The sequence below is a fragment of the Hibiscus syriacus genome, unplaced genomic scaffold (genome assembly GCF_006381635.1).
Source record: "Hibiscus syriacus cultivar Baekdansim isolate YM2019G1 unplaced genomic scaffold, ASM638163v2 tig00110483_pilon, whole genome shotgun sequence".
Taxonomy (NCBI): domain Eukaryota; kingdom Viridiplantae; phylum Streptophyta; class Magnoliopsida; order Malvales; family Malvaceae; genus Hibiscus; species Hibiscus syriacus.
In genome coordinates, this window is record NW_024062759.1 from 1429431 (window position 1) to 1573609 (window position 144179).

At 35.2% G+C, this 144179-nt stretch overlaps 1 protein-coding gene, 1 long non-coding RNA gene and 6 pseudogenes across 3 annotated transcripts; 5 read left to right on the forward strand and 3 right to left on the reverse strand.

Moving 5' to 3' along the window:
* Positions 1-6689: 6689 nt before the first annotated feature.
* On the forward strand, positions 6690-7177 carry LOC120129198. The gene is made up of 2 exons (XR_005516719.1): positions 6690-6767; positions 6900-7177. It is a non-coding gene; the product is annotated as an uncharacterized LOC120129198 (long non-coding RNA).
* Positions 7178-29096: 21919 nt separating this feature from the next.
* On the forward strand, positions 29097-29650 carry LOC120129146 (DNA polymerase delta subunit 4-like). 2 transcript variants are annotated; one of them, XM_039146727.1, is made up of 2 exons: positions 29097-29285; positions 29362-29650. In XM_039146727.1, the coding sequence occupies exons 1-2, from the start codon at positions 29129-29131 to the stop codon at positions 29556-29558; spliced, it is 354 nt and encodes a 117-aa protein (XP_039002658.1). In that variant the 5' UTR covers positions 29097-29128; the 3' UTR covers positions 29559-29650. The 2 variants fall into 2 exon arrangements, with proteins under 2 accessions (XP_039002658.1, XP_039002659.1); XM_039146728.1 differs by having other exon boundaries at positions 29365-29650.
* A 98-nt stretch (positions 29651-29748) lies between these two features.
* On the reverse strand, positions 29749-37274 carry LOC120129124 (annotated as a pseudogene).
* A 2428-nt stretch (positions 37275-39702) lies between these two features.
* LOC120129235 lies at positions 39703-54216 on the reverse strand (annotated as a pseudogene).
* A 13581-nt stretch (positions 54217-67797) lies between these two features.
* LOC120129147 lies at positions 67798-78663 on the forward strand (annotated as a pseudogene).
* Positions 78664-79443: 780 nt separating this feature from the next.
* LOC120129236 lies at positions 79444-83250 on the forward strand (annotated as a pseudogene).
* A 3039-nt stretch (positions 83251-86289) lies between these two features.
* On the forward strand, positions 86290-87724 carry LOC120129237 (annotated as a pseudogene).
* A 14569-nt stretch (positions 87725-102293) lies between these two features.
* LOC120129238 lies at positions 102294-116177 on the reverse strand (annotated as a pseudogene).
* Positions 116178-144179: the final 28002 nt, after the last annotated feature.

The following is a 144179-nucleotide window of genomic DNA, read 5'->3' on the forward strand; positions in this document are numbered from 1 at the left end:
AGGTCGTAGGACAAGACGTGGCCGTGGTTGAGGGCGAGTCGCTCGACCTTCTGTTACGATAGACGATCTGATGTCACCACGTGATCCTCCTGTTCCGCAAGTAGATCCGACCCTTTCTCATGATGATCAGTTTACTCCTGTGAGAGATCCTCCCGTCACTGGAGATGAGGATACTGACATGAACGAAGATGCCATTAATAGAGCTATATTCCGCATGTTTCAGAGAGTTGCCAGAGCCCCTAGTAATATGACTGCGGTTGAGATTTCAAATTCTCTGGTTGCTGCTGGTGTAGTTCCATTCGAGGGTATTACTGGTGGACCTCCGACAGACGCTGAGTATTGGCTGGAGGACATAGAGAGGATTATGGATGAGATAGACCTCAGACCTGAACAGAAGTTTAAGGGGGGCCCTAACTATGTTGAAGAAAGAGAGCTTCAGATGGTGGCAATCAATTTCTGGTAGTATTCTGAGAAACTAGTTAACATGGGATCTTTTCAAGACGCGCTTCCGGAGTCGCTACATTGGAGAGAGATACCTGCAGGAGCGACGTTAAGAGTTTCAGAATCTGGAGCAGGGTAGCATGTCTGTTATGGATTACGAGGTTGAGTTTATCCGATTGAGCCGCTATGCTCATGGACTTGTGGACACTGAGACAGATCGATGCTTGAGGTTCGAGAATGGACTCAGGTATGAGATCAAGAGTCGAGTCGCTACCCACCGAGAGAGGAATTTTGATGCATTGGTTGAGATAGCCAAGACTGCTGAGGAAATAGAGCGTTTGGGTATAGAGCACAAGAGAGATAGGGATCGAACTCAAACCCGATTCATGAGGCCTTCTGGTTCTGTAGATTCTTTTACACACCCCAACAAGAGAGGTAGGGGTGAATCCTTTCAGAGAGGTGGTGCGAGTGTCAGGCATGTGGCATCCAGTTCTTCAGCTGTGCATTCTTCTAGACATGGGGGATCTTCTGGGTTGCAAACTTTGAAGACATGTGATTACTATGGAAAACATCATCTTGGAGAATGCAGGATGAAATTGGGCATATGTTATATATATGGTTATGGTGACCATTTTTTGAAGGACTGTCCAGAGCGAGATCGATCATTTCAGACACCAGCTCGTACTCCCGCCAGTTCTCATAATTAGGCTCCAGCACGGGGTCATACACAGGAGATAGCACCTGGATCGGCTAGCAGAGGCCGAGCATCTCAGAGTAGGGGTCCAGTCAGATATGAGGCCAGACATCCTGCATTGGTTTACACTGCCAGACTTCTACAGGATCGCGATGGGCCTAATGTGACTGCAGGTACTGTTACTATTCATTTAGTTCCCTACTTTGCATTGTTTGATAGTGGTTCTACCAATTACTATGTATCATATTCCGTTTAATAGGGTCTAAATATTCTTGTGGATTATACTGAGCATTCGGTGATAGTTCAAAGTCCCTTAGGCAAGTCTATAGTGTTGGATCGTATTTTTAGAGAGTGTCTTATAGAGATCAATGGGGAGATTTTTCTGGCCGACCTGATGGAGTTACCTTTAGAAGAGTTTGATTTGATTCTCGGCGTAGATTGGTTGGACAAACATCGAGTAAATATTGATTTTGAGACCAAGAGAGCTGTTATGAAGACCCCAGATAATCGAAAGATTGTAATGATCGGGGAACGCCGTAGATTTCTGACGAATGTTGTGTCTACTTTGGTAGCTGAGAAGATGATTAGGAAAGGTTCCGATGCGTTTCTTGCTTATATATTGGATACTAGGAGTTCTCAATCTGATATTGAAGGCATCCAGATTGTCAAGGAATTTTCTGATATTTTTCCTGAGGAGTTGCCTGGATTACCGCCGGATAGAGAGGTTGAGTTTGAGATTGAAGTTTATTCTGGTTCCACTCCCGTTTAAATGGCTCCTTATCGTATGGCCCCAAAGGAGCTTAAGGAACTGAAAGTTCAACTCCAGGAGTTATTGGACAGGGGATTTATCCGACCTAGTGTATCACCGTGGGGAGCCCCAGTTCTCTTTGTTAAGAAGAAAGATGGGACATTGAGACTCTGTATTGATTATAGGAAACTGAACAAGCTCACGGTTAAAAACAAATATCCTCTGCCTAAGATCGATGATCTATTTGACCAATTTCGTGGGGCTTTTATCTTTTCAAAAATAGACTTGAGGTCTGGTTATTATCAACTCAAAGTGAAATACTTGGATATTCCGAAGACTACTTTCCGTGCTCGGTCTGGGCATTATGAGTTTTTAGTGATGTCATTCGGGTTAACAAATGCCCCTGCTGCTTTTATGGATCTGATGCATAGGGTGTTTTGACCTTATTTGGACCAGTTTGTAGTTGTGTTCATTGATGACATACTGGTGTATTCTAGAAGTGAAGAATAAAATGAAGAGCATCCAAGGATTGTTCTACAGACTCTAAGGGAGAATAAGCTATACGCTAAGTTGAGCAAGTGTGAATTCTGGCTCAACGAAGTGACTTTTCCTGGACATATCGTTTCTGCTGATGGTATTCGGGTGGATCCAAGCAAAATGGAGGTTATTTTGAACTGGAAGCAACCCAGGAACATTTTTGAGATCCGTAGTTTCTTGGGCTTACCGTCATTTTGTAGAGGGGTTCTCCCTTATTGCAGCTCATATGACGAAACTATTGAGGAAAAATATTCTATTTGTTTGGTCTGAGAACCAACAAGCTAGCTTTGAGAAATTGAAGATTGTTCTAACTCAAGCCCCGGTGCTGATTTAGCCTGAATCTGGGAAAGATTTTTTGTCTACTGTGATGCTTCTCACTTTGGATTAGGATGTGTTTTGATGCAAGATGGGAAGGTTGTCGCTTATGCGTCGCGTCAGTTAAAGTCGCATGAGCGTAACTATCCTATCATGATTTGGAGCTAGCTGCATGGTTTTTTGCTTTAAAGATCTAGAGACAACGCCTTGAGCCGTAAGACGATATCAGATCTCAGAGCATTATTCACCAACTTGAGTTTATTTGATGATAATAGTCTGTTAGCAGAGTTACAGGTTAAACCTACTTTGGCCGAGGAGATTAAGACCAAACAACTTCTGGATAGCTCATTGCTTCCCATTATTGAACAAGTTAAGCAAGGATTGAGTTCAGAGTATACTGTGGATCATGATGGTATTTTGTGTTTTCACGGTCATTACTGCATTCCTAAAGATGATGAGTTGAGACGGGTTATTCTTTTTGTTGGACATAAAACCTCATTTTTCCTGAAACTTTCCATTTCTGGAAACCAACAATTTCTCTTGCTCTCTCATTCCCTTCTTGGCAAGTTTTAGCAAAGAAACTTTAACCATCGATTCGTTGCCGACCACTACTCCATTTTTGACACCTCTCACACCAATGAAATCCTTGCATCGTCCTGAGTCCAACAGTGATTGTCTTGTTGTTTGAGTCGTCGGCGTGTGGAGGGGTGACACAAAACAAGTTTCTGGCGAAGCATAAACGGGATATTCGCCCCTGTGCTTGGGGCTTGTCCACAGCCTGGTGGACCGTCTAGAAGCGAGTTGGCCCAACCCGTACACTCAACCATAAACTGACCTTACCAGTAACCATATTTGACCCGACCTGTACACCCGTCTAGCCCAAACCCAATCGAACCGGCCCAACCATACCGGTCTATTTCTAAACCGATCCAACCCGAACCAAACTGAATCAAGTTGAGTTAAGTCAAGCCGAGCTGTGTCGTGTCGCATTGTGTCGAGCTGTTGACCACCTCCATTGACCATTGACTGTTAATCGACGCTGACTTTGACTATTGACCGACATTGATTTTTTTCAAAAACCTATCACTTGATTTTTTACAACGTCCTAAGTCCGATTTTACAGTTCGTTTTGCCAAATTATGACCCAAAAGTCATGAAGCGAGCCCATTAATTTGAAAATGCTTAGTATTTTTAGCATTTCTACACTTTTATTCAAGATTTGATTATGTAATTAATCTTAGGCTATATTTTTATGAAGGTACACGAGATACCCCTGACCGAGGGCCATCTAGGTCTGACACTACCCGCCCTACAAATCCGTTCGATTTGAGTTCTTCGAGAGCTAATCGTAGGTTTATGTGAATTATTCAATTAAAGTTTATTACTTATTTTATAAGTATTTTGATTTCAATTATTTTGATTCTTATGATCTAGCACTGTCGCTGACCGCGATAGACAAACCTGAGAGTATGTGATCGTCCCAGACTACTCAGATCGATTCAAATGTGTTCCTATTGGTGTTATAATATTGTTTTGACTATATGTCTAAACTGTTTAAAAATTTTGATTTTATATTCCGACTGCATGATATATGAATTACCGAATGCTTCTAGCATGATCTTTGATTATTGTATTTTTGTATTTGATTATATAATGACATTTTAATATTTAAATTACTATTCTTACTCAAATACATGCACTTTACTATCATTGGGGTATGATTGGAGGAAGTAGTATCTCAGGCTTAGCCTATGACTTGTAAGACCTTTTGTAGACTCCTCTTTCTTTCTGCACAGGGTAAGTCCTTACCGCAGGCCCTATACTATCAGTATAAGGTCCTTACCGGGTGTACTGTGGGTATAGGGTCCTTACCGGTGTAGGGTCCTTATGGGTCCTACACATTCTGGTGTTTGGATGTGGGTAGTGTTCTTGTTTTCAAAACCTATTTTGTGCCAAACTTTTATCGAAGTATTTTATCTGTATGCTTTTTAACATTGTAAGGAGCACATTGGGCTTTAGTTCATTCTTTATTTTTAATCTTTCATAATTACTCGACAGTAGGCTACTAGAATTGGCATCAAGAAGATCGACTATTCTTCGTTTTGTATCTATATATTTATACTCACCTCGTCTGTTATATTTTGGGTGTGTGTGTTAGTACTGCCATATATGTATTACCAGTATTTTGTATCTTGGTGGCGTTATTATTGTAAATTTACCAATGGATTCTTATGATGGTTTTTTTAGTATTTTACCATTACATGGTCATTTTTTACTGAAATGGATTTGTTTTACATTTAAATGAAAAGAACTTCTGAATGCGGCATGCGATCTTCTAGATTAATTAGTAACTCCTGGGCCGGGTCTAGGGGGTTACATTTGGTGATATCAGAGTTTTCGGTTTTAAACACTCGAATTGTGGATGAGTCCTAATACTGTATTTTCAAAGATTTTATGATATTTCAAATATCCTGTCACCTTATTTACAGAGTTTTGAATAAATACAAGATTTCTTATTTATTACTCTTTTCATACGAATAATGTTTTATATCCTAATGGATAAAGTACGTAAATGATACCTTAATTATAAGGTGTTGTTTTGTTGAGTCACTCGACTATTGAAATTTATAACATGGTTACATGATTATTCATATGTTCCAAACTTGTCCTTTTTATTAAAAAAACAATTGTCATTTCAATTAGATTTTAACCAGTTGACTAGGATATGATAAAAGTTGATCATAGAACCGTTTGAGTGGTATAGTCGTTTGAGATTATGTGATCAAATTTTATTACATTCAGTCAGCAGGTTAACATCTAGCTTAGACAATCATCAATTTTTTAACGAAAAATGACGAGTTTGAAATATCTGAATAATCCAGTGACCATTTTGTAACTCTAATAGTTAAAGGACTCAACAAAACATAGCCTTGTATTCCGATGACTATTTTATAACTTTTAATAGTCGAGAGACTCAACAAATCAACACTTTATAGTTGGGGAACTATTTACGTACTTTATTCTATTTTTTTTATTTATGTACAAATGAGATAGTGGTTTGTATCTACTATTTAATATATTGTTCAAATATTTTTTACTAAGTAAGATTATCACATTACAAGATAAATATAAGGACCTGAATTCATACAAAGTATAATATAAGTGTTTTTAATCACTCAATAAATCAATGGATCTTAATATATTATTAAAATATTAAATGTTAGAATTATATTTATATGATAAAAGATATTGGATATAAACGTGTAAAATTATATGTAATTTTTTATATAAATATATAATATAACATGTGAATTTAGATTACATAATTTATACATGACATTCGTTTTCTACATATCACCAATACAATTGTGACCTGAAAAACTTAAAAATTGTTAGAAACATCAATTTTGTGACATATAAAATTATGGTCGCAACACATGTGTACACCGAACAGTCTGAACTTACATGTGATAATTAAAATAAAAATAATAAATATGAGAAAATATAAAATCAATTTTGTGACATATAAAGTCGATGATATCAATTTAATTTGTATTAATTAAAAATAAATTTAATTATTTTTATAAAATATAAAATCATCAAAGAACGTTACGTGGTAAAAATTGAAATAAATAAAATGAGATTCTAGAATACAAATTTAGTAGTGCGAGAAGGGGAATAGATATACTATAAGAAAGAAATTTGACCCTACATGACATTATATTATTTACTTTTAAATAATTTTTAAATATATGGGAATATGATTTAGATACGCCAATTATTTGATTTTATGGCAATAATAACTTTTGAAATATATGGTAATATGATTTAAATACATTATTTCTTACCAATTAATATTATATTCAACAATTCTTACCAAATCAATAAACGATAAAGACATCTTCCCCTATAATTTAAGATAATTACATCTTCTTTATTTCATACCAAAAAAGAGGGAAAAAGAGGAGAAAGCCATGAAGAAATTCCAAATCTCTGCTGTCCTTTTCGTGGCCATTCTTCTTTTCGTTGGGGGTAAAAATCCATTATTATTTATGTTTTCTCATTCATTTTTAGTTACCTTATCCAAATAATTATTGTTTTTTAAATAATATATTAGGTCAAACATTATTTAACCTTGTATTATACGTGGGGGGGGGGGAACAGGGAAAGAAGTGGTAGCAGCAAGAGATATTGTACCCGGTTGCGTTGCAATAATAAAGATGCCACCGTCAGATTGTGGGAAAGTTTGCAAGACCTTGTGTAAGCAACAACATGGACCTAAAGCTATAGGAGCTTGTATACCAGGTTGCTTTTGCGCTTTCCCTTGTCCTCCTCCCCCCTCTTAGGAAAAACATTCCATTCGGCGTACTACATCTATTTAATTACTCCAAATCCAGTTGAATAAAATTCACATCAGATGAATAATATTTAATATTCTATTTTCTTTTGAATTTCTTGTTTATCTCATTGATGAGGTAGTGATTTCTATTTATTATTCTATTTTCTTTTAATTTTCTCAGAATTAGATGTGATGTTTCCTTGACTGATCAAGATGTCGCTTATTTACTATTTTGTCGATCTGCCTTACTTTTGACCCTTATATTAGATTTGGATATGAGATTTACGTTCAAAGATAGTTTTCTCGCAATACTCAACTCTGATTTACGAATGTCGATGGTCTTTCAATAGTTTGATCTCATGTTGTGATTAGTTTATCGATGTAATTAGATATATTCACATTTATATTTTGTTCGAGTCTTTTGGATATATTTTTAACGTTTTTCTCATATGATCGTTGTATGATCTTAAGTGATTAGTTTTTTGTGTCAATGGATATAGAAAATGTCATAATTATGTGTTTAGTTTGCTCTTAGACTGTAAACATTCATTGTAATTTTATATTTTTTTTTGTAAAATAAAACTATTCGCTTCTATTTTTATAAAAATATAATATACCAACTAATTACTGGTAAATTATGTATTTGTCATTTACCTTTGTCTTTGTTTTTGTTTGGATCACCTAGATTTAAAAATTTTCTATTTTTTTTATACAATTTCTAAATTTCATTCATTTGTGTCACCACCCAATAATTAAGTGTATTTGTCTATGTTTCTATTTGGTGTCATCTAACTTATAGTCTTTTGAAACAAATCTAATTTTATGTTAATTTAATAAATAAATAAACAGAGAGAGAAATATATTATCAAAATGATTATGGGGTTTGAATCCATACAAGGTGGAAAACACTATCATCTTTAGTCACTCACTAACAATGGATCTTTTTATGTTACTTTTATTTTATTTTTGTTAAAGTTGACCCCACAAAAAATAAATTATTTGTTTTCTGGGCAACAATAATTTTTAAATATATGTGGTAATATGATTTAGATTAGGGATGACAATGGATCAAGTTAGGGTCGGGTTTTTGGCCAATACGAATCCGACCCGATTCAAAAAAATTTATATCCTCCGTCTTATTCGACCTGAAAAATATATATTTCCATTCAATTCAGACCCGACTCAATTTTTTAGAGTGTAAATTCGATCCGACCCAAGTTGACCTGGTATAAAATAAGGATTTAATGTACATAATTATATTTTTAAGTAAATTACATTATTATCCTCGGATCGGATCAAAGTTTTTTCATCCTCTACCGAACCCGACCCAAGTCCACCCGGTATAAAATAAGGATTTAATGAAAATAATTATAAAATTTTAAAGGAAATTACATTATTATCTTTGAGTCGGGCCGGGTCAGGTCAGAGATTTTTCATCCTCCACCTAACCCGACCTCACTCCTCAAAAAATTCAATCCGACTCGACTTGAAACTGATTCTTTTCTAAATATGATCCTATCAGATTGGGTCGGATCAGAACCTGTCGAATTTGGGTTAAATTGACATCATAATTTAGATATATGATCTCTTTTCAATTATTTGCTTTCATGGAAGATAATAAATTTTGAAATATATGGTAATATGGTCTAAATACATGAATTTTTTTACCAATTAATATTATATACAAAAATTCTTGCAAAATTTAAAATAAAGGATAAAGACATCTTGCACTATAAATTTAGAAGAATGGCATCCTTTTTTTTCATAAAGTAAATTAAAATAAAGGAAGAAAAGGATTAAAAAAAGAACTGAAACCCATGAAGATTTTCAAGTGTGTAATGTTCTTTTCATGGCCATTCTTCTTTTCCTTGCGGGTAAAAATCTATTATTATTTTTTATTTTCTCATTATTTTTAATTTGCATGTATTGTAATTCGCATGCTTTGAACGTTAAAATAAGACAGGAAATAAATCAAGTGTGCTAGGTTTTGAGTGAAGTTTTGGGTGAGCTCTATTCCTTACAGCATCACAGTTTGATTCTAAAAGAGGTATCCGAGTTCTCATTGCCGGTGCCCCTTGGGCTTGCTAGACCTTCAGTCCTAAGCCCATCACAGGCTCTTGTGGATCGAGTTAAACTCGAGAGGATACATTCCCTTATATCCGTACGGAGAATAAATTCATACGAAAACATAGGGTATATGAATCCCGAAGGTTACTTGCTATGCCTATACAGCGAATAATTCTCACGAAGGCGTCACTTTCGTCCCACTTAAAAAAATGGTTTGGAGCTCAGGAATAGAGCCTGAGATGAATGATTTTAAGAAAAGCTAAAATCATTAGAAAACCGTTAGTCAAACTATTTATTTAAAAAATAATAATCAAAGGTAAATAACAAAGATCAAAAAGATAAATTTTAATCCAAACTTATACTTTCGCTTAGGAAGACAACCATGAATCGTTTTTTGCATGACTCTCTTATCCGTCCTCAGCGGAGTCGGCAAGTTGTCGCAACCGTCCTTCGGGTGGATCCAGAATCTGGTTTCGATTAATTTTATGTGATGGAGACGCCACCGATCATTTTAATTTGATTGATCGGATACCATAACTTACTGTTCTCTGATCTACAACTTACCAGAAATTTGTCGGATTCACGAGTCGATTACAGTCAGGGAAGGATTAGCACCCCTGTATTGCCCTTTCGGTACCACTGATTTCTCGATTGTCTTAATTGCAAAAATTAAAAGTTAAATTAAAATTTAGAAGTTTGATCTGAATTACTTAACTTTGACCAATTTAGAATAGCCTAAAAAATGTGAAATTGATGTTAAACAATAAATAAATACAAAATACAAAAATGTATTAAAACAAATATTAAGATGATTAAATTGAAAAGAATTAAAAAATTAGGGTCAAATTGATGCTAAATGAAAGATGCAAGGAAAATAAAAAGGTTAGGGGGCCAATTTGCAAAATGTAAGAATATAAATAGGGATTAAATTGAATTAATTTCAAAATTCAAAGGCAAAATTACAACAGGTGACCAAAATGAATTACGCATCAAAACTTTAGGGACTACAGAAATAATTTAAGAATTTACTAATTGTACTTCAGTCCTATAAATAACCCAAAAATACAAAATTCATTCATTTCAACTATTTCTCAAAAATCAACTCCCCATTTCTCTCTAGCTCTATCCCAACTCTCTCTCAACCTACCAAAACCCGACAACACCCTGCCGCTCGATTGTCGAAAAACCTAAACTACCCTGAACTACTCATCTCAGCACCGTGAGCCAAAACCGAGGCCCAATTATCCCAAAAAATTCCCCACCGATGTAGATCTAAACTCGAAGTTTCGGGTTTACCTATTCGGCTGGCTTTTTCCTTTCCCGACGAGGCTTCCACGCGTTCCCGACGACCTTCGATGAAACAAAGCTTTAATTTTTGATTTTTGATTTTGATTTCGAACGTTTTTATTTTTTACTTTGGCTTGGGTTTTCGTATATTTGTTGTATATTTGTTGAGTTAATCGATCGATGGAATCGGCCAAGAGAGGGGTGAATTGGCAATTAAAAATTTGGTGGAAGCTTTTGCAGAAAATTGAAAGTAATTGCACATCGATTTAAGTGGTTCGACTTTATCAACCAAAGTCTACGTCCACTACCTTAGTTATCCACACTAAGGATTTTCCAACAAATTCACTAATTTGTTCTTTCTTTTGAGGCCAAAGAGATAACCTTACAACTCCCTCAAGAATATACCCCAATTCTTGAGACACTCATTTCTTAAAGAGAAGATTACAAATTTTCAAACTTACAAGAAAACCTCACAAGGCAAATATGTTTGCACAATTCTAGAACAAAGAAAGAACACTCAATAATGAATATAATGAGCACAATAAGTGTTCTTCAAAGCAAAATGAATATTGAATGAAAAATAGGTTTGAAGTGCTCAAACTTGAGGTTTGATGCTTTCTCTTTGATTCTCTCTTGATTCTAGTTGCTTGTTGTTTCTTATTGTTGATCAATGGCTTCTAAGCTTGTTTAAATACACATTGAATCACTTCTGAACGTTGTGGATGATTAGTGGAGTCAATAGAGCCGTTTAAGTGTGAAAATAATTAATTAAAACAGTTGGGAGCGTCAGTGCATCGATGCATACCCATGGTGCATCGGTGCATCAATGTAAAATTCAAATATTTGACCGTTGGACCCTTAGTGCATCTGTGCACTAAGAGTGCATCGATGCATCAAGTGCATTCGATGTTTCAAAATAACCAGAGTGCATCGATGCATGGCTGGTGCATCGATGCATCAAATGCATTCGATGTTTTCATAAAATCCTCAGTGCATCGGTGCATGGTAAGTGCATCGATACATGAAATGCATTCGATGTTCAATTTAATTCATGATGCATCGATTCATGGTACATCGATGCATGGATTGGTTCATTGGTGCATCACTCTGAAAAATTGATTTTAGGCTTGATTTTGGTTCAAATACTTTGTGAAAATTGTTTCAAAAATATATTAAGTATAAAACACAATTTTACACATTTAGTAAGGTTTGAAATTGATCTTAAAATACTTGGAGTAATAATTTGATATTCGATTAATTGAATCGAATATACTAGAAAATCTTTTGTAAAATCTTAAAATTCATTTAAACTAATTTGTTATATCGAAACACAAAAATGTTTTCAACAATCTCCCCCTTTTTAATATAACAAAACATTTGTGTTATTTTAATATTTTCTAAAATTTGAAAAAACATTTTGAAAATTACTCCCCCTTACTATAACACTTCTCCCTTAAACATAACACATTTCTCCCTCTTTTTGTTAAATCAAAAGACTTAAAATCGATTTATACAAGGTTTTGAAAAACATAGCCAATTGATATATATATATATATATATATATATATATATATTATATATATATATATATATATATATATATATATATAATATATAGCTTAAGCTGCTAAGATCACAATCAAAAGAGAGATTAGCCATTAGTTTCATAATCAATATTCATAATAAAATGTGAAATAGTAAATTGGTCATATTTCAACTAAAAGATAAATGATGCATATATTGAAACAAGCCAAAATATATATATGAAATAAAAGTTCAAATATCCATCAAACAGTCATCCAACAATCAAAGAAAGACAATTCAAAATATTTTAACAATTTAAATTCAAGTTCAACCCAAAAACAATCAAAGCAAGTTAAGTCTATTCATCCATTGAAGGATCGGGAGGAGGAGGAGGGTAACGAGCTCTCATCTCAGTGAGAGTGCATCCAAACGATCATTCATATCTTGTTGTCGAGCTCCCAAGGTAGAGAGCTAGGACTCAATGAATGTGAAGCGCGAATCTATGGACGCATACCATAAATCAAATGTCTCCAAAAACGAACGAAAATATGGAGACATTTGATATTCTTGTGGAGTTGGTTCCGGTGCAGGCTCATCATCAGGTACGTGATCATCGATGTCTTGCATAATTTGATGAAATTCAGGATCATCGTCAGAAGCCGGAGCCGAGGAGGAGGAGGAACACGAGAGGAGCTAGGAGCAGCTCGTGAGGAACTAGCTCCCAGAGTTTGCTTTCCGGGTCTAAAAACCCATTGACCGGTTACCTCGTCTTGTTTCCAATCTGCTTTCTTCAAGGATGTGAGATTGATTTGATTTTGGAGTGGGATAGGATTGTCGAGAGAGACTTCTAGACCAGTTTGATAAAGAGGTTACTAAGAAGACATCCATAAATCAATGTTTCAACATATTTTGAAGGAACAATGTTTATGATGTCCACTAGTTGACTGAATATAATGTGGGGCAGATTTATTTTGATTTTATTTTTAATACAATACATCCACCATAAATCCCTAGCACGAAGTGTGGAGTACCTACCTCCGGATGGTCTAAACCACCAAGAGATCATCAAATGGAGAAACGATTGTGATGAGATCGTAGAGTACTAACACTTGAGTTTGAAACATAGGGATATTCCACATTTTCACTCTCATTATATACACCACTATCATCTAACCCAAATCGGAAAGCTATAGTCTTGGGGTCAATATTAATATATTGGCCTAAAAGATAGGATCTAATGGCTATAGTTCTACATTGAGTTTCATTTTGAATACACATCGCATTGGAATAGAAATGCGGACCAATTGTTGATAGACGATAGTTTAAGCTGAAACAATTTATCAAACTTCCAAGCTTTAAGAATCGGAAGGTATTCGAAGTCAATGTCAACCATGGCTTGAAGCGAAGGAATACGCTCTTCACGAATTCTATAAGTTTGGAAAGAATTTCTGTACCTAGAGTACAATTCGTCTCTACGACGCTCAGGCATGTTAAAACAAGATCCTAATAGAGATGAAGGTGGAGGAGGAACGAGATTAGGAGGTTGGTTTAAACGAGAATGACTTGATGAAGTTCTAGGGCATTTAGGGTTTGACATGATTAAAGGAAATCAGAATAAGGAATATCACCTGCAATTTGAAACACATGTATGCACAATCAATCCCAAAACTCAAATGAGTCCTCAATAATTCAAGGTTCTCTAAACCATATCCTAATGGGCATGTTTTGAAAACTATTTAAAAATAATATTTGATAATCATAATATAGTTTTCATGAAAACAAAACAATTAAATCAAAAATATTACTAATTTTCGAAATCATATATATATTTTTTTAAATTTCGAAATTCAAGGAAAAACTTGAAAATTGTTTGTTTTTTGACGAAATTGGTAGTAAATCTAGTTTAGAACCAACAAACAATCAATGCCTGATATAATGTTCATCCTAAAACTAATCAAAACTAGTTCTAAAATCAAAAAATCAATAAAATAGAGGTTTTTGAAATATTACCTTGAAAATTCGGATTGAGAGGGATGAGGAGTTGTTTTACACGATTTAATGATATAAACAGGTTTTAAAGATGAAAACACGAAGAAACCGATGATTTTCCAATGATTTTGAGCAAGAGGAGGATTTAGAGTGATAGAGGGATGAACGGTGGGAGAGTTTTAGTTTTAGGGTTTGAGAAATAAAGAAAATGAGGCATTTTAACCCAAAACCCGACGGACGCATCGATGCATGACCCTGTGCGTCGATGCATATTCAAGGCGTGCATCGGAACATCAACATGATGAATCGATGCACATTCAAAGGGATACATCGATGCACTATTAATTGTATCGATGCATGAAGCACAGAAATGTTAAAAATCTGTTTTAAACACTTAAAATGTTAAATTAATTAGCTCTAGTGGTATTGGCAACTCATATATTGAAAATTAATCATGTTTAATCAATCAAATCAATCTTTAAACAATTAATTTTCACCAAATAACATAAACCCCCCCTAACTAATAGCAAAGAATGCAATCAAAAATTACCATTATAAGCATTTTTCATCATTCATTTTTTTTAAATGCTAAAAAAAATTTAAACACTAAGTGAAGATAGGTCAGTTAAACCTAATTCTCTCCTAAGTGTCCAAAATCTTTCCTTATCTAAGGGTTTTGTAAAAAATATATGCTAATTGGTGCAAAGTATCAACAAATTCTAGAACTACATATTCTTTAGCGACATGGTCTCTAATGAAGTGATGTCTTATTTCAATGTGCTTAGTTCTAGAGTGTTGGATGGGATTTTTAGTGAGACAAATAGCACTAGTATTGTCACACTTGATAGGAATAATACCTACTTCAATTCCATAATCAAAAAGTTATTGTTTCATCCATAAAACTTGTGCACAACAACTACCGGCTGAAATGTATTCCGCTTCAGTGGTAGATAATGCAACACAATTTTGTTTCTTTGAAAACCAAGAAATCAACATATTTCCAAGGAAATGGCAAGTACTGGAGATGCTTTTCCTATCTAATTTGCATCCTCCATAATCCGCATCAGAAAAGGCATGCAAGCTAAAACTAGAGTCTCTATGATACCAAAGTCCTAAACTAGGAGTGTCCTTAAGGTATCTAAAGATTCTCTTAACAGCTAGTAAATGTGATTCCTTAGGGCATGATTGAATCTAGGACATAGGCAAACACTAAACATAATGTCCGTTCTACTTGCAGTTAGATAAAGTAAAGATTCAATCATTGACCTATATAATTTAACATCTACACATTTACCTCCTTCATCTAAGTCAAGCTTTGTTGAAGAGCTCATTGGAGTGTCATGAGGCTTGCCATTTTCCAGTCCAAACTTCTTGAGCATATATTTGATGTACTTAGCTTGATTGATGAAGATGCCATCTTTTCTTTGCTTGATTTGGAGTCCCAAGAAAATGAGAGCTCCCCCATCATGCTCATTTCGAATTCGCTTTGCATTAGCTTAGAAAATTATTGGAAAAGAACATCATTAGTAGAACCAAATATTATATCATCAACATAAATTTGAACTACTAATAAATCTTTACCTTTATGCTTTAAAAACAATGTAGTGTCAACCTTCCCTTTTGAAAAACCTTTTCAATTAAAAATTTGACAATCTTTCATACCAAGCTCTAGGAGCTTGTTTTAAACCATAAAGTGCTTTTGTCAATTTAAGAACATGATTCGGAAATTCTGAATCTTCAAAACCTGGAGGTTGTTCCACATACACTTCTTCTTTTATAAAACCATTTAAAAATGCACTTTTAACATCCATTTGATATAATTTAAATTCATGAAAACATGCAAATGCTAATAACATTCTAATTGCTTCCATCCTAGCTACGGGAGCGTATGTTTCATCATAGTCTATGCCCTCTTCTTGAGTATACCCTTGAGCAACAAGTCTAGCCTTGTTTCTCACTATATTACCACAATCATCAAGCTTATTCCTAAATACCCATCTAGTACCTACAGTAGATTTATTACTAGGCCTTTCAACTAATGTCCATACTTTACTTCTCTCAAATTGATTTAACTCTTCTTGCATAGCCATAATCCAATGTTCATCATTTAATGTTTTTTTAATATTCTTAGGCTCTATGCATGAAATAAATGCAACATAATTACAAATATTTCTAAGAGAAGATCGAGTTGTTACCCCTTTGGATGGATCACCTATAATCTCACTATCCTTGACATAGTTGTACTCTCTTGGATAAGATACCTCCCTTTCTTCAATGGTTGGATTCTCAAGAGGATCATGAGTTTCCTCATCTTTCGTTTCTTCCTTTGATGATGATTCTCCAACGTCATGTCTAAATTCATTTGTATTTATAATACCTATATCATCATTAACACAAGAATCCTTCCTCGGAATGAGATTATCATTGAAAACATGTATAGACTCTTCTACAACTAAAGTTCTTTTATTAAATACTCGATAACCTTTAGAATTTAAGGAATAACCCAGAAAAATTCCTTCATCACTTTTAGCATCAAATTTGTCAAGGTTTTCTTTACCGTTGTTTAAAACAAAATATTTACATCCAAAAGGATGAAAATAGCTAATGTTAGGCTTTTTTTTTAAAAAAAAATCATATGGAGTTTTCTTTAAAATTGGCCTAATCATTACTCGATTTACAACATAACAAGCGGTATTTGTGGCTTCCGCCCAAAAATATTTTGGCAAATTATTTTCACAAAGCATAGTTTTAGCCATTTCTTCTAAAGTTTGATTTTTCCTCTCAACAACTCCATTTTGTTGAGGGGTTCTAGGTGCTGAAAAATTATGGATAATACCATTAGAATTACAAAACTCATTGAATCCAAGATTTTCAAATTTAGTTCCATGATCACTTCTAACACTAGTGATAGAGTAACCTTTTTCGTTTTGGATTACTTTTGAAAATGTGATGAAATTTTCTATTGCTTTATCTTTAGTATTTAAGAATAGAATCCAAGTATATCTAGAATAATCATCTACCAAGACAAATGCATATTGTTTTCCACCCAAGCTAGTAGTCCTAGTTGGCCCAAAAAGATCTATATGGATCAATTGTAATACTCTACTAGTTGATACGTCATTAATAGATTTAAAAGAAGTTTTCTTTTGTTTTCCTTTAGCACAAGCATTACAGATTTCATCATTATCAAATTTAAGCTTAGGCAACCCTCTTACTAAGTCTCCTTGAATTAGCCGTTGTAAAGCACTCATACTAGCATGTCCTAGTCTCTTATGCCATAACCAACTATCATGCTCATCCTTAGCAACTAGGCATAAATTAGTCATTTCTATAGAGTCTAAATGCACCATGTATATGTTTCCTATTCTATGACCAACAAGCATAATCCTATTAGATGCAATATCAATGACTTTACAACCATTAGTTTCAAATATAACATTGAATTCCTTATCACATAATTTACTAATACTTAAGAGATTATACTTTAATCCATTCACATATAACACATTTTTAATTTGTATGGAAGAGGCATTACCTATAGTACCAATACCTTCAATGTGACATTTTGAATTATCACCAAAAGTCAATTCTCCTTTATTTTTGGCGTTAAGCTCTATGAACCGGCTTTTGTCTCCGGTCATGTGTCTCGAGCATACACTATCAAGGTACCATGAATTTGGATTTGTTTCTCGTGCCTTGTAGCAATGCTCCTTTTCCTACAAACATAGATTAATTTCTAATTTTTGGTACCCAAATTCTTTTGGGTCCATATTCATTAGTTTCTAAAATCCTTGTCCCCTTTGGTATCCATTTATTAATGACATTCTTATTTTTAGTAGTAATGGATTCTTTAGGAACTCATATACTCCTAACAATTTTACTATTCAAGGTTCGTTGAGGACTTCTATGATTGTAGCTTCTAAAACTTTTCTAAACAAAGTTGGATTTTGAATTCTCACTTTTTTCAAAACTTTTTGTTCCAACCTTATTAAAAGAAGTTTTAAGATCATCAATCTTCTTTTGATGATCATCATGAACTTTTGAAAGTAAGTTATGCAAATCAGTATTTTTCTTTTCAAAATTATTAATTTTGATTTGCAATTCTTTGATCTTACTTTCAAGCTCATTGTTGGTCTTGGATATAAGACTATTTCGTTTCTCAATTTTGAAATATCATTTTTGTATTTGAAAATAGAGTCTTATAATCCGAAGTCAACCCATTATAATCCTCTAATAACTCATCATAAGATAATTCATCCATATCGAATGAGTTAGAGGTTACCTTAGAATCTTCCCCGATAGCCATCAAGCACAAGTTTGCAACTTCTTGTTCCTCTTCATCGGAACCTTCTTCATCGCTCCATGTAGCTACATGAGCCTTGCGCTTCTTTATGGATTGACCCTTTTTCTTCAATTGTGGGCAATCATATTTGACATGCCCAGGCTTTTGCATTCATAGCAAATGATCGGGTCTTTCTCATTCGATTCAGTTTGAAGCATTCATGACGTTTGAATTTTCTTTCTCAGTTGGGCATCATCAATTTTCTGAATCGTTTGGCAAATAATGCCATTTCCTTGTCATCATCATCGTCATTTGAATCACTCACATCTTTTATGGATTTGAGAGCAACTCCAATGTTTTTCTTATTTTCCTTCTCCTTTGGTGTCTCGTCAATCTTATCGAGGTCCACTTTATTTTCAAGCATCATTTCATGAGTGAGAAGGGAACCGATTAGTTCTTCAAGAGTTAAAGACGTTAGGTCCTTAGACTCGATGATTGCTGTCTTCTTTGATTGCCATGATTTTAGAAGGGAGTAGACTAACTTCCTTACAAGCTTTTCATTTGAAATGATCTCTCCAAATGATTAAGACCATTGACAATCGTTGAAAATCTATTCGTCATAGCTTTGATATCCTCATTTGGTTTCATCCTGAAATTTTCATAGCTATGCGTTAGAATACTAATTTTAGATTTCTTTACCTATCGGTACCTTCGTGAGTGACTTGAAGTTTGTCCCATATTTCTTTGGCGGTTGTACAAGATGAAACTATTCCGTATTCATCTGGTCCAAGAGCACAAATATGATATGGATAACTTTGGAGTTTAGCTGGAACATTATTGTCTCTACTTTACTCCATAATCTTGGATGAGTGAGAGGCTTGATGTATCCTTCTTCTACGACATTCCATGCTCTCATGTCACTAGCTTGAATGAAGTACATCATCATATTTTTCCAATAGGCATAGTTAGCCCCATTGAAGAAAAGAGGCTTGTTGACGGGCATTGAATCGAGACCGGAGTCGAAGTTTGAATCGGAGGCCATTGATGACTTGATAATCGATGTAACTCTTCCTGAATCGACTCAAGAGGTGATTAAACCTTCAAATGAGTGAGGCTATGATACCAATTGTTGAGTTAATCGATCAATGGAATCGGCCAAGAGGGAGTGAATTGGCAATTAAAAATTTGGTGGAAGCTTTTGTAGAAAATTGAAAGTAATTGCACAACGATTTAAAGTGGTTCGACTTTATCAACCAAAGTCTACGTCCACTACCTTAGCTATCTACACTAAGGATTTTCCAACAAATTCACTAATTTGTTCTTTCTTTTGAGGCCAAAGAGATAACCTTACAACTCCCTCAAGAATATACCCCAATTCTTGAGAACACTCTTTTCTCAAAGAGAAGATTACAAATTTGCAAACTTACAAGAAAAACCTCACAAGGAAAATATGTTTGCACAATTCTAGAACAAAGAAAGAACACTCAATAATGAATATAATTGAGCACAATAAGTGTTCTTGAAAGCAAAATGAATATTGAATGAAAAATAGGCTTGAAGTGCTCAAACTTGAGGTTTGATGCTTTCTCTTTGATTCTCTCTTGATTCTAGTTGCTTGTTGTTTCTTATTGTTGATCAATGGCTTCTAAGCTTGTTTAAATACACCTTGAATCACTTCTGAACGTTGGGGATGATTAGTGGAGTCAATAGAGTCGTTTAAGTGTGAAAACAATTAATTAAAACAATTGGGAGCGTTAGTGCATCGATGCATACCCATGGTGCATCAGTGTAAAATTCAAATATTTTGACCATTGGACCCTTAGTGCATCGGTGCACTAAGAGTGCATCGATGCATCAAGTGCATTCGATGTTTCAAAATAGCCAGAGTGCATCGATGCATGGTTGGTGCATCGATACATCAAATGCATTCGATGTTTTCATAAAATCCTCAATGCATGGTAAGTGCATCGATGCATGAAATGCATTTGATGTTCAATTTAATTCATGGTGCATCGATGCATGGATTGGTGCATCACTCTGAAAAATTGATTTTAGGCTTGATTTTGCTTTAAAATACTTTGTGAAAATTGTTTCAAAATATATTAAGTATAAAACACAATTTTACACATTTAGTAAGGTTTGAAATTGATCTTAAAAGACTTGGAGTAATAATTTGATATTCGATTAATTGAATCGAATATACTTAGAAATCTTTTGTAAATCTTAAGATTCATTTAAACTAATTGTTATATCGAAACACAAAAATGTTTTCAACAATATTGCTTTTGTTTCTTCAGTGCCCTTCCTTAGCATCATCAGAGGCCTTTTATAGCCTTCGAAAAGAGAAAAATTCCCTAGAATCGGGTTGTTAAAATCCTGATCTGATTGGGATTCACTTGCATGTTCGGTTGTGGCTGATTCTCTCGTAATGTTGTTGCTGAAAAATAGGGGATATTTTCCCCTTCGATTTGCTCCGCATTTTGCTTTAATTTGCTCTCCGATTTTACTGTTTGGTTTCGATTTGACGCCGGCACGTGGCTCTCACGCGCCATTTGATGTCTCCATTGTGGCACTCTTGCTAAGTACAAAACCTTAATCTCTGCTGGGTCAGACAGACAGACTTAGGCCTTACTGGGCTCCCACCGGGCTTGTTTACTGGGTTAGACTTGCTTCTCGTTTGAGTTTCACTCTGGACCCGATTTGGACTTGACTAGACCCGAATTTGGACCTAAAAAATAATATAAATTAATATATAAGAATATAATATATGATATAATAATACTATAATATAATAATAATAAATACATATACTATAATATATAATATATAATATAATACTATAATATATATATATATAATATATATATATTATATTATATACTATATAAATACTATATAATATGCAATATAAATAATATAAATATTATATAATATATACTATATAATATAACATAATATATAATACTATATACTATATAACTATTATAATATATTTTATATAATATACCATGCTATATAATATATAGTATATAAAATAATATAATATATATATATAATATAGTATATATATAAAAAGAAATCCGGACGAAAATAGGTGTCTACAAGGGTGTTTAGAGGTTTGGAATCCATAACGCTTCTTGTTGTGTGATGATGTGTTCTTTCCTTTGCAATGCTTAAAATTGTTTGGGATGGAAAAGTTAAGGTAGCTCTTTCTTGATTCTGGTTCACTTCTGCATGAAGGTTGGACATGAAATTCTTGTTGGCATTATTCCAATAAAGCACTGTTAAATGGTTGCTGAAATTTCTTGATTAGAGGTTGGCCTTGACAAATTACACTAACTTTAGAAAGGTTGCAAATATCTTAATCGACATGCTTATACATGGAATTGCCTGGCCCGTATATTTGGTGATCCTCTGGCCAGATTGATTCCTGTTGTAAGAAGTTATTCTTTCTGGTTGTTGGGGACTTGATATATTTAATGTTCGTCCCTTTACTTATTTCCTGTAGTATACAATTATGACACATTTAGAGAAAAAGGCTACATATCGGCCTTTAGGGAATAGTCGAAAGTTGATCCAATCATATTCCTCCATCCAAATGTAATCTCAATTAGGGTTAGGGGCCTCCTTCAATGTAGATTCAAGGATGGCTCAGCTACAGGTTAGCATTTCTAGTTAAATATATTGGGATGAGAGGAAGTGCTAAAAAGCATGCTTGCTTCAGATTCAAATGAGGCTGGTTTATTGTGATATGTGTTTCCAGAAAGTAATTATTCAACTTTGTGAGTTACCAATATGGTTTCTTGTGCTATATGTTCTGCATCTATTGCATTTTAGAAATGCCTGCCATTGGATAATTGTTTCTTTGAGGATACCTTTGTATATGAATGCAAATTTTTATCTGTTGCCAAGCTAGCACCACTGCTACTTACTCGTTCAATGTCTAAACACTCCTGTTGGAATGAATGGATTTTCATACAAAAGAAGAAAGCTTAATACATACCAGTTGAATGCAAGATTAGCGAAGCTTGTTCGTATATGAAAAGTACAGAAAAAGGTTTGTTGAACCCTTTTTCCATTGACCCTTTTATGAAACGAAATGTTATGCTTACTTTGGCTGCAGCGTGGCGACCTGGTCAGATGCATTTGCCACGGGGTTTAGTTCTTCAGTATCTGCCTGATGGGATTCAACTGGTTTCAAGTTGTTATGACAACTCTACAAAATCATGAATTGAGGAGCTTTATGGATCCAAGATATGAGGTATGCTTAAGACATCAAGAAGTTATACAGTAGAATTCAAGATAGTATTCTACACGTTGGGGTCAATCTAACGATTTTAGTCAGTTTTAGTCCATAAAGAGGCTGATGCTAGATACCTCAAAACGCTCAAAATATTCCATTTAATGGTCATTGGATTTTATTGCCGTCAGAGTAATATATGTAGAATTTACCATGTGGTGACAAAAGTCGATAGTTTTGCTTCCTCGGGTGGATTTTCATCGTGCAAATGAAATAGATAATATTATGACTGGACAAAGGGATGTATGTATTATTTTATAACAAATCATTTTCGATGTAAATTATGTTGGGCTCAAACGTAAGACATATCTGATTTTTTGGAGGCCATACTCATTTCAGCATACTATTGTCACGCCCTTGGAACTTAAACACCTCGAACATGCGGCCTTAGTCGCCTTCTTTGTGATTGCGGCTAAGTCAGCCTGAAACAACCCAAGCAAAGATGCTTAGATTTCCCAACGGAAGCAAAAACAAGAGAACTTAGCACAATAAGCAAGACAAGAGAACTTTGAGAGAATGTTCTGTGATTTCTCAAAAATAAAGAAGTGAGTACAAATGAGGAGGAGAGACATCTATTTATAGTGGAAGCTCTCCTCAATGAACGGCTAAGATCTAAGTACATCGACTGCCTAGATTGAATACAATCTTCTAAATCTCACAAATCAAGGGATTGTGATTACAAAATCTCTCTTAACTAATGAAACTCTATCAAGCTAGCTATATGTTGCCTTAGATAAAAGATTACAAAGTTTATGGAAAGAATCAAGAGGATTTTGCATTAAACCAAGGATTCTTCTACCATAAACGTGCGAGGCTCTTCATCTCCATGGAATGGGCCAGTCTTTTATGGGTCCAGGAAGGTCCAAAACGCCACATAGGTGCTCTTGGTCTATTGTTCGTGTGCTAACCTTCGTTGTGGGCTCGCGGTCCGTGACACCCTCCCCCACTGGTTCCGGTGACGCCCTCGTCACTCGTCTGGCATGAAACTGGTCTATCATGGTCTTGAATTGCCAAAGTCCTTCGGCATGCTCCCAACTCCCTTCGCACTCGGGTTGTCCCTTCCACATAACAAAATACTCATGCCTCGGGCGGTGTCCTGGTCGTCGAATAACTCTCTCCGCCTGTATGTCTTGGATCTCCTTGTCATAGGAGACCGCTACTCCGACTGGCGCTCGGTGTGATTTGTCGCGATCCGGATCCTCTGCATCCTGATGGTACGACTTGAGTAGACTAACATGGATCACGGGATATGTTCGGATGGTTGAAGGCAACTCCAACTTGTAGGCCATGGTGACTACCCGCTTCACTACTCAGAACGGACCCTCGTACCTTCGCACAAGCCCCTTGTGCACATCCGCATGGCGCAAAAATTGGCTAATTTCGCAAGGACAAGATCACCAACATCAAAGTTCACGTCCCTACGCTTTCGGTCAGCCCACTTCTTGGTTCGCTTCCCCGCCTTTTGGAAACAAGCTCGAGCTAAGTCGTGTTGCTCATGCCACTCCTTGGCAACACTGTGTGCTGATGGATTTGGCCCCTCATACTTGGTCACAACCGTGTTGGGTGTCAACGGTTGCTGCCCGGTTACGATCTCGAACAGACTTTGGTTTGTCACCTCGCTCCGTTGCAAGTTGTAGGAAAATTGGGCCACATCCAACAACTTCGGCCAGTCTCGTTGGTTGGCACTCACATAGTGCCTCAGATAAATTTCCAACAAAGCATTCACTCGCTCGGTTTGCCCATCGGTTTATGGATGAACTGTGGTGGAAAAGTTCAAGGTTGATCCCATCAGCTTGAACAACTCCGTCTAGAACCTTCCTGTGAATCGCGTGTCCCGGTCACTAATGATGGTTTTCGGCATCCCCCAAAACTTCACCACGTGCTTGAGGAACAGTCGAGCCACCTCCACAGCTGGACACATCTCGGACGTTGGAATGAACGTTGCATACTTCGAAAACCTGTCAACCACATCCATTATACTTGAAAGTCCATCAGTCTTGGGCAAACCAATGATAAAATACATGGAAATACTCTCCCATGGGCGCTCAGGAATGGGCAAAGGTTGTAGCAGTCCCACCGGTTTCTTTGCCTCGATTTTGTCTTGTTGGCACACAAGACAAGTCTTCACATATGCATGCACATCTTCAGCCACGTGTGGCCAATAGTACTGTTCCGACAGTAGTGCCAAAGTTCGATAAACTCCTGGATGTCCCGCCCACTTGGAATCATGGCATTCCTTTATGAGCTCCTTGCGCAGTTTACCATATCGAGGTACAAAGAGACGATGTCCTCGATAATAGAGTAACTCCCCCTCGAGCCAAAACTCCCTGGTTCGCCCCTCTTTAGCTCCATCAATGATTCTCTCGGCCACAGGGTCATGGGGAAAACCTTCTTTGATCCTCTCGAGCAAAGTACCCTCCACAGTCTCGACGGCATACCTCTGGTTTAAGCCATCTGCAACACAGTTCACCTTCCCTGACTTGTACTCCATGGAAAAATCGAACTCAGTAAGAAACTCTTGCCAATGAGCCTGTTTGGGAGAAAGCTTATTTTGGGTGAGAAAATAACTATTTACAACGTTGTCGGTAAATACCACAAAACTAAAACCAAGCAAATAGTACCTCCAAGTGCGCAAGCAGTGCACCACTACAGTCATCTCCTTCTCATGAACCGAGTACCTCCTCTTGGTCTCATTGAGCTTCCGGCTCTCATATCTAACCAGATGTCCCTCTTGCATAAGGACTCCGCCAATGGCAACATCAGATGCATCGGTGAAAACAACAAAAGGCTTGGTGTAATCTGGCAACACTAACACGGGTTCACTCATCATGGCTTCCTTGATCTTTTCAAAAGCCTCCTGGCACTCCGTGCTCCACTCCCACACCTTGCCCTTCTTGAGCAACTCGGTCAAAGGTGTGATAATTTTGGAATAGCTTTTAGTAGTTGGCTAGTCCCAAGAATGCTCTCAACTCGGTCGCCTTGGTGGGTGGCTTCCACTCATCAATCGCCCGAATCTTGTCCTTATCCATCTGGATCTTGCCTCCTCCAACAACATGGCCTAGTAACATCACATCTTTCTGCGCAAACGAGCACTTTTTCTCCTTTACAAAGAGCTCGTTCTCCCGTAAGACTTGGAACACTCTTCTCAAGTGCTCAACGTGATCCTCCAATGTCTTACTATACACCACAATGTCATCAAGGTAAACTATAACGAAACGATCAAGAAAGGGTTGTAGTACCTTGTTCATCAATGTGCAGAAGATAGTGGGGGCATTCGTGAGGCCAAAGGGCATCACAAGGAACTCATACAAACCGTAACTCGCCACACAAATAGTCTTCAGTTCATCACATTCGGCTATCATGATTTGGTAGTATCCAGACCGTAAATCTAACTTGGTGAACCATATTGCACCACCAAGTTGATCGAACAAGCCGGCAATCAACGGGATCGGGTACTTGTTCTTCACAATGAGCTTGTTCAAAGCTCGATAGTCGATGCACATTCGGAGGGAGCCATCATACTTCTTCTGGAATAGCATCGGTGCACCAAAGGGTGCCTTTAATGGTCGGATATACCCCACATCTAGGAGCTCTTTCAACTGTCTACGAAACTCCTCTAACTCTGGTGGGGCCATACAATATAGTGCCCTTGCGGGTGGCTCCGTATTCGGCACGAGCTCGATCTTGTGGTCCACTTCTCTCTTCGGTGGCAAACACTTCGGTAACTTAGTTGGCATCACATCCCTAAATTCTGCCAATACTTATCCCACTTCAGTCGAGACTTCCTCGGTCATTGTGGGCTCAACTCCCACCAATGAAGCCATAAAGGTGGGTTCCTCCATGCGCACCCCTTTTGCGAACTAGATCGCGGACAACATCTTGGCATCTACTCTAGATTCTTGATTCACGGGGACAATGTATTGGTGCTTCGGATCATAAATTACTAGGCAATCGGCAAATGGTAAGGGGAACACATTAATCCGATCAAGGAAACTAATCCTAATAACAAAGTCGAAATCATCGAGTGGGATTACCTTTATGGACTCTTTCCCGGTCCATCCTCCAATGCTGAGCTTGATTCCTTTTGCTTCCCCAACAATCGGAACCCCCTTGGTGTTGACGGTTTTAATGAATCCACTTGTCTTCTCCATACAAAGATCAAGTTTCTTGGCAGCTTATTCAGACAAGAATAATTCTGAGGCACCTATGTCCACTAGTGCACTCATCTTTTGGCCCACCACGGTGATGTCTACGTACATCAGTCCCTTCTTCTTGCGACCCTTCTTGATCTCCATGGAACTAATGATGGAACCAAGCTTCAAGGTCTCATTTTCTTCCCCATCAGTCTCCTTGATGGAGGAAACTTTCACGTTAAGAAGGATAATCTCTCTTCATGTGATTTCCTCCATAAGAGAAACACGTCAATTCACCATTCTTCTCCCAAGGATTGGACATCCTTTTGGGTCGATCATTCTACTTCCCATTAGCCCCTACTGGCTTGTTAGAACCTCCTTTGGCCTTCTCTCCCCCACCATTACCTTTGGGTTTTGGTTTTGGTTTGAGAGAGTCGGTCTTCTTCACTTCAAATGGGGCAATGGCCTCGGCTTCATACAATACCTTGGAGAGATTCCTCACTCCCCTCCTCTGGAGCTCCAAGTTGGCCCAACGTTGTTGTCCATCTATGAATACAAATAACCTTTCTGACTCGCCCAAGTCGGGAATTTGCATCTTTATCTGAGTGAAGTTGTTGACATACTCCAAGATTGTACGATCATGCTTCAACTACTTCAGTTTTGCTCGAGCCTCGAGCATAGAATTCTTTGGGTAGAAATGCTCTTTGAGTTCACCCACGAACTCCTCCCATGTCCCGACTAGAACTTCCTTCTCGGAACACCTACGTCGCCACCATAACATAGCAACATCAGTAAGATAATTTGAAACAACATTTACCTTGGTGGTATCATCCCCGATACCCATACCTCGAAAGAATTGTTCCATGCCCCAGATGAAATTCTCCACATCTTGGGCAGTTTGACTCCCCTTGAACTTCTTCGACTTAGGGACATCGATCTTGGGTACTTGGTGCTTGTGCCTCCCCAGTCACCCCATTCAACACCGCAGCCTTGTAGACGAGCAACTCACTCTTGAACTCCTTCACCTCCCGCATCATTTCGGCCCTCATGGCCAAGAACATGCTCTCGAGGCCTCGGGTACGGTCATCCACCTTATCTGCCATATCGTTGATGAGTGCTTGAGTTTCTTGACGAAGTACATCCTCCACATACTCCAGATTCTCCAAGCGAGATTCAATCGAGACTTGAGTCTCCTGGAATTCATTATATCGATCTTCCAACCTTCCAACCCTTTACTCAAATGATGCCACGACATCCTTTGAGCTTCCACGCTTCTTTGCTACAACAGCATGAGTCTCCATCACTTCGTTGGCTACTGGGACCTCGTTATGGTTTTGTTGTGCCATATCTCATAAAACTAGCTCTAATACCACTTGTCACGCCCTTGGAACTTAAACACCTCGAACGTGCGGCCTTAGTCGCCTTCTTTGTGATTGCGGCTAAGTCAGCCTGAAACAACCTAAGCAAATATACTTAGATTTCCCAACGGAAACAAAAACAAGAGAACTTAACACAATAAGCAAGACAAGAGAACTTTGAGAGAATGTTCTATGATTTTTCAAAAATGAAAAAGTGAGTAGTACAAATAAGGAGTAGAGGCCTCTATTTATAGTGGAAGCTCTCCTCAATGAACGGCTAAGATCTAAGTACATCGACAGCCTAGATTGAATACAATCTTCTAAATCCCACAAATCAAGGGATTGTGATTACAAAATCTCTCTTAACTAAGGAAACTCTATCAAGCTAGCTATATGTTGCCTTAGATAAAAGATTACAAAGTTTATGGAAAGAATCAAGAGGATTTTGCATTAAACCTAGGATTCTCCTACCATAAACGTGCGAGGCTCTTCATCTCCATGGAATGGGCCAGTCTTCATGGGTCCAAGAAGGTCCAAAATGCCACATAGGTGCTCTTGGTCTATTGTTCGTGTGCTAACCTTCGTTGTGGACTCGCGGTCCGTGACACTATGCACTTTATGAATTCTTAAGAAATGAAAAAGAAAAACCACCCATCACTGTTCACATTCATCATAAATGGAACACATTGTTAAAACCACTAGTTGCAGGCTTTACCATACCTTCCTCATTTCTCAGATTCAGTTTTAAAGATATATTATTACTTATCTGAACATAAAATACATTTTTCTCAAACACAAAGGAAAATCAAATACAATTTTTTTTAGCAAAATTGAATTATAGTTACATATGTGAGTTATACCAATGTTCTACACTTGTTTTTAAATTAAAATAATATAGGTTCAATTTACTGATTTTAAAATTAAATTAAATAATTTTCAATAAATTATTCGATTAAAATAAATTTATGTAGGCTTAATAGAAAATAAAATGAATTTGCCCATTTTTTCCGGTTTGAGTTGGCCTGTTGTGCCGTGCTGACTTGCATATATAAATTCCAAAACCAACAAATAATACTGAAAAAGGAAGTCTTGAATTTCAAGGGAAGCATCTAGAATGGCGACACCAGCGAAGAACATCGAGGGTTTCTACAAGCAAAAGAAGAGCAACACTTCCAAATCAAAATCAACCAAACATGCCGCCGCTACTTCCGGTTCCAATATCGTCCAACCGCCGGCCCTCGTTTCCCACGGCGGTTCTTTCGATCTCAAAGGTCACTCTCCTTTTCCTTTCGCCACCTTAGAAATGGGTATTCATTTATAAAACTGAAACTTTTTTTTTGTTAAAAGCAGATGATTTTGACGAGGAGGAGCAAGTGTTGAGGCTATTTGATATGAACATGGCGTTCGGACCATGCATTGCGATACCCAGGCTTGACCGCTGGGAAAGAGCTCAAAGATTGGGTCTCAACCCTCCTAAGGAGATCGAAAGCATTCTCAAACGTGGTAAAGTGAACCCACAATCTTTATTTGATGGTCGCATTTAGTGGGTATTTTATTACGTTCAGATGATGAAACCATTGTACATATTCTGGATTTTCTCGTTGAAAGTTATCATGAAACTGTTAGGATTTGCTGCTTTGAAATGCGCACATTACAACTCTCTAAACTCATTAGTTTCCTTCCAAAAAAAACATAGGGAAAGTAATTAGACACAAAATCAGAGCCCCATATTATTTGACACAAAAGATCTGGAATTCAGTGACTAAACCAATCACATGACAAAGCATCAATCAATGACAAAATTTAAGCTCAAAAGTGTTGTAAATTGAGAAGCAAAAAAAAAACACAAGGTGATATGATGCTATGGTCACTGCAGCAAGTGTTTCTCAACAACTGCTCTCCCAAACTTCTGCATGTCTTTTGGTGTTTCGACCTACAATCATGCCATTTATTATGCTATTCAGGCTGCCTAAAAGCAACTTGCTTTAAAACCCTATTCCAATTATATGGGTGACCTAGTTACTTACTGCATTGAGGGCTTTAAAAACAGCCTTGACGGTGTTGTGAGGATTCCTTAAGCCAATAACCTGAGATGATAGTTCAGATCAGCGTAAAAAAAGTTGGATTCTAAAAACCATTGTAAGGAATCTTCAAATGCATGAAAAATCCAATATACGCTCAAAGTCCGAGTACATGAAAAAACCTTTGATTTGATATTATTAAAGCCAGCTAAAAGCAATATGTTTTCAACGGTTCTTCCAGCTCTCATACACGATACAGTTTGTGCGGGCCAGAGATAGACCTACCAAAGCATAAATAGTGAGTGAATGCTGAGAAACTCGAGCATCAACAAACGTGAACAATTAACTCAACAGGAAAAACCAAGATAGAATTAAAATGGTTAACAAAATGAGAGTTATGCGCACCTTAGTCTTCTTATATGATGCTTGAATTGCATGGGCTATAGTGTGCTCCTCGTGTCATTCAATATAGTGAAGATTCTGAAAGCATTTCTCATGTGCCTGTTGTAGGTTACATGAGTCGGTACATGTCAAGTAAATTCATCGAGCTAGATACATTAATAAATGATTAGGTGATATTCAAGAACATGTTCATTGTAGACAACATCGATGATATTACACACCTTCCAAATTAAATTGATTTCAGTACTACATCCCAGAAATCATGGCATCATGGTAACAAAGTAACCATATAAAAACCAATCATAACTAAAGCTTAAACTTATTACGATTACCAGGACGTAAAACATGTCTGTCTGAATAGACCAGATTTACCAGTCAAGTAATAGAAAATAAAGAATCGATTCTCCTACTGATTATATGGTGCAGAATAAAAGTAACAGTATAAATAAAAGCAGTGGAAAGTTACCCTTTGGACTGCAATAGGGACTGCGTCAGCTTTGGCTTTTGCATATCCAACAACACCATGATAGTTTCCACACACCATCAAAACGGTGTACTTGACCACTTGCCCTCCCTGAACAATATCAACTTCAAATGAGTTGCATAGAAATCAATCTTACAACAAAACTCAATCAAATTGCATTATATTACCTTTGTTACTTTACAAGTTCAATTTATATCTATCAACCTCAAATCAAAATCCTGTCGTCATTCAATAAAAACAGAGTTAGTTACATGCAACATGAAACTGCTTGAAAAACACAATGTTGATACTTCAAATGAAAACAATGCAAATAATTATCATCAGATGATTCATACTGGCTAATGATGGCTAAGGTCGAGCAGAAATCAATATACAGAACTGTAAATAGCTCGCTAACAATCCTTACAAAGTTGAATTGATACAAAACAAACTAAAATAATTTGTACTTCTGCCAGAACCCAAAAAAGTTTATTTTGCCAATCCGAATAAAAGAAAACTATATTTCTACAAGTGAGGGCAAGATAATCTGCCCGTGCAAAGCATGAATATAAATAAAGAAATATTTAAGAAAATGTAAGAATAATATTAGCTTAGGTTCTGATAATTCTTCGCCGATGCTGTCTCATCTACAATTTGCGGATGATTTGATTATTTTTTGTAAAGCTTCAAAGGGTCAATTGGCAAATCTGAAGAGGGTTTTGGTTGTTTTTGCTGGGCTGCAGCTGAATTTGATAAAGAGCAGAATTTTTGGTATCAATTTACAAGACAACATTGTTGGGGAATGGGCAGATTCTATTGGTTGTTTAAGAGACTCCTTTCCGATAGACTACTCGGGGTTACCATTGGGTGCTAAGAGGAATTCAATTCAACTTTGGGATCCGATTGTAAATAAGTTTTACCAGAAATTAACAGGCTGGAAAATGTCTTCTTTATCAATAGCAGGAAGGACAGTCTTGATTAATTCAGTCTTGAATGCTTTGCCTAATTACTATATGTCACTTTTTAAAATGCCAGTGGTTGTGAGGAAGAAACTGGAATCTATTTTGGCCAACTTCTTGTGCGGTTCTTCGGCTGAGAAGAAAGGCTTCATTGGTTAATTGGAATACAGTCTGTAAAAAAGAGTTGGGGGGATTGGGAATTTCGGATCTAAAATTACGGAATAGAGCTTTATTGGGCAAGTGGGTTTGGAAGTTTGTTACAGAGAAGGACTCTTGGTGGAAGACATTGATTTGTTCTAAGTACAATGTGGGTTCGAGCTCTATTGTGGTAGATGATAATTTGCCCTCTAATGTGTCTTGGATTTGGAAAGGTGTTTTAAATAACTATTGGTCTAACGACTCATTTGGATTATGCTTTCGAAATAATCTCGTGCTTCAGGTGGGAAAAGGAGAATCTATCAGATTTTGGCTTGATTCTTGGATTTTTAATGTTTCCTTGAAGACTTTGTTTCCTAGGCTCTTTGCTCTGTCTGTTAATAAGGAAGGTGTTGTGGCTGATTTTGGGTGTTTGTCGAATGGGGAGTGGGTGTGGGATTTACAACTTAGGAGGAATTTAATGGATAGTGAGTTTGAGCATTGGATGGAACTGATGGTGTTGCTGGATAATTTTCGCCCGCTGTTGAAGGGTGGAGACCGTGTTGTGTGGAAAGGTAGTGGGGATGGTGAGTTCTCGGTTAATTCTTGCTCAAGATTATTTTCAAGTTTAGCAGAATCTGACAATTCTTGGTTGGAGATTGTGTGGAAGGGCTTAGTCCCACCAAAGGTAGAGATTTTCCTGTGGCAAGTTATTCATTAGAAGATGGCTGTCAAAACTGTTTTATTGAGAAGAGGGGTTAAAGATATCGAAAACCTTTGTGTGTTATGTGGAGAGGAACCAGAATCTGTCAGTCACTTATTCTTTTCCTGTGTCCAGGTTTGGCAAATTTGGATAAAATTACTCCGTTTGTGGAAAGTTATTTCAGTCTTTCCTAATAATCCGAAAGGCTTCTTGCTTTCATGGTTGCATCTTAGACCCTACTCGGATATTTGGAGATTTATTCCAGGAGCAGTTTTGTGGTCTGTTTGGCTGTGCCGGAATCAGATTGTTTTTGAGAATGGCAAGATGGACAAAGATAATTTGTTCTTTTTGGTGAGGTATAGGGTGGCATCATGGTTTTTAGCAAAAAATAAGGATTTGTCTATTCATTTGGACAGCCTTGTGGGAGATCTTACTTTGGCGGATAAGCATAAATCCCCCTCTAATTTTCGACTGTCAAGATTAAAATGGTGCCCTCCTCCTTCCGGGTACTTTAAGATGAATGTTGATGGGGCAGTCAATTTTGACTGGAAAAGGAGTGGTATTGGTGGAGTTCTTAAAGATGCTGGTAATAACAAGCTGGTTTCATTCTCTACAGCTTTAGGACCTTGTTCTCCTAATTTAAATACGATGAATAGGGCTTTATTGGAAAAGTGGGCTTGGAGGTTTGCTATGGAGAGGAAGGCAGTTTGGAGGGAAATGATTTGCACTAAATACAAATTGGATTCTTCATTGATGCAGCTTGATAGTAAGGTTTCTCCTAAATCTTCTTGGATATGGAGATCTTTGGTGAATAATCATTTTAAAGCTGATTCGATGGGCTGTAGTATCAGAAGCAATTATAGCTACAAAATTGGCAATGGGAGGAATATTCGGTTTTGGCAAGACAATTGGGCATTGGATCATCCTTTGAGGGTCATGTTCCCTAGACTATTCTCTATTGCAGTGAACAAAACCGGAAGATTATTTCAGTTTGGGGATTACAGTTCTGGGGGCTGGTTTTGGAACGTCCAGTTGAGAAGGGAGTTGAATGACTGGGAATTTGAACAATGGTTAAACTTGATGGCTGTTATTTCAGAATTTTCTGTTTCTACTGATGCGGTTGATGGACTGTTGTGGAAGGGGAATGGAGAAGGGGTTTTCAATGTTAATCATGTGCCAATCTATATTATTCGGGTATTTCTGATTTGGAGGAAGCTAATTTTTGGAAATCTATTGTTTGGAGGGGCATGCTGCCTCCAAGAGTGGAGACTTTTCTTTGGCAAGTTATCTTAAAGAAGCTGGCAGTGAAGACAGCTCTGGTTAAGAGAGGTGTTCAGGCATAAATGATTCTATGTGTCCTTTTTGTAATCTAGAAGAAGAGTCTTCATCTCATCTATTTTTTTCATGTTCGGTTGTTTGGCCAATATGGACTAAATTCATGGGTTATTGGAATTTTCAGTCTGTTTTTCATGAAGATGCAAAAAAATTCCTAGTAGCATGGACTAACCTAAAGACCAACTCTCTGATGTGGTCATTTATCCCTGGAGTGGTCTTATGGACAATATGGAAAACTAGGAATTATATAGTGTTTGAAGGAGGGAAGTTTGATCGAGCAGAAATATTCTATCTAGCTAGGTGCAGGCTTGCTTCATGGTTTCTAGCTAGGGAAACTCAGATTTCTATTTCCAAGGATGCTCTTATTGCCGACCCGTCCTTAGTGGATTCTTGCTCGTCTTATACTAATCGGATTTCATCTAAGGTTCCTTGGTCCCCTCCTCCAGAAGGTTTTATTAAACTTAATGTGGATCGGCTACTTCTAGTGATTGGAAGAGGAGTGGTTTAGGTGGCGTTCTGAAAGATAGTTCTGGTTCGATTCTCGGCTCCTTCAAAGACCCTGCTGGTCCGGGACCTCCAACTTTGATGGAATTGAAAGCTATCCTAAAGGGGTTATTTATTATGAATCTATTCGCCACAAATTTAAAGAGAGATTGATTATCGAGAGTGATAGTAAGGTGGCAATTGGTTGGGTCAAGGATGTTGGTTCTTGTCCTGTCGTTTATGTTCAAGTTGTTAAGGAAATTATTCAAAAGCTTAGTGTTTATGAAGGTCTTATTAGATGGGTTAGTAGAACAGCCAATATAGAGGCGGATGTTCTAGCTAAGTCTGGTATTGGTTGAGTATTATGTTCTATTATGGGCTGGTTCTTTTTGGCTTTTTATCTCTGGAGGGAGATTAGACATTGTATTACTTTGTAATGTTTTAAGATTAATGAACTCCTAGGGCACTCTTTTCCTCCTTCCGCTGATTAAGGAACTATTTTCAAGTTCCGTTAATCATGAAGGGGGTTTTTAGTGAGGCCTACTATTCCTATCAAAAAAAACAAAGGAAATCTGATTTTAGAAAGTGACTCGTTTCTGGCAGTGAAATGGATCAACAGCCCGGATCTCTGCCCGGTTCACCTTGTTGATTTTATTACAGAAATTCAGAAGTCAGTTGGGCTTTATAATGTTGTTATTAGGCATATCAGCAGATGTATTAATGAGGAAGCTGATGGTCTAGCTAAGTCAGGAATTGGTTAGTGAGTGTGGAGGTTGTTTTTAGGAGTTGTGCTTTTGGCATTTTATTTTGGTTATGTTTCTTTGTTTAGGCAATCTTTTGTAATGTTTGGTAATCTTATGTAATTGTTGGTTATTAATCTACTAAGGCACTCTTTTCCTCCTTCCGCTACTTGTCTCCTTTAAAGAGACAACTATGAGGGAGGTTTTTAATGAGGCCTTCTATTCCTATCAAAAAAAAATTATTTGAACTTTGAATCCAGATAAATGAAGGCCTTGTATACACTTACCTTTCTGTAAAGAGGTCTTCTTTTCTCTGTCAAGAATTTCTTTCCTCCGCAAGGTTTCTAATTTCCTCCTCCAGAAACTTACCCTTCCTGCCAAATGTATAATCCAACTCTGCCAGCTTCTCTTCCAGTTTATTGTCAATAGCATTGAGCTTCTCCAATAGTATATTATCTCTCTCTTTCATGTCATCAAACTCTTCTTCATCCCATCCTCGTCATCTTTTCTTACTATTTTCTTCTGATCTCCTCTTCAGCTTCTTCCTCATGATCAACAGGAGGACCAACTTGTCGATCATTCATAACTTTATAATTGGCAGGATTATTGGGATCATAGCGATCCCTCCATTAAAGGAGCCTCACTGCCCTATTCAATTTTTGTTGAATGATAAATTTCTCCTTGCTTTCTGCAACCTTAAGTAGATTCATCAAGTCACCAACGACCCTATATTCAGGGCTAAGTTAAAATGCTTTTCCTCAAACTTGTCAATTTTATCCATCCATTTAAAAGCATCATCGAGTGTCACTGTCAAGTGCAACAATGTAATTTTTCAACAATTGGTGAATTTCATAAATATCACTTAAAAACGAAAAAAAATATGCAGTAAATGGTATTAATTTATTTACATCACTAAGTAAACATGAGGCATCTTTATTTTAGAATTTACAAAATCCACCGAGTTTATTTCATCTGAATTTATGCACTTGAATGTATTAGATTTGTTTGACCATGGTTGTAACCTCCTTTCTTACTAAGGTAAATCATTCGTCATGTTCTTTTCAAAGAAATCAAACTAAAAATTTCAACTCTAACAAGCCATAAATGTAACAGTTAATAGTTTTTTTTTTACATGGGAACATTTGTACCTGTATACATGCCAAGTTTGTGACTTTTTCCGATATACATTTGAGACATTCATGTATCCCTGTGACATTCAAGTTATTTTTTTTTCGTGAAGTGTTTTTCTAGGTATACCGATATAGTGTCTAATATTGACAACTCTAGTGTTTATGTAATAAGCATTCTACACTAAGTGCATCCACATGTTGTACTCTCATTAGTTCTCAGTACATAAGCAACGAAACAACTAAAACAAGGCTTGTTCATTTACCTGCCTCACAGAAGTTTTTTAGCAACTGCTCATGCATCTTTTTTTCCTCTCAAATTGCTTTTCCTGCTTCACGTAATCCTACTCATCCTCACTTTCGGAATCCGAATCCGAGGACCATTCAAATTTTTTACGAATTCTTTTAGTCGTTTCCTTCTCCTTTAAATACTTATTTTCAAGCTTCTCTGTCAATGGCGTTACACCCATATAATCTTCTTTATCCTCTTCATCAAAATCCTTTGTGTCCAAACCTTTTCTCTTCCTATCCTCTATTTCTTGTTGCTTCTCGCGTTCCATTTCATCATATACATCAGCCAAGAAATCATCCTCGCCAGGCTCGTCGGACCTGAAGCCTTTACAGAAATGCCATCGCATGAAAGAAAGTGGAGATTTCGGAGTATGGTTGTTATGGAAATAGGAAAAAGTGGAGATATTTCGACAAAACAAGAAATGGGGTTTAATGGGGGTTTTAGGAATATGAGTCGAGTAATGGTGTTTGGCAAAAAATTCGTACAGATTTTTCCGAGAAAATGAAGGCGGGGCTCTAGGTGGATTTTGAAAGGAGCGGCTAAGGAGCCTAAGCCATGAAGATGGCTGTGATTTAGTTGACATTTCTCTTCTCTATTGGATTAAAAAATGAGAAACAGAGAACAAACCTGGGAAAAAAGATTAAAAATGTAGAGAGACAGTACTAGCTAAAATGTTTACAGATAGCTTTCAAAAAGAAATCGATGAGACAGAGCAGGAAGCAGAAAAATGAAATAAATCAGAGTGAAGGAGACAAGGGAAACCGAACCACCATTCAAAATCTCATGACTCAATCAATCAAAGATTAGGGTTTTGAAAATTACCTCAAATTAATTTACTTGGTACGGCATAAAACAGGTAGTAGACCAGAGTGGTATATGTGGCGGCGCTGTATGTATCAGAATAGCTTAGGAACTTCTAAAGGAAAATTTAGGGGGAAAAAGAATTTTTTATTATATTATTTTATTTGGAATGTATTTTGGGTAAATGATCTCTATAGTCACTAAATTTGGCATATAATATTTTGAGACATATTCTTTTAACAAACTACCTCCATAGTCACTATAAACTTGATGTATAATTTTATTCTAAATGTACTTTTAGGTAAACTACCTTTATATTCACTAAATTTGATATATAAATTTTATTTCAATATTATTATTTTTATCAATTTAGTTTCAATAAAATCATAACATGAGCTAAATATTTTGTATAATGATACAGTTAATCCTCATTATACATGTATTCTATTAATTTAATTTTGGGTAAATTATATAGATGATCATTAATATTTGAGATAAATTTTATTTTTTCTATTGATTTTTTAAAATTTATAAATCGATCACTAATGTTATTGATTGATTACAAATTACAATCAATATTAATAGACGTTAGTAACCGTTATTGTAAGTAACGAAATGTTAACGTGACACGTTAAACGATGATGGGGTATTCCTTAGCGTCGCTTCACTTATAACGCTTAGGGTAATATCTATACATTTCAAAGTATTTTGCGGCTTATTATTGTTATTATCGGAGGAAGAGCTCTCTCCACAGCTTCCGCCGACAGTGCTTGTTGTGCGATGAGAGGCAAAGGAGATCCCGTTTGTGAACCGGTGCTCATCGAAAGAGACAGATTGTGAAGCACCGCCGTTGTTTTTGGGTTCGGCTTGAGTCGGTGCCGGTTGGTTCCTTAACCAAATCTTGATCATGGACAACCCGATGGAGCTACTACCGCCGTTATTACCGGTGTTGTTGTTATTGTCATCTTCTCCGTTACTTGTTCTTGTATTTGTTGTTGTGTCTTGTGACGGGAGCTGTAACATGTAATCTCCGGTGAAGGTATTACAACCATGGAGATTGTTACCGAGGAAGTTTTCAAGCTTTGGTTCTTTGTTTTGTTTATTGCATGAACTACTACTACTTACGAACATGGAAAGCTCCGAGCTTGCCTCGTAGTTTCCATCTGAGTTCATACCTAAACCCCTGGTATTCCAATTTGCAAGAAGAATCATTTTTTTAAACATGATTAAGACAACAACAAATGGATAGGTTTAACAAAAGCAAACCAAACAAAACTTGGGATTGAGTGTTTCTATAGAAGGCTTTAAGTATGCCAAATGGGGGAGGGAGATTGAGAGGAGGAGCAGAGGCGAGATCAAAACACTCGCCGCCGCCAGACACATCGAAGTTGAAACCGAGACGAGGGCCTGCGATTGAAAGTAATGATCAACCGATTGTGAAGGGAGCTCTTGAGATGACAAAGAAAAGGCTAACCAGTTGTTCATGAAAGCCATAAGAACTAAGTGAAATATTACTCTTCTTTTAGGTGCAACAGTAGTGGTGAGTGAGCACAAGGAGCTGTGGAATTAGCTCATGCATGAAACTAGTACTACTAGAGGCACAAGTTAGGTGAGCTTCCTTGGAAAAGATAGAAGAGGAAAGGTTAAAACAATGAATAGAAGTAAAAAACTATAATATTAAGAGTTGCAGCTCCTCTGGCTTGTAAGTAGGGAGGAGAGGAGAGAGAAGAAGAATGGAGAGGAAGACAAACATTTTGTTCTTTATTTTTTTTCTTAAATGCTGGTAAAAAGCTTTGGAAAGTCAAATGTGTGGAAAAATAGTGCCACATCATCTGTTTAATGTGTCAAATTAACATTTTATTATCTACAATAATAGTTGTTAAAATCTGTCACAAGTGGCCATTTGTAACCAATCGATAATGTTTGTGACTTATTTATAACTTTTGAAACATAAGTGAAAAACAAAATTTACCTCACACATTAGTAACCATTTGTGTAACTTACCCTTTAATTTTAATTAAATATTTATTTCGTGCACTTAGCCAAATTAAATATTTATTTTATGGTTGAAAAGAAGTATATTTATTTCGTGAACGTCACGAAGAATTCTATTATGATCGGAGGATATAGGATTCAACTAGTATTTAAACCTTTGTTTGATTCAAACATCGCAATCCATGTCATGTATATAAATAAGTAGACTTTCAATCATTAAATATAGGTTAATAACAAATACGGAAGATGTATGTCTGATATACCAGCCAGCCAGACATGAAAATCGTGTTGAGGCAGCTTCATGGGAATAGCAGGCAATTTGATTGGAAGGCAGGCAGAAACAACCACTACAAATTATACTTATGCAAAGCACAATTAATGAGCATGGTCTGGATGAGCATTTGCTTATACTTAAGCTCACTAATTAAGTGAACTACCTGAGTACATATTTCTTGCCAAACACTCAATACATAATCCCAAGACGTTAAAACTCGAGTTCGGTTCCAACATTAGGCAATCCTTCCGTAGTCCTTTCTTCCATGAGAACCTGGTGGAATATTTGAGACGGGATGGCTGGCCCTACGCCCTACAGTAACAATCCTGGGGTTGAGTAAAAAACGGAAACACTTCATTCTGTCCCCCAAGTTATCCGACAATAATTATATAGTTCCGACACGGGTAGGTCTATGAAATTATTCAGCAAAGTACGAGGTGACTAAAAGTAATTTGATGTTGTAAAGTTAGGAAGTACCCCATGGCATGCCATTACTGAACGTAGGAGATCGTGGCCCCCAGAATTATAGATAGGATGGAGCTGGACTTTCATGTGATTCCATTCGCTACCCCGAGCACCAGTGGATCTGCCGTGATTGATCCGCTGAACAGTTTTCTGCCCCAAACGGTTAGGTGAATTTTGTGTCGTATGTGGCATGAAGTGAGAATGCTTCAACAAATAATGAGGATATCCAACATGAAAATCATTAACTGAAGAAGGGCTACCCGCTTCTACATGCGGAAATCCTACAGGTACATTTTGTCTGTGTACTCGAACAAAATAGAAATAAGTCTAGAACAGTGTGAACACTTCAACGAAAGACAATAGCTCTCGTCTTGTTAGTCTGAGATATCTGACAGTACAGTGCATATCCATCACTATAATGCACAACTCATCTTGGGCAGCGTTAATCATGCGGACCACAAATGCTAACAATAAACTTCACTAGGGAAAATAAAAGGCATACATATAAGCAAAACCAAAGTCATCTCGAAAGGCAAATGAAAAATAAGAAGGTTATGCAATTACCTTTGAATTGATAAATTTGAGCTTGTGGTTGAGGGAAGGTTGAATCTTCCAATTCCAACAGGTGAATCAGCTGAACCAATATGCATTCCTCTGTTAAAGTCAGCTGATAAGTAGCTCTCTTCTGATCCATCCTCTTGTAGAAGTAGTTCATCACTAGGGTGAAAACAAACACGAGATCTTGTAAGTTACAAGTTCATAGAATAAAAATCACAGCAAAAAGTCAATGGAGAAATGAATACGCATTCCATTTTAGAAGCACCTAAACAATTTCTAGGTTGAACTTGTCTTAGGTATATGCACTTTCTAATGAGAACTCTTTTTCGGAAGCAGCGAGAGCCAAAGGTTGCGACTAGAGCTGATTTCAGGAGTATCATGAATTCCTGATACAGAGCACATAATTGTGGACAACAACCAATATAGCATAACTGATAAAAAATACCCACGGATATGTTATAGGCTAACCAAGCAATCAAATATTGAGCCAATAGCCCATTATTTTGTGAAAATAAAGCCCTTGATGAGTAGTTTGAACGTAAAACAAAGCATCCAAAAGTATGGCAACCTATGATAAGCTGTGAAACTATTTGGAAGAACCACTTATGCAGCACAATAAAATAAGGGAGAATATTGGTATGCTACAAAGAACACAAAAGGATAAAAAGAAAGGCTGCTATAATACACGGAAAACATCAGTATACTGAAGAATATTCATCCTTTAGGCAGTGTGCAGCCGAGGCCCGAGAAGGCAGCTGAAGCTGCAGGGCCACATGCTGGACACCAACTAACCTTTGAGAGGGTAAAGAAGATTAAAGACCATATTGACATGGTTGACTGCATGTCCAACTGACAAATTTTTATATAACAAAATTAGTAACACACATACACAGCTAAGACAAGTATATCTCAATATTTGATAAACATGAGTTTAGACCCCTTTTCATGGTTCCATACTCACCTATAATTTGGATCCCAATCTCCAGGATCAAGCAATGGCAAGCCTATGACTGCCTTGAGGTGCTCTGTGCTATGCAGTTGCACATTAGAACCAAGTCCTATGGAGTTGGGTAGTCTGTAGCCATTCCAATGCCAACTAGCTGTTGGTTCCAATTAGATTTGTTAGAATTTGACGTATGTGAGAGGGGAGACCACCGACCACAGAGATGCCCCTCAGCTTGGCTAGAAATGGTGCCATAAGTTACTTGTCCTTGGCAGTTTGAAGATGATGAACTCTCTTGCGATGGGAACTTCCAGAATATCCCAACTTTTTCTTTGATTAAACTGGCAGCTGTAGCCATCTTACTTAAAGATCCCTGACAACTGTTCTTGCAGGAGAAGTAGGACCATAACGCCCAGGAGAACCTCTGGAAACTTGCTTGACTGTAGGAGCTTGGGGAGTAAATGTGAGGACTAGTGCCAAGAGGAAGTGGTGCGAAGTTTCCAAACTGATGAACTCACACCGAGTCCTGCCCCCTGAGAGTACTGCATATATCCATCTAGCATCAGGACTACTTCCAAGCATTGATGCAGCGCTGCGGATGCATGTTCATTGCAGATGGACCAACAGGTGAATAATATGCAAACATATTACTATCTCCATAACTCCCGTAGCTGCTTCCAAGCCCTGTATTATCATATAGCTGCCATGACTTCCAATACTGCCATAGATATTTGCATGAGCATACGGAACCATATGGAAATGTGGGCTGTTATGAAGGGAACCATTCCTGTTTTGAATCTATACGATGAAATATACACCAGCATAAGACTACCATTAAAATAAAGCAGAAAGTCAACTAGTATAGAAATAAAAATGCTGATCTTAGGAAACTCAATTAGGGGAAAGACCGGCTGCAAACCAATGCCTCCACCAGGGTGATGGTCGACCTGATGTTTTGAGCAACAGGCTACCAAGAAAAAGGCAGATATTAGGAAAGTATTGCTTCCTCTTTTCGTTTTTTCCCTTAAATAACAGATAGTGTATCTGGGGAAAGACCGGCTGCAAACCAATGCCCTCCACCAGGGTGATGGTCGACCTTGATGTTTTGAGCAACAGGCTACCAAGAAAAAGGCAGATATTAGGAAAGTATGCTTCCTCTTTTCGTTTTTTCCCTTAAAATAACAGATTAGTGTATCTTTTTGAAAAGCTTGTAATTCACAAGAACAGAATGCTACGATTATAAAAAAAGCTTAACCATGAGAAGACCAATAAATCCCAATCTTTCACACTGGCCAAAGAATTCTTACGCTCGCGTACACAAAAAGGACATTGAAATTTTATCAAATGATTGATAAGATTTGATTTTGACATTCACTTTATGACAATATTAAAATGCTCGAATATTACCCTTACTAAATTTATTTTGAATCGAGTCCAGTGATGCTGATGAAGATATCATATGAGATTAACTAGGACTACAATGAAAATAAAAATAAAATAAATAATAATAATTAAAGTACTAAGTTAAAAATATTGAAACTAAAGAGGTAATAATAAAATATAAAATAAAATAGTGACCAAAATAAAGAAAATTAAAATTATAGGATTAAAATATAAAATATAAAATATCAAAACTAATGGTCTCTTTTGTCGGTGCCCCCTTGGGCTACCGAACCCTCAATCTTGGCCCATCACAGGCTTTCGAATCGAGTTCAATTCGAGGGGACACACTTTCTTATATCATTGTGGAGGTGAAAACCTCACGAGGATCATAAGGCGTGAGCCCAAGGAGCGTTTCACTATCCCGCACGGAGGTGAAAACCACACGAGAGAGTAGTTACTTACTCATACTTAAATAGGGCGGAGCGAGGTTTTAGCTCATGTTATGCAAATGCAGTTGTGCAGTGTGTGACGAAAAGCGAAAACAAAGCAAACAATACTGAACAGAAAACTCAAGACCTTGAACAATTATTTAATCTGAAAACATTAGCAAACAAGTCAGTACAACTATTTAGTGGTTAAACAAATTAAGAGTCAAAATGCAAACGATTGGAGTAAGAATCGATTGCTTCAAGGTATGATAGATCGGTTCTTCTCGATAGAAAATAGTTTAATATTATTATGTTTCATCCAAAATTTCTAAAAATATTATTTTAGGGAATCTTAAATTAAATTAGACTCGAACTTATACATTTTATTGCAAAGACAATCAATTAATCAACTAGGTACCGATTTAGGGCGTTGTGGCGGTGCTAATCCTTCCCCCACACGTAACCAACTCCCGAACTAAAATTTTGGTAACGTAGACCCCAAGTTTGTCTCTTTAATTAAAATTAATATTTTATTAAAATGACAGATTTATTTTTGGGTGCCCAATCACACCTTAATCAATGATTGAAGGCGACTTCTCAAATCACGTTTTATCACAAATTGGTTATTCCAAGATCATATTTGAAACGAGAACAACCTTTACCCCCACTCGGGTAAAAGACCATTTCGACAGCTTGGTGACTCTACTGCAGATTTTTTTAGAGTCGAACCATTAATCGATTAATAAATTGTCTTTGCAAATAAAATTACAAGTTCGTACTAAATTGGTTTTTAATCCCTTGTTTGGTTTTAAATAAGTTTTATTTGTATTTTGAATCTTCAGTTGTTTAACCACTAAATAAGATTTGATATTCCCTTCAGAGTAAGTGGAACAAGTCTGCCCCGATTCAATTGATCAACCTCCTTTAGATCTGATATTCCCTTTAGAGTAAGCGTACACTCGTTTTTCGATATTACTAATAATATTGTTATAATATTATTATTAACAATAACAATTTATTAATATTATTATTTTACATATTATAATAGGCTTAGCCCAAAACCCAAGCCCAAATACAAATTAATCTCGGAGCCCACTAACTCGAAGGTCCAAATCCAGACAACCCAGTGCAGAACCGGCCCAACAAACCCGATCCAGTTGCAGCTAGGGTTTCTAAACCCTATCTCCAGCCGCCAACTCCTCACAACCATTGGATCTGGCCTAGATCCAACAGTCCAGATCTTTTCTAGCAAGAATCCTATGGTTCACCAACCCTAGAGCTATTATGGCACTGCCTCCAACTGCTACCTCCAACTTGCTACTGTCATGACGTCATCGCCGCACTGAAGGCTCCAGAAGAACGAAGAGAACCACACAACTCATCGAAGCTAAGGTGAGTCATCATCGTAGATTTGGTGACTCACCAAAATGAACGGTTGTCCGAGGCCTTCCAAGGCCTATAAAAAGCCTTGACGAACCTACAAAAAAAGAGAGCATCCATATGAGAGGAAGCAAAGGAAAAACAAACAAAACCGAAAGGAAAATAAGAGAAAAAAATTACCGAGGAGCTCAAACGTCGCCGGAAACCATCGTTAACCGAATGTAAAATTTCAGATCTAGTCCGATTGATTATCTTTTAGCGAAAAACTTCGGATTCGGGTAAAGGGTTAATAGATCTACTTTTTGAGCTATTTTGATTTTTTCCGACCGTGAATAGTGACTGGAGCTCCCTCCGATGAGGGAGTTTAAAGAGAAAGGAGAGCTTTTCTCTCCTTAGAGAGAGAAGCAAAAGAGGAAAATGGCCATTTAAAGCCTATTTATACACTCCTCAAAACTACATCGTTTTAGGTTTTTATAATTGATAAATCACGTCTGTGGTCCCTGTATTCTGTAATCTTCCATTAGAGTCACCGAAATCAGGTTTTTATATCTTTTAATTTTGTCTTCGCATTTTATTTATTTTTATTTTAGTCATATATGTATCCTAATAATATATATTAATGTTTAAAAATAAAATATTAAATAATTAAAATAATAAAGTTCTAACATTATTAAAGTAATATAAAAAATAGAAAGGTAGAGCACTATTATGGTGGATGTTCCACTAACTTTTGCCCATGTTTATTAATTTTTGCGAAATTTTGTCATGTTCTCACGTTTTTTTGTTTTAATTAATTATAATTACATTATTTTTTTAATAAGACACTATAATTATGGATGCTCCACTTTAAAATGTATTACACTAACTTTTGCTCATGTTTATTAAATTTTGTCATATATTTTATGATATTTTTAATTAAGATCATTAATTAAGATATTTTATAATTTAATTAATAAGCTTTAATATTTTAATTTTAAATAATATTTTAAGATTATTTACATTTATATTACTTATATTACTTAATATTTTGAATTAGGATAATGAGTTTTGATATTTTATATTTTAATCCTATAATTTTAATTTTCTTTATTTTGGTCACTATTTTATTTTATTTTAAATTTTATTATTACCTCTTTAGTTTCAATAAACTCATTGCTCTAATTCGAAATATTAATAAATATAAGTAATATTAATGTAAATAATCTTAAAATATTATATAAAATTAAAATATTAAAGCTTATTGATTAAATTATAAAATATCTAAATTAATGGTCTCAATTCAAAATATCATAAAATGAATGACAAAATTTAATAAACATGAGCAAAAGTTAGTGAAATACATTTTAAAGTGGAGCATCCATAATTATAGTGCTCTTATTAAAAAAAACAAAAATTAATGTGATTATAATTAATTAAAAACAAAAAAACGTGGGAACATGACAAAATTTGGCAAAAATTAATAAACATATGCAAAAATGAGTGAAACATCCACTATAATAGTGCTCTACCTTTCTATTTTTTATTATTACTTTTAATAATGGTAACACTTTATTATTATTATAATTATTTAATATTTTATTTTATTTTTAAACATTAGTATATATTATTAGGATACATATGTGACTAAAATAAAAATAAATAAAATGCGAAGACAAAATTAAAAGATATAGAAACCTGATTTCGGTGACTATAATGGAAGATTACAGAATATAGGGACCACGGACGTGATTTATCAATTCTGAAATTACACACTCCCTCCCTAAAACGACGTAGTTTTGAGAAATATATAAATAGGCTTTAAATGGCCATTTTTCCTCATTTTCCTCTTTTGCTTCTCTCTCTCTCCTCTCTAAACTCCCTCACCGGAGGAAGCTCCGATCACTGGCCGATCACTATTCCGACCACCGCCAGTCACTATTCACCGCCACCGGTTACCATTCTGGTCACTATTCACGGTCGGAAAAAATCAAAATAGCTCAAAATGTAGATCTATTAACCCTCTACCCGAATCCGTTCTTTTTCGCTAAAAGATAATCAATCGGACCAGATCTGAAATTTTACCTTCGGTTAACGATGGTTTCCGGTGACGTTTGAGCTCCTCGATAATTCTTTTTTCTCTTCCTTTCCTTTCGGTTTTGTTTGCTTTTCTTTATGTTGTTTTTCCTTTGCTTTCTCTCGTATGGATGCTTCCTTTTCTGTTGTTTTTCCTTTGCTTCCTCTCGTATGGATGCTCTTTTTTTTGTAGGTTCGTCAAGGCTTTTTATAGGCCTTGGAAGGCCTCGGACAACCGTTCATTTTGGTGAGTCACCAGATCTACGATGGTGACTCACCTTAGCTTCGATGAGTTGTGCGGTCTTCGTTCTTCTGGCGTCTTCAGTGCGACGATGACGTCATGGCAGTAGTAAGTTGGAGGGAGCACCAGAATAGCTCTAGGGTTGGTGAACCCTAGGATTCTAGCTAGAAAAGATCTGGACCGTTGGATCTAGGCCAGATCCAACGGTTGTGAGGAGCTGGCAGCTGGAGATAGGGTTTAGAAACCCTAACTACAACTGGATCGGGTTTGTTGGGCCGATTCTGCACTGGGTTGTCTGGATTTAGGCCTCCAGGTTATTGGGCTCCGAGATTAATTTGTATTTGAGCCTGGGTTTTGGGCTAAGCCTGTTGTATTATGTAAAATAATAATATTAATAAATTATTATTGTTATTGTTGAATTGTCCGTCCAGCTCAGTTGGTAGAACGCAAGGCTCTTAACCTTGTGGTCGTGAGATTGAGTCCCACGGTGGGCAATTCATAATTGTCGGAGGTCTTTCACGGAAGTTGCTCTCAACCTAACGTTGGGGGCAACCTACTACCCTACCTCCCCATTACATATGGGAATATGGTCAACTAATTATTATTGTTATTGTTAATAATATATTAATAATATAATAATATTATAACAATATTATTAGTAATATCGAAAAACGAGTGCCGACAAGGCTGACTTCAGTGTTGTTGTTTAGGGTTGCTTTATGGTTTTCTAGTTTCTGTAAGGGGTGTATTTGGGTTTTGTATTTGTTATGTAACTTCTTTTGTGATTAATGAAATCTTAAGGCACTCTTTTCCTCCTTCCGCTGATTAAGGAGCTTCTCTACGAGCTCCATTAATCAAGAAGGGAGTTTTTAACGAAGCCTTCAATTCTTATTAAAAAAAGCATCAAACTAGTCAAATCTAATGGAGTGGGAAGAGTTCAATAGGGTTTCTGAAACAAGTATAAGAAAACTTTAATGTTATAGCGTATTATACATACTTTGAATTATGTTAGAAGACAAATAAAAAAGGGATCAAAGAAGGTCGGCAATAATAAATATTATTCAAAATGGAGTACAAAACACAATAAATTAAAGTAACAGTGGTGATATCAACCAGGAACCACATGACAAATCCACACCATATAAGGTCAGGTTCAGGATTATGGACTTCGGGTGATGGTTCATAGTTTGGGTTCAGTATTTATACATAACTGAACTCGTGAGGTTCATTATAGACCTGAGGATTGGTTAGGTCAACTAAAATTTGGCTGAAGTTTATTCATCAAATTTCATTTAGAATGACATTGACATGAGAAGAGATTCTACGAGGAAGGAAAAACACCATGATACAGCAAAAGACAAAAGCAGTAAGTAAAATCAACAGATAGAAAATAAGGCCAAATTCATGCCAAAGGATACTGGTATCCAAGAAGAACTTCAGGAGATCTATAATATCGGCTCTGCAGAAAAATAAAGGAAGTACAGCTGTAAGACCCTCCTGAACAAGTTAAGAATGAACAGCATGAAAGTAGTAGCTACAGGTGGAAACCTGATATAGGAATAAACAGTCCGTTCTTCCATGCAAGCAGATCCGAAGTCAATTATTTTAATTTCAGCTGGCTTGACACTGTTATTTCCAGGGCAGAAATATCAAACATCATTGAAAAATAAAATATATTACAAATTCCTAGTCTGGAATAATCTTGAAAAAGAAACTCGCCTCGTGCATAAAAGAATATTTTCTGGCCTAAGATCACAATGAAATTATTCCGGCATCTTTTAATAAAGCCAGTCCACGTAGAATCTAAATAAAATCAAAAGGTTAGGATGAGCTCAAATGACAACTGGAAGCAAATGTTTACAGCTAGTCCGATCATTATTCAACTCGAGCCAAATTCAGCTCTAAGCAAACTGCAAAACCTGTTTTGAAAACAGCTGAACAATGCTCAATGACAAACCCCTGAATGATTTATCTTGATGAGTTCATACCTAGATCAGGGGGAAAATGTCAATAAAATGCTGCAAAACCTATAAGAAAATATCTATGATTAAAGGAAATTCACAAATGATGAATCTTCTTTCTTTGAAATACTACAAATTATTCACAGATTTGTATCAAGAAGTTCAAAACAAATGCACAAATGACGTTGGTATACAAAGCAATCATAATGCAGACAATGTGATGCTTGTCTTCTGGATCATACTTTTTGTTTAGCTGCAAAAAGCAACAACTATGCAAACAAAATGGTGTTTCACAACTGGTATTTTCAAGAAGAATATATACAGCGTAAGAAAATCACCGTTGTCAAAATAGAAACTTCAACCAGTGCCTGCTGTTGGTAAGCAGGTTGGTTTTTATTATCTTCACAGCAACAAACTTCTTGTTTCAGGAACCCAGCATTTAGCAACCTGCCTGAAAGTCCCATGACCAAGAACATCTTTGACATATCTACATAAATCATTAACATGAGTTAAAGCTACCTTCAAAGCTTAGTTTAAGTGAGAATAGACAACCAGAAATGGTTTTAAGCTACATTGACATATCCATGAAGCTGCCAAGAGACTGTCGCTGGGTTGCTCTTTAATGGCAACGAAGGAATTGATGAAGTGCATAGAAGGGGATTGAAGGGTGGTGTTTAAAATTGATTTTAAAAAAGCCTACGACACTGTCGACTGGAATCTAATATTGAATGTTTTAGGCAATGGGTTTTGGGACAGATGGATATCCTGATATCGAGATGCATTTCACCAGCTTCGTTCCGTTTTGGTCACGGTTCACCTACAGAAAGCTTTGACATAGTTCGCGGACTTAGACAAGGTTGCTCCCTATCACCTTTGTTGTTCAATTTGATAGGGGAACTACTCAATCAGATGTTGAATAGAGCAGTGGAAGTGGGGCTGTTTAGAGGCTTTGAAATCGGCAAAGGGGAGCATCCTTTCATGCTTTCGCATCTCCAATTCGCCGATGATTTGATGATATTTTGTGATGCCTCTCTAGGTCAAATCAAGAAGATAAAAAGGATACTTCGAGTTTTTGAGATAGCCTCGGGACTACAACTAACTTGAAGAAAAGCAAGCTATGTGGAATCAACATGGAGAATGAGGTGCTGGAAGATTGGGCAGCTTCAATTGGCTTGACAAGCGATTTTCCTACCGAATACTTAGGCCATCCCCTCGGTACAAGGAAGAATTCATACTCTTTGTGGGAACCAGTTGTTAAGAAGTTTCAAGACCGATTTTCGAGTTGGAAATCGGGCTGCCTATCCATAGCTGGCAGGTTAGTATTAGTTAAATCGGTGCTGAACTCTCTTCCCCTATATTTCCTACCAATGTTCAAGATGCCAATAACAGTATACAAAAAGTTAAGTTCCTTAATGGCCAATTTCTTGTGGAGGGATCCGATTAGAGAAGAAGCATTCATTGGGTAAGCTGTCCAATGTGTGCGAATCAAAGGACGGGGAGTTTAGGGTTCCTAAATCTTGATTTTCTAAACCGTGCATAGGCAAATGGGTGTGGAAGTTTGCGAGCGAAGGGATAGCACATGGAAGAGGCTATCTGCTCTAAATACAACTTAGGGAGTGGGGTTATGCTCCCTAAGAAGTTTCGGTCACCACCGGCTTTTTGGTTATGGAGGGATGTCATCAATTCTTTCTATTAGAATGACGAGATTGGAAACTGCCTAAGGAGTAATTTCAGAGAACAAGTGGATAATGGTGAATCAATTTTGTTTTGGGATGATGTTTGGTTAACGGATGCACCCTTGAAGAAGAGGTTCCCAAGATATCGCTGTCGTGGAATAAGAGTCGAAGAATTTCGGATTTTGGAACAAAAAAAGGGTGGGGTTGGGACTGGAATATCCAACATCGTAGGAGGCTACAGAATTGGGAAGTCTCACAATGGGAGGACATGATTTTATTGCTGAGCAGCTTTAGGTCAAGTGACAGAGAAACAAATTGGTTGTATCGGTCAGGGAATGGAGACAGTTCGTTCACAGTGAAGTCAGTGGGAGCCATCCTCGCCAAAATGAGAACCAACCAGATTGAACGGAGTAGGTATATTTGGATGGGAATCACTCCTCCAAGGGTGGACGTTTTTCTATGGCAGGTGGTAAATGGGAGAGTTGCTGTTAAAGCAGAATTAATGAAGCGAGGTGTAAGGGCAGTTATGGATTCTTTATGCTCGTTATGCAAGGAAGAAACAGAGACTGTTTATCATCTTTTTTTAAGCTGCAAGGTCACAAGGGAAGTATGGAATCGGATTAGCTTCTGGGGAATTCAACAGTGTTTCAAGGTGATATCTCTTCTTTTCTTATTCATGGCATAATGATATAAAGGCTAAATCAAGTGAATCTGGAAATTCATTCTGTTTGTTTGTGTGTTGGTCTATATGGAAAGCCAGGAATGAAATAATCTTCGGAACAACCATATAGATGTTGTGTTGTTGTTTTTCCTAACAAAGTAACGCTTAGTATCATGGTTTAAAAGCATGCCATCCTTCAGTAGCCATCTCTTTCAACAGTTTGGTCAGTGACCCTTCGCTGGCTGACAACGTGATAGGAGCTACAATCCAAAATACGGTGATTGAGATTTGGTCTCTACCACCGCCTGGGTTCATCAAGGTAAATGTGGATGGAGCTACGAAGAACTCTTGGGAAGGAGGGGGTATTGGCAGTTTATATAGGGATCAGAGCAGGCACTGTCTAGCTACGTTCTCTAAGGCTGTTGGGGAAGGACCCCCTTTTGGCAGAATTATTAGCTATCAAACAAGCATCTTGACGTTCTTAGACATGGAAGTTAGCAAGAACAGGTTGATTGTGGAGAGTGACAGCACGATGCAATAGGTGAATAAAATGTCCTATATTATGTTCGCTACCCTTTATGGAATTGGTTAGAGGCATTGCAAAAATGTTAAGGAAAGGTCATCGTACTTCGTTGTGTTAGGAGGAGTGTTAACGCGAAAGCGGACGAACTAGCAAAAAAGGAATAGGGTAGAAGAGTCTGTTCTTTATGGATTTGTGTATTATTGGGAGGTCTTTTTTGAACTCATTTGAATGTGGTCCGTTCTTATTAGGAGAGTTTAAAGGATGATATTGTACTTCAACTTCTTGTATGGATTTAAGATGGTATAAAATCCGAGGCACTCTTTTCCTCCTTCCGCTACTTTTCGATACTGACAGTATTCTAAAAGCATAAAGGGGTTTTTAATGAGACCTCCAACTTTATCCCAAAAAAAGCTGCCAAAAGACAGATCCATGAAGTTGGTCCATTTTAGTTTGGATCCACAAACTACCATCACAGAACAATGGAAGACTTAACAAAGAACATAACTATCTTTATTCACCAAGAGGAAATCTAAAAGCACATGTGAGGTCAATTCACAAAGAAATTACAAGAAATGCTTCAAAAATATAGTTCATATTGTCCAGAAAAATCATAAAAAGTAGCAACAAACCTTCTCTGTGTTTCTAAATTGATCAAGACAAAGTTCACTGTTAGAATAAGATCTGAGTTCACATTGTCATAGCCATCGTTGAGGACACCAACAGATGGGCTAGTCAAAAACCGCTTTGGATTCAGTTCTTTTGAATATTTAAATTGTGAGTTGCATATTTGGTACGTTTCAATTATGTCCTTTGTCAGTCTGCCACCACTGTACAGTTAAAGCGACATGTCATCACAAAGATTTGCCTTATAGCCCATCAATTCTAATTATTTAGTGTTTAATCTTATTGTTTCTCAAACATATTCAGACATTAAAACATAAATGTTGACAATAAGGCAAGAAAGGAGAACATTATGCACAAGGCAAAATAGAGGTATTTTACAATAGATCATTAAATGACTAGGAGAAGATCTTTATTGGTAAGGATGGTGTCAAGACAGAAGTTAACAGCCCAACATGCAAGTGACAAACAGTATCCATACCCCATTAAGACTCGTATTGTTCATGGATTCTATGCTCCCTAGTTTAGCTTTCTCATCATAGTCAGGGTAGATAGAATGTGGGATCTAAAACCAATTTGGTAGTCTCAATATGGTAATATCAGTATCGATACAGTGTGTTCTTCTACCAGGATCCAAGTTGACCACCTACTCTGCTTAAGCATACAGGCCTCACACATTATACTAACCAAAATAAGAGTAGCATTCCCCAGTCACGTCCAAAGCTTTCTATAATGCATTTGAAACTAGTGAAACATTTAAGATTTTATAACCCCTGCACATGGATAAAAAATAAGGGTCTGTCTCATTTGACCTCTACATTGCTTATATGTTTATATATGTTTTCTCTTATGCTAAAGAGAATCACTGATGAAACCACAACTAAAACCAACAGAATATCACTTAATCCATAACAATTCAAACTCAAACCCAATTCAAAATCCCCTAATTTTTCAACACATCGCAACATGCCAAAGAACTATCATTCAAACTTTTGAACTAAACAGACAATTAGGTACGAAAACTTACAGGCCTCCTGACAAAAACACGCAGTTTTCTATCAGCTTCTTTCCAAGTAGAAAACGGCCTAAAAACCAGCTGCCTCGGCCTCCACCGAATCGCAGAGCCTTCATCGGAGCACAATTCCGAGGTCATCCGCGGCTCTCATTGATTACTAGGACCAACTTCGTCCATGAATATCCACCATAAAGAATCAAACGTTTTCTAACCCCAAAATTTACTATTATCCCCAATAGCTCCATTAAAAAGGAAATCACGCAAAAACACCGTAAAGTCAATAAAACCCCCAAATTTCATCAACAATCGAATTGCATTTTCCAATCTAAGATTGAAACTTTAGTTATTTTGCAAAGAACCCACCAGCTAACCCAAATCCCAATCTTCGTTTTTGAAAATACTTTCAATTCTATCATTCGAAGTCTAAAAACAGAAGAATAAATAATCTGGAATCCCAGCCGGATCCAAAGATGATATAAAAACAACCCAAATTTATATTAAAAAATAAAAAACGATTTAAGTTTTTCACAGAATATAAATAAAACCCAACACATGCAAGAAAAAGAAAACCACACACGTATATTAGAAACAAGTACTGCGATAAAAGAAAGATTAAAAGATGAAGAAAAAGATGGAAACAGAGAGTTTTTGGTCTCATTACAGAGGCACCCCGCTCCTTGCTACCGACCAATGTGAGTTTTTTTTTTTTATACCTCTTTTTAGAACTTTGAGGTGACTGGCGTTGAAACACTCTACAGTGGCTTCTCCTTTATTTATTTATTTATTTATTTATTTATTTATTTATTTATTTTGTGAATGTGCTTTTGGTAGATGTTTTCTTAGATTTTTATGTCTTTTATTTGGCAGTAAATACAATGTATTTGGTATCTATTTATGTACCTGATTCGTTTAAGTTGAGGAATATAATGATGGTTACAAGCTCTACCTATGTATCTAAAAACAATATAAAAGATATCAAGATAATAAATATTTTAAATTAATTAAAATATATATGAACCAAACCACTTCAATGAGTCAAAGACTTATTATTCTCTCTAAAAATAATGGGTCTAAATACTGATAAGACTATAAGTGTTTATTGTTAATTATTAGAGATATTAAATTTTAAATAATTATATCTGTAAGATGTGTATTGTTATCAATAATTAAAAGATTATAAACATATTTTATAATCATCTCATACTAGGTCCCTTAAGCAAGGTTAGTGGTTCGAAAATCCTGGCGTTTGCGAATGGATAAAACTGAGTTGGGAGGGTCGTCATCTCCTTTGCAGTATCCGATCTTGATTAGTCGATTAATAGATCAGATACCCAGTGATTAATTCAAAAAAAATATTAGAAATATAATAATTAACAGTTATTGATGAAAATATCATACTATACATTAAAAAAATGAATATTTAACTTTTTTAAATATAGTCCACTTAACACGTAATTGATTTATTACTTTAACAATTGAGCTTTTTTAGCTCTGAAAAATGAAAATCGAACTTCGTAATAAATGACTTAACAGTTGTGCAAAAGCCAAGTTGCACTAAATGTTACATGTTGCACACTACTAAATAACAACTGTATAACATTATATTTGACTTTTAATTATTATTATTTATTTTATGTTTTAATGGTAATAAATATGAGAATTTAATTTGTAATGTGAAATTGTATTAATAAGATTTTGTTATATGTGATAATAGATCTTAATCATTTATGAATAAAGATATAGTTGACTTATAGATGGATATTTAGAATATTCTTTAGTCATTTATAATATATATATTTTATAAATATAACTGTTTGAACTTAAATTTTCTAAAAATGACAACAATTTTTTAACCACTTAAATTGTTCGATGAATTTGATATAAATACTTCTTAGGTATCTTATTCTACTTAAGTGTAAATATAATAAAAAAATTATATGATATTGATTTATCAAATTTAAATAACTTGATTTACTTTTAAAATATAATTTTATATTAAATTTAAATTATTTTTTTATCAATTAAATGATGATTACAAATAAATAAAATTAACTCTAATTGAAATATCTTTCATTCTTTCATCACCAACCCCATCAAATATATTGAATGCGTAAGCCTCAAGGCATTGATATATATATATATATATATGTATGTGTATTTGGTATATCGTAAAGTTTAGGTCAGCGGTGATTTTCTCTGTCTAAGGTCAGGGCATACCTAAGACCTAAATAAAATTTATATATTGTTCACCAAGAGTGACGGTGGTAGAATTCAAACTTTATCTTATAAGATTAAATTCCTGAATCCCAATAACTTGTGCCAAAACTATTGGACTCAAGGCATTGATATTAATGATTCATTTATTCCATTAAGAGCAACAGCTTCTATGGGCCGAGTTCAGGTGACTAATTGACACATCCATTGCATTACCAGTATGGTCCAATTACGACTTTAAATGACAAATTTAAAAGAATTAAAGTTAAATTTAATTTGATTAGAAAATTAATAATTTTAAAATTATTAAATTTGATTTAAATTTGAAATAAAATTTTAAAGTTCGACTTCAATTCGTAAAAATTTAAATTAGAAAATTCTCAAATTTAATTGGGTTAAAATCCGAACTTAAACACAAATCTTAAATTCATAAAACCTTATACTGTATTTAAAATTCATAAATTTTTGTTGGTAGAGCTGGATGGAGCAAATGGAGCGCAGCAGCAAATCTGTATACATAAAGGGCAAGCGTAAACAAACTTGATAAAGAGCCCTTTGCTTGAGACTGGACCAACCCAAACCCAAACCCAATTACAAAATATTCATAGAGAAGAGCATTTATATATAAATTTCATTACTCTATGAAAACAGAACAGACAAATGCGGGGAAAAGGCATTTTGATGTGTAAAGATTCCTTGACTAGTGTGGACCTCAGTGTTCGGTGCATATTATTATTAGGATGAGTATCTGTTTGAGTTTGACGAATATAGATGAGTATTGTAACACCTCTATTTAGGGTTAAATTTAAGAAATTATAAAGTGGTGGATTTAATTGATATTTTGAGAGAAACAATTGTAAAATTTCAAAGTTGACAGACCCTTTTAAGAAGTTCAGTGACTAAACTCATGGTTTACCCATTTTTATTATGAGATGAATTATAAAACCATTTCTCGTGCCCAGTTTCCAGTATGTTTCCAGTTTTCTTCTTCCCCTCAACCCCTCTTTCAACTCCGATCTACTCGTCGTCCGACCTCCGATCGACTAGCCGAAACCACCATCGTGTTCGTTGTCGAGCGAGGAAAAAACCCCTCAAACCTTTCATCGTGAATCGTCGTCGTTTGTCGTTAATTTTAATCGGAAGTATCGTCGGTAATAACTCGACTTCAATTGGTTTTTCATCGATTCACGACGATCCGAGCATCCGTTTACGACACCTCCCGCACCATCGTGTTCCTTGCATCGTTCCGAGTCTGTCGGTGTCATCCTTGGTCTCCGTCGACGGCGGCGCGTGAGGATGTGAAGCGGTCAAAGTTTCCGATTCGTTGAAATCGAGCTCTCCGCCGTTCAAAATTATGAACCGAGCTTTGTAAGTATCTCCGAATCGCTCAAAATAATTTTTAAGAAATTTTTCATGATTTTTAGGCAGTCGAAAAGGGCCCCACGCGCCGCCACTGCGCGTAGGGATGGTCCAAATGACCGGTTTGACCGGTTTTAGAGCAGAGTTGACGGTCACAACCTGACCCGACCCGTTAACTCGACCGACCCGTTGACCCGACCCGTTAATCGTTGATCGTTGACCGGCGTTGACCAAAACTTTGACTGGCTTTGACCAGGCATTAAACGACCTTTGACTTTGACCGAGTATACCTATCCTGTATTTTTCGACGTTCCAAATCCGATTCCGCAGTCCGTTTTTCGAAATTCGAACCTGAAGGCCTCAAAATTGCCGGTCAAACCCGTTGACTTAGATTTTGATCAAAAATTCTAAATTTTCGAAAAGTCATATTTTATGATTTCGATGTACTGAATCCGAATCCGAAGTCCTTTTTGCCAAATTTGAACCCGGTAAGTTATTTTTCACTGATTTATCACCCGATTCGATCCGTTTATCGTAATTAAGCTTCGTTTTTGATATAATTTATGTTAATATGTATATGAGAAATTATTGGAAGTGGAATTGAATATCAAAGGCGTTCAAATGGAATTTTTATGGTCAATCAGTATTGCACGGAAATCGCGGTAATATTTTACTACCTCTTTATGCTTTATGGAACATGTTGATATTGGTAAATGCATGAATAAGATAATGTTGATCACTTTTGTGGAGTTGATTAATTTATACACTCGATATGAATGTGGTAGAAATTCGATAACTGAATTCGAATCGAATGATTAATATAAGAGATTGATGGAATGTTAGAATTAAATTACAAGTTGTGTGATTTGTGATAAAGAAATCAACCATGGATTTGTAACTTATATTTTAAAGGTTAAATGTTAAAGGTACTTGGGAAATATGAAATACTTCGGTGGGTAAAATATGAAAATACCCTTATGTTTGAGGATGACAAAATTGTCCCTGGAAGTTGGTTAATAACTCTGAAAAGACATATTGATCCGATATAATTACAAATGCATAAGAAATGCTAGTTTTTGCTTAGAAAATTTGGATAATTGGTTTTTAACCCTAAAAGGGTTTGTATAAGATACTATAGTCTGTTAAGGAATCATTTCGAGATCAAAGAATGTTCGGGAAAGCAATTAACAATTGGATCTCTAAAGTATAATTATTTTCGTTAAGAGTTAATACGAAATTCTGATTAAGAAATTACGAAAATGCCCTTGAGGGTAAAAATAGTTCAAGTTGACTCTGAATGAGGAAGTAACATGAGAATTTGTTTTTAAACCGATAAATTACTGATTTGATTGTTGATATCCTATTTTGTATGGAAAATTCTGATAATCCGTTAGTAACATCTAAGAAGGCATTTAACTTGGAAATCTTCGACTTGAGTAAGTACGTGAAGAATAATAATTTATCGATGTTGATATTTTGTTAGAATAGTTCAAAGGGACTGACATAAATGATAAGTTTGAATTAAATAATAAGACCAAACGGAAGGAAATGATTGAAATATTCTAGATTTGTAAAATGACCAAAATACCCCTGGAATGGAAATGACTCAAGAATGCCACCAAGCTCAGGAATGAATGGATATACTCAAGCTTTGAAATGAATAGAAAAACGTTGAGCACCAAAATGACCAAAATACCCTATTGGCCTAGAATAAGTAAATGTCTTGGATTAATTAAGGAATCCAAATAAACATGGATTGTATTGGTCTTAAAAGTTATGGAACGCAGCTTAAGTGATCAACCAACATTAGTGCTATATCATTACCTGAATGATATAAGTACCACTTGAATGTTTGTTCATCTTCTCAAATTTGGATCGATGATAATTCTGGAAGTACTTGGCTCAGCTCAACTCTAGAGCGCATACAATACTAATAAGTGGGTATTCGTGAGTCAAATCAACACGAATACCATAATGACTTTATTATATGAATAAATTGAACTGAATGAAGTACAACGTGCATTTGAAATTCAGAAACGTCTGAATTATTCTGGAAAACTTTAAAGTAATCGGGATAGACTTGCTTACTAAACGAACTAATTAACATCAATGACTGAGGATTAAATAGGTGATTGGATGAGTTTGGAAACACTGTTGAACTTACATGATGAATTGTCCTTATGGGTTATGAGCCATGGATCAAGTACGTCCGTATTTCCTGATATTGTTGAAACGTGGAAATGAAATAAAGACCGTTGGAAGATTTATTCAGTGATGATTATGATGATGATCTATGGATCTACATTATGGTATTAAAGAGTGAATACACTGGGAAGGATAATGAATTGACTTGTTGACATGCATCAGTTTGGGAGTTATGTAACTCGAGTTGTTTGATAATATGATCGATAGTCATAGATTGTAAATGACTTGAATCTTCGATTCTATATTTTCATTTAAAATCACTTCGGTCATTTTGGAAAACGCAAGTAACGCAGAAGGAAAAGATTATGAATACCTCATTTGGTTCAATTAGGCTGAAATCCTATGAACTCAAAGTATATTCCTGAATACCCCTGATTGTTTGGGTAATGGAATCACTCGCAGTAAATTTGAATTTAGAATTATTCTGTATAAAGGTTCCTGAACGTTTTCCTTATGCATATAGAAACTTAGTGGAATTCTAAAAGTATCAATCTGAAATGTCTGATTAGATCGGTTAGAAATCGATTCTCTTCAATAAGATCTTATTATTGGAATCCGATCAAATTGCACGAGCTTAATGTTATCCTTACCGATAATTACAAAATGCCTCTGAAAAATACTTGGATCCTCTAGTGTGTTCCCTGTGTACTACTTGATTGTTTTATATGTTTTGAAATATGGTACATTGAAAGCTATGGTTTAATGTTTTATTAATCTAACTATTTACTGGTGATGGTTTATGGAATATAACTGATATATGATTGGTTTTCATTGGTATATGATAATATTGATTATGAAATTATGGAAATTATGCTTACTGCATAAATAGTATTTTTGAAATACTGATTTTGGGTTGGATTGCATTACGGAGGTACAGCTTTGATCACGCTGGTAAACCTTATGGACCTAATGTGACTCTTGGGTAGGCACACGGGCCTCAAGATGCTTCATTAGGTTGGCTCCCTTTGCTGTATGCTTAGGGTAAGCCCTACGGACTTATGAACTTAAGGATACAGGCCATAAAGCCTATTTTTAGGTTGGATTCCTTTTCTGTTGAGTGCTTAAGGTAAGCCCTATGGACGTAGTTTTGGGGAATTGCGGATGGTATACAGGAGAAGGGTTTTAAATTACGAGTTTCAAAAGTTAAACTTCATTATGGTTTGATGATGAATTTCTGAACTATTACTCATTTACTATACCTACTATGATTTTATTGTACTATTGGGACACACTGAGCCTAGCTCACTTTTCAAAAATATTTTCCCCTTTCAGATACTGTTGATTAGATACTCGGATCAAGCACTTAGAGGATCAACACATCTCTTGAAGTATATCGTATTGTAATGTTTTATCTTTTAAGTTGACTCTATTATGATAACATGGGCCTTATTTTAAAAGTATTGGATTTTATAATGAGTACTCCTTTTGCTAATTTATATTGGTTTATTGTAATTTGGTTTTAAAGACATTTTTAATTAAATTGTTATTTCATAATTATGAGTTGGTTTTTTTTATATAGTATAATTTATTATAATTTCATAAATGTCATTTATAAATATGATTTTTAGTTGATAGAATAACGGTTTCGGAAAAATGTCTTTAAGAATCATGAATGTGATCCATTAGACTTAGTCGAAACGCATAGGCCGGGTTTAGGCGGTAACATTTAATTGGTATCAGAGCTATGGTTTGAGTCAAAAATTTTCAAGATAGACCGGCCGGTCGAATGTCAAAATATGTCTGATCAGTACAAGCCCCTAGACTACAATCGTATCTCTATGAGCCAAAACTCCAGGGCTGAGTCCCTATCTGTAATGAGTAAACCGAAGTTTCTATCCGTTAAGGCTATACTTGTTAAAAAAGGAATACCAGTAACATATGTCTAAAAGCTGTAAAGTACCCCTGAGCCATGTGAGAGTTAATTATCCGAGAAATGCTGACCCGACACCAGAAATGAAATTGGGATATGCTACTGCTTTATGAGCCTATTCTCGTAACCAAGGCTGAATTGATTTCACAAGGATAAAGTTGTTTTGATTATTTACTTAGAATGATAGAGATTTCTGATAAAAGGTATACTTAACTAGTTAAGGATTAGTAGAGGATTCTTATTTCTATAAGAGCTACATTAAAGATATGAAAAAAAACTGATGGAAGTTTCATTTCTGCAATAATGTGACATGAATGAATTTCGAAGACGAAATTCTTTTAAGGAGTGGAGAATTGTAACACCCCAATTAAGGGGCTAAATTTAAGAAATTATAAAGTGGTGGATTTAATTGGTATTTTGAAAGAAATAGTGGATTAAATTGTAAAATTTCAAAGTTTCCAGACTGTTTTAAGAAGTGCAGGAAGTTCAATGACTAAACTTATGGTTTACCTAATTTTATTATGGTATGAATTATAAACCCCATTTGTCGTGCCCAGTTTCCAGTATGTTTCCAGTTTTCCTCTTCCCCTCAACCCCTCTTTCAACTCCGATCTACTCGCCGTCCGACCTCCGATCGACGAGCCGAAACCACCATCGTGTTCGTTGTCGAGCGAGGAACAAAACCCCTCAAACCTTTCATCGTGAATCATCACCGTTCGTCGTTAATTTCAGTCGGAAGTATCGTCGGTAATAACTCGATTTCAATTGGTTTTTCATCGATTCACGACAATCCGAGCATTCGTTTTACGACACCTCCCACACCATCGTGTTCCTTGAATCGTTCCGAGTCCGTCGGTGTCATCCTTAGTCTCCGTCAACGGCGGCGCGTGAGGAGGTGAAGCGGTCAAAGTTTTCGATTCGTTGAAATCGAGCTCTCCGCCATTCAAAATTGTGAACAGAGCTTTGTAAGTATCTCGGAATCGCTCAAAATAATTTTTAAGAAATTTTCCATGATTTTAAGGCAGCCGGAAGGGGCATCACGCGCCCCCACGCGCCGCCACTGCGCGTGAGGATGGTCCAAATGACCGGTTTGATCGGTTTTGGAGCAGAATTGACCGGTTTAACCGGTCACAACCTGATCGACCCGTTGACCCGACCCGACCCGTTGACCCGACCCGATATGTTGACCCGACCCGTTGACCGTTGACCGACGTTGACCACTGTTGACCAAAACTTTGATTGGCTTTGACCGGGCATTAAACGACCTTTGACTTTGACCGAGTATACCTATCTTGACATTATTCGACGTTCCGAATCCGATTCCGCAGTCCGTTTTTCGAAATTCGAACCCGAAGGCCTCAAAATTACCGGTCAAACCCGTTTACTTTGATTTTGACCGAAAATTCCAAATTTCCGAAAAGTCATATTTTATGCTTTCGATGTCTTGAATCCGAATCCGAAGTTCGTTTCGCCAAATTCGAACCCGGTAAGTTGTTCTTCACTGATTTATCACCCGATTCGATCCGTTTATCGTAATTAAGCTCCGTTTTTTTATATAATTTATGTTAATATGTATTTGAGGAATTATTGGAAGTTGAATTGAAGATCAAAGGCGTTCGAATGGAATTTTTATGGTCAATCAATATTGCACGAAAATCGAGGTAATACTTTACTACCTCTTTATGCTTTATGGAACATGTTGATATTGGTAAATGCATGAATAAGATAATGTTCATCACTTTTGTGAAGTTGATTAATTTATACACTCGATATGAATGTGGTAGAAATTCGATAACTGAATTCAGATCGAATGATTAATATAAGAGATTGAGGGAATGTTAGAATTAAATTACAAGTTGTGTGATTTGTGATAAAGAAATCAGCCATGGATTTGTAACTTATATTTTAAAGGTTAAATGTTAAAGGTACTTGGATGGGAAATTATGGAATACTCCGTAGGGTAAAATTATGAAAAATACCCTTATGTTTGAGGATGACAAGAATTGTCCCTGGAAGTTGGTTAATAACTCTGAAAAGACATATTGATCCGATATAATTACAGATGTGCATAAGAAATGCTAGTTTTGCTTAGAAAATTTGGATAATTGGTTTTTAACCCTAAAAGGGTTTGTATAAGATACTATAAGTTTGTTAAGGAATCATTTCGATATCAAAGAATGTTCGGGAAAGCAATTAACCATTGGATCTCTAAAGTATAATTATTTCATTAAGAGTTAATACCAAAATTATCTGATTAAGAAATTAAGAAAATGCCCTTGAGAGGTAAAAATAGTCCAAGTTGACTCTGAATGAGGAAGTACATGAGAATTTGTTTTTAAACCGATAAATTACCGATTTGATTGTTGAGATCCTATTTTTGTATGGAAAATTCTGATAATCCGTTAGTAACATCTGAGAAGGCATTTAACTTGGAAATCTTCGACTTGAGTAAGTACGTGAAGAATAATGATTTATCGATGGTGATATTTTGTTAGAATAGTTCAAAGGGACTGACATAAATGATAAGTTTGAATTAAATAATAAGACCGAACGGAAGGAAATGATTGAAATATTCTAGATTTGTAAAATGACCAAAATACCACTGGAATGGAAATGACTCAAGAATGTCACCAAGCTAAGGAATGAATGGATATACTCAAGCTTTGAAATGAATAGAAAAACATTGAGCACCAAAATGACCAAAATACCCTATTGGCCTAGAATAAGTAAATGTCTTGGATTAATTAAGGAATCCAAATAAACATGGATGTTGTATTGGTCTTAAAAGTTATGGAACGCAGCTTAAGTGATCAACCAATGTTAGTGCTATATCATTACCTGAATGATATAAGTACCACTTGAATGTTTGTTCATCTTCTCAAATTTGGATCGATGATAATTCTGGAAGTACTTGGCTCAACTCTACTCTAGAGCACATACAATACTAATAAGTGGGTATTCGTGAGTCAAATCAACACGAATACCATAATGACTTTATATATGAAAATTGAACTGAAATGAAGTACAACGTGTATTTGAAATTCAGAAAGGTCTGAATTATTCTGGAAAACTTTAAAGTAATCAGGATAGACTTGCTTACTAAACGAACTAATTAACATCAATGACTGAGGATTAAATATGTGATTGAATGAGTTTGGAAACACTGTTGAACTTACATGATGAATTTTCCTTATGGGTTATGAGCCATGGATCAAGTACGTCCGTATTTCCTGATATTGTTGAAACGTGGAAATGAAATAAAGACCGTTGGAAGATTTATTCAGTGATGATTATGATGATGATCTATGGGTCTACGTTATGGTATTAAAGAGTGAATACACTGGAAGGATAATGAATTGACTTGTTGACATGCATCAGTTTGGGAGTTGTGTAACTCGAGTTGTTTGATAATATGATCGATAGTCATAGATTGTAAATGACTTGAATCTTTGATTCTATATTTTCATCTAAAATCACTTCGGTCATGTTGGAAAACGCAAGTAACGCAGAAGGAAAAGATTCTGAATACCTCATTTGGTTCAATTGGGCTGAAATCCTATGAACTCAAAGTATATTCCTGAATACCCCTGATTGTTTGGGTAATGGAATCACTCGCAGTAAATTTGAATTTAGAATTATTCTATATAAAGGTTCCTGAACGTTTTCCTTATGCATATAGAAACTTAGTGGAATTCTAAAAGTATCAATCTGAAATGTCTGATTAGATCGGTTAGAAATCGATTCTCTTCAATAAGATCTTATTATTGGAATCCGATCAAATTGCACGAGCTTAATGTTATCCTTACCGATAATTACAAAATGCCTCTGAAAAATACTTGGATCCTCTAGTGTGTTCCCTGTGTACTACTTGATTGTTTTATATGTTTTGAAATATGGTACATTGAAAGCTATGGTTTAATGTTTTATTAATCCAACTATTTACTGGTGATGGTTTATGGAATATGACTGATATGATTGGTTTTCATTGGTATATGATAATATTGATTATGAAATTATGGAAATTATGCTTACTGCATAAATAGTATTTTTGAAATACTGATTTTGGGTTGGATTGCATTACAGAGGTACAACTTTGATCACGCTGGTAAACCTTATGGACCTAATGTGACTTTTGGGTTGGCCCACGGGCCTCAAGATGCTTTTTTAGGTTGGTTCCCTTTGCTGTGTGCTTAGGGTAAGCCCAACAGACTTACGGACTCAAGGATACAGGCCCTAAAGCCTATTCTTAGGTTGGCTTCCATTCTGCTGAGTGCTTAAGGTAAGCCCTATGGACGCAGTTCTGGGGAATTGCGGATGGTGTACAGGAGAAGGGTTTTAAATTACGAGTTTCAAAAGTTAAACTTCATTATGGTTTGATGATGAATTTCTGAACTATTACTCATTTACTGTACCTACTATGATTTTATTGTACTATTGGGACACACTGAGCCTAGCTCACTTTTCAAAAATATTTTCCCCTTTCAGATACTGTTGGTTAGATACTCGGATCAAGCACTTGGAGTATCAACATATCTCTTGAATTATATCGTATTGTAATATTTTATCTTTTAAGTTGACTCTATTATGGTAACATGAGCCTTATTTTAAAAGTATTAGATTTTATAATGAGTACTCCTTTTGCAAATTTATATTGGTTTATTGTAATTTGGATTTTTAAAGACATGTTTAATTAACTTGTTATTTTTCTCATAATTATGAGTTGGTTTTTTTTATAGTAATTTATTATAATTTCATAAATGTCATTATAAATGATTTTCGTTTTAGAATACGGTTTCGGAAAAATGTCTTTAAGAATCATGAATGTGATCCACTAGACTTAGTCGAAACGTATAGGCCGGGTTTAGGGGGTTACAAGTATTATTAATGATGAACACTATTAGTTTAATTCATAAAAATTTAAAATTATATAACTCATCATATAATTATAAGTTCAAAATTAAAAGGTAAATAGTTTAAAATAAAAGATAATTATTTCAATTACTACTGAACTATTGTCAATTTTTATTTTAACCACTATGTTTGAAATTTTGTCAATCATGTCACTCACTATTTAAATGCATTCAATTAAGCCACTTACTATTAATATTGAGGGACAAACATAGTTAAAATATTGATATAATTACTTTGGTCACTGTTACTTATATTCTATCATTTTAGTCCTATTTTAATAAATTAAATAAACTTAACCCTCAAATCAAATGACATCTACGAAAATTAGTCGATACCACATCATAAATTAAAAATGACCATCACAATAATAACATCGCTAAAAAAAACTCAATCAACCAATATTATTATGCATATAACTATGTTTTCCGATAACAAAAATAGCACTATATTATTACTGATTTATATCATTTTGATATTTCAAATATTCGTTTAATTGATTTACACATTTTTAAATTAATTTTATTTAAAATTTTACTTCAATTGAAATTACTGTAATGAAAAATATCCAGATATGTTCGCAAAGTTCCATGATTCCTACAAATATAACTAATTCAAGTTATAGTCCAATTAATTGTTTTATAATTTTGAATAAATTTATTGAAAACAATTTGAGATTCTAAATTAATATAAGTCACGTATTTTCAATTGAAAAAAATCAAAAATATCCAGAGATATGTTCGCAAAGTTCCATGATTCCTACAATATAACTATTCAAGTTATAGTCCAATTAATTGTTTTAATATTTTGAATAAATTTATTGAACAATTTGAGATTCTAAATTAATAAAGTCACGTATTTCAATTAAGCACACAAATAGAATCAAGAAGTTTACACACTGATGGTAAGTTTCAGCGACACGTGACACACCATTTGATTTGAGAGTTAGTTTATTTTAATTTATTAAATTAGGACCAATTGATATAATATATAAGTAACAGTGATCAGATATGTGTAATTATACCAAATATTTTACGGTCACACCAACTTATCTGTTAAATATTACGACAAGTGGCTTAGTTGAATGCATTTAAATAATTGAGTGGCTTGATTCACAAATTTCAAAAGTGGTCAAAATGAAAAAGGACAATATTTAGGTGATCACTGATATAGTTTACCCTTTATTTTAAATAATTTATCTTTAATTTTTAACTAATTTATAGTTATACCCTTTAAGAATTTAAGAATTTTATAAATTAAATTAATGATATTCATTGTTAGTAGTGCTCATCGGTGAATTTTCTTTATTATTATATACCAAAAGGAAAATATATATAATTTATGAGCAGTGGAATACATCCATTTTCTCTTGAGATTGTGAACATTATTGAGGGATATTGTAGCCAAAAACTATCGTTAACTGCATTGTTGATACCAATGATACGAATTTTGTTTCTTTGTTTTTTGTATTTCCCCCTCAAGAACCATATTCTTTTGGTAATAATACCTCTCTCACCAGCGCACCACTCAACCAAACCACACTCCCTTTTTCCTTCCCTTAACCAAAGCAGCCCTACTCCTCCCTGTAAAATGGCAACTTCCTATACTTCCCTGGTGTTCAAGGGACGTGAACCGGAACTGATAGCTCCGGCTAAGCCTACCCCTCACGAGTATAAACTGTTATCGGTCTTCGGTTTCAAATTCCGGTTATCCAATTTTACCGATACCATCCTTGCCTGCAAGGAAAAGATCCTGTCAGGGTGATCAGGGAGGCACTTGCAAAAACACTCGTGTTTTATTACGCGTTTGCTGGTAGGTTGAGAGAAGGACCTCAGCGGAGCTGATGGTTTGATTGCAACAGTGAGGCTTGATGTTTATCGAAGCGGATGCGGATGCTACGCTCGAACAGTTCGGTGATGCACTTCAACCACCATTCCCTTTTCTGGAAGAGCTCCTTTACAATGTTCCGGGCTCTACTGGTGTACTCAATTGTCCATTAATACTTATGCAGGTGCTTATTTTACTTTAGGGTAAACTATGTGCATAGATTATCAGTTTTAGTTTGTTTTACATAACTTTCAAATTTTTTTTTTCAAAATCATACATAATAATGTTCATTTCATTTTTGTACCCCACTGTTAAAACTTAAGCGTTTAGTACTTAAACTATCTGTTTTGTCCGTTTTAATACTTAAACTTTTTAATTTCTTTTTTAAAATCTAACGTTAATTTTAACAAGGTACTAAAATGAAACAAAACTAAAGTTTTAACGGCAGGTTAAATGAAACAAAATTAAACTTTAGGTATGATTTTGAAAAAATGAAAGTTTAGGTATTAAAACGGGCCAAAATAATAATTTAGGTACTAAACACTTAATTTACCCTTTATTTATTTATTATCTATCAATGATTAAAATGTTTAGATGGTTAGGATTCATTTATATTGTGTAAAACTCTTTTAGTTTTACACTTTTAAGACAGTTGGAATGAGGAAAATAAAATGCTAAGATTAATTCATTATATTTTCCAAGTGAATATCTATCATTTTATCTTTAATCTTAGTTTTTAATTTCTCTCGTCCAGTGGTCTTATAAAAGTATAAAACTGAAGAGTTTTACATAGTATATCAGATCCGACCACAATTTATATATTATATATTATTTTGATGACTTGTTTGTTATATATCATTAGTTTAAGATCACACGTATATAAATCCATGTTAGGATATATTTTAAATTTAAATATCTAGTACGGTTGTATATTAAAAAAAGCAAAAAATTCTAGTAACATAGGTTATTACTATTAGTACTTATATTTCTAGAATACATCTCAATTTTTGTAATAATGATTATATAATATAAGTAGGTACATGCTTTATGCTTATGAGCATGAAGGTACGCATTTTCATAAATACACACTGTAGAGCTTATAGGTACGCATTTTCATAAATAACACACTGTAGAAGCTTTATAGAAATCTAATATTCATGTCCTCACAGAACATTATTCTCTGCTGTTGCCCAAAGATTGAAAACGACAGGTGAAGCCCACCAATAATCTATAGTTTGTTTTCACAATTATTATTTACAATATAAATGTATGTTTCAATTATCATAATGAAGGTACTTCATTCAATTAGCTTAACCTTAGGATAAATTAATCTGTTATACTTAAATTTAGCTAAATGGTTTTTTCCCTTTAGAAAACAATACTAAGTTGTCCCGTAACACCCTCAGATCGATGCAGATGACTTGATCTGATCCGATGTGTCACATTAAGATCACCGGAACGATCCATAGTAAAAATCTAAAAAAAAATTAAATTTTTTGTTAATCCATTTAAAACCGTAAAATAATTTATAGATAAAATACAAGTTCAGGAAAAAAATCATTTATATATATTAAAATAAAATCCACCAATATCTAGTTATAAAACAAGCTTCAGACTCGAATATAAAAATAACATATAACCTACATGCCCCCTAATTACATGTATCGTACTCCGCAAGCAATGTCAGTGGGACTCATTTACTGATGTCGATACGAACACAATATCAAACTCTTTAACCTAAAATGATAAGTAACAGGGTGAGCTTTAAAAAGCTCAATAATAAAGAACTATCAGATGAATGCAATAGATCATCATGTATATGGTCAAGCATAGATTTCCTTAATGGGACAAATATCATCAGATTCTATTGGTGATTTCATATTTCATAAGCTAAGTCTTAGGGTAAGGGCTTTTGAAATGAAGAAAGAGAATAAAAAAGGTGATGAAATGAGACATGAGAGAGTACCAATGTGATATCAGATTCCTGCCCTTTTTAAAGATTTTTGGTATAATAGCTATCTAATCTTTCTTCTTTTAATTCTAGATTAAAAATATCCCTTTTTATTCATGTTGAGCCCCAAACAAGCCCAACCCACCACTCATTTGGATTAAGCTTCTTACAAGGCTAGCGAATTTCTAAGGTCTACTCGGATTAATCCGAAATTATCATCCAGATTCAAACGTTACGAGACTCCTTTTTGCACAAAAAGCAAATATTATCTGACATCGAAACATCCCTTTTTGATAATTCGACTAAAATTGAGATTCTTTGGCCACACTAAATTCCAGAACATGTCCTCTAGTAGCCCAACACATGATGCATGGGTGTAGAAACCATTTGGCGTATACAAACCATTGGGGGCTCCCAGCCATCTTAAGCAATCCACTTCAAGACAGTTGCACACAGCTCTTGATATAATATTCAAAATATCATTCTAAATGTTAACCTCCTATTCAAACAATGATCTTCTAAGTTCAATCTTCCAAAGCCAACGACCATTAGAAATAGAATTAAAATCCCTGGCTTTACACTTTTTCGAACAACAATACTATCAATCATTGAAAATGACGTTTTTAACGATGGAATTGAAGTCCAATAATCATCCCAAAAATCTATCTTACTTTCATCTCCCACGACACATCTTAAGTTATTCTCAAGGGTATCTTCCTCCTTAGACAAGGTAAGGGAGAGATGATATTTCTCCAAACCCAAAACCATTTTCTTCTTTAGGCTATCCTCGGAATCAGTGATGATTGATCATACAAATATTTCTCCTAAAATGTCGTAATAATAAAATTTTAATAGTTTTGGGAAATTAAATTTATATTCAAATTCTTAGGTTTTTAATATTATGGACAATGTATAATTGAAGGTATTGTTTTCGGAAACTGTGGGATGATAATCATTCCTCAAGCGTAATCAACTCTCGAACCCAAATTTTTTATTACACAGACCAATGTCATCTTTTAAAAGATTTTTATTAAAAATTTCTTTAAAATGACGTTTTCAGGATATTCGACCTACCTAACTCCAAATGTCGATGACGATTTCAACCATTTTCAGGATCAGGTGCTTGTCAACTTCAAGCAATTCAAAGCTTTGATCGAAAACCAAACAAGAAAGAAGATCAAGCGATTCCAGACGGATAATGGCTTGGAGTTTTGCTCGGGATTCAATGAGTTCTGTAAAAATGAAAGAATAGTGAGACACCACACTATTTGCAAAACACCACAGTAAAATGGAGTTGCAGAACGCATGAATAGAACTCTCTTGGAGCGAGCTCGTTGCATGCGATCAAATGCTGGGCTCAGTGAAGTTTGTTGGGTTGAAGTTGTTAATACTGCTTGCTATCTGGTAAATAGATCTCCATCTACAACTATTGAGCTGAAGACTCCTGAAGAAATATGGTCTGGTTATGCTGTTGATTACTCTGATCTAAGAGTATTTGGTTGTCCTACTTATGCTCATGTCAATGAGGGCAAACTCAAACCTAGGGCGAAAAAATATATATTTCTTGGATACGACCAAGGGGTGAAAGGATACAGGTTGTGGTGTCTTGATCCGGAGTCACCCGTATGGTGGAGTCCATTGGTACAAAACCTTCCAGTTACAATGAGGCTATTACATGTGATAAGTCGACACAGGATAATTACTATGAATAAGGAGATATATATTCACAAGAACAATATTGGGAGTTGGTTAAACCGCCAAGTAACAAGAAGATAATGGTTACAATGGGTCTTAAAAAGAAGGAAGGTGTTCCAGGGGTTGAAGCAGCTAGATCAAGGCACGGTTGGTGGCTAAAGGCTTTAGTCAAAAAAAGGGGATTAACTATAATGAAGTTTTCTCCCCATTTGTGAAGCGTAGCTCCATTCGTGTATTGCTTGCCATGGTGGCCAAGTTCGATCTAGAACTTGAGTAACTTGACGTAAAGACAATGTTCTTGCATGGTGAGCTCGAGGAAACAATCTATATGCGTCAACCAAAAGGTTTCACAATGCCGAGTAAGGAAGACCATGTCTTCCTATTAAAGAAGTCCTTATATGGATTGAAACAATCGCCTAGGCAGTGGTACAAGCGGTTTGCTAGCTTCATGATTCACCATAGTTACACAAGTTGACTATGAGCTTGTGTCTATCATAGGAAGCTCTCGATGATTCATATTTATTTGCTGTTATATGTTGATGACATGTTGATTGCTTCTAAAGAATATTGGAAATCAAAAATTTAAAGTCTCAGTTAAGTGGTGAGTTCGAGATGAAGGACCTGGGTTCATGATTCACCATAGTTACACAAGTTGTGACTATGATGCTTGTGTCTATCATAGGAAGCTCTCAGATGATTCATACATTTATTTGCTGTTATATGTTGATGACATGTTGATTGCTTCTAAAGACATATTGGAAATCAAAAATTTAAAGTCTCAGTTAAGTGGTGAGTTCGAGATGAAGGACCTGGGTACTGCCAAGAAAATCTTAGGCATGGATATTCATAAGGTGGGCAAGCTTTGTTTATCGCAGAAAAATTATGTTGAAAAAGTTCTTCAATGCTTCAACATGGATAAGGTGAAACCTGTGAGTACTCCATTAGCAGCATATTTCAAAATTTCTGCAGAATTATCACCACAATCTGATGAAGAAAAGTAGCAGATGACTCACATTCCATACTCGAGTGCAGTTGGAAGTGTGTTGTATGCAATGGTTTGCACTCGTCCAGACATTTCACATGTAGTTAGTGTGGTCAGCAGATATATGGGTTGTTTTGGCAAGGAACACTGGCCGGCCGTTAAATGGATTCTCAGGTATTTGAGAGGTACTGCAGATTTATGCTTGGTATATGATCAGAGTAACTGCTCTAGCAGTGTCACTGGTTATGTGGACTCTGATTATGCTGGAGATTTGGACAAAAGAAGATCTTTGACAGGTTATGTTTTCACTTATTCTGGAGGGGGCATAAGTTGGAAAGTTGTATTACAGTCTACTGTAGCCTTATCTACAACTGAGGCGGAGTATATGACAATGACAGAAGTAGTGAAAGAAGCATTGTGGATGAAAGGTCTAGTAAGCAGTTTAGGTTTACAACAGGATTCTAATGTTGTATTTTGCGATAGCCAGAGTGCCATACATCTGACCAAAAATCAGATGTTTCATGAGTGGACCAAACACATCGATGTCAGATATCATTTTGTTCGGGAACATGTTATGCAAGGTGACATTGTTATTAGTAAGGTTGCTACCGAGGGAAAATCCTACAGATATGTTGACAAAGGTGATCCCATCATACAAGTTCAAGCATTGCTTGAACTCGGTCGATATTCGTAATTGATGAATGCCCGCAGAGGTGTTTGAAAGAGGTGATCTAGTTCAAGAAATTTGCTATAATGTTTGTCTTGGTAGAATCTCAAGCCAAGGTGGAGATTTGTTAGATGTGGCTTGAATTCAAAGGGGTTAGTTGTTTCCTTCTAGATGAAGACAAGGGGACAAACGATTCAAATTGTAAGCAATTGTCAAAGGTAGCTGTACAACAAGCTGGCGGGTTGAAAATTGCCAATTTGCAGCAATGATCAAATTCCTTTTTCACTTGTTACACAAAAAAACTCAAGTAGAAGAGTTTGAGAGTTGAGAGAGTTTCAAGTTGAGAGTCGGGTTTTCTCCCAGGGTGAGAGTTGTGAGATTTCGAGTTGTGTTTCGAGTGGGAGAACACTTGTAATATCCATCTTGTTATAGTGAATTTTTTTTCCTCTGCCCGTGGACGTAGGCATTAACGCCGAACCACATAAATTCTTGTGTTCACTTTATTTATTTTTCCCGCTTTGCATATCCAGTAAATATTGTGGTCGTATTAACGTACTCCAGTCGATCATTTTCTCAACATTATACATTGACTACAGTGTTGAAAATTGAAAACACAACTTTAAGGGGCTTCCTCCGTATAAGATTAGGGAAAATTATTTTCTTATAATTATATTATTTTTTAAATTAGGTTTTTTCATTGGTTAAGACGTATGTATTCTTGGGATCTTCTTCATTTGCGTGAAGACGCCATGCAGTCGTAGAGTCTTCAATATAACTTGAAGACTCGTGGAGCACATGACGTCTTTATGTTAGTACTGTGCAATTCACCTTAGATGCAAAAATAATCCCTAAATTAAATTATATTGAGAATTAAAAAATCTCACTTACATTATTTCATCCATTTCCCAGCTTTAAGGTGGAATCAGATATTAAATACGAAATTTGTACTCTCTGGTTCCTTTATAAATCATTCCAAACACTTGATTCAGAAATAGGTTTCTTCCCCTTATTGGTTATCATCCAACATCTTGCTGTCATGGTAACATCTTCAGACACTCTTTCCACGTTCATTGTCCGACGATGCAAAGCCGAGTTTGTCACTCCGGCCAAGCCCACGCCACGTGAACAAAAACTATTATCAGACATTGATGATTAACTAAGTTTAAGATTTCAAATGCAATCCTGCAGAAGTTATTAGGGAGGCGCTAGCAAAAACCCTTGTCTTTTATTATCCCTTTGCTGGTGGACTAAGGGAAGGGGAAAACGGTAAGTTTATAGTGGATTGCAGTGGTGAGGGAGTGATGTGTAACACCCATAACCCGTATAATTATACCTATACAGATTATATATTTCACTATTGTTTTAAAACCATTTTCAATTCAAAAGTGATTTAAAATTTATTTTCTTAAATTGGTAAATGATATTGTATATATCATTTCATATTAATTGTGTTTCATTGTAACAAATTTAGTTCAAAAGATTTTTTTATGAATAGCGAACAACGAATCGTGAAAAGTGTACAGTAGGGGAATCGATTCCTATAAGGGGAATCGATTCCTATAAGGGGAATCGATTCCTATAAGGGGAATCGGTTCCCCTTAAGCAATCTAGAAATTCTCTTAAAATGTGGTTACTATTCATTGCTACAGTAACTGCAATAGTAACTTTAGAAAATACATATAAATTCATAAAAATTCCATTTTGTTTCCAAATTTGTTCAACAAAATAAATGAAACATTTATAATTGCATATCACTAATAAAATTAACATTATAACTTAGGATGTTTTACTGATATTGAAATATACTTCTCGATACTTGATGTCGCTTTAAACTCTTTATTCCAATACTGACTTTTTACCTACGCGTGAAAATCATCACACTCTAAGTATATACTTAGTGAGACAATTATAACAATAACAGTGCAATACAACTCATGCATGAATTTCATTGTCAAAAACAAATGCCATTAAATCATGTTACATACATGTCCAATATTTTACCATGATTAAAATAATATAAACTTTCTTACCATTTATCACATAAGCTAATAAGCTTATTTTTACCAATATACTTGCCATTATTCCATAATCTCGTAAGCTTATTTGCATGCTTACCATTTATTAATCAATAAACAATAAAACCATAAACAATAGCCCAATATACAACCCTGAGGACCCTGGGTATTCGAGTAATATTTGCACCATAGTGCTACATATAAGGTCGTGCACACCATATACACCAAAGTGTATTACACATAAGGTCGTGCCCACCATATACACCGAAGTGTATTACACATAAGGTTGTGCCCACCATGTACACTTAGTGTCCTTACACACTATAGTGTAATATAAACCTACAGCTGCTATACTCTATGGCATGCCAACTATACCCTGTCCCTCAATGACTTACTTGGGCATATAATCTATTTTATTTGATCCATCCATGACAAAGTATATTATCAATATTTAACATTGGGTAGTTCATACCCGAAAACATTCATGGTAAAATATCACATTTTTCATGATCAATGAATTTTGATTCCATACCATGACATTTCAATGTCATGTCAAAGTTACAAAAATGACATATATTATGCTGATATAAACAAGGTCGACTTATCGCAAGTCTTCCTAATGATGTATACAACATCCATGTATAATGTCATGTATGTATTGTACTCACCTTGACACTTTATTTAGTCCACAATATGATCCTCACTAATTGTCCACAATAAACCCTTTTCTATTTGACTTGCTTCGATCACAAATCAATCACAATCTATATTAAATCACAAATTCATATCAATACCTATGTTAGTATTGTACTAACATAAACAAATCCCATAACAATTCCATAATATACTCATTTTCTACCAAGTATTTAAACACTTAATAATTCCTTTTAATATTTGCACCAACTTTTCCAATTACATAAAATGGTCCTTCACCATTTTATCACATACATTCATTTAAATTCCAAATCAACAATTTCTAGCATAGTACATCAATTATACAACACTTATACAACAACTCCTAAATTTTCTAGAATTTACGAATTGATCTCCAACTTTTTAAAAATTACGAAATAGTCACCAAATTTTCTAAAGCTTGTAGAATACTTCATTTATCATTTCCAACCCATATATAAATTTTCCATAATTATTCTTACTCAAACAATCCATGGCCAAAACTTAAAGAACAAGTTTTAGAAATATTAAACATGTTCTAATCATCATACATACTTGAATATGAATCTACAACATGTAAATCATCAAAATTTATCATCAATTTCATGGATCCTATCATGAACATAAACCCTTAGATTTGGGATCTTTGAAATCCAACAAGATTAGAAAGTAATATTGGTACCAAATGATAGCGTTTTTCGTTTATATCACTTTCATATCTCACGACATAACTCCAATTGCAAAGGAATTAGCTCAAAAATTGAAAATAAAATATTTTTCTTACCTTGAAAGCTTTTTCACGTCCATGGAGAAGAGAAGAACACTTTAGCGTGATATGTTTGATTGATATCATGCTTATCATCCTTTAAAAAATTATTTAAATCATTAACTTGGAAAATATCAATTTATCCTTAATAAAACTTTATAATCACCATTAAACCAAGATACATATCCTTATCATATTCAAAATCAAATAAATATCAGACTAGTCATCTTTCAATAGTCAAAGATGAACAAATTAATTTTTCACTTTACCGTTTTGCCCTTGAAATTTCCAAAATTTACAATTCAGTCACTTTAATCAAACAATTAAACTTAAACATGAAATTAAACCATAAAATATTATTTTCCAACATTTTAAAAATGTGAAAATAATATTTTTATTTCTTATTTTCGTGACAAATTTGTAATTTTTCAAAATTACATTTTGGTCCATGAACTTTTCAAAGTTTATACTTTGGTCACCAATCTTTACCAAATGTATAATTTGATCACTAAATAAATCCATTTATGGAATAACATTCTTTTTGAGAAAATTACCACTTAATTCCTTAAACATTTCCCAAATTTTCTACTTTGACTATCAAACTTTCAAAATTTTTATTTTGATCATTATCTAAATTTTTGGGGTATTACATGATGTTTATAGAGGCAGATGCGGAAGTTACGCTTGAAGAGTTTGGTGATGTACTTCACCCTCCATTTCCTTGCCTTGATGACCTCCTTTATAATGTTCCTGGCTCTGATGGGATGTTAAATTGTCCGTTGTTGTCAACCCAGGTAGCAAATCATTATCATTCATCTGATTAGGTTATATAACAAGAGATGTTTTTAGTTTTTATTTTAAGGCTCGAAGCTAAAATGATAATTTAATTGATAATTTTTAAATTTTATTGTTTTCTTTTTATTATAGATTTAATAATTTTAATTAATTTTCTTAATATAGATTACACTGTTGAGATGTGGTGGTTTTATCTTCGCTTTTCGCTTTTCGCTTTAATCATGTAATATGTGATGGTAGTGGTCTAAAACAATTCTTGTCCGATATGGGAAAAATGGCACGAGGAGCTACTGCTTTCTCCATCTCACCCGTTTGGGAAAGACATACCTTAGATGCTGAAGACCCACCACTAGTTACATTCAAGCATCACGAGTATGACGAAGTGGAAGCCACCACCTGGCCATCGGACAACTTGGTTCAACGTTCCTTTTTCTTTGGCCCTGATGAGGTTTCATCTCTTCGTAGTCTCCTCCCGTCCCACCTTCGCCACTGCTCCAAGTTCGAACTCCTAACCGCGTGCTTATGGCGTTGTCGAACTATTGCTCTAAATCTCGGCCCTGACGAAAAGGTGCGCATGCTATGTGTTGCAAACCTCCGTCCTAGATCCAATCCCTCATTGCCATCAGGATATTATGGGAATGCATTCGTCTTCCCAGCTGCAATGACAACGGTTGGAAAACTTGTCCCTAACCCACTAGGGTATGCAGTGAAACTAGTGAAGCAAGTCAAAGCAAGCGTGACGATGGAATACGCGAAATCAGTGGCAGCTTTAATGGTGAGTCGGGGTAAACAGCTCCATTTTCCCAAAGTTATGGGTACATACGGTATATCGGATATAACGAAAATGGGATACGAAGACGTCGATTTCGGATGGGGTAGGCTGTGTTTGCAGGGCCAGCAAAAGCTACAGGTTAATCAGCTATTTCATACCAAGCAAGAGCAAGAAAGGAGAAGCTGGAGCTTTGGTGCCAATTTATTTGCCAGCTCCAGCCATGAAAGGTTTGCCCGGGAATTGGACAACGTTGAAACAGCAGTCAATCGAGGTTAAGAAGAGTAAATCAAAACTAGCTTCTGCTTTGTAAAAGACATGATGATTTGAGGGATATTTACCAGGTAGTTGAACTTTTAAGGTGGGAAGGAACAGCATGACTGGTGTCCATAAAGTCTTATGTTCAGATTATTATGATAATTGTTTTTCATCTTTGTCATTTTGTTTTCCGTCTATTTATGTTTGAATGATCCCCACTGTAATATACTTCTATTTTGTTTCCATAAAACTATTGGCTTATAGGAAGTGAAGAGATAAATTCTAAAGATTGACTGTGCTACTAATCAAACAGTCAAACACCACTGAATACTACAAATCAAGACAGTGCTAAATGTTTTTGAAGCGTCCATGTACAAGCTTTTCCATTTTTTCTCTCTCAAAGCGTCGGAACTTTACGTCAGTATTTGTATGCCTTTGTTTTTACATGATCAGTCTGATTATCTGAATCCTTGTTTGACATTACCTTTTACAAGAACAAAAGTTAAAAATTATCTTTGTAATAACCGTCGATTCATTAATTTATGCTAATTTTATGTCATGCATCAAGATACATTAATCTATGTAATTGTTACAAGAGTAATCGAAGTTTCCACCATTTCATTCCCTTTGAATAATTTTTTTTTTTTGCAATAGATGCAAATTTGAAGTGTGCAAATAACTATATAGCTTAAGCTTTGATATTAATTAAATTACCCCAACAGTCCAGTTTATCATATTGTTTGTTTTGTTCTGAGCTTGTAAATGATAAATGGAGCAGAAGAAGCAATTATGATGATGGGTTTCATATTTTTATGGGAAAACTTCTAGGTTGAACAGATATGCAAGTGAACTGTGGTTTAGTTGTTGGTACTCATGACTCGAACGAGCTCCTCGTTATTCGTCTTCATGGGGACGACTCTTCTGTAAGTTTTTAATATGCATATATATATATATGTGTGTGCTTTGAAATGTTAAGTAGGTGGAAAATAAGAGCGAAGGGTGCAAAATTTGCAGCAGGGGACAGCAAGGGAACATTTGATGGGACAAACATGCAACATATGCGGGGATGAAATAGAGCTAACAGCAGAGGAGGGAGAGTTGTTCATGGCCTGCGATGAGTGTGCCTTCCCTATCTGTCGTGTTTGCTATGACTACGAGCGTAAGGAAGGGAATCAAGCCTGCCCTCGGTGCAAAACCAGATTCAAACGTCTCAAGGGTCACTTCTCAATACAATTCTCTCTTGGTTTATCATGTACTTTTGTGTTATTGGATGTTCCGTCATTGTTTCAAACTTGTTCAGGCTTTCCCAGAGTGGAAGGTGATGAAGAGGAAGATGACATTGATGACTTAGACAATGAGCTCGATTTCCAGGGAAGGAATAATGAGAAGCACAATCTTGTCGAGCCCCAGCTTCCCCTTCTCAGTAATGGCCACAAGGTATTATATATAAAAGTTGTATATTTAATTATATAAATAATTATCTCGGGTAAGGTCGGATGCGGATTTTTAATACCGTGTATTTTAAAATCCATAAAAGGATTTAACAACTTATGGCTATGGAAGTGTTGCTTGGAAGAATAGAATGGAGACATGGAAACAAGAGAAAGAAAAAATACAACTGATGAAGTCTGATAACGGTAGCATAGATGTCTTTTGTGATGACTTCGATTCAGCATTGTAAGCTCCTTAATACAACTCTTTTAGTATAAACCGTAAATTGCTTTGCTTTATGTTTCATTACAACTAAATTAGTAGTTGTCGTGGATCAGAATGGACGAGGCTAGACAACCATTGTGGAGAAAGCTGAGAATTTCATCGAGCCAGATCAACCCGTATCGGATAATCATCGTAATTCGACTTGTAGTTCTCATGTTTTTCTTACACTATCGAGTGAAGCACCCGGTGAAGGATGCCTATGCTTTATGGCTTGTATCTGTCATCTGTGAAACCTGCTTTGCTCTTTCATGGATTCTTGATCAGTTCCCCAAATGGTTTCCGATCAACCGGGAAACGTATCTCGATCGATTGGCCTTAAGGTATGAAGAAGAGGGACAACCTTCACAACTTGCTCATATGGACATATTTGTAACCACGGTTGATCCATTGAAAGAACCACCATTGGTGATTGCAAACACGGTTCTCTCCGTACTTGCTGTGGATTACCCGGTCGATAAGGTCTCGTGTTATGTTTCCGACGATGGTGCTTCCATGCTAACATTCGAGACATTGTCAGAAACATCTGAATTTGCAAGGAAATGGATACCATTCTGCAAGAAGTTCAACATTGAACCGAGGGCACCCGAGTGGTACTTTTGCCAAAAGATCAATTATTTCAACGGCATGGTTTTACCATCGTTTGTGATGGAAAGGAGAGCAATGAAGGTAACTTCACGCTTTTCAAGCTCAATCCATGTTTGTTCTATCATTTATGGTCGATCAGTAATCGCTCGGTGAACCTGATGCCAATCTGTGAGTGCAGAGAGAGTACGAAGAGTTCAAAATTCGAATCAACACATTGGTTGCCAAGGCTCAAAAGGCTCCAAAAGATGGATGGATTATGCAGGATGGAAATCCTTGGCCTGGGAACAATAGCTACGATCATCCTGGGATGATTCAGGTTTTTCTCGGACGAGGTGAAAGACATGACACGGGTGCAAATGAATTGCCTCGATTGGTATATGTTTCTAGAGAAAAGAGGCCTAGTTTTAATCACCATAAAAGGCCGGAGCCATGAATGCTTTGGTTAGAGTCTCAGCACTGCTCACAAATGCACCATATCTGTTGAATTTGGATTACAATCACTACATTAACAATAGCAAGGCTCTTAGAGAGGCAATGTGTTTCATGATGGATTCATCGCTAGGAAAAAGAGTGGGTTTTGTCCAATTCTTGCACGAGTTCAACATCGATGACCAGCATCGATATAGAAACCCCGTATTGTTTTATGTAAGTATTTGTATTTGATCTATCAACTTCTTGCTTTGTTACTGTTGATCTTTGCTAAAATATAATGACCAAGTCCTCCGACTCAGGTTAATATGAAAGGTTTGGATGGCATCCAAGGTCCTATGTATACTGGAACGGGGTGTGTATTTAGAAGGCTAGCACTTTACGGCTATGATGCTCCCAAACCAAAGAAGCAACCAATAAGAACATGCAATTGTTGGCAAAAATGGTGTTGTGACTGTTTGTTCTTAAGAAGGAAGAAGAAGAAGAAGAAGCTTATTAAGTTACCGAAGGCAGAGAGTCAGACAAGACATACTAAACAAGGTGATGAAGAAGCTTATCCACTTATGTGTTCTACCATGGAGGCTGAAGAAGGTGTTGTATTCGATTCTAGTACTCGCGGTAAACCGAACGCTGGAAATGAAACTGAACTGGAGAAGTTTGGCCAGTCCCCTGTTTTTATTACAACAACCTTGCAAGAGAATGGTGAAACAATCGAAGTTGCTAGCCTAGCATCGCAGCTTAGAGAAGGTATTCATGTTATCAGTTGTAGCTATGAAGATAAAACCGACTGGGGAAAAGAGGTGGTATCTATATTTCCCTTAACGTACATACATACATATAGATATATAGATATATAATATAAGAATTCATGTAAACATTTGTTGTGATGTAGGTTGGATGGATGTATGGTTCGGATACTGAGAATATATTAACAGGATTTAAAATGCATTACCATGGTTGGCGATCTGTGTACTGTGATCCTGCTCGGCCAGCATTCAAGGGATCTGCTCCGATCAACCTTTCGGATCACCTGCAACAGGTCCTCCGATGTGCACTTGGATCGGTCGAAATATTCTTAAGCAGGCATTGTCCTGTTTGGTATGGATACGGAGGTGGTCTAAAGTGGTTGGAACGTATTTCATACATAAATGTGGTTGTGTATCCATGGACCTCCATTCCTCTTCTCGCATATTGTACACTCCCGGCTGTCTGCTTGTTCACAGGCAAATCCATCATTCCACAGGTATATTGAACCTTCTAACCATAAACACAAACTAGCCACATCTCCATTGATGCAATCTTCAATTTGCTTATATATTTTGCAGCTCACCAGCGCCGGAAGCTTGTGTTTCTTGTCGCTTTTCTTGTCCATTTTCGCAACAAACATCCTGGAAATGAGATGGAGCAGAATCAGCATCCACGAATGGTGGAGAAATGAACAGGTTTGGCTCATCGGAAGCGTTTCGGCTCAACTATTCGCTTTATTTCAAGGGCATTTAAAGGTCATAACTGGCATCAACACTAACACCATTGAAACATCCAAGGTAGACGATGATAATGAAGATTATTTATCCCAACTTCTTGCATTAAAATGGACGACTTTGCTCATCCCACCGACGACGTTGGTCATAATAAACATCATAGGAGTTGTTGCTGGTATTGCAAAGGCGATCAACAATGGGTATGATTCATGGGGAACATTTTTCGGGAAGCTTTGCTTTGCTTTCTGGGTTGTTGTTCATCTTTATCCCTTGCTAAAGGGTTTGTTGGGGCGACAGAACAGGACTCCCACCATTGTTGTTGTGTGGTCGATTGTTTTAGCTTTGATTTTTTCGTTTGTGTGGATTCGGTTGGATCCGTTCGTGCCCCGATCTGACGGGCCGTCTCTTGTGGAATGTGGGTTGGACTGCAGATAATACGCTTTTTACTAGTCCAATTATTACGGGCCCGGCTACTTTTTTTATTAATACATTTTAATTATTCTTTTATAATTTATATGGATAAATTGTTTATATTATCAAGGCAACCTGGACATTTGAAAATTGCTTGGTTTATTTATTTGTTCTGAGCATAAAATAGTTTTGATAGCAAAGAAGATAAAGAAAGAGGAACAATGGCAAATGGGGTTGACATTACTTTTTCTAATTAATTATTATGGTTAATTTGTTTATATTATCAGGACAACCTGGACATTTGTGAATTACTTGGACTGTACGTGGCTGATCGTCAAAGCTATTTCCTTATTGAGTTATTGCTTCATTTAATTTCTTTATTTATAAAAATTAGTTTAACATGATAATCTAATACATAATAATAAAATAAATTAAAAGAAGACATAAAAATATAATACTAATGCGTGAAAAATCATTAATTTGATAGCACGAATGATTGTATATAGCATATTATTTTTTGGTAGAATAAAAATATATTATACGTTCATTTTACGTTTTAAAATAATTATTTTTTAAAATTTCAGATTGACCAATCCCCAATAGTTCCGCCCCGTTGTTTTATAAAAAGTCATGCATCTATCAAGACAACTGTTTCGAAGAATTACCGACCACATTGGTGGTGTTCTAATTCGTGGATAATCTCCGATCATTTTATTCTTTGGCAACATATAAAAAAAAACATGAAAGAAGCGATCATCAACATCAAAATCCTTGTACACTGCTCGACTCAACTTAAGTTCTGATACCACTAAATGTAACACCCCAAAATTAATATAGGTGGCCCGATCCGATCTGAAGTATCACATTACGGCATCGGAGTGACCCACGATAAAAATTCAGAAAATAAAAAGAATTTTATTAAATCATTTCAAATCATAAAACAATTTGTAAATATTATTTTAGTTCAGAAAACATTCCCAAATTAAATTTAGAGTCCAATCATACACAATTTCAAAACAAGTTATAGACTCCGATATACATACAAAAATGAGACCTACATGCCCCTAATTACAAATGTACCGTACTTCGTAAGCAACACTGAAGGAACTCTCACATTGATGTCGATACTACACATACATAATTCTTTAACCTGAAAAGGTGAGTAACAGAGTGAACTTTGGAAAGCTCAGTAATACAAAACTACCAGATGAAGCTAAAGGACAAGTCGATATATGGAAGCATAATATTTCCTTAGTTGTCCAAGAATATACATGTCATAGTAATGAGCCTGATGTCTCACTAATTAATTCTTCAGGTAACAGTTAGGAAGCTTACAAGTCAAAGGGAACATTCTGAGAGAGAGATTCAAAAGATGGAGTTGGGAAGTCTAGTGTGTTTCAACAAAACCAGAAATAGTAGTTTATTTCAGTAAAATATATTTTTAAAGCACAATAATACCCTCCACCCGTACACCAAAATGTAGCTCCCCATAATTGCATTCATAAGACTACCATATACCCGATGGCATAGGGGTCCAATAAAATGTTCAGAACATAAATGATTTACCAGCTAGCTGAACCTTAGAACTCTAGACACTTACCCAGACATGCCCCAATATAAATCAGTATAACAGTAACCAGAAATGTCATAAATCACAAGCATATATTTTTTGTATAAGAAAACAAAGTTCACATATTGTGCCCTCCAACCGAACTCCAATATGTAGTTTCCCAAATTGTAAGGTCCGTAAGGAATTACAAGCTAGTTGAACTTTAAAGACTCCAAAATCCTACCCACAAAGTACACCAATAAAAATCAGATCATATAGATAGTAATCAGTAACCATTAATATCAGAATCAAGAGTTGGATGTATCTAGTGTTAGAAACCAGAGATCAGAAACCATTTTTTTATTTCAAATATCACATTCATACTTTTAAAACGAGAGAATAATATTTATGTGCATAAGGAACACACTAAAGGATTCATATGTCTTTCAGAGGGACTTGATAGTTATTAGTTTTGGCTCTTACGATCAACCGAAAAGTGCCAAGAGGAGGTGAATTGGCCTTTAAAAATATTTGGTGCGGAAGCAATAAAAGATAAGAATTAGACGCATGATTTATAGTGATTTGACTTTCTCAATCAAAGTTTACATCCACTAACTTAGCTCCACACTAAGGATTTCAAGAAATTCACTTATTTGTTCTTTCTTTTTCTAGAGTCAAGAGTAACCTTTAGAATTATCTAGTTTTTCAAGGCAAAACTAGAACCTCTCCCCTTTTACAAAGGATAAGAAATGTAAACAAGAAACATCAAAAGGTAGGTATTTACAAAGATTTAAGCTCACAAGAATAAAAACAAAAAATATCAATTAAGCTCTATACACTTGCATACAAGAGAAAAATGAAGGAAATAAGAATGAAAACTCTTTTCTCTTGATATCTAAGCTTGGATAGGTGTAGTAACCTTATTCAAGTGTCATTGGAGTGTTTTTATTGTGTGGAATGAGTTGCTAGCCGTTTATGACTGTTGGGGATGAGTTATAGCCGTTGGAAAGTTTTAAAACATGCAATAAAGGCCACCTACACATGCAGTTTCAAAACTTTTAAATATACTGTTCTTGAAAGTTTTGAAACTTTGATGAAAGTTTCGAAACTCTTACTTAAAAATATGAATGTTGAATAATACTGGACCACTAAAACAATTTCTAGGTGCAAAGTTTTGAAACTTTTCTAAAGTTTCAAAACTCTTAATAAAAGTTTAAAAACTCTTACAAAGTTTCCAAACTATGAGCAATACCGTGTATGAACAGTTTCATGAACAATGTAAAATAGTGACTGAAACACATTTTAAACACTTTAAACATATTTAATTGACTCAAAATATTTCATATATATATATATATAAAGCAATTAAGAACACATATTTTTCAAGTTATTTTGGATTTTGAATTATTTTTAAAAATTTTGACTAAGTCCAAAATCAATTTTACTATATTTAAATTTATTTAGCATATTGATTTTCAATCCCTCTCTTCATCTTGTTGTATATATGTCATTTTATGTATGCATGCAAACACTGCTTACAGATTGGTCTAGACAAAAGCCCTCTGGGACAAGGGGTTGATTTAGGGGAACAGGTTTGTACCATTCTTTTTCAACTTTTCTTGTAATTTTTTATTTAAATGACTATATTTTAAAAATTATTTATATTTAATATGACGTTTCAAAGATGATATTATTGTTTGGAAGGTGGAAGTGTTCAAGAACAGCTTGAACTTGCAAGAGAGTTGAAAAGACATTGCCTTGAAACATTCTCCGAGCTTCTTCAAATAATGAAGTATGATTAATTCTTGATTACCACATTAATCAACTAATTAAAATTGTGTTTTGACGTTGTTAATTATTGTTAAATTTGAATGGGAACGGGACATTTTTCCAGCAGGTGTGATACTCCATTCTTTCAATGGATTAATAGAGGTTGTACCTCAACTCACACAGCTGGGCTCCTACTTCTCATTCCCTCGACATTTGATGCCACTCGAAGAGGACAAGGCCAGAAAAATTGTGAAGGCGGTGCCTTTGGATGGAGTTTTATTGGAAACGGATGCACCTGATGCCCTTTCAACATACCCTATTTACTTCGTTCCTGGGAATGATACCCTTAATCAGCCTGCAAATGTTCGTAGTGTACGTCTTCTTCCTCTTCTCTTTTTCCAAATAATTTATATAAGGGTAAGTACATAAATGCTACTCCGACAATAGGACGTTGTTTTGTTGAGTCCCCTGATTCTTAAAAGTTACAAAATGATCTCTCAATTATTGAATGACGTTTTGTTGAGTTTCTCGACTATTAAAAATTATAAAATAATTATCCGACTATTCATATGTTTCAAACTCATCATTTTTTGTTCAAAACTTGACAGTTGTTTGAGCTTTACGTTATTTTGTACATGTTGTCTGAAATATGATAAGATCATATTTTAATGATGTCTACAAGTACAGTCGTTGCTTTCAAACACTAGCTCGACGACATAAAATTTTAAGTATTGACTCGACGGTATAATATAAACGGAGAGTCGATCGACAAAATACAACTCAAACAATTATAGAATCAAATTTTATCATATCGCGATCAATATGTTAATGTATTATCAGAATGCCACCATTTTTTCCCGAAAAATGTTAAATTTTGAACATATGAATAGTCGGATGATATTTTGTAATTTTTAATAATTAAGGATTCAACAAAATAACATTTTATAATTAGAAGATTTTTTTTATAATTTTTAATAGTTGAGAAATTCAACACCCTATAATTGTGATACCATGCCTAATCTTAATTTACGGCCAAGTAATTCAATGCTGTGGGTTCTGCAGGTGCTGATATACGTTGCCTCTCTACTGTAAATGAGCGCAGAAGAATTGGCAGAGATAAGTTACAATAATGCAGCTCGTGTCTTCTCTTTCCAAGGTTAAAAAATTCCATGGTCATGATGATCATGCAAATGCCTATGGGAACTGCCTGTATCGTTTTTGTTTAACTAATAACGGAATTATGAAACATTAATTATATCATTCGCACGTTATTATTCAAATAAAAATAAAATCTAAGTCAATGTTTAATTACATATTTGAGATTACTACGAGATTCGTAATTATTTTTCGTTTATATCTATTTTTATAATTAATCACTAAAATTAGTACTCTTTCGCATAGATTTCTTGATATCCATTTTATTCTGAAGATGTATTTGTGGAGGAATTGGATGGTACCCTTATGCTCAAAAACGACTACCAATTCTACAATAAATAACGAAAAAGGAAGAAAGAAAGAGTATATAATAGGGAAAGCAAGATGCAGCCAAAGAAATGCGTACTTCTGCTGTAATTAGGTATATCATTTAACCAAAAATATGATCAAGCACTATAATATATTAGGTAGCTCTTATATAATGTAATAGGTAGCGTTTATATAATAAAATAGGCATTTAACCAGAAATATTATTAAGTACAATAGCATATTAGGTAGCGCTTATATAATGTAATAAGTAGCGTTTATATTGACATATTTTCTCATAAAACTGGTAAATTTCAACCGGTTACATTGTAAATTGACCTATTACATTATAATTATCGATTTTGATGTTTTTGGAATCGATATAATTTTAACTGTTTGTGCTTTTATTTTGGAAAAAAAGTTTCGACACATATTTAAAGAGTGTCGATACATAATGTAGACATATTTGCTAATTAACAAGTATATTTTTACCGGTTACATTGTAACCTGTTAATAATTATCGGTTTCAATGTATTGAGATCGATACTTTTTATAAATGTATCGACAATTTATACGTATCGATACTTTATAGGCGCTATAATTTCTTTTCTTTCAAATTCCAAAAGTGTCGATACTTATATTAAAGTATCGACACTTTCAACATATCCGATAGTTCTTTATCGATTTTGTCATTTTGAGACCGGTTTTGTCATATTTTTAGCTGTTATATTGTTATGGATCGATACATTTTCATAAAGTATCGACACTTTTTAGGCGTTATAACTTCTTCTCTTTTAAATTCAGAAAGTGTCGATACTTATATTAAATTATCGACACTTTCAACATATCCGGTAACGCTTTACCGGATTTGTCATTTTGGGACCGATTTTGTCATATTTTTACATGTTATATTATTATGGATCGATATTTTTTTTAAGTATCGACACTTTATAGGCGCTATAATTTCTCTTCTTTTAAATTCCAAAAAATTTCGATATTTATATTAAATTATCGACACTTTTAACATATCCGGTATTTTTTACCGGTTTTGTCATTTTTGAGACCTGTTTTGTCATATTTTTACCTGTTATATTGTTATGGATCGATACATTTTTTTAAAGTATCGACACTTTATAGGCGCTATAACTTCTTCTCTTTTAAATTCCAAAAGTGTCGATACTTATATTAAATTATCGACACTTTCAACATATCCGGTATCGTTTTATCGGTTTTGTCATTTCGAGACCGGTTTTGTCATATTTTTACCTGTAATATTGATATGGAGCGATACATTTTTCATTTGTATCGACACAAACCGACAAGCTAAGTTTGCCGGTTGCCAAATTTTTTAATATTTCTTCATGATTTAGACCTACTATATTATTATTACTCAATATTTCCAGTAGCGCTAAACCGAATTTGTTAAATATATTATAATGTATCCGGTAACGCCGTATATTGACCGTATATTAGCCCGCCTTTCCCGAGACACTCCCCAAAGAAATAACTAGTTGGGAAGTATCACGTGCGACGTTTTTAATATACGACTAAAAACGATGTTATCGGTTTTGTTATTATTTTTTTAATATTTCTGGTAAAAAATTACCTAAAATATTATTATTTTTACCAGTTTTTTTATTATTGGGCGATTTACCGATTTTGTTAACATATCCGGTAAAGTACTACCTAAAATATTATTTTTTTCTACCGATTTTATTATCATTGGACACTTTACCGGAAATGTTAAAAAACATTTATGTTTTAGGTAGAAATAATAATGTTTTAGATAATTTTTTACTAGAAATATTAAAAAAATAATAACAAAACCAATAACATCTTTATTTAATCGTATATTAAGGCTGTCGCACGGTAAAACTCCCTTACTTTCATGGAAAATAAAAAATGCCCTTTGAAAGTTAAAAAGATTATAGTAATTCATTATTCATAATATATATTATAGTGGTGTGTCCACTCGACGTTTCGTTATTATTCCCACTGAAGTTCCAAAATAACTCAAAAGTTGATTCATGCAGCTCTAATCATTTCAATCAAAACTACTTTGAAAGAATAAAAAGTGAAAATGATGAGAATATATTAAAAAGAGAATATAGGTCATAATTTGTTATTTATGTAATATTGTGATTTTATTTATGTTGTATTATGATTCGTTTAATTTCTAATATTTTTTTTTATTTTGAAATAGGGTATTTTGTATTAAAATCAATAATAAAATACACCATCTCAATGACCTTATTAAAAAATCTCCCTAATCCTAAATGAAAAAAAAATAATATACCCTGATATGGATGGTAACAAGTACAAGAAAGTCATACAACTAACAGTGTATATCCTACCACAGCCCCACATTAAGCTAACTTACAATACAGTTCGAGCATCAGGAAATTAAAACATCATGAACACCAACACAACTCTGAAGCCAACACCGCTCGATGAGGAAGGTCCGATCTGCAGCTGGGAACAAATTCACCAGACTTAAAGCCAAGCATAACTGTCCACGACTACAAACACAGTGAGCAACTCAAATCAGAACCAAACCACGATCCCGCTAACTCCATGGACACGTTCAGACTCAACCGAAGGCGTTTTTAAGATTCTCACGCAACATCCAGGTGAGCTGAGAACGACAATCTCTACTGAACCCCTAATTACAGAAAGAGCATCTACATGCTTAAAAGAAAATCAAAACAATCACTTCTCGGCAGTAGACTTTAAACTCAATATCCAAATAACCAAGCCTCAGTACCACATCCTGCTACATCGAATTACACCCACCCGGATAGCTGGAACCAGAGAGCAAAGCATAAACACAGTAAAAACAACAAGACATCACCAGCCGAAAATAGACAAAACAAAGCTAATGAAGAACCGAGTCGCAACCATCCTTAGACAAAGCGTTACAATCAATTACCACTGAAAAATAAAAGAAGCCGGACTTCGAACAAAATCTTGAGCATAAGGGATAAGCTCCGGCCATAAATAATTCACCCAGACCCCAATCTGAATCAAAGCAGTATTAAAAATATGATCGACCGAAAAAGAACACCCGTTAAATCTTGTTTTATTTCTGCACAACCATATTTTCCAAATCAGTCCAAAGAAACCCAGAAACCATAGATCGCGAACTTGCCTTCTTATTTTCTGAGAGCACCAAACCTCGAATAGCTCTTTAACATTCAAAGGGACAATAATGTTTAATCTCCACAAACTGCACCATCGCTGCCAAACTTGGCATACAACATGACAATGACATAAAACATGGTGAATTGATTCCAATTCGCAGTTGCAAAATAAACAAAGGGACTGATCGAGCACGGAATTCCTCTTTTAATCAGCCCAACCATAACCGGCAGCCTATGATGCATTTGTTTCCACAATGTCGCAACCGTCTTTCGGTTGGGTCCCAGAATTGGGCTTCGACTTAAAAAATGTGGATTGGAGTCGCCACCGATCATTTATTTAAGAATAAATAGATCGATCGGATACCTTATTTCTTACCTGATCTGCGTCTTTCCAAAGATGTGTCGGGTTCGGGAGTCGGTTATAGTCAAGGAAGGATTAGCGCCCTTGAAGTGCCCTTTCGGTACTACATAATTTCCAGTTGTCTTTGATTAATAAAATTATAAGTTTAAATTAAAAGATAAAATAATGATCCAAAATTACTTACCTTTGACGGATTTACAAATATACCCTTTAAAAGATAAAATATGGGTTAGAAGAGATGAATAAATGATAAATAAAGTAAAACAAATAAAATAAAGAGATTAAGAAAAAAATAAAGTAAATATAAAATGAATAGAATATATAAAATAAAAAATACAATAACACTAATATATACATAGCAAACAACTAAATAAAAATAAAATGATAATACAAATAAATAAATAAAACAAGTAAAAGAATATAAAAACATAAAATATAAGATAAAAATAAAAAGAAAATAGATAAATAAATGAGTAAAATATATAAAAAAGTAAAATCATATATATATAAGTAAAATAATAATAATAAAAAAAAATCAAAAGTAATATACGTATTTATACATGTAAAATAGGAAATATATAAATATATATATATATATATAATAACACTAAAAAAACATATATACATATAATAAATTAATAGAAAGTAACATGCATATATAACAAGAATAATAAAGTAGGAAAAAATGATTTAGGGGGGTGAATTAAATATTTAAAAAAATGAACACGCCTCGGGGGTAGATCTAGGTTCGAAACTTCAAAACCCCACCCCTTTTTGGTTATATGTGCAACCCACGTTTTGGGTTATTCGAACCAAATCTCAAGAAAAATAACGTGCACATGCGAGAAATGAACGAACCAATGTAAAAAAGATGCTACCTTTTATTTCCTTTTCGAATCGTTTACAATAGCTTTGCCTTTGTATTTTTCGTGCTTTCCTCTGTGTTTTGTGTGTAAATCGTGTCTTACAATAGTGAGTTACAATGGCTATTTATAGTGCTTGTGGATCATATCTTTAGGAGTTTAAATCATAGTAGAACTCTATCATATTTTTAGGAGTTTAAATCCTAGCAAAATTTTATCCTATTTTTAGGAGTTTGAATCCTAGTAGGACGAAAACGTGTGTTGACAGCTACCCCTCTTTGCCCATAGTCGTGTAATGGGGATAGGGCAAAGATTAAAAGACACACTTTTCGTTCGGTGGAGTTGAAAATTGACTTTGATGTTTCAATAACTCCCTGTCGAATTGAGTTACGGATGACTCCTCCGTCGTGAAGCCGAGTTCATCTTGAAATGATATGAAATCGAAGCCGTAGTTCGGAATTTGAATCAGCACGTGGCTTCTCGTTGCCCTTCAGTCTTCTTCTCGGTTTAAAGACCTTGGATCGGAATCGAACTGAGAAATCTTCATTGACAGATAGCTTTTTCTTGAAAATGGTTGCTTGTCACTAAATCACGGTTAACCCAGGTCCTCTTCTCGACTTGAAAACCTCGACTGCAACCGGAAAGTAGTGCGATTTATGTGTCATCGAGCTGAATGGAATCGAAATCGACAATTTTGATGGCAGATAACTCTTCTAGCCTTGAGTTATGTTGTAAATGATGTGCCTTGGAGCTGAGCGTAGTCAAACTCGAAGGTCTTTGTTGACAGATACTCTTTCTTTGAGTTGGATATCCTTCGTCGTGAAGTTGAAATCAAATCTAAAGATGGATGATGCTTGTGTGCACGATTCCCTTCGTCGTGCAGTTAAAACCGCGGGTGACCCCTTCGTTGTGAAGTTGAGCCTGGAATTGGATATCCTTCATCGTGAAGTTGAAATCCAAGTAGCTAGCATTGTTCCGGGTCCAATATCCTCCGTCGTGAAGTTAAAATTGGCTCTGGAATCAGGAAATTGTGTGTTGACAACCAGCCGTCCCTTCGTTGTGAAGTTGAACTTGTGTTGTCTCGAGTCCAATATCCTTTGTTGTGAAGTTGAAATTGGCTCCGAAATTAGGAAATTGTTTGTTGACAACCAGCGGTCCCTTCGTTTTGAAGTTGAACTTGCGTTGTCTCGAGTCCAATATCCTTCGCTGTGAAGTTGAAATTGGCTCTGAAATTGGGAAACTGTTTGTTGTCAACCAGCGGTCCCTTCATCGTGAAATTGAACTTGCGTTGTCTGGAGTCCAATATCCTTCGTTGTGAAGTTGAAATTGGCTCTGAAATTGAGAAGTTGTTTGTTGACAACCAGCGGTCCCTTCGTCGTGAAGTTAAACTTATGTTGTCTGGAGTCCAATATCCTTCGTTGGGAAGTTGAAATTGGCTCCGAAATTGAAATTGTTTGTTGACAACCAGCGGTCCCTTCGTCGTGAAGTTGAACTTGCATTGTCTGGAGTCCAATATCTTTCGTTGTGAAGTTGAAATTGGCTCCGAAATTGGGAAATTATTTGTTGACAACCAGCGGTCCCTTCGTCGTGAAGTTGAACTTGCGTTGTCTCGAGTCCAATATCCTTCACTGTGAAGTTGAAATTGGCTCTGAAATTGGGAAGTTGTTTGTTGACAACCAGCGGTCCCTTCATCGTGAAGTTGAACTTGCGTTATCTGGAGTCCAATATCCTTTGTAGTGAAGTTGAAATTGGCTCTGAAATTGAGAAGTTGTTTGTTGACAACCAGCGGTCCCTTCATCGTGAAGTTGAACTTGCGTTGTCTGGAGTCCAATATCCTTCGATGTGAAGTTGAAATTGGCTCTGAAATTGGGAAGTTGTTCATTGACAACCAGCGGTCCCTTCGTCATAAAGTTGAACTGCATGAGTCCAATATCCTTCGCTGTGAAGTTGAAATTGGCTCTGAAATTGGGAAATTGTTTATTGATAACTAGCAGTCCCTTCGTCGTGAAGTTGAACTTGCGTTGTCTGGAGTCTAATATCCTTCGTTGTGAAGTTGAAATTGGCTCTGAAATTGAGAAGTTGTTTGTTGACAACCCGCAGTCCCTTCGTCGTGAAGTTGAACTTGCGTTGTCTGGAGTCCAATATCCTTCGTTGTGAAGTTGAAATTGGCTCTGAAATTGAGAAGTTGTTTGTTGACAACCAGCGGTCCCTTCGTTGTGAAGTTGAACTTGTGTTGTCTGGAGTCCAATATCCTTCGCTGTGAAGTTGAAATTGGCTCTAAAATTGGGAAGTTATTTATTGACAACCAGTGGTCCCTTCGTCGTGAAGTTGAACTTGCGTTGTCTGGAGTCCAATATCATTTGTTGTGAAGTTGAAATTGGCTCTGAAATTGAGAAGTTGTTTGTTGAAAACCAGCGGTCCCTTCGTCGTGAAGTTGAACTTGCGTTGTCTGGAGTCCAATATCCTTCGCTGTGAAGTTGAAATTGGCTCTGAAATTGGAAAGTTGTTTATTGACAACCAGCGATCCCTTCGTCGTGAAGTTGAACTTGTGTTATCTGGAGTCCAATATCCTTCGCTGTGAAGTTGAAATTGGCTCCAAAATTGGAAAATTATTGTTGTCAACCAGCCATCCCTTCGTTGTGAAGTTGAACTTGTGTTGTCTTGAGTGGCACGATATCCTCCGTCGTGGATTTAGAATCGTGGATGTTTGGTTTCGAGCTAGATATCCTTCGTCGTGAAGTTGAAATCCACTCTCGAGCAAATTGTGTTGTTTCGAGAGAAACTTTCAATCTGTCGAGATGGTCGAAGTGTAGCTTCTTGCTGTTGAGTTAAGCAACCAACATGAATCTTTAAAGGTGCTTTTGAATCGAGTATCCTTCGTCTTGAAGTTGAAACTTGACTCTAAAAGCTGCAAAAAATTATGTATGTGGAAAATGATAAATATGATGCTCTAAAATGTATGCATAAGATGCATGTAACATGAATTGGTTATATTTTATCTCCTGAAAATGGTCTGATAATTTGCATTAGGATGTTGAATCCCCAAATGATGCCCCAATATCAAAAAATGCCCCAATATTTGATGTTGAATCTCCAAAGATGCCCCAAATGTTCCTCATTTCTTGCTTCAGCATTGATTCTGAGCATGAGTTTTGTGTCTAAGAGTCACATGTCATTCACCAAGATCCACTCTAGAGAGACTGTCTTGTTTGAAAAAAAATGTTTTTCTTTCTCTTTTATTTTCAAAGTTATGAAAATATCAATAAAGAGTTTCGAAAAATGTTTAATCAAAAGTTTTGAAAATATTGTCTCTTTCACGGTTTTACAATTGAGACAAATCATAAAACTAGAGTTCATTGGATATCAAATGTTTAATTACAATGTTAATCCTTCAATAAATTATAGCTATTTGACACGTGCCAAGATCAAAGCTATCTTTGGGAAATGATTAAGTAAGGAAAGGATAAAAAGGTCTTAGGTTATTTTGTTTGGTCAAAGGTTTGGCATTTGATGCTCAAATGTTTGACATTTGATGCTCAAAGGTTTGATGGGGTAGCTTGCATGCTCCTCTACTGGAAGTGTTCTCCGACTCCCAGCTTTCATAGTCACATTTGGATTGTGCGATGCCTTATCAAGGAATTTGTGTGATCGCCTCAGTTGCACAATTTTTATATTCGAGCCGCTTTTTCAGGTTTTTAACTCGAATCCTCCTTTGGTTTCAAGACGTTATTCAGGATTTACGTCTTGAACCCCCCATTTGTTATTTTTCTCTACCATGCATTAATTACATTATTTTTTGCAAACAAAGATTAATCCTGATGGGCGGGATGAAATATGAAGATATTCTCTTCTGTTTAGAAATCCATGTATGATTAGAAGGGACTTTTAATGCACGTAATGTAGGCCAGGGTTCATGGTTATGAAAGAAAATGATAAATAGGCCCAAACAAGTGTTTCAGGGTGTTGAACCAAGGATCAATTCATTATGATGCCTTCAATCTTGCTCAAAATGTTTCTCTCTCTTGATGCTCCATGATCTTCGAGTGAAGTGATTCAGTGATTCGGAAATGATTGTGCTTGATCAATCTCATAGTTTGAAGCTTGATGTACCATTTGTCTTTAGGGAATCTTTGCATGTACTTTTTTGTCCCATTTTCTTTTTGATTTTTGTTCTTTTTTTTGTTTTCTTCTTTTTTGCTTCTTTTCTTTTTTGTTTTTGCCCTTTTTGTTCTGATTGAATCTTCGCACTTTGCATTTGGTTCACCTTTTGGTATCTCATCTGAATCAATGTCTTCGCTCATGTGAGCATATTTCTTCCACCTTGCCCCCCAGTGTGGAGGGTGATTCTTGGTTAGGGTTGAATCAGAAGAAAAATACTACAGGCTCAAAAGGGGACACAAGGGATATATTTTTTCTCCTGTTGTGAAGGGATAATGAAAGAAAGCCGTTCACCATTTCATACATGTAAATCTTCACAGAAGAGGTATCCCCAGGGGGATAGATTTTCAAGATTAATTCTATTCACATGAAAACAGTGTAATTAATGCATGATAGAATTATTTCGAATGAATTTTTTCTTATTTTTTCCGCAGATGTCTCAATGTTCAAGCTCCCCGCGAGATGCCCCAAGTTTTGTCTTTAGAATAATACTCATGTTCAGATGAACAACTCAATGCCTTGGGTTTTAATGGTATTAAAATGTCAATTTTGAGTCCAAAAAGACAGTGGTGTGATTTTATTGACTCAGAGAAAGGTATGGGTGTATCTAAAAGATAAAGGCAATGTTCAAGAATTTGGTCTTTTTGGTAATGACCATGAGTTATTTTGGGTAAAGAATCGAGGTATTTTGTTTTGGGGTTTGAGACAGGATAAGAAAAGTCTAACCTTGCCATATGTCAAAAATCTATAATTCTTGAAGAATTAAAAGAATCCTTAATTCATTTAATATTCGAAAAACTAAAGATTAGAATTTGTTCAATTGTTCCACCTTAGAAAGTAGCATAAATTCAATCCTTTAAAATATTAAGCAAACGATGAAAGATTAGAGATGTGTTTAAACAAAACAATCCTCTAAGTGCAAATGGTATATGCCATGCCCCCTTTTTCGGCCGTTTATGCCCCTGAATCCATCAGGTTTTGGATCTTGCGCTTCAGCGCCTTATAGTTCTCAGAGGAATGTTTGGGGCTTCTTATGTGGTAACACCTAACAACTTTAACATCGTAGTCCTTAGGATATGGGGATTCTTTTCTTAGATCATCCTAGCAGGCTTAGTCATACAACCAACTGATCGGGCTCCCATTGTATTGTTTTCAGTTTTTTTCTTTTGATGTTACAATCTTGCTTCTTTGTGGTGTTATCGAATCCTCTGTGAAGAAATTTCATGTTTATGAAAATGCTTAAAATGAATGTAGATGCAAAATGCAAAAATGCATGAGATGTTCGAGGCATTGATCCAAGAAATGTGCCTGTTATTATGAATAATCCTTATTGGGGGACAAAAATATTTTATCTTTTAAGAGACAAAAATATCCTAACAGTTTCTGACATGTTGACTAGTCTTCTGCTTTCGTCTTTCACCGGTTGAATAACCCGTCGAACCACTCCGGCCTCTCTGGATGAACCGCGAAAATGTTGAGTTGTTTTTTGTACTGGTCCAAGAAGTCTCGAATGACCGCATCTCGAGCATTTACTTTTGTTGAGCCTGTTCCTAACGAATTCGTCATTAGAGCCCTTAACTGATAGGAACTATGTGAAGTTCATTAGTCTGTTTCTTGAATTCGCCAGCAATGGTCTCCAATTTCAGCTATCATTTTGCCATTTTCGTGTTTAAAGGGACTTTCAAGATACATAACCTTCATCTTGTCCCTGCAACCTCTGCCAGTCAGTTCTTCAAAGATAAGCTTTCATTGTGCTTGATGTAGACTCGGTTCATTCTGAGTTCTTTATAATGCAGCAGAGTGATACACTCTTCAATTGTGGGCACCACGTCTTCTGGATTGAATGTGACACATAGTCGCCTTGTAGACTATCCTTTGTATTTTCATCTCTTGTATTACAACCCCTTTGTCCATTAATACAAATTATTCATGTTTAACAAACACGTTTTTGGTGGATCAACACCTCTTTTAAATGATGAAAGTGATGAAAATAAAATAAAATAAAATAAAATAAAGATGAAAAGAGTTAGTGAGGTGAAAAATAATAAAAAACGATCATAAAAATGAAAATCCTACCCCACATGATATCTACCCCACATGCTTATTATTCCTACCCGGACATGATCTCTATCTCGCATGCTAATTTCAAACAAATCCTAACCGCATATTTGTCTAGTTCGCATGCTTTGAACAAAAGATAAAGCATGAAATAATTCCGGCATCCTAGGGTTTGAAATGAGGTTTTGGGGTAGGCTCTAATTCTTCAAAGTCTCTCGGGTTAGGTTCTAAAAAAACGGTACCTGAGTTCTCCTTGCTAGTGCCCCCTTGGGCCTGCCAGACCCTTAGTCCTAAACCCATCACATGCTTTATGTGGACTAAGTTAAACTCGGGAGGAAACATTCCCTTATGCCCATACGGAGAATAAATTCACACGAAGGCATAAGATATATGAATCCCGAAGGTTACTTGCTAGGCCTATACGGTGAATAAATTCACACGAAGGCATCGCTTTCTCTCCCACTTAAAACGGGTTCGGAGCTCGGGTTTAGAGCCTTAGATGAAAAAAATCTTTAAGGGCTGAAATCATTAGAAAATGGTTAGTACAACTATTTACTCAAAAATAAAATCAAAAGTAAGTAATAAGGATCGAGATGTTACCTTAAAATTTAAACTTACCCTTTTCGTTAAAAAGACAACTGGAAATTACCTTAGCCTGACTCACTTACCTGTGTCCCCAGCGGAGTCGCCAAGCTGTCGCAACCGTCTTTCGGTTGGGCCCCAGAATTGGGCTTCGACTTAAAAAATGTGGATTGGAGTCGCCACCGATCATTTATTTAAGAATAAATAGGTTGATCGGATACCTTATTTCTTACCTGATCTGCGTCTTTCCAAAGATGTGTCGGGTTCGGGAGTCGGTTACAGTCAAGGAAGGATTAGCACCCTTGAACTGCCCTTTCGGTACTACGTAATTTCTAGTTGTCTTTGATTAAGAAAATTATAAGTTTAAATTAAAAGATAAAATAATGATCTAAAATTACTTACCTTTGACGGATTTACAAATATACCCTTTAAAAGTTAAAATATGGGTTAGAAGAGATGAATAAATGATAAATAAAGTAAAACAAATAAAATAAGGAGATTAAGAAAGAAATAAAGTAAATATAAAATGAATAGAATATATAAAATAAAAAATACAATAACACTAATATATACATAGCAAACAACTAAATAAAAATAAAATGATAATGCAAATAAATAAATAAAACAAGTAAAAGAATATAAAAACATAAAATATAGGATAAAGATAAAAAAAATAGATAAATAAATGAGTAAAAATATAAAAAAGTAAAAACATATATATATATATAAGTAAAATTATAATAATAAAAAAGAAAATCAAAAGTATATACGTATTTATACATGTAAAATAGAAATATATATATATATATATATATATATATATAATAACACTAAGAAAAACATATATACATATATAATAAAATTAATAGAAAGTAACATGCATATATAACAAGAATAATAAAGTAGAAAAAAATGATTTAGGGGGGTGAATTAAATATTTAAAAAAATGAACACGCCTCGGGGGTAGATCTAAGTTCGAAACTTCGAAACCCCACCCCTTTTTGGTTATATGCGCAACCCACGTTTTGGGTTATTCGAACCAAATCTCAAGAAAAATAACGTGCACATGCGAGAAATGAACGAACCAATGTAAAAAAGATGCTACCTTTTATTTCCTTTTCGAATCGTTTACAATAGCTTTTCCTTTGTATTTTCCGTGCTTTCCTCTGTGTTTTGTGTGTAAATCGTGTCTTACAATAGTGAGTTACAATGGCTATTTATAGTGCTTGTGGATCCTATCTTTAAGAGTTTAAATCATAGTAGAACTCTATCCTATTTTTAGGAGTTTAAATCCTAGCAAAATTCTATCATATTTTTAGGAGTTTGAATCCTAGTAGGACGAAAAGGTGTGTTGACACACACAAAAGCAGAAACTTTTGTGGGAACAAATTTAGACCAAACCTTTTCCCAAATTGGGTTTTTCAACTTACCAACAGAGGCTATCTTAATACAATAAGATTTCGGATTATAACCATCATCCGAAGAACCTGACCAAAACAATCTATCCGAACCCAGAACTGAAGAAACAACTTTATTCAGAACCTACAGAAATTCTGACCAAAGAGGCTTTTCCCAATAAAAAAGGACTCTCCTCAACTCAATCCTCCATTCCCAAACTCCATGAACCCAAATCCCGAAATCAACAATCATCCCGCATTTCAAAGAGGCTAACGCGAAAATTCTAGGAAAAGCAACTTTAAGAGAGACAAAATCAGTCCAGTGATCGGACCATAAATCAATATTTGATCCATCGCCCATAACACCTCAAGTCGGAGAGAAGACCCACCTCGTTTGAACCTACCGGATTAACGATGTTACGCCAAACCCAAGAAGAATTATGCACATTAACAGCTTTAGGGATTAGCGAATTCTGAGCATAATTTCTAATATCTTAATACTATATAGTCGTATTTATCCAATATTGATAGTTGTAATTATAGAGATCGGTTGAATCAAAATCTACTTCCATATTTTTAAGATATTGCACTTCGAATTGATCTATGATTATTATTCAATTCACAATAATATCTTTGTTTTTTAATAATTATTTCACGAATAGAACTTTGAATACATTGCATTATTAGAGAATAAACCTTCAAACTATTTTAAAAATAGATTCAAATAAACTTTGATGAGTGTTTTTTTGTCCTAATTTTAGGGTTCCGACCTAATAAAATTGAACTAATATGTGTCACACGTTAAGTTTTTATAGATAAGTCTTTTGACGGAAACTTTTTATTTATATAAAGACTAAAACTCAAGATCTATTTAAATAATATCAAGTTGCTTATCACTTGAACCAATCCCATTGATATTACTTTTAAAATATTAGTTAAAACATTATCTTATATTATATCTTACACCACTCATTAATAAAGGATAATTTATTAACACATGTTAATATCTTTAAATATTATAATTATGGACGAGAGTACAAGATAATTGATTTCAATTGAAATGTTTAAAAGTGGTCAAGTGGTGGTTCAGCTGTCCCGTGTTGTTGCAACCAAATTCAATCTCACTCGATGATTTGAAGCCCAATAATTGATTTCAATTGCAATGTTTTCCCCAACTCCCTTCCAAGTTCCAACCTTTTTTTTTTGTTTGTTGACAAGTCCCTACCATCTTTTCCTTATACAATTCCGTATTTGCACACACATTGCTTTTAAGTTAACAAACGTTAACCAAATCATAAATTTATTCATAATTCTGTACAAAAACCCGATCCATATGGATCGGTTCTACAACCCTTAGATCTAGTTTTGAATAATTCTGTACAAAACAGTTTGGGAAAGAAAATTTGTGTAGATAGATGCCCGAATTGTGAATGATTTTTACTTATCATCATGCTCTCTGTACCGAGTGAAAAGTGGTACAAGGCTTCCTTTTTATTTCGCTTTTAAGTAGCTGGCATAGATTAGGATTTCCCAACTCTATAATGATGACAGGTTCAGAACATTAATGAAACAGAAAAATAATTTTAATAATTACTTCACTGATTTTTTATACACAGAAAAATTGGGTTTTTTTTTCTTTCTGAATTCGGTGCATTGAATTTTATCGATTATCGTACAAATAAGATTGCAATTCGAAAAAAAAAATAAGTGCAGATTAAGTGTTATAATCTATTTTTCAAACCTGGGGAACATAAACCTTCCTGTGGAAATGGATCTCTTCATTGCTAAGTTGAAAACCTATTTTTGGGTAGTTATGCGGTGCGGCCCCTAAACAACGGTTAATATATGGCGTGATCGGTTAAACAAGTGATCGGTTAAAATTTAGACCGGTTATGTTATATTATTTAACCAGAAATATTATCAAGTACAATAACTTATTAGGTAACGCTTATATAATGTAATAGATAGCGCTTATATAATAAAATATGTATTTAACGGGAAATATTATCAAGTACAATAACATATTAGGTAACGCTTATATAATGTAATAGATAGCGCTTATATAATAAAATAGGTATTTAACGGAAAATATTATCAAATACAATAACATATTAGGTAGCGCTTATATAATGTAATAGGTAGCGCTTATATTGACCTATTTTATAAGTAAATCGGTATATTTATACCGGTAACATTGCAAATTTACCTATTATATTATAATTATCGGTTTCGATATTTCATAAAGTGTCGAAACTTTTTATAAAAGTGTCGACACTTTATGCTTGCACCTCGTTGGACATTAATATTTCATTTGGGACAAAAATATCGACACACACTAAAAAAGTGTCGATACATGATTTAGACCTATTCTCTCATAAAACCGGTATAATTATATCGGTTTCATTGACCATTTACCTATTACATTATACTTATGGGTTTCGATGTTTTAGGGATTGATATTTTTTTAATAAATATATCGACACTTTTTAAGGGTACACCTTTTTTGGCATTCATTCTAGACCGTAAGTATCGACACTTTATGCTTGCACCTCGTTGGTTTTAATATTTCATTCTGGACAAAAATATCGACACAAACTAAAAAAGTGTCGATACATGATTTAGACCTATTCTCTTATAAAACCGGTATAATTATACCGGTTTCATTAAACATTATACTTATGGGTTTCGATATTTTAGGGATCGATAATTTTTTAATAAATGTATCGACACTTTAAGGGTACACATTTTTTGGCATTCATTCTAGACCGTAGGCATCGACACAACTTTAACAAGTGTCGATACTATATGCTGACCTATTTTAGCATAAAACCGGTATATTTATATCGGTTACATTGTAAATTTACCTAATACATTATAATTATTGGTTTCGATGTTTTCGGGATCGATACTTTTAATAAGTGTCGATACTTTATGTTGACCTAATATATTATGCGTGCACCTCATTTGGGTCGATACTTGTTACATTGTTACATTACCTATTACATTATAATTATTGGTTTTGATGTTTTTTGGGTCGATACTTGTAGTTATTGTACATACCTAAATATGTACTGCGAATTTAATGTTGTACCCACCCTTTAACTACCACTACCAATACCACATCCTATTGAAAGCAGCACGATTGAAACATGTTCAAAATGAACCTTTGCTTACATCTCCATCAACTCCTGGACCACTGAACTTGAACAACAAAATTTTTGACATGGATAATACTGATGTAGACAATGTTAAGCCAACCGAGGAATGCCATGAAGTACATAATGTTGATGAATCTGACAGATTGGTTGGTCAGCTCTTCTGTTCACGTGATCAAGCTTGGTATTTTTACAAGGGATTCGCACGGGAACATGAGTTTAGTGCACGTAAGGGAACAACACGGCTTGACGTGGAAGGGAATGTGAAGACACAAGAATTTTGTTGTTCCAAAGAAGGGTTTCGAGTATCAAAAGTCAATACTGTTGATCGTCAACGTGCTCATACGCCAGTCACAAGAACAGGATGTAAGGCTAGAGTCGTAGTTACAGCAACACATACAAACGATCAGTGGGTTATAAGTAAGTCTGATCAGAAACGTAATCATGCATTGTGCACACCTGCTATGACACCATTTATGCGTTCTAATAGAGCTGTAAGTAAGGCTGATATCGATGAGGCAACAACATTGAAAGAGGTCGGTGTTGGCACGTCACAAGTAATGAACTATTTAACGCAGCAGGCAGGGGGCTATCATAATGTTGGATTTACACATAAAGACCTCTACAATGCACTTCAAAGAGGTAAAGCAAAGGAAATCGTCGATGGGGATGTGAATGCGCTTATTGCCTACTTTGATTATAAGAAACATGATGATCCTAGGTTTTTTATGACATACTCGGTAGACGAATCGAGGGCATTGTATAATCTTATTTGGTCGGATTCTACAACGAGATCGGATTACACATGCTTCGGTGATGTAATTGCGTTCGACACAACGTACAAAGATAATTTGTATGGTCGACCAATTGCCTATTGTTGGTGTCAATCATCACCATAACACAATTATGTTTGCCACTGCCATAATCGCTGACGAGACGTCTCAATCTTTCGAGTGGGTGCTACAGAATTTTTTAGAAGCCATGGTGAATAAATCACCTATTTCAGTTGTCACCGATGGGGATAGGGCAATGCAGAGGGCTATCAAATCTGTTATCCCTTATGCTAAGAACAAATTATGTTCTTGGCATCTTTCTCGTAATGCACAAGCTAACATTGGTGACCCAAAGTTTACAGCAATATTCTCAAAATGCATGGCTTCCTGGTGGACAACCAAGGAATTTGATATTCAATGGCGTTTGGTTGTTTCAGAATTCAACGTCCAAAAGCATCCATGGGTGATTGAGAAGGGAAATACACGACACTTATGGGCACAAGCATATCTAACCGGTCATTTCTTTGCCAATATTCGCTCAACACAAAGGTGCGAGTCTATGAATGCTTCACTAGCTATTGCACTGAAACACAAGAAGACATATTTAGATGTTGTTCGTGCAATTGAAGATGGAATTAGTAGAATGCGTATGAACGAGTTGAAAGCGGATTACTTAAGTTCCCATATGAAGCCCTTCCAGATCACAAAATTGGTCGTCTTTGAAAGCCATGCCGCTGCGATTTTTACTCGCGAATCTTTTCGTGTGTTCCAAGATGAACTTATACGGGAGACATTGTACCGGATTGAGGCAGAGATTAAGTCCTTATCAGATGATGTCAACATATATTTTGTCAAAGTACGCAGAAAAAAATAGGAAATTTGAAATTAGTTTTGATTCTCGTACGAAAACTCTAATTTGCTCATGCAAAAAATTCGAGACCGTTGGACTTCTGTGTCGCCATCAACTTCACATTTTTAAGCACTTGGACTACACATATTTGCCCGGGACTTTGATTCAAAGTAGGTGGACTAATGATGCGAAGGCTTCTGCAACCAGTTATGTTGATTTGAATGTGTCTCCAGAAGTGATGCAAATGGCAAGGTTCGTTTGGTTTGAATGATTCAGTCAACCAGAGCATTGTAGTAAACAACGTTCGTGACCCTCAACGAAAACAACGCAAGCGAAAAGAAGTGCCGAAGAACAAGGTCGAGAAGAAAATTAGGCGATGTGGGTACTGCAACGGTGAGGGACATAACAACTAACATGTCCTCAAGTCAGCTCAGTTTAAGTACAAGCACACAGCCTACATCAACTGATTTTTTCGAAGACGGAATGGAATGACAACGATCTCCATATATCGTAAGTATCAACATGACTCCTATTGTGTATAAGAAACATATACATATAAATATTTTGAATGAAGGAAGAAAAACTGCGTTACTTAAAATTAGCGACACAATATTAAAAAGTGTCGATATAGGTTGTAGACCTATTCGCTCATAAAACCGGTATATTTATACCGATTATATTATAAAATTATCTATTACATTATAATTCTGGGTTCCGATGTGTAAATGTCGACACTATTTGACAAGGTATGGACACATTTTTCTTCCATTCTGGACATAAAGTACCGACACAATATTAAAAAGTGTCGACATAGGTTGTAGACATATTCGCTAATAAAACCAATATACTTATACCGGTTATATTATAAAATTATCTAGTACATTATAATTCTGGACATAAAGTACCGACACAAAATTAAAAAGTGTCGATATAGGTTGTAGACCTATTCGCTCATAAAACCATATATTTATCGGTTATATTACAAAATTATCTATTACATTATAATTCTGGGTTTCGATGTGTAAATGTCGACACTTTTTGACAAGGTATCGACACATTTTTCTTCCATTCTGGACATAAAGTACCGACACAATATTAAAAAGTGTCGATATAGGTTGTAGACCTATTCGCTCATAAAACCGGTATATTTATACCGGTTATATTATAAAATTATCTATTACATTATAATTCTGGGTTCCGATGTGTAAATGTCGACACTTTTTGACAAGGTATCGACACATTTTTCTTCCATTCTGGATATAAAGTACCGACACAATATTAAAAAGTGTCGATATAGGTTGTAGACCTATTCGCTCATAAAACCGATATATTTATACCGATTATATTACAAATTATCTATTACTTATAATTATGGGTTCCGATGTTTTTTTCAATCGACACTTTTTGAAAAGGTATCGACACATTTTTCTTCCATTCTGGACATAAAGTACCGACACAATATTAAAAGTGTGAAAACTTTATTGTGGATATCATGGAAAATAATGATAGTAATGTGTTTCGATACATTTGCAAGCAGATGTAAAATACATTAATAACTAGTATTGATATTTCAACAATCCTCAAATGTATATGTATACAGAGAAGCAAATATGGAATAATTAATGAAATATACACACAATATAATCACACCAAAATATACATACACAAGAATGTTCAAATAATGTACCGACAAACGAAATTAATCCGATGAAAAAGGTTATTTCTAACGAAGTCCGGAACATTAGAGGCCTTCAACAAATTTTCCAAATACTCTCGTATGTTTCCGCCTTTTTCTGAGGACATACATAAATAATTTCAATTATCAACTAATGAGGTGCAATTTTACTAACAATAAACTAAATTCGCATAAGCATGAATAAATTTGTGCCATACCTAGAGCATTGTCGTTCGAATGGGAAGCATCGTCAAAGGTATGTGGACATATGTAATTGTATTTCTATATAAACATATAAGTTGTTAAAATAATCAATGTCTGAACTTTGTTCAACTGGAAAAACATATTGCATAAATGTAACTTACCGGATTATAAATCATTTTTTCCGCTGAATCATCGACCAAAAGTGTATTTAGCTCGTTAAAATCTGGACACGCGTTCCAAACATCATTGAGATCTTTACAGTAGGTAACATTATCGTATGTTTTCCATTTTGCTTGATCCTGTTCACAAACAGTCGAACATAAATATGTAGGAATCATAGACAACGAAAAGTCAGCAGACTGTAATGACATTCATCTTACCCACCGAATAGAAATGCTCAGAAAATAAAGGTAGTTTCTCAAGTACACGGTCGACGGTATGCCTGAGATTGTAATCAAGTTTGAATGTTAACATTCAAATGTATATTAACGATTTGACTACAGTAATTCAATTGCTCCAAACATGTTCTAACCTCATCTTTGAAGACCAAAAGGGCAACAACAAAATTGTCGACACAAAATTGCGTAAATTCAATAATCCTGTTCTGAGGACAACATCTACAACATGAAAATGAGATTAAAGTTCTACGCTTATATGTTAAATAATGGATACAAAAGAATAGAATTAAAACCTGCAGGCAGTCTTGGGATGTAGGCAAGGACACCATTGAGATAAAAAATTAAAAGTTTTCTTGAAGGCGGCGTTGCAGACACGATATACTTGTTTGGATCATCATCATCATCATCATCATCATCGTCGTCTTCATCGTCATCTTCATCGTCAGCTTCATCTTCATTGACCGCTTGGTTGTCCACATCTGTTAAAAGAAAATAAAATACAGTTCAGAACGTGTAAATGTTTAGAAACATAAATAATGAATTACCTAACTCGTTTGATGTCATTGACGTAATTCGTCACGCAACATGGAGACTTCATGTTGCAGTGATGAAATATCGGATCGCATTCCACTCACAAGGGAATCAATATGCTCCCAAAAATTAACCATGTATTCCATCACGGTCTTAATTGTGACATCCTCTGCAACTGGAGCTTCTTCCATCATTGCGTCTCCACTTGGTTGCTCTTCTTCATGGCCAACGGGTTCCATTTCCTCCCTCTCTTGATCTAATCCGACCTCCTTGACACGCTTCCAACCGAGTTTTTCAACAAAATCATATCCCACTTTTTTAATAAATACCATGTCAATCTTGCGGGTTAATCGAACAGGGGCGTCATGTGAAAAATCAACTTCCTTCTTCTTCAACAGATGGGTGATGACACATCCATATGGTAGTGTAGTTGAAATTGTTGCTCCCTTTGTGACCATATATACAATTGTATTAAATATGAGTTTTGCAATGTTTGGAGCCGTTTTGGATTTGGATTTATACTTTGCTATCCACCAATAATCGTTGTCTGGAAGCGTTGAATGTTTTCCCCCACTAGGCCAGATATACCATGTGAGCAATTTGTGAAACACTCTCGACTCTACATCGAGGTGAATTGGGCTATTTCTAGCAACCCGTTTAATTATAGACCAATCTACACCATTTTCATCTGAATCCCCTTTATTCGCTACACCTAAACCCTCCGCAATAGTTTCCGGAGATATATATATCCTTCCCCATGACATGTGTATTAATTCCTATTATATTATTCTTATTAGGCTCGTGCTGTAAGGAAGCATTATTGTAGAAGACTCTAACTAGGTTGGGATAATATCTTGGTTCTACACCAAGGAATTCAAGCCAACCCCAAGATGTAAATGTGGATTTAAAACTAAATGCATATTTATCATCAAACAAGAAACCCAGGTCAATGACACGTTCGAGACGAATCTTCCTTACTTTAAAACTCGTATGCCATCTTTGTTTCTCCATATCGGATCTAAAGTTTAGAGTTTTGAAGGACCTGATTTCCTCAGAAGAATCGTTTATTTCAGAAGGAGGTTGTGGTTGAGAAGAACTGGGTTGAAAAGAGCTTTGAGAAAGACCGCGCTTCTGACGCTGACGTTTTGGAGCCATTTTTGTTGGATGCTATTATAATGGAACACAAACACATTCAGGAAAAAAACTCCAATATAGAAATCAATCAAACCCATAAAATATCGATAAATTTACCTGAAGAGTTATCTTCTGCCTGCTTACCTTTATGTTTAGGGTTTTTCGATTTAGAGTACTATAGATAATGAACAGTGGAAAAACACTTGATATTTAAATTAGTATCGACAAAACATTAAACAATGTCGATACATATTATATACCAATTCTCCCATAAAACCGGTATACTTATACCGGTTAGATTGAAAAATTACCTAATACATTATACTTTTGGGTTTCGATGTTTATGGGATCGACACTTTTTATATATGGATCGACACTTTATGGTTGCACCCTGTTTGCCATTCATTCTGGACCAAAAATATCGACACAAACTACAAAAGTGTCGACACATTATTTAGACATATTCTCTCATAAAACCGGTATACTTGTACCGGTTAGATTGAAAAATTACCTATTACATTATACTTATGGTTTCGATGTTTATGGGATCGACACTTTTTATATGGATCGACACTTTATTGTTGCACCCTGTTTGTCATTCATTCTGGACCAAAAATCGACACAAACTACAAAGTGTCGATACATTATTTAGACATATTCTCTCATAAAACCGTATACTTGTACCGGTTAGATTGAAAATTACCTATTACATTATACTTATGGGTTTTCGATGTTATCGGATCGACACTTTTTATATGGATCGACACTTTATTGTTGCACCCTGTTTGCCATTCATTCTGGACCAAAAATATCGACACAAACTATAAAAGTGTTGATACATTATTTAGACCTATTCTCTCATAAAACCGGTATACTGTACCGATTAGATTGAAAATTCCTATTACATTACTTTTGGGTTTCGATGTTTATGGGATCGACACTTTTATATATAGATCGACACTTTATGGTTGCACCCTGTTTGCCATATTGTAAATTTGCCTTTTACTTTAAAGTGAATTTTGTAGTTATTGTACATACCCTCAATATATATGGAATGACCATTCTTCTCGCATATGATGACATTATGATGACATTTGGTATAATACAGACAACAATCTCCATATATCGTAAGTATCAACATGACCCTTAATGTGTATAAGAAATGTACAACAACATACTGCTAATTTTTCTCATCTCATTCATAATATATTCACATACAAAATTATAAATCATATACAAAATTATAAATCTTATACAAAATTAACCCTACATTTACATCATTGCATCTTTTTGTTATTCTTATGTATCATGGCAGCTTTTGTTATCTCCTGTCTTCGTTGATTTTGATTGTGGCTTACGAGATCGTTTAATATTCATGATCGATCCCACTCTCCAACAACCTATATTCAAATTGTCAGAACGTTAAGTATTGTAAACTACAGCACTCAATCTACGACTTTTAACAATTTTACCACAAACGAATTTTTCTTTCCACTTACAAAATCACCAGTTGCCCCTGTAGAACCGATCGATTCCATCCACATCATCACATACATGCCGCAATCATGTCTGTTACAAAATTTGAAAACCACACATGTCAATTATGATGAATACTGCATAAATTAAGCTTTCTATTTGTGATAACATCTCATACCCATTCAATTGCTTATTCTTCTTGTGCTCCACAAATTTGAAATTTTTCAAGGGATACTTTCCTAGAGATCCACAGGATTCAACCCAAATGCGTTTTCTTATTATAAAAATCAATATTTTAATCTGCATTAAAATAGAAGAAGTTATGATCCAAAAAAATTATGCATTATAATTTACATAACGTCCTTTCATACATACATACATACATACCAATCTCTTAGCATCATTCACTCTCTGTTTAGCTGCTTCAGTTGTAAACATACTATCATATATTGTTGCAACACGATCTACCATATCCAACACCAACAGATACCAATGTGAATTATGGTATTTTATTGTGATCATGATCTGCAACAAATTTCAGACCCAATTTGACAAAATTCAACATTCTATATCCGAAAACATCATTTGCAATTGGTATGGTGTCTTACCTTCTCACAGTCGGTGAATTTCACATAGTTATTCAATATGGGACCCCAGAAGGTAGCAATACTCTCAACACTTTCTTTGTTGTTGGCATCCAACGCCTGCTGCTGCAATTACGCAACAAACATTATTAATTTACCGTCTATAACACTACTTATCTCCATTTATTAATTTAACTCACCGCTAAGTGGTATGGAAGGTAGCCAATCCTCCGGAGTGACTTCTGAGAATCGTAGCATACTGTCAGGCGAGCAAATCATAACCTAACAAAATTAATTACACAATCTGAACATATTCAATAAGTTTTAACATTTTCTACTTTCTACTTACCACACCGCCAACCCATTCCGTAGGCTTCAACGTTGCAACGTCGTATACACTAGCGAATTGATTTCCCATTGAGATTACAAAATATCTGTATGAATCATTAGGATTAATATGTTGTCATGAAATATTTAAATATAACTCACAAAGCAATATATTTCACTTACTCCGATTCTAACTCACTATTCCATAAATAATCACAAATTGCAGCTTCGATGTCATCAATTCCGCTTGGAATATCCGCTTTTTAAACCTACAATTTTGCATACAAATTTTTGTCACAACAACATAATAAAATCAAATTAAGTTTTCTTTTATTCAACTACCTTCTGTTCTTCTTCTGGGGTGCAGGACATTCCGAATCCAAATCTACTGCTATACTCTCCGGTGTATAATGACATCGACTTCCTTCCTCCTCATTTCTTCCATCTCTCTTCTTCCTCCTCCCTCTTTTCTTCTTTATATTTTTTCAGTTCATCGTATTTTTTTCTACATAGCTCTTCATCTCTTTTATTTCACCCTTCAATTGATCTCCTTCATCCATGTATTTATCAACCACCCCTTCACCCCCGTAAGTTCACTCCTCAATTCCACAACCTCCTTCACCACTCCCTCAAATTTTTTCACCCGTCACCATCTTATATCACCCCTTAACACCCCAACTTCTTTCACCACTTCACCCCTCAACACTCTACTTCTTTCACCACTCCATTATTTTTCCTTCCACTACCCCCTATGCCTCTCAAGTGTACCTTCGACTCTCTCAAGTTTCTTTTCAACTCTATCAAGTTTCTCTTTGACTCTTGATTCTCTTTGCATGATATCAAATTGGATTTTTTTGATATCAGCCAATTCAGACATCAAAATGTCAAAGTTACTTTGTTTTCCCTCACCGTCGTCCCACTCACCGTCATCCCCCAATACAACCATCTCTCCTTTCTTCTCCTCTGCCTCCACGCCTCCTCTACATCCTTGCCAATAACTTCAAATTAAATTACAATATTAAGACATTGATTATTTCTTAATATTATTTAATTACATTATTACCCTTTCTTGCTTCTTCGCTCTATCCAACTTCAACTTCACCATCACTCTAACCACCTCTTCCTTCCCCCATGCCGAATGCGTGCCACTCCGGTTCTTTCATAAGCCGGCACTGCCACAGACCGACCAAAAATCGAACAGTGTAACCTGCATTTATAATAAAATTTATATTTTTATAGAAAAACACAAAAAAGTTCTTCAACTCATTTACCTCTAAGATTGCTATGCACCCTTTGAGGTATCTCTGGCTGCCCTTTTTTAAGGTGATTATTGATTCAATCAATCTCGAATGGATATATTCAGCCCAATTGAATTCACCCTTCAAGCCTTCATCGCAAATGAGCTTCATATGTTCCTTGTTCGTTAACGTATGACCCTTTGGACAAAGAAAGATACCGACAAGGTATAATAGAACTCTGGCCTTCAGCTCATCCCTAACGTAAGATCTACTTTTTATTTCCTCTTCAATTTCAGCATATCACATTCTGTTTCAAACATATTGGAGGCAAGTGCTTTCCAGTCCTTACTCTTACAGACTTCTACAACACTTTTGCCTTCATTTTCTACCCCCAATACGGCTGCAGCACGTGGGATCCCGAGAGGAAATGAAAAATCACCATTCTTAGCAATACATTGTATGACATCAAATTGGGCCATCAAGGATCGACACAATTCCCTCCGATTAGGTCGATCCCTTACTCCTACCAACGATCCAAAACCTATTTCTCCCAGCACATTCAACTGACCCTTCTCCTTAAGGTGTTTAATTAGTGAATTCACCCTTTTAATGCTGCATCTTGTCGACACTTCCTACATTTTTTAACAATATATAATGTTATAGTTCTTATATATTTTGTATCAACGTATTTACAAGTTTAATGAATACCTTATTTTCATGTGCTTTCTCCGTTTCTTTGTATTCTTTACTATCATTCCTTGACTATGTGATGTAAGGATCATTTTCAGCATCACTCATTGAATTCCATTTGGACCTCACATCTTTTGTCACCTAATATTAAACATAAACGTTTCTTAATCAATACATTAACACTAAATACTACTCAATGTCAATTTCATTTTACATACCGAACCGCTCTGTGTGTCATCTTCCTTCATCCTTTTGCATTAGGCCATACTGTCAACATTTAAAATTTGTAATCAATTTAAAGTTTATCGATACTTTAATCCAATTACCATTTCAACATAATAACAAAAGACATTGATACTTACTAGAAGTACATATATCCACCCTTTGGTTGCTTTCGAGTCTCGGCCATCAATTTCAAAGTCATCTGCGCCACCAACAATTTCCAACCCATTGACTCCATTTTTCCTTCATATCAGTTTACGCAAATCAAATTATTTTGTTACATACCTTTATTCAATTACAAATATAGATAACTACTCTTGTGGTAAAACGGTTTTTCTTCAAAAGAATTTGAATGGCCACTACAAATGTGTCGGCACATTTATACAACCTATAATATCATTTTCTACCTATAATATTTAAAAAAATCGACATTTATATTTTACCTTCAATATCACTTTCTACCTGCAATCGGTCCCAAATGCTTCTTTACTGTAAAACCCTAAACAACACATAAAAATCCTATTCGCGATTACTGTAATAATAAAAAACTAGGGTTTCGACAACATACTTTTCGATTCGACTGCATCAACAAACAAACAAACATCGCTTTAGAAACGCCTTCTGAAATGCAGCATCAATTACGCTTCGATTTCAAAAACTCGTCCGTTCTATCGGATTTCAGAGGATATTTAGATATGGCTTTTATATTTTCATCGGATATGTTATTTATATTTAATCGATACAAATACAAGTGTCGATACTTTTATGTCAGGTGTCGATACTTTCGAAAAGATAATTACCTATTCTTTGAAAGTGTCGATAATTTATTACACGACTTACGAAAGTATTGGACACTTTCAATATCCGGTATCGTTTTACCGGTTTTATCATATTTTTACCTGTTATATCGTTGTGGATCGATATATTTTTTTAAAGTATCGACACATTATAGACGCTAAAACTGATTCTCTTTTAAATTCACAAAGTGTCGATCCTTATATAAAGTATAGACACTTTCAATATATCCGGTAACGTTTTACCGGTTTTATCATTTGATACCGGTTTTATCATATTTTACCTGGTATATCATTTGGATCGATACTTTTTTTAAAGTATCGACACTTTATAGGATTTAAAACTACTTCTCTTTTAATTCACGAAGTGTCGATCCTTATATTAAAATCCGACACTTTAAATGTATCTGGTAGCGCTTTACCGGTTTTGTCATAGTTTTACCTGTTATATCATTTTGGATCGACACATTTTTAATTTGGATCGACACGAACCGACAAGTTAAGTTTGCCGGTTGCACAATTTTTTAATATTTCTTCATGACTTAGACCTACTACATTATTAATATTTCTTCATGACTTAGACAATCCCCCATTTCTGTGATTTGATTTGCAACAATATTCCGATGCGTCGAATTGTTTCGAGGATCCAATTCCCGTTGATGATGATTGCAAATGATGTTCCACTTGCAGTTCATCTTCATCTTCTTCACTGATGTAGTATATCAGCAATGGACATCACTTCCATGGGAAACAGCGAAGAACTCATCGAAACCGACCTTCTCAACGGCTGGATTCGATCCCCATCTCGTCCGATTTCCAACACCTCCGTGGCTCTACCATCTTCTTCACCGGCCGTTTTCCCAACGTCTTCATTAACAAGGAGGCTGAGAATAGCTTCTTCTCCATCACCGCTTTCCAGATCCTGGATCACCGAAATAGCTTCATTCCTCTGCTGATCCACAATCGCCGATACAACGACATTCCGAGGACCTTCCTGGACCGTCACGGCTGCGGATTGGTTGTGGATGCGATATTTGCACGGAAAAGGGGCAATAGATTGAGATTTTAACCAGGTATCAATGCAAGGAACATGGAAAGCAGTATTACATTTAGGCAACAATCTCAAACTCTCATCTTCCATGAACTCACTCAAACAAACAGAACAATCAGTTCCCTCGATCACACCCTCGTTTTTCTTGAACTACAACCGAAATAGCCTTTATAGACTCTCATCCAACCCTTGTGAACCCGTTTTCCATGCATCGTGATTCATTTCCTCTCTGTTTTCATTGAAATCTAAGCTCGTACTGTGACTCTGCTGCTGCCTACGCCTCCTGCAATACTTTGAGATGATCGTGTAGTAACTTACCAAGATGAATGCTGGCCAAGATCCCGATTAGCGCTATAAATAGAGGCGAGAAATCAGTGGAGGAATCGTCGTCGTCGTCGATGGGGAAAGGTGAGGGTGGTGGGAAAATGAAGTAGCACCATTGAGGACAATACCTTGTGAACAATCTTTGAAAGTTTCGTAGGGTCATTGGGAGCTTGATGAAGAACTCATGTTCACAATGTTTGGCTTTGATTTTCAGGTTTGGATTTTCAGAGAAAAGAAAAAGGAATCGCAGGGAATAAAATGATGAAGGAAGTAGAGGAAATTGTAAGTTGAGGTGTCCATCTCTCTTATCCTCTGGCTTTATTCTCTCATATTTCTTTGATTTAATTGCATAAGATATCCTCAAACTATTACTTTTATTTTAATTTGGACACCAATTTTAATATTCACTATCATCCACATACTTTGACTCATTTAAATTGGTCTCTAAACTTTAAAACATTTTATATCATTTCATTTTGATCTTTTGTTATTGTATTGTTATTTCTAGTGGTTAATATTTTTTTTTGGATAATCAAATTTGTATTTATCCAAAAAAGCAGCAAGCTGCTACAAGTAACATACAAACATCTAAATTAGCCCTAATCAATGCACAGCTGCCTATTTACATCATCCAACCTATTCATTTTATACCTATACATTTGATCCTAACAACCCATTTTATAGTATTTACATAGTATCAGTCTAACGCATCAATCCTCTAAAAATTATATGAGTGCGTTCTTCCAAATGAAGTAACAAATCCAGTCCAAGCTAATTTAGACAAGAACTAACAAGGACTTACCTTTCAAATTCCTAACCATCCAACAGCGAGTCTTCCTAGCTCAACTCTTGCTGCTGCAGCCACATAATTGCAAAATAGCATCCCAGACCTCCCTCGAGTAAGAGCAATCGAAGAAAAGATGATTTCTTGATTCCAACTCAGTACCACAAAATCTACAACTAGTATCTTTCACCATTCCAAATCGAGCAAGTCTCTCCTTGGTAGGCGATCTGTCAAGAATAGTCATCCACACAATCAGAGAGAACTTTGGAATGTGAGTAGAAACCAATGAGTCGATGCCAATTAACTTGTATTCCTTTCCCGAATGTTGTCCCAGATCCAATCTACCCTAAATTGTGACCAGTTAACAGAAACAGTAAACAGTCCTCTAGCCTCATCACGCATCCTGATCAGTTTCCTAAGAATCCAGCTAAAATGAAGCTTACTTTCAACACTCCAATAGTCCTCAAGCTTAAAACAATATGCCTTTATCCAGGCAATCCATAGAGATCCTTCACCAACTAAAATATTTTAACATCATGAGACACAAGTTTTGTTCCAACCAACCAAATTCCTTAACCCCAGACCTCCCTCAGATTTTAGGGAGCAAATCTGATTCCAGCTGACTCTAGCACCTTGAGCCGAGGTATCATTGCCCTTCTAAAAGAATCTTATACAAATCCTTTCAATATCCCAAATGACTCTCTTAGGCAGAATAAGCTGCCTACTCCAGTAATTAAAGATGCTAAAAAAATTGTTTTTACAAAGATCCTTCACCAACTAAATATTTTAACAATCATGAGACAACAAGTTTTTGTTCCAACCAACCAAATTCCTTAACCCCAGACCTCCCTCAGATTTTAGGGAGCAATCTGATTCCAGCTGACTCTAGCACCTTGAGCCGAGGTATCATTGCCCTTCTAAAAGAATCTTATACAAATCCTTTCAATATCCCAAATGACTCTCTTAGTCATAATAAGTTGCCTACTCCAGTAATTAAAGATGCTAAAAAAATTGTTTTTACAAGTTGCAGGCTCCCACCAAAACTTAGTTTCCTACTAGACCACTGCCTCAGCTTATCTTTGATCTTCTCCAGTAAAGCAGTGCAGTCTTTCCATGAAAGCTTTCGAGTCACTAAGGGTACCCATAGGTACCTGACAAGGAGCTGACCAACTCTAAAGCTTGTTGCTCTCTGAATATGTTCTAATTCACCCCATTAATCCCACAAGCATAGAGCTCAGTCTTCAAAGCATTTAGCTTAAGCCCATACAATTCATAAAATTTATCTAAAGTGCTTACCACTCCCATCACTGAATCCATAGACCCGTGGCAGAACAATAACAAATCATTAGCAAAGCAAAGATGTGTAAGAAAGATCCTCTTACATCTAGGGTGGAATCTGAAAATTCCATTTATGACAACACCATCTAGCAAGCTAGAGAGAACATTTATGACAATTACAAATAGCTAAGGAGATAATGGATCTCATTGCCTAACACATCTAGCACCTCTGAAATATCCTACTAAACTGTCATTCAAAGCTATTGAGTATCTAGGAATTGTTACACAAGCTTTAATCCAACCACAAAACCTAGCAGGAAGACCCATAGCTCCAAGTACATTCAATATAAATTCCCAGCTAATTGAGTAAAATGCCTTCTGCATGTCAATTTTTATTGCACACCTAGGAGAGAGGTTCCTTCTAGAGTATCTGTTGAAAACATTTTGATATTTCGATATAACAAATTAAGTTAAATGAATTTTAAGATTTTCCAAAAAGATTTTCTAAGTATATTTGATATAATTATTTGAATATCAAAACATTACTCTAAATCTTTCAAAAGTCATTTTTAATCCTTACTCAAGTGTAAAATTAAGTTTTAATCTTAAAATAATTTCAAAATAATTTTACAAAGTATTTCGAACCGTTTCAAAGCCAAAAATTCTAGATTGCTCAGAGGGAATCAATTCCCCCCCAAGGGGGTACCGATTCCCCCTGAATGGTTTGACTCCGAGAATTCCAGTATGCTCGGAGGGAATCGATTCCCCCCCAGGGGGTACCGATATCCCCCACTGTTCAATGGTTGAAATATTTGAATTTTACACTTAGGGAACCAATTCCCCCCACGCTTCAAACTGTTTTATTAATTGATTTCACACTAAAACGGCTATATTATCTTCATTAATGATCCCCAATGTTCAAAAGTGATTCAAGGTGTATTTAAGCAAGCTTAGAAGCCATTGATAAAAACAAGAAACCTAGAATCAAGAGAGAATCAAAGAAAAAACATCAAACTTCAAGTTTGAGCATTTCAAGCCTATTTTTCATTCAATATTCATTTTGCTTTTAATAACACTTATTGTGCTCAATTGTATTCATTCTTGAGTGTTCTTTTCTTTGTTCTATAATTGTGCAAACAATCTACCTTGTGAGGATTTCCTTGTAAGTTTGCAAATTTGTATTGTTCTCTTTGGGAGAGAGTGTTCTCAAGAATTTGTGGTATAATTCTAGAGGGTTTGTAAGGTTACTCTTTGTCCTCAAAAGAAAGACAAATTAGTGAATTTGTGGAAAATCCTTAGTGTGGATAGCTAAGGTAGTGGACGTAGACTTTGGTTGAGAAATTCGAACCACTCTAAATCGCTGTGCAAATTTTCTTTCAATTTTCTGCAAAAGCTTCCACCAAAATTTTAATTGCCAATTCACCCCCCTCTTGGCCATATTCGTCAATCGACTAACTCAACAATTGACATCAGAGCCTAACTCATTTGAAGGTTTAATGTCTCTTGAGTCGATTCGGGAAGAGTTACATCGATAATCAAAGTCATCAATGGCCTCTACTTCAAACTTCAACTCCGATCTCGATTCGATGCCCGTCAACAAGCCTCCTTTTTTAATGGGGCTAATTATGCCTATTGGAAAAATAGGATGATGTACTTCATTTAAGCAAGTGACATAGGAGCATGGAATGTCGTAGAAGAAGGATACTTCAAGCCTCTCACTCATCCAAGATTATGGAGTGAAGGAGAGACAAAAATGTTCCAGCTCAACTCCAAAGCCATCCATATCATATTTTGTGCTCTTGGGCCAGATGAATACGAAAGAGTTTCATCTTGTACAACCGCCAAAGGAATATGGGACAAACTTCAAGTCACTCAATGAGGTAAAGAAATCTAAAAATTAGTATTCTAACGTATAGCTATGAAAATTTTAGGATGAAACCAAATGAAGATACCAAAGCTATGACGGATAGATTCTCAACGATCAAATCATATGGAGAGATCATTTCAAATGAAAAGCTTGTGAGGAAGTTAGTATACTCCCTCCCAAAATCGTAGCAATCAAAGAAGATGACAATCATCGAGTATAAGGATTCGGTTCACTCCTCACTCATAAAATGATGCTTGAAGATGAGGTGGACCTTGATAAGATTGAAGAGACACCAAAGGAGAAGGAGAAGAAGAAAAACATTGGAGTTGCTCTCAAATCCACAAAAAATGAGAGTGATTCGGATGAAGATGACGATGACGATGACGAGGAAATGGCATTGTTTTCCAAACGATTCAGAAAAATGATGAGACCTTACCGAAGAAGAAAATTCAAACGAAATGAAAGTCTAAAAAATGAACCAAAAGAGAAGGACCCGATCATTTGCTGTGAATGCAAAAAGCCGGGGCATATCAAATATGATTGCCCATAATTGAAGAGAAAGGGTCAATCAAAGAATAAACACAAGGCTCATGTGGCTACATGGAGCGATGAAGAAGGTTCCGATGAAGAGGAACAAGAAGTAGCAAACTTGTGCTTAATGGCATTCAGGGAAGATTCTAAGGTAACCTCTAACTCATCTAATTTTGATGATTTATCCTATGATGAGTTATTAGAGGAATATAATGGGTTGGCTTCGAATTATGAGAAATTATTTTTAAAATATAAAAATGATGTTTTAAAATTGAAAAATGAAAATAAACTCATATCCAAAACCAACAACGATCTTGAAAGTAAAATCAAAGATTTGCAAATCAAACTAGAAGAGTTTGAAAAGAAAAATTTGGATTTGCAAAATTTACTTTCAAAGGTCAATGATGATCATCAAAAGAAAATTGATCATCTTAAAACCTCTTTTGATAAAGTTAAAACAAAACGTTTTGAAAATGGAGAAAATTCAAAATCCAACTTTGTTAGAAAAAGTTTTAAAAACTACAATCATAGAGGTCCCCAAAGAACCTCTAATAAAAATCGTAGAAAGTATATGGGTTCCTAAAGAGCTCATTACTACTAAAGATAAGAATATCCTACACAAATAGATACTTAAGGGGACTAGGATTTTGGAAACTAATGAATATGGACCCAAAAGAATTTGTGTACCAAAAATTAGAAATTAATCTATGTTTGTAGGAAAAGGAGCATTACTACAAGGCATGGGAAACAAATCCAAATTCATGGTACCTTGATAGTGGATGCTCAAGACACATGACCGGAGACAAAACCGGTTCATTGAACTTAACACCAAAAATGGAGGAGAAGTGACTTTTGGTGATGATTCAAAAGGTCACATGAAGGTATTGGTACTATTGATAATACCTATTCCATACAAATTAAGAATGTTTTATATGTGAATGGATTAAAGCATAATCTATTGAGTATTAATCAATTTTTGTGATAAGGGATTCAATGTCATGTTTGATATTAATGATTGTAAAGTCATTGACATTGCATCTAATCAAATTATTCTTGTTGGTCATAGAATAGGAAACATATACATGGTGCATTTAGATTCTATTGATATGACTAATTTGTGCCTAGTTGCTAAGGATGAACATGATAGTTGGTTATGGCATATGAGACTAGGACATGCTAGTATGAGTGTTTTGCAACGGCTAATTCAAGGTGATTTAGTTCGAGGGTTGCCTAAGCTTAAATTTGATAATGATAAAATATGTGATTCTTGTGCTAAAGGAAAACAAAAACGAGTTTCTTTTAAATCCATTAATGACGTATCAACTAGTAGAGTATTACAATTGATCCATATGGATCTTTTTGGGCCAACTAGGACTACTAGGTTGGGTGGAAAACAATATGCATTTGTCTTGGTAGATGACTATTCTAGATATACTTGGGTTCTATTTTTAAGTAATAAAGATGAAGCATTAGAACATTTCATCACATTTTCAAAAATAATCCAAAATGAAAAAGGTTACTCTATAACTAGTGTTAGGAGTGATCATGGCACTGAATTTGAAAATCTTGGATTTAATGAGTTTTGTAATTCTAATGGTATTAGCCATAATTTTTTAGCACCTAGAACCCCTCAAAAAAATGGAGTTGTTGAGAGGAAAATCGAACTTTAGAAGAAATGGCTAGAACCATGCTTTGTGAAAATAATTTGCCAAAATATTTTTGGGCGGAAGCCACAAATACTGCTTGTTATGTTTGTAAATCGGGTAATGATTAGGCCAATTTTAAATAAAACTCCATATGAAATTTTCAAAAATAAAAAGCCTAACATTAGTTATTTTCATCCTTTTGGATGTAAATGTTTTGTTTTAAATAACGGTAAAGAAAATCTTGGCAAATTTGATGCTAAAAGTGATGAAGGAATTTTTCTGGGTTATTCCTTAAATTCTAAAGCTTATCGAGTATTTAATAAAAGAACTTTAGTTGTAGAAGAGTCTATACATGTTGTTTTCGATGATAATCCCCTTCCGAGGAAGGATTCTTGTGTGAATGATGATGTAGGTATTATAAATACAAATGAAGTTAGACATGACGTTGAAGAACCATCATCAAAGGAAGAAATAAAAGATGAGGTAACTCATGATCCTCTTGAGAATCCAACCATTGAAGAAAGGGAAGTATCTTATCCAAGAGAGTACAACTATGTCAAGGATGGTGAGATTATAGGTGATCCATCCAAGGGGTAACAACTCGATCTCTTAGAAATATTTGTAATTATGTTGCATTTATTTCATGCATAGAGCCTAAGAATATTAAAGAAGCATTAAAAGATGAACATTGGATTATGGCTATGCAAGAATAATTAAATCAATTTGAGAGAAGTAAAGTATGGACATTAATTGAAATGCCTAGTAATAAATCTACTGTAGGTACTAGATGGGTATTTAGGAATAAGCTTGATGAGAGTGGTAATATAGTGAGAAACAATGCTAGACTTGTTGCTCAAGGGTATACTCAAGAAGAAGGCATAGACTATGATGAAACATACGTTCCCGTAGTTAGGATGGAAGCAATTAGAATGTTATTAGCATTTGCATGTTTTCATGAATTTAAATTATATCAAATGGATGTTAAAAGTGCATTTTTAAATGGTTTTATAAAGGAATTAGTGTATGTGGAACAACCTCCAGGTTTTGAAGATTAAAAATTTCTGGATCATGTTCTTAAATTGACAAAAGCGCTTTATGGTTTAAAACAAGCTCCTAGAGCTTGGTATGAAAGATTGTCAAATTTTTTAATTGAAAAAGGTTTTTCAAAAGGGAAGGTTGACACTACATTGTTTTTAAAGAATAAAGGTAAAGATTTATTAGTAGTTCAAATTTATGTTGATGATATATATTTGGTTTTACTAATGATGTTCTTTGCCAAGAATTTTCTAAGCTAATGCAAAGTGAGTTTGAGATAAGCATGATGGGGGAGCTCTCATTTTTCTTGGGACTCCAAATCAAGCAAAGAAAAGATGGCATCTTCATCAATCAAGCTAAGTACGTCAAAGATATGCTCAAAATGTTTGGACTGGAAAATGGCAAACCTCATGACACTCCAATGAGCTCTTTAACAAAGCTTGACTTAGATGAAGAAGGTAAATGTGTAGATGTTAAATTATATAGGTCAATGATTGGCTCTTTGCTTTATGTAACTGTAAGTAGACCGAACATTATGTTTAGTGTTTGCTTATGTGCTAGATTTCAATCATGTCCTAAGAAATCACATTTACTAGATGTTAAGAGAATCTTTAGATACCTTAAGGACACTCCTAGTTTAGGACTTTGGTATCCTAGAGACTCTAGCTTTAGCTTGCATGCCTTTTCTGATGCGGATTATAGAGAATGCAAATTAGATAGGAAAAACACCTCCGGTACTTTCCAATTCCTTGGAAATATATGTTGATTTCTTAGTTTTCAAAGAAACAAAATTGTGTTGCATTATCTACCACTAAAGCCGAATACATTTCAGCTGGTAGTTGTTGTGCACGAGTTTTATGGATGAAACAACAACTTTTTGATTATGGAATTGAAGTTGGTATCATTCCTATCAAGTGTGACAATACTAGTGCTATTTGTCTCACTAAAAATCCTATCCAACACTCTAGAACTAAGCACATTGAAATAAGACATCACTTCATTAGAGACCATGTCACTAAGGAAGATGTAGTTCTAGAATTTGTTGATACTTTGCACCAATTAGCGGATATCTTTACAAAACCTTTAGACAAGGAAAAATTTTGGACACTTAGGAGAGAATTAGGTTTGACCAACCTATCTTCACTTAGTGTTTAAAATTTTAGCACTTTTAAGACTAATGAAAAATGCTTAGAATAGTAATTTTTGATTGCATCATTGCTATTGTTAGGGGGAGTTTATGATTCTTGATGAAAATTAACTTTATGTTCAAATATAGTTTAAAGATTAATTTGATTGTTTGAATGTGATTAATTTTCAATATATGAGTTGCCAATACCACTGGAGAAACTTAATTTAGCATTTTGTGTGTTTAAAATCGGATTTTAGCATTTTGGTGCAGAGGGAATCGATACCCCCATGAGGGAACCGATTCCCCCTTTGAAGGGGAACCGAATCCCCTCTAGGGGATCGATACCCCCTTGGGGTTTTTGGTTTTATCGGGCAGAACCTCATTTTGTTTTGCTCAAACCTTTCTTTTGCCGCAGTTTGTTTTATCGGGCAGAACCTCATTTTGTTTTGCTCAAACCTTCTTCTTCCTTGCCGTCGTTTCCCCTCTCTACTCTCCATATCTCCATTCTTGCCTCAAAACAACGTTTTTAATCGGAATTCTCTTCAAATATCATCTTTTAAACTTGCTAGCATCATTAAAATCGTGCAAACAACATCAAAATCCACTCAATCTCATCTTTCAAGGTAAATTTTTCTAAACTCTCTATTTCATTGATTTTGAACATAAGACTAGTTTTAATGAGTTCTAGATAGAAATAGTGACCGGGAATTGATTGTTTAGTGATTAGAAACTAGATATTACAACTAATTTCATCAAAAACACAAGAATTTTTCAAATATTTTGAAATTTTTGAAAAAAAAATGTTTTTCAAATTATTGTGTTTTAATTGAATTATGTTGTTGTTATGAAAACTATATATATATATATTGTTTTTCAAAATCTTATTTTTCAATCGTTTTCTAAAACTTTGCCCATTAGGATTGATTTAGAGAACCTTGAAATATTGAGGACTCAATTGAGTTTTGGGATTGATTGAATTACATACATGTGTTTTCTAAATTACAGGTTATCAATTCTATTCTGATTTCCTAAACCATGTCCAATCCTAAACATGCTAGGTCATCACCTAGTCACTCACACCGTCAACCAAATCCACCTCCAAATCCTCATCCTATTCCTGAAATTCCAATTCCTAATCCTAATCCAGTTGATCCCAATATAACTATCCAAAATTCATGCTTCAATGATCCTGGTCCTAGAAATCATCGTTTTTGGTATTATCAGTATTTCGAATCTTACAAAATTAGAGAAGAATGTATCCCTTCTCGTCAAGCTATGTTAGATATTAATTTTAAATATCTTCCTCTTTTACAAGAGTGGAAATTTGATAAACTTTGTGACCTTGAACCTATAGTTTACCATCAACTTGTTCGCATCTTTTATTCTAATGTCGTTTGTGTCAAAAACCGAGCTCAAACTGAGACCACAAAAGTTCGTTCCTACCTCCTAGGACAATTCTTACATATTAACTCGGCTTACATAGCCAAGGCATTAGGATTAGATAACGATGATATTTCAAATGAAAAACAAATTTTAGGTTTCATTATAAAAGAAGGGATAGTGCGAGTGTCTTAGACCTTCATGAACGTTTTCTTCATCTAATGATTTCTTGGTGGTTTCGACCATCCGGAGGTCGTTATTCTACTCTTAGAGCCTTGGATCTTTGGTGGTTACATTGTTTCGAAAACAGTATTAAAATAAACCTACCTCAGATCATTTTTTATGAAATTGTTGAAACCGTAAATCTTGTTCCTAACAAGAAACTCTGTTCATCTCTAGTTTATGGTTGTATTTTGAGTAATCTTTTTTCTAAAGCCGGGCTTAGAGTCGGTCTAGATGCCTCTTTTCCTCTAAAGAAACAAATTAATCTTCTTTCCTTAACGAGAGCAGGATGGATAAAGGATAAGGAAACCGGTGAATGGGTTCGATCTTCTGAAAATACTCCGGGAGCTAGTTCTTCACGAGCTCCACCAGAAGCTGACGACGATCCCGAGCTTGAACAATTAATTCGAGACATCGATGAAGCCGAAGATGAGCCTGAACAGCCCGAGGAGCAAGCACAACAAACGCATCAAATGCCTCCATATTTTCAATCTTTTATGGAGATATTCGATTTCTGATATGCTACCTGTATTCGAGCTTTACTTCTATAGAGTCCCATTTATCCACAATGGGAGCTCAACAATTAGAAATTCTCCGAGAGATGCGCACAAAAAACACTTCGATGAATGAACGTATTGATGCACTCTCACATGAGATGGCCGCTATGCGAGTTCGTTTTCCTCCTCCCAATCCGGATGTTTGATTCTGTGTTTAGCTTTAGAACTTTGAACTAAAAGATTATTGTTTCAACATTTTGAATATTTTGGAATGTTTGATTTTGTGGATTGTTAGACTTTGGATTTGTTTGGATGTTTGAACTTATATATTTGGTGTGGTTAAATTTATTCATTATTGCATCATTTACATCATGTTAGATATATGACCATGTCACATTAATTATGAATATTGATTATGAAACTAATGGCTAACGTTTCTCTTGATTGTGATCTTAGTAGCTTAAACTATATATAATCAAATTGGCTAAGTGATTTGAAAACCTTGTTTAAATTCTTTTAAAATGTCTTTTTGATTTAACAAAAAGGGGGAGAAGTGTTAAATGTTTTAAATGGGAGAAATGGGAGAAGTGTTAAAGTAAGGGGGAGTAATTTCAAAACTTGATTTCAAAATCTTAAAATTACTAAAATGTTTTGTTATATCAAAAAGGGGGAGATTGTTGAAAACATTTTGATATTTCGATATAACAAATTAAGTTAAATGAATTTTAAGATTTTCCAAAAAGATTTTCTAAGTATATTCGATATAATTATTCGAATCAAACATTACTCTAAATCTTTCAAAAGTCATTTTTAATCCTTACTCAAGTGTAAAATTAAGTTTTAATCTTAAAACAATTTCAAAATAATTTTACAAAGTATTTCGAACCGTTTCAAAGCCAAAAATTCCAGATTGCTCAGAGGGAACCGATTCCCCCCCAACAGGGAACCGATTCCCCCTGAATGGTTTGGCTCCGAGAATTCCAGTATGCTCTGAGGGAACCAATTCCCCCCCAGGGGGTACCGATTCCCCCCACTATTCAACGGTCGAAATATTTGAATTTTACACTTAGGGAACCGATTCCCTATGAGGGGTATTGATTCCCCCCATGCTCCAAACTGTTTTATTAATTGATTTCACACTAAAACGGCTATATTATATTCATTAATGATCTCCAACGTTCAGAAGTGATTCAAGGTGTATTTAAGCAAGCTTATAAGCCATTGATAAAAAACAAGAAACATCAAGCAACTAGAATCAAGAGAGAATCAAAGAAAAAGCATCAAACATCAAGTTTGAGCATTTCAAGCCTATTTTTCATTCAATATTCATTTTGCTTTCAAGACACTTATTGTGCTCAATTGTATTCATTCTTGAGTGTTCTTTTCTTTGTTCTAGAATTGTGCAAACAATCTACCTTGTGAGGATTTCCTTGTAAGTTTGCAAATTTGTATTGTTCTCTTTGGGAGAGAGTGTTCTCAAGAATTTGGGGTATAATTCTAGAGGGTTTGTAAGGTTACTCTTTGTCCTCAAAAGAAAGACAAATTAGTGCATTTGTGGAAAATCCTTAGTGTGGATAGCTAAGGTAGTGGACGTAGACTTTGGTTGAGAAAGTCGAACCACTCTAAATCACTGTGCAAATTTTCTTTCAATTTTCTGCAAAAGCTTCCACCAAAATTTTAATTGTCAATTCACCCCCTCTTGGCCATATTCGTCAATCGATTAACTCAACAGTATCCTCTAACAATCTCTTGTGCTAATAATGTATTATCAGTAATGCTCCTACCCTTGACAAAAGCTGACTGGCTTGCAGAAATCATTCCAGGAAAGAACTGAGCAAGTCTAGTGACCAAGATTCTAGTAATTGTTTTAAAAACAACATAACAATAAGAAATAGGCCTAAATTCCTTACCATACATGCATTCAAGGACTTTGGCACTAAGACTATAGTGGTGGCATTAAAGGCAGGTAAAAGATAAGATGTATGAAAGAAATACCTCACAACGGTTAGGAAATCTTTATTAACAATTCCCCAAGCCACCTTGAAGAACCATGATATGTACACATCAGGCCCTGGGCTTTTATTTTTCCCTTGTCTGAACAAGGCTTTGATTTCATTGTCTGAGATCTTTCATCTAGGATCCTCTCAGCACCAGCAAGTAAGGAATAGTTCAAGAGGTCTTTTAACCACTTAGGATGACACCTTTAACCAGAGGGTCAGCAACACCTATTAGTTTACTGTAGAAATCCACCAGCTCTGTAGTCATTCCATCAAAAGTCTCAAGAAACTGCCTTTTCATTCTTGATGATTCAGTATTTTTCTTCTTATGGGATTCAATTTTCTGGTGTAAGAACTTTGTATTTAAATCTCCTTCCTGTCGCCAGTGGACCAGTGGTTAAATAATTAATATACTTTTAAAGTCTAAAAATTTGAACTCAAATTCTTCTGTTTGAAGACACGATTATTCAATGCTATAATATAAAGACACAGAAGTGTCTGCTGGCAGAAATTCAAACAGAAAAATTCAACCATGTGTTATTGTTTTATTTGTTTTCAATTTGGTGATATAAGTGAATATTTTTATTAATTTGAGTTTAAGTAATTTATTGTTATATATATATATAATGATTAAAAAATTAAAAAAATATTATTTTATAATCATTTTCGGCTATTTAAAATAAAATTTAAATGATTTATTTTTTGACGTGTGCTACCTTCCTTTTCAAGTCACTGGATCATTTTTAAAGGTGTAGCAAGTTAGAACATTATTTTTATTGCATTTAAAGCATTTAAAATTATTTTTATTTAACGGGCCGCTTGTAAGCCCGTTTAACCCGCGAGTTAAATGGACAGGCCGAGGGCCTTAGAATTCAAAACCGTTAATGATTACGGGCTTTTTAAACCGCTTCATTTAAGCCCGCACCGTCAAAACCCGCCGGCTAAACAGACGGGTAGCCCGTATACCCACCTCTATATTATATGTCGTAATCTCAAATATTATATTTATTAAAATAATTAAGGATAATAAAAAATCCTAACCACTCTTTTTCTATCTATTTTTCCTTTTTTTTCTTTTTACGGATTGTACTATTTTTATAGATTAAATCAATTTTTTTCTTTGATTTCGTTTAACCGGTAATAACAACGGTTTTGATACTAGTTGCTGACCTTTGATTTTCTTTTCTTTTTGTTTCTTTTTCTAATTTTTTAATAAGAATAATTATCTTTTTGTGAAACGTTTATCTTTATTTTTATGCCACATTTATCTTTATCATTATGACTCATTTTTCGATTGTTTGGTTGTTTCTTTTATTTTATTTTCTCAGGTTCGATTTGATAACGTCACGACTGATTAAGATGGTTCTTATTTGTGATCTTGTTGATTCCCTACTATAGATCCTCAGATTGATTTGGATACGTGATTTGCATTCGTGGATAGTTTCTCACAATGCTCGACTCTGATTTGCAGTTCTCGATAATGTTTCAATAGCTTCATCATCTTTTGTAATTTTTGCTGAAACAATTAGATTTGTTGTATCTATTTTTGTTCGAGTTTTTTTTGAGTTTTTAACTTTTTTCATGTATGGTTCTTATAATCTAAAGTGACTAGTTTCAATGTTATAGGAAAATGTCCAAATTATTACATAGTTTATGATAGTTGTAAACTCTTGTTGTAATATTGAATATTTTTATTTTTTTAATAAGATTAGCGGCTTCGATTAAAAAATAATGATAAACAAAATAATTTACAAATTAAATTGAAAAAAACAAATAATATATTTCTTTTATTTTATCCAACATTGGAAGAATAAATATATCAATACTATACCTATTTATAACCATAATCAAACCTTACATTGAATATATATTTTTTAGGAGTTCTTCTACGCTTAACGATCATTGATGAGCATCATTAACGATGAACACCAATAATGTAATTTATAAAAATTTAAATATTCAAAGGGTTCATTGTATAATTATAAATTAATTAAATATTTAATGATAAATTATTTAAATTAAGAGTAAATTATACTAATGACCACCTAACTATTATCTCTTTCTTTTTATTTTGGCCACTTTTTTTAAAAAAATTATCAATTAAATCACTAAACGATTTAAATAGTTGTCCCAGCTGGCGTGCTAATGATGCCAAAAGCTAAAACCAGTCTCACTATGGCTAAATAGCAAGTATTTCTTCTGCTCCTCATCAACATCGTGGAAATCCTCTTTTGTGTCTGGGATATAGCGTTCACGTTTTACCTTGGTTTAACTTTCATAAATCATACTCGACTAAAAAAAAAATTAAGTTCAAATTAAGTTATAAAATACAATTTGAATAACTCAAAAATTTTAATAATTAGTGATTGATTTTAAAGTTTGAATTGAACGTCTAAACTTTGTATCATAAATATATATTACATATGAAAAAAATATGAAGAAATACACATATATTGTATGGTAATAAAGATCATTAAATTGAAATCAAATAATATCATAATATTATAAATATTTATAATTAAATTTAAATAAAAACTCAAAAATTTAACTCGACTCAACTCGGCTATATCGAACGTTCACCTCTGTGTGGCATGACATGTGACATCATTCAATTGGAGCATTAAATTTCTTTTAATTTATTAACAGGAGTAAGCTGAGAGAATATGTAAATAACATGAACCAAATATGTGATTATATCAAAATATTTAACTGTTGTTAACAATAATTAACTCGGAGTGACCATGTCTTAATTAAATAAAAAAAATATATATATCTTAATTAAATAAAAACAAAAGTGATAATATCTTATATTTTTGAAATTAGTGACTAAAAGTGAACAAACCATAAACTAATTGATTTTCAATGTAGTTAACCCTTTTAATAAATATTGAAAATTTGAAAGTTAATTTTGATACTACACTTATAAACAATACTTTCCTACTTTGGACGAAAATCCATTACCGGGAACAACTCGATTCCATGGCACAAACTCTGTGAAACCTTCCTGAAAGCCCCCAATTCTCCGAAAACCAAAATCCAAGCCGAACAACTCCATGCCCAATTCCTCAAAACCCAACCCTACTCTCCTTCAACTTCAATCCTCTCCCTACACCAACTTCAATCCCTATCCACTCTTTCTCTTCAACTCTCTTAACTCCCCTCCACTCCTCGCCTGGAAATCCATAATCAAATCCTATGCGAGTTCCGGCCTTTTTGTAAACTCCTTGACTTGTTTTGTCAAAATGCGTTGTTTTGGCATATACTCGGATCATGCAATGGTTCCTTTTTGTGCTTAAAGCTTGTGTCTTTCTGAAAAACTTGAGGTTGGGTGAGTCTATTCATAGTTGTATCACTAGGCTGGGTTTGGACTTTGATTTGTTTACTGGAAATGCTCTTTTGAATATGTACGCATAATTTCAAAGATTACAACTGAATGGAGGGTGTAAAGTTTTCGCCTGTAACGTGTTTGATGGAATGCCAAAAAGTGTTATTCGATTAGATAGTGACAAAAGGTTCTAGAAATGATGCCAAAAAGATGTAGTCTAGTATAATATTATAAATATTTATAATTAAATTTAAACATAAATTTAAAAATTTAACTTGAGTCGACTAAAAAATTTCTAAATTTACTATGAATTGCAAAATATGATTAATTTATTTTAATTTATTAAAAGTAAGATTAAATTAATAGAATATATACATAATATAGATCAAATATGTGATTTTATTAAAATATTTAACTGTTGCTAACGACAATTAATTTGGGTGACTACATTTTAATTAAATAAAAACAAAAATGATTATATTATATATTTTTTAAATCTGTTATCAAAATTAGATAAAATATAAACGCAAATAATTTTTTATATAGTTAACCCTTATTAAAATTATTATTTTGGATTTTTAAATATTTTAATCTTAATATTTATTATGGACAAAAACACCTTAAAAGTTATTATATATTTTAAAATTGTAGGATCTTATTAAAATCTCCTTCTACCAACATAGGTTGGAATCTTAGTAGGAAAGAAGAGTGTCCAATCAATTCATTAATCGAGACGGTAACAAATAATTCTTTATAGTTCGAATCAGAAACTCTAAATAATCCGATAAAAAAAAGCATTTGAATCAAGGGTTTAACTAAGCCATGGGGTACTTGGCTCGCTTCTCAACGAACATAATTCACAATACAATTATTAAACTTATTACAATTGGCCCGAATGGATTGCATACTTGCATGTGAACGCCTAACGTGAAATCGGCCGGCACCATTGTTAGTGTTGAACACATATACCACTATGATGGAGTCAAGCTCGATGATAATGTCTCTCCATCCTTCCTCTAAAGCAAGTTTGACAGTCGCAGCAAGACTCTGCAACTCAGCCGAACCAGAATTGAAATAAACCACCGGATGTGAAGGCAAAGTCTCCTAGAATTGCACCTTTGGCATCTCGTGCAACACCAACTGCAGCAAGACTAGAAATAGGGTTATAAGTGCCATCAACATTCAGTTTAACTACCTTCCCATGTGGTGGAGACCATTTATCCGGATCGTAGGGATGATGACTGGTGTATGAAGACAATCGTTGGGCAGCAAGAAAATCACAGTGGAGTTTCTTAGCGTTGGTGACGAGTACCCAGAGGTTGTGAACGACCGTCATGAACTAATGATTTTCTGTCATTTCAAATATTCCAAAAAAGCACTAGAAATCCTACAAAATCATCTATACCAAGCGTAGCAGCCGCTGATTCTAACCATAGCAAAGGTGATGTGTTAAGCGAAGTAAGAAACATACCTGAAATCCCAGCGATACGTAACATTTCCTTTGCAAAACTACAATCTCGCATTGCTTGCATAATTGTTTCAACGTCCAATTTACGTAAGGTAAAGCCCCGTGTGCCAAACGCCATGCAAAAATACGTACCTTAGAAAACACCTTCAACTTAGCAATGGTTTTCCAGAGTTTGGGAATTGCTTTCGAGGTGTGTGTTGCCTTTTGAAGCCTCCAATGAGCGGAGCGAATTGAATACTCTCTTAAGTCGTGATTTCCCCAGACAATACAATCCTTGAAACAATGTATGATTGGAACATGCAAAATCATTTCAGCGTCGTGAGGGTGGAGAAGGAAGCAAGAACATTGTCACAATCCCACCGGACCTCGCTATGAAGTATAAAGCTGATGAGAGCTGTCCAAGTCGGCTGGCTAGATAGATTAGATTCGTGCGTTTCGGACTTGGAATTTATTCAAATTATTATTAGTAATTGATGTATATACATATATTATTTAAACTTACCTATACTTTTTATTATTTTAATAAGAAAAGAGATTTTCCGATTCGTTGCCTCAGGCTAATTGGGGTTCAAGTATTTTTACAGTTAAGAGCATTCTTGCACGACTATGTTGCATCTATGTGTACGAATATGTATGTGGATTTGGATCCAATACATCCACCATGGCAGATACATGAATGTGTATGTGACGCTACTCGTGATCCGAGGCTCTCATATTTCCAGATCACAGAGGCATATGGTATTCACCAAAATATGTATGCATGAACACAAATGACTCAGTTTTCTTTCTATACAGTTCTGGAGAGCTTTGAGGACTCGTATTTCATTTTCATATTTGAATGTAGTTCAAATGAAAATGTGTAACATGTATAATTATGCATGAAACAAAGTTTCGCAATCAGTTGATGCATGTGGGAAATGGGGATCAACTAAGGTGGTTTCTATTGACAATGATAATATACCGTATTCATAGTAAACATTAATCTATCATAATACTGGTGTAGACACCCATTTTTGTCAGGGTCTTTTCTATTTTATTAATTATTATTATTATAATTTACAATATACATATTTTTTGTGCAGGCCAAGTTCAATCCCAGACACAAGGTCCAATCCCAAAATGAAGCTCCAGCCCAACCCAGACAAGCCTAACCCAGTGCACAACCTACACCGGTCCAACTAAACCCTAACCCTAGGGTATCAACATCTAGCCGCGCCGCCGACTCTTCAGCTTCCCTGGCGCATGCACTACACTGCCTCACTCCTGAGCCCGTGAACCACCGCCGTTTATTTCCTGAGCCACTGAAGAGCCATCTCGAGCCTTGACAAATGCATCCATCAGTCACCAAATCAATCCGAGTCAGAGAAATAGAAAAAATGAAACAAGGACAAGAGATCCCTAGGAAAATCAGGTCTACAAATCTAGGGCACTCAATCCCTATTTCCTCGGGCAACAAACAACTCTATCAATAACCATCGCCAATCAGACGCAACGATAAATCAAGAGAGGCATTCGGTGGGGTTAAAAAAAACATAGAACCTGAGAAAAAACTGAGGGAATCCAACTAAAAAAAAAAACATAGAACCTAGAAAAAACTGAGGGAATCCAACTAAAAACCCTTAATCTGATTAGAACCAAACACAAAAAAGAGAACACAAAAAAGAAAGAAACAAATAGAGAAGAGGGCTTACCATCACCGGATGCACTGAAGAGTCCAAAAGGTTGCCGGTTTCGAAGGTAAGGACTCTTTAGATCTAGGGCTTAGGGGAGGTATTTAGTTTAAAGTATGATGGGTTTTGGGTAGAGGAAGTTGAGATGAATCTGTTAGGAGTTTTGGGGTCACTCCGACCACCGTAAACTGCCGTGCGACGCCGGGCGTTGGCCCCACCATAGGAACCCCGGCCACCGTGGCCATTCTCTTAGTTGAGAGAGTTATACTCTCTCTCTCTCTTCTCTCATTTCAGCAGAAAAAATTAGGGGAATGGAGAAATTTAGGCATGAATTTGTGTATAAATACCCAGGTCAAAACACAACGTTTTGCCTCTCATTTCACTGTGTATTTCAAGCATAAGGGTCTAATATCACTCTAGGCCCCTTCATATTTGTAACGTTTTGGTTTAGCCATTAAATGAAGATCTAATTAATTTTATTTTGAGCATTTATTTTTCAGAAATTACATTTTTGTCATGTCATTGTATGTTATGTCATTAATATTTGATTTTGGTTCCAACGATTATAAATGTTACATTCTAGACACTATATAATGTTTTGTATATTTTCTTTGATATTCGAATTTGGTTGTGATAGTTATAAATATTTTATTTTAGCCACTGTTTTTTATTTGGTTTAATTATTATTTAGCCCTTTATCTTTCTGTTGATTTTATTTCAGTCCTTATTATTTAGTTATGGTTTATTATTTATAGTACCTATGTTATTTAAGATTTTTGATATGGACTCTGATTTATCTGAAATTGCTATTTTAGTTCTTTAATTTCTGTTTCTTCCATTTTAGATCCTTTTTTTCCGTTTTACTGCTTTAGCCATTTTTTATGTTTTGGCCATATTAGTCCTTTAAGTTTTCATTTTACTATTTGGTCCTTTGAGTTTATGTTTGTTATGTTGGTCCTTTATAATTACAAATACTTACTTTCTGATCATTTTATCTTGGTTTGTAATATTTACTTATTTTTAGTCATTTATGTATGAATTTTGTATTATTTTGGTTATTTGCATTATGTAAATAATGTTTTTAGTTTCATTTAATGTAAATATTTTATTTAGTATATTTTTTTATATTTTTCCATTGTATTTCTATATCGTATATTATTCGAATAACATGATGCAAGTTATTTATTTCACGCAAGTGTTTATTTTCAATTATATTACATTCGTGTTTTATCGAAGAGGGAATATCATTTACGGATAAGAAGTCGAAATAGCTTTCCCGACGAAGGATTGCTAATTTCGAGATTTCTTTTCAAGTTAAAGAATTTTCTCTAATTAATTGACGCGAAGCAAATTAATTAACTTTAATAATGTATCACATTTTAATTTTATATTCGAATAATATTTTCCACCATTACGACAACGTGTAAGCGATACAGTACCAGTTTTTGGGCGTTGTGGGGTGTTAATTCTTTTCCACACGTAATCGACTCCTGAACCCTTTAAAATGAACCTCTGGTAACGCAGACCAATTTTGTCTTATAAAAATGTTTTTTCTTAAAATTGTTTTTAAAGAAGATTTTAGGTATTCGACCTACCTAACCCAAAGGCCAATGGTGACTCTATTCAATTTAATTCAAATTAATCCAAAATCGCCAAATTTTTAAAATAAAAGTCATAATCATTTTTTAAAATAATTTTTAATTGTTTTACAAAAAAATGGTTATGACAGCTTGGCGACTCCACTGATGACTTTTTTTTAGAGAGTCAAGCCGTAGGTCGCTTACACATTGTCGTCTCAGTGGAAATTATAAGTTTGAGTACATAGTTAACTTATGATCCGTTTATTGAAATTATTAATTGATTTGTTTTTTGTCATACTAACATTTTATTTGTGGCTTTCAGCTTTGTCAAGATTTTATCATTTTTTCCTTGTTTTGTTTTCTTTTTGAGTCGAAGGTAGGTATGTTCCTCCTCACACACATCACTGCATTTGCATAACATAAGCTCTAGACACGAGCTTCGATCCAAATTAGTCAGGGTGATTACTTTACTCTCGTAAGAATTTATTCTTCGTATGAGTTTTAGCAAATAACCCATGGGATACACATTTTATACCTTCGTAGGGATTTATTCCTCGTATGGGTATAAGGTAGTGAATCCCCTCAAATTGAACTCGTTCCGTTTGAAACCTGTAATGGGTGAGGATCGATGGTCTGTCAGCCCAAGGGGGCACCGACATCAAGGACAATTTGAGTACCCTGTTCCTGTTAGAGCCAAAACCATGCATATAGTGAGTTGTAGAATGGTTACCCTAGGTATAGTCATACCAAACCTATGTCCGTCAGTAGGTACCCAAAATAGGTGTACACAAAGGAGGAGCGTTTCTAAACCCTTATCTTTTGCTTTAAGTTCGTAGAATTTGTTTTCTTTTCGAATAAAAGCATGCGAACTAGATACCATGTGGTTAGGGCCATTTTTTTTAAAATTATTCATTTTTGGGTAGATAACATGTACGGGTAGGATTGTTATCTATTTAAAGCATGCTCGGGTAGATAGTATGTCAGGTAGGTGTTATATTCATTTTTGAATAATATTTTTATCTATATCAATTATTTACCAGTACTAATTAATTTCTTTTTTTTTGTACACTAACTTGTTTCTTTTCATTTGTTTGTGTCATTTTGTCATCATTCTTTGCATTTGCATTGCATCGTCATGACATAATGTGGAAATGTTGATCCAAAAGGGGATATTTAAGAGAAAAGTTTCACAAGGAGAGATAAAAAATTTCAATCAAGCAGTCATATATACAAACATGCATCGAGGGCTGAAAGAAGTTCATAGTACAAGAAGGAGACTTGCTCGAGGATCGTGCAACATTCAAGACGATGATACACTAAGCCGAGGAGTAATCCAGCAGTAGGTTCTTATCTACGAGCATTTCATTGCCAGCCATCAACGAGCGACGCATTGACTTCAGCACCGTAGGGGCATCAACCGAGTTAGGTCGTACAACGTTTTAGGGACATCATTTTCTAGGATGAAAATTTGAGACGAAGCATTAATCCACTTAAAACTCAATCTAAGCAAAGGCATGTCTGCCAATTAGACTGTCTTGTAATATGAAGGTTTTTATTTCTGGTGAAAATTATTCTACGATATTTATCGTTAGGATCAATATTTTTGTATTTGCATTTGCATCATTGCATTCTACATAACATTCATTTAAGTGTTTTTACACGCATTAATCATACCTTGTGGGAAACTTTGAGGAAGCGTTTCTAACTGTGCAATTGCATTCACACAGTACTGAGAATGGATGCAAAATTCGAGCAACTGAAGAAAGAGCTGGAAGAGAGTTTGCAAAAGATGCAAGCAGAGTGGGAAGTTAAAATAGAGCAGGTACAAAAGGCCACCATGGACCGTATCTTGCAAAATCAAAGCGACCTAATGGATCAAATGGTAGCAAAATTGGTTGGGCTCAACCAAGAAAGAGGAAAAGAGAGGATTTCCTCGACCAGAGGAAACTCTGAATGTGTGATAGCCCATGTTAGTCCCCAAATAATTATTTCACCCCACAAGTTTTCTAGCCATCAAGCACACTTCTCCGCCACTAAAACTCATGTAACTATGCTAGGTCCTCGGGATCACTATACTAATCATAGTATGTCAAATTATGATAAGATGAAGAGAGCCAACAATGAGATCCCGGAGAATCTGAAACAGTGGTGCAGAGAGACATTCCAGGGAATGAGAGGACAGAGCTCTCACTACGGAATGTATGTAACAGAATTAGTACTAGTTCTTAACTTGGTGCTTCCGCCCAAATTCAAGATGCCCGACTTTGAAAAATACAGTGGAACCAGTTGCCCTAAGGCCTATCTCACGATGTTTATTCGAAGAATGACTGGGTACACAAACAATGATCAGATGTTGATTCACTGTTTCCAAGCCAGTTTAATTGGACCCGTTTCAAGGTGGTACAATCAACAGAGTCATACTCAAATCTGCTCTTGGAAGGATTTGGCTAGTGTCTTTCTGAGTTAATACAAGAACATGATCGATATGGCCCTTGATCGAACAACGCTGCAGAATATGGAAATGAAGAATGGTGAGAACTTCCGACAATATGCTCAACGATGAAGGGATGTCGCATCTCAAGTACATCCAACAATGACTGAAAGAGAGTTCATCACTCTATTCATTGATATGTTGAAGTCTCCATATATCGACTACATGATAGGAGTTTCCACCAAGAGTTTCTCTAACATCATCATGTGTGGAGAAATGATCGAAAGAGCAATCAAGAATGGCCAGATATGAGGCACTAGCCGTACCGAAAATGAGGAAAGAGCTGAGATTAACATTGAGGGATGTTATCTAGCTAGTCTGGGGACCAAACCTCATAAGACATTCTATGAAAAGACTCACATCAGTACAATTCCAATGACATATGAGGAGCTGCTCCCAGCGCTAGTTGAGATGAATCTGGTGACTCCAGTTCGGTCTAAACCAAGAGAAGCCCCATATCCTGAAGGCCATGATATTAATGCCATATGAAGCTATCACATTGGGAGCTCAGGGCACACCACTGAGAATTATAGGACATTGAAGCGCAAGGTCCAAGATCTGATCGATTCAGGGGCATTAACGTTCAATGTGTGATGGGGCATTCTGATCGGAAGTCGGCCGGGGCATCCACCAGGAGATTTTGTTGCATTCTCATGCATGACATCTTGTTTGAATTTGTTTTTCTTTTCTTCTTATGTTTAAATGTTTGTAAATCACTTGACTTTTGAACATTTTCAATAAATGCTTCATTCTTAGGAAATGAACAATGAGCAAATTTTAATCTTGAATTCTTTGAATATCATCTTAATTAATAACTCTTTAATAATTAAGGTTGTAAATCTATGACAAATGACAAGATTGAACCCCAAAAAAACAAGGATCCCTTGATCCTAATCCAAATTTACACCAGAATACATACATTTCCCTTGAAAGAACCAAGTTAACTCTCTTCTCTCATGTACAAGCAAGCATCTTGGCTTTCAGGTATGTGTTAGGAGTAAACAAAATGGGGCAACTAGCACATGAGATTGCAAAACTAATTGGTTTTACTTCTGTTGTTGACGTTCAATGATGATCATGGTCTTTTCAGATGGAATGGTCAGTAGGTGAATCTAGTTTAGGTTAGTTGCTTGGAAATTGAACTCTAACGAGGATATTTTCTGACCTTCAACAAACACTAAGACTATAACAAGTTCTCCTCACAAGCTTAAAAATGGAATCTGTGTACCCAAAATATATTATATATACAATTTGAGCTATTCCGCTAAAGCAATTGGTTAGAGAAACTCGAAAGCCCTGGCTTTATGAATAGATTGCATTCAAACCATGACATTGATCGGGTACTTGCAATCCGGTGTATGCTCCACTGTGGTTGTCAAGTCGAAGACTTTGTGACGACATAAATCCTTCAGCTAGCCGAACAAAGGCAATTATAAAAATATATGTACAATAAAGCTGAATCCAGCTAGCCAAGCATGGAAATTAAATCAAATTACTAAATAAGAAGTTTCGGTGAATATGGAAGGGAGTTGAGGAACACCTGTTATAGTCGAATTCACACAAGCACTCATAAATCTCATTTTAGACCGATATTCTGCACTACCTTGACTAGGTAAGTCTACGAAGCTTGAACAAATGGAAGATTTCAGAGAACTGAAATAAAAGTGTTCTAAAGAGTCTAGTAATTAACTATGCTAGTTGTGTCATTTTGTTTGCCTTCGATCAAAATGCTAAACTCATAAAGGGGGCATGCTATGATCTTCACGAGGACCAATCGATGAAACAAACCTTAGAATTTAGGTAGCCAACCTCCAAACCAACCTTTCGATCTTGATATTTGTCAAAGATTTGCAGCTATTAAATATTAAAGAGTAGTTGATTCTTTTGAAATCCAATGAACTCTTGTTTATGATTTGTTTTAATTGTGAAACTTAGAAGATATTTTTAAACTTATTTTTGATATTTTTCTAAGTTTTGAAAATTCAAACGAAGAAAAGCATTTTCAAACAAGATAAGTTCTCTGGAAGTATCTTGGAATTCAACGAATATCTCAGAGGCTCATGATCGAAGCTGAGGCAATAGAATCTAAATTTGTGGGGCAACTTTTGATGGGGCAAGGAAACAAATTGTCTCAGGTCGAGGTTTGCAAGAGTACTCCCTTGTGGAAATGCAGACAGACTGAATCAATGATAGAGTGAAGACTTCTCTTGCAACCATTCTCCTTACAGATTGAGAAAAACATACATACATACATACATACATACATACACATACATATATGATACATAAATTTTGCATCAACTATTTATCATCATATATATTAAAGACAATTTTCTCCTCTTGAGGACAAATTCAATAAACTTCAAATAAATTTCATGACATTCATCATAATATCAAAGATTAGGCATCCATAAATACATCATTTTGATCTCTCAGTAAATCAAAGCTCGGAAATGACCAAATGTCTCTAACTTAAAGAAGCAATGATTTGGCTTCATGAAGTCAACAATCAAGACATTTCCTCAACATGCAGGAACAAACGGACTTTTTATCACCTTTGAGGGTGTTTTTCTTGAAACAAAATTTTGTCTCGCTTAAGACATTTTCCATAATTTAAGAATTTTAAAACAAATTTTGTCTCGCTTGAGACAATTTCTTTCAAAACAAATTTGTCTCACTTGAGACATTTTCCTTTGAGATACAAAATTTGAATTTGTTTCACATTAAACAAGTTGATCTCATTTGAGATCGCTTTCTCTTAAAACAACTTATCCTTGCTTGAGACATTTTTTCCTTTGATATACAAATTTTGAATTTGATTCACTTGAAACAAAAATTAATCTCACTTGAGATTGTTATTTTTTCAAAACAAATTTCGTCTCGTTTGAGACATTTTTCCTTTGAGAATACAAATTTGTTTTCACATTAAACAAGTTGATCTCACTTGAGATCGTTTTCTCAAAAACAAACGTTGTCTCGCTTCAGACAATTCTCTAAAAAACATTTTTGTCTCGTTGAGACAATTCTCTAAAAACAAATGTTGTCTCACTTGAGACAATTTTCCAAATTATGAATTTGTTTCACTGGAAACAAACATCATCTTTGAGTCGTTTCTTTGAAACAAAGGATCTTTTGAGTCTATTCTTATGAAACAAACTTGTCTCTCTTGAGACAGATTTTATTGAAAAATCTATGAGTCTGTTTCACCTAAACAAAATGAAAAATCTTTGAGTATGTTTCTTTGATAACAAATTTTGTCTCTTTTGAGAAAGTTTCTTTTGAAAGAATCTTTGAGTATGTTTCTTTGGAAACAAAATTTTGTCACTTTTTGACAGTTCCTTTGAAGAAAATCTTTAAATCTGTTTTTGAAAACAAAGGTTTGTCTCTTTTAAGACAATTTCTCTTAAAACAAACATCTTGAGATTGTTTCCCTTGAACAAACCTATCTTGAGTTTGTTTCTCTTGAAACAAAAGTCTGTGAGTTGTTTCTTTGAAATAAAATCTGCGAGTTTGTTTCTTTTTTGAATAGAAATCTTTGAGTTGTTTCTTTTGAAAAAATTCTGAGTCTGTTTCTTTTGAACTAAAGTTTTTTTTCTCTTAAGACAATTTCGTGAAAAAATCTTGAGTCATTTCTTTTGAAACTAAAATCTTTGAGTTTGTTTCTTTTGAAACAAAGTTTTGTCTCTCTGAGACAATTTTTCTTGAGAAAAATCTTTGAGTCTGTTCCTTTTGAAAAATCTTTGAGATTGTGTCTCTTAACAAAATCTGTGATTCTATTTCTTTAAAACAAATTTTTGTCTCTTGAGACAATTTTTAATGAAAAACCAACCTTTGAGATTGTTTCTTTTAAAAAAAATCTTTGAGTTTGTTTCTTTTGAAACATCATATTTGAGTCTGTTTCTTTTGAAACATCATCTTTGAGTCAGTTTCTTTTGAAATCATTATCCCTATAGATGGCCAGAGCTCTTCATCACGTATGAGCCGTGTCATCCCCCGACCAGATCTCTTCATCACGTATGAGCCGTGTCACCCCTAGATAACCAGTCATCCTCATCGTGTAGGAACCGAGTTATCACCATTCCTAAAGATGGCCAGAACTTTTCATCACGTATGAGTCGTGTCATCCCCCGACCAGATCTATTCATCATATATGAGCCGTGTCACCCCTAGATAACCAGCCGTCCTCATCGCGTAGGAACCGAGTTATCACCATTCCTAAAGATGGCCAGAACTCTTCATCACGTATAAGTCGTGTCATACCCTGACTAGATTTCCTCATCACATAGGAATCGTGTCACCCTTAGACGACCCGAACTCTTCATCGCGTATGACCAGTGTCGTCCCCAACAACAAACCTTATCCAATTTCTAAGCATAAAAGGGAGAGAACCAGACAAAAACGTGTTGTCTTGTCGTCTTTGCCCTATTCTTGTTAACACAAGAATGTGCAAAGAGGGCCAGCTGTAGACACTCGTTTTTGTCCGGATCTTTTCTATTTTATTAATTATTATTATTATTATTATAATTACAATATACATATTTTTTGTGCAGGCCAAGTTCAAGCCCGACACAAGGCCCATCCCAAATAAAGCTCCAGCCCACCCAGACAAGCCTAACCCAGTGCACAACCTACACCGGTCCAACTAAACCTAACCCTAGGGTATCAACATCCAGCTGCGCCGCCGACTCTCAGCTTCCCTGGAGCATACACTACACTGCCTCACAAGGCCCAATCCCAAAATAAAGCTCCAGCCCAACCCAGACAAGCCTAACCCAGTGCACAACCTACACCGGTCCAACTAAACCCTAACCCTAGGGTATCAACATCCAGCTGCGCCGCCGACTCTTCAGCTTCCCTGGAGCATACACTACACTGCCTCACTCCTGAACCCGTGAACCACCGCCGTTTATTTCCCGAGCCACTACCAAGCTATCTCGAGCCTTGGCAAATGCATCCATCAATCACCAAACATCCAAGTCAGAGAAATAGAAAAATGAAACAAGGACAAGAGATTCCGAGGAAAATCGGGTCTACAAATCTAGGGCACTCAATCCCTATTTCCTCGGGCAACAAACAACTCTATCAATAACCATCACCAATCAGACGCAACGATAAATCAAGAGAGGTATTCGTGGGGTTAAAAAAATAGAGAACCCGAGAAAAAATAGAGGGAATCCAACTAAAACCCTTAATCTGATTAGAACCAAAACAAAAAAAGAGAACACAGAAAAGAAAGAAACAAAGAGGGAAGAGGGCTTACCATCGGATTCACTGAAGAGTCTAAAAGG

What these genes read in the sequence shown, in the direction of transcription:
- LOC120129146 (XM_039146727.1), top strand. Translation starts at nt 29,129, where the DNA reads ATGGCGACACCAGCGAAGAACATCGAGGGTTTCTACAAGCAAAAGAAG. An exon ending in CGGTTCTTTCGATCTCAAAG is followed by an intron (nt 29,286 to 29,361) that starts GTCACTCTCCTT and finishes TTTTGTTAAAAG; the next exon opens with CAGATGATTTTGACGAGGAG.